The sequence below is a fragment of the Dufourea novaeangliae genome, unplaced genomic scaffold, assembly GCF_001272555.1.
Source record: "Dufourea novaeangliae isolate 0120121106 unplaced genomic scaffold, ASM127255v1 scaffold6, whole genome shotgun sequence".
Lineage (NCBI taxonomy): Eukaryota > Metazoa > Arthropoda > Insecta > Hymenoptera > Halictidae > Dufourea > Dufourea novaeangliae.
Genome location: NW_015373900.1, coordinates 3,177,876 through 3,295,810, shown reverse-complemented (window position 1 = coordinate 3,295,810; position 117,935 = coordinate 3,177,876). Strand labels below are relative to the sequence as shown.

Here is a 117,935-nt window from a genome sequence, read left to right as displayed (position 1 = left end):
ATGTAGCAAACATAACGGTAATTATGTTAGATAAACTATTTAGAAATTTGTATAGGTTTCTTCATAAAAAAATATTCAGAACTTCGTAAAAAATAAACCGAAGGAAATCGAACCTGAACCGAATTGTTTACAATAGAAATATGCGAATCGATTCACGAATACAAGCAAGAATCGAGGCAATTATAATACATAAGTTATGTATGTAGTCTACCCTATGCATTTGTTAAAACAGTAGGTATAAAGATAATATTCTTTTTATAAGATACTGGTAAATGTTACTGTTATTTTTTGTGGATGTTAAATTGAATAAACATTGTACATGTAACACGCTCACACGATGGCTTATGAGGTAGGCTATAAAAGATTAAACCTCATATCGGTAGAGGTGGGTAATCAAACTGTTGGAAAATGTTTGAACACCTGACGAAGGGTCCAAACAGTTCGATCAGTGTTCGGTTGTTTCAAATGTTTCAACCGTCCATACTGTTTAAAACATCGAACTAATTTGAAATTGAATACTGTTGGAACTGTTTGAACATATTGTGTTTGAAAATGTCCAAACATGTTCGGTCTGTTTGTTTACGGACCCATCACTAAATACGAAGGACCTCGATGTGATACAACGAATCTTGTCTGATTCGAGTTCCTATTTCCTTTAGATCAAATCACTTAGTTCCTAATTGTGAATCGTAACTTGTAAAATAATCTTCGCAGTGCTTCAATACTGTTTCATACGAGGCGTCCAAACTCCACTCTGAAAATCGCTGAAATTGAAATAGTTATTCTTCATTCAATTCTGCGGATTCGATAGTAAATTTTTTAAAGGAAAGTTTTTGTAAATTTACAAGAACGCACATTTCATTCATCTTTGAATGTTTTTCGACGTTTCTTTTCCTTAAATCTCTCAGAACCTCCCCTACTGAAAAGATATCTTGCAAATTACTTACTGGATTCAAGAAAAATATTTTCTTCGCTTCTTACAAGACCTCCCCGTTTCTCTTCTGAAAAATCCCATTTGGACGCCCTATATCTCACCCATAATTTCTCCACCAAGTCTCATAGCGATTCCATTTTACAGTAGAACTTTATTACCTAATAATATTTCGACCATTTCATTACTCAAATTGTATTCTTAGTAAATTTTTCATTAATAACAATAGAAAAGACTGCGGTGAAATTAATACACGACAATAAGAGTCTATGATAGGTTACAAATACAGGAACAGAGTGAAGTATAACTTGTAAATTGGAATTAGGATGTTGAACTATAGTTACACATTTAATAGCGTTGAAATCCTTCAAATAGAAACAGCCTTTAATCTACTACCTTGTAGCATAAACTGGATAACTGGATGTATAAAAAAAGATATTCGTAAATTTAAATCCGATCAATACGTGGCACCTATTTATGTATTTTGCACAATTTGTTAACCTTATTTGACAACCTGGTTTTGGGATTGTTTCTTTATTTATTATAATTATTAACAATTGGTTCGATTATATTGGACATAGAAATGTTAAAATATTTCGATTTCGACAAATCCAAAAATAATTTGGACTCTATAATTGATAGTTACATTATTATGTTATATTATTATGAAATATTTTATACTTAGACCATTAATGACTTTTTGTTAGATCGAATACTGGTGGTTCTACTGTACATACATACGCGCACGTTAGTTAAGTGACACACTATTGCATTGTTGCACATGAAGTGAAATATTTAACCGAATGAAGAATATAACTATGCTCTCCATGAATTAAGATTATCAGAGAAGTTATACTCGTCAATGTACAAGCTACTACTTGTACATCACATTCAAATATACATCGTACTGTATACGAGGAATTATTTCTTGCGGATAATAAAACCGATTAAATGTTGTTTAATAACAGAACTACCGACGCGATTAATACATAAATATTTTTACCAGAATCGTGAAAGTAATGGATTCTCCAAAAAAGTACAAATTGTTATATTTATTCGTTAATGTATTCAGTTATTGCAACAAACAACAAGCATAATTTTCGAAAATACAATGCTATAAATTGAAGTCATTATCCGTCCACTTTAGTTTAACAATTCTGGTACTTGTAGCATATGAAATAAGTCAAACAGGCAATGCACGAAAATAAAATCCATTAATCTTCATTTTACTTTCTGGTGAATATCGTTACGTAAACGTAAAAAGAGTCCTCAAAGAATCAGAACTCACTGGATCCCTTTCGAACATTTTGGACTCCGTAATAGTGCCTTGAAATACAATCTTTCAACCTCATTGGTAAAAGTGTGTTGAATATATATATCTTTGAATCTATTTCGGCTAATAAGAGCTGTTTAAAGTGAAAGAATTATTAAACAAAAATCCGTCGCTCTGTGTGCAACAGTAATAATGGACCTTTCCCTTTAGAGGTTTCGCCGGGAACGTTAAAGAATAAAGAGGTTCTCGCAGCTCTTCGTTTTCCTCTTGAATCCCAGCAGGTGCTTCAAGATCCTTCTGCGGTGCTTGCTCCTACGTCGTCTGGTCGCTTGGTCCCGGTCCCGTTGCGGATTCAATTGGATCTGCGCCAAAATACCGACCAACAGCTCGTCCACGTGGTGTGCCAGTCCCGAGGAAGTTTCGATGAATTTGCAGCCGCAATTGTTCGCCAAACGTCGGCCAGCTGTCCAAATACGAAACAGAAATTCGTAAAATATTTGCAGTATTTTTCTCTGCTCATAAATTCTAAATCCACTCTTCATGTATTTCATGTTTCGCGTTCTCTACGGATCGTGTAACTTAATTTAATCCTCACACGGCGAGTGTTCCGCGATTAACGCGGCTGGCGAATGCAGGATTATTTTTTACCCGTAGTAAAGGTTTTATTACTTGTGGTTTGAAAGAAAAATTAGTATATACAATATTACAGAATGGCATTATAAATACAGGGTGAGTCACCTAACAATTTCGCCTAAAATATCTCCGTTGTGTTGAATGATACGAGAAAATGTGTAAAGGAGAGAATGTTTGTTCCTATAGGGCAGTTATTGGAATAGTGCAGATTTTTTTCTCAAGGTCATATTTTCTGAAATTTCAAGGTAATCGTCGTTTTTAAAAATAGGATGACGTATTGTGGTTCATGTAACGTTATAGCTAATGAAAAGACAAATTCAATCATGTGTAATAAGTTAACCTTCAGATGACCTTCGGAGTAATTATTCCTCAAAAAGCATATCTTAACGTACGAAGACCAATATTCATGCTTTCCGTATTCTGGTAGGTTCCAATGATGTAAACATTGAAACATTGTCGAAAGATATCTCTTGTTTATAAACTTGTGTCTTTCGACAATGTTTCAGTGTTTACATCAATGGGATGGAACCTACCAGAGTACGGAAAGCATGAATATAGGTCTTCGTACGTTAAGATATGCTTTTTGAGGAATAATTACTCCGAAGGTCATCTGAAGGTTAACTTATTACACATGGTTGAATTTGTCTTTTCATTAACTATAACATTACATGTATCAAAATACGTCATCCTATTTTTAAAAACGACGATTGCCTTGAAAATTCAGAAAATATGATCTTGAGAAAAAAATCGGCACTATTCCAATAACTGTCTTATAGGAACAAACATTTTTTCCTTTACATATTTTCTCGTATCATTAAAAACAACGGCGATATTTTAGGTGAAAATGTTAGGTGACTCACTGTATGGTGTATTTATTATGTAGTGATACTTATTATACTTGGTGTCATGTAAGTGATAGTACAACCGGGTAGGGGGTGACTCTACGTGAAAAAATAAGTCGAAAATATAGAGTAACATTTGTTTATTTGAGTCTTAATTTTCGAGAAAAACGGCGTTAATGATTAATCATAAATGTGTGTATTCGTGGTAGCAAGTAGAAAGGGAATGCTATGAACAGTCACGCGACCAAGTCCTATTCAATTGCACGCGTATCCAGGAGATTTTCAAATTCGATTATCTTGAAAACGAAGTCTTAATGAAAGAATTATATTCTACATTTTCGACTTGTTTTTTCACGTAAAATCACCTCATACCCGTTTACACAACACCCTGTATATTTTACAAATATATCTCGTTCTAAGAATTGTTTTCTTTTTTATACAGTTATATCAATATTGGCTGTTAATTGATTTGTGCGTCAAAATGAACGATCTCGAGATTTGTATCTTACCATAGAAACATAAAAAAGGAATCAGCGTCGTATATAAATAGAAGCGGGACAGACGTGGGGTGATGGAACCGGAATGAGGTCTTCTCGACGGAAATCGATTTTATAGAACGATGGTATTGTGCAATAAGTTCCCTCGGATTCGGACGATATGTAGAGTATATACGTGGCGGTCAAGTGGAATTCGAAAGTGAACAGTAATCAAGTAGTAGTAAAGGGTACGTGTATACATATATATGTAATAATAAAGGAATAAACATGGAGCAACATATAAAACAAATATTATTCTCCATTATATTATGCCAATGTTAAGTAACAATAACTTGCTTACGCTGAAAGAGGATATGAATCAACGTTAATATAGCATCCCTCCCTTTGCGCATTCATTAATATATTTTTTCTATAAAATGTATAATCTGTAATACATTAAAGATATTACATATTTAATATAAGTAATTAATTTACAGAAGAACTTTTAAGCTCGATAAATACAATGAATTATTAAAGTTTATCGAGTGAATTACTCAAATCGTTAGATTAATTAATCACGAAGCTTTCAACAGTTTATAATTTCAGCTGTCTAGAACGATAACTTTTAAGCTCGCATTAAGCTGAGAAATTAGTGTATCTTCATTATCTGAATTTTTAATATAATCGCGACAAAAATTCAATAAAAGTGAGACCCTTGCATCGTTTCATAAATTCCACTCGTCGTCTTAAACATTCCTGTATTTTGTAATCAACAAATCAGTAAATTCTCAGAATTTCTATTATTATTCATGGATAAAGTTAAGTAAATGTTTGCAAAATTAAACGAATAAAAACGTCCAACAATAAGTGCAATATTCAATGAGCTACCAACATTCATAATTGAAGTTTCAATTTTGTTGTCCATGTTTTTTATACCATGCATTCACAGAATTCTCAATTCATTTTAAGACAATGCAATAATTTTAATTAAACTTCGCCAAGTCAATATTTAAACCCTGTGACGATGGGGTAGGTTTTCTAATAGTCTACAAACATACATTGCTTTTTACGCGTTTAATTAAGTTATTTAATTGCAGTCTATTGCGTTAACATGCAAGATCACATTTTAACGAAGAAAATTATTTTCACATAATTATTTACTCAAAAGTATGAATAATTAAACAATAGAGTTGTTTTGAACGTGAAGAGAAATTAGTTCAAAAACACTTTAAAAATTCACAGGAAGATTATCATTAGTAGTTAAACGTGAGGTACCTAAAAGTGACCAATATACAAGCGAATCGCGTAATTAATTTTAATACATTACTTATACATTATTAAATTATTAAATTACTAAATATTCAATTTATTAGGTGCGCCAATAATTAATCCGCTCGCTTGTTAATATGAAGTAAATTCAAATCATTATTCGGTCTGTTCCTTTCTTGAAAATGACGGGTGATTTTGAAGAACAAGAATAAATATTATTGTAGTGAGACGATCAACTCGACTTCCGACAGGACGAATACTGTATTCAATAAAATTTAGCCAATCAGTTACTGGTATATCCGATAAATTCGTATGTTTATACCATAAGAAGATAGTACTGATTGTTCTTGCAGATCTATCAATTGTTAGGATACTCATATGAGCGGTATCAAATCCATAATAGTAATAGTAATAATAATAATAATAATTTTGCGGGCTACGTAAAGAAATACAAAACTCATGTGTTTGGCAATGAAGCACAAACAAAAAAAACAAATTTAATTTATGCACTGCAACAATAGGCTACACTCCGAATCAATCGGATAAACAGAAAATACGTAATTAACCAAAAATTCCAATAAAAGAAAACACAATACATCGGGGCGCACACGTGCCGGTTGACTGTTTTTTTACTCTGTGTGCGTCTATCATTGATTTTCTTTGTTTGGACAAAAACACGCGCTTCACACGGCGAGGGCCCACCACTGACGGTCAGTGACCAAAACAAAGAAGCAAGTCACGCATCTAGTACCCTCTGTATACACTCCATATAGGCATGCTGGAGATTTATTGTAAGGCGCCAAATTCAAGTAACTTCAACAAATAATAATAATAATAACAATAATAATAATAATAATAATAAGAAGAAGAAGAAGAAGAAGAAGAAGAATAATGGTTATTTTCGAAATTGCTTGGTATCATCAAAGAGAAAGATCCATTCCAAGCAGGAAAGGGGATCAAGTGTGCTGGACATCTTGGACTTGCCCAAAAGGACAAGAAAAGGGAAAACCGACGCTGTCCATTCGTTTAAGGGGCTACCACGTGTTTCCGTTACTCACCGACCGACGAGACCTCCCGTTTCCGCTCGAGGTCGACCTTGTTCCCGACGAGGATCACACCGTGGCTGGCCATGTAATCGCTCTTCCACAAATACAACAGCGTCTCTTCGGCCACCTTCATGCTCAGCCGGTCCACCACCGAGTAAACGACCACGTAAACGTCCGGATTGTATGTCGAGCAGAATGTCTCCACCTGTACAAGACACGGAAATTAATACCACCTGGATCCGAGATTAAGGAAATCAGCGAATAAAGTCGAAGCAAGAATTTTAAGCCACGAAAACTGTCCATTGCAGGATAAATAATTAGGGAAATAATGACATTTTTATTGTTACTGTGCGAACTATTATTCTATGCAACAAATGAGCCGTTCACGGGCCAAAGTGACTAACTTCATTATTTGAATTTTTTCAAATTTTACCGCTGAAATTTACGCTTTAACTTTTTCTATGCAAGTCTCCGTGATCCCCCTGAGTCTTAATTGCGCAAGCGAAATTTCTCGCTCACATATCTACGAAACGAAGGGATTTTTATTGAAAATAAACCTTTTAACATTCAACTTTAAGAACTATTGGATCATCTAGCACAGACCTGGAGAAATATTCCTGAATTTGTTCAGATTTTTCGGAAGCGTATAAGAAGAAAAATAGGCTTGCACACCAGAAGACTCGGAGGGGTGACGAAAGCAGTAAAAATAACAATGAATTCTAAATATAAATTTTGCGGAGTTAATAACTTTGGCGAATGAACACCGCAAATAGTACATCTGCTGATCAACCTATTAATACCGACTGATACGAAAGTGTACCATTGTGTGCCACGTATAATTTGCTTTTCACAGTACCAGGTGGCAGTAATTGTCCCATAACATTTGAAAATCAGCCGGAACAAACGAACTCGGCATTAATGGGGGATTTAAGTATTTAATAAATGAATTACTACTTCACAAAATTAATTCAATTCTCATTATGAATGAAATGCGTCGTTCAATGTTTCGTAAATTCCTTACGGCGAATCAAACTTACAACGTAATCTCGTGGACTTTCAACAAAACGAAACTAATACGATGCTCCAGGGAGGTCAAACGCAGTTTTTGAAATAAGAGGAGTAATGATATTGTTACGAATAAACAAGCCCCAGTGTACCCGACACGCGAATTCAGAGATACGATGTGGAGTTTACATAGTACATGGCAACTCTTTTGTGGTTAAGCTTTCGTATATACTCACTGACATCTCCGCAGCGGGATGATCAATGATCTCCAATTCAGTTTCTTGGCCGTCGAGCATCACGGAAACGTTCTTTTGCCCGTACTCCTCGTCTGAAATGGATTTCAACGACAGTCTCATGTTAGTCTTTTTTTTTTTAAATTGCAAACCATTAGGCTATTGGGTATCAAAAGAAAGTAGTTTTATAGAAAGAAAAAGAACTTTTGGTGATAAGTTCTCTCGTTTCGAAGAGACGATGAACTATTTTATTTAATACCATTTACTACTTTGCATTTGTGAAAAATGCTATCAGACATTTATCACATAGTTAAAGTTATGTTATGTACCATAACAATTGCGTAATTCAGTAAATACGACGTGGTTATTAATAATATCTATGAAGGTGTGAGTGACCTTAAACCTCAAAACGGAAATAATTACACAGTTTATTGGAGACGATAATGAACTTTTTCCGTGTTTTATTCTTTTTTCATCAGATCAGCAGAGTTTTGTTTGTATTGTCAATAAATAGACTGTGGTGTTTCTGTACCTATATTTAAACTCTCAAGTTAAATATATCTGTATAAATGGGGGCTTTTAAAGGATAATAGTTCAACACAGTTTTTTCGGAATTTGTACGAAATAATTACATGAATTAAGTGGATGATATTTAGTTGATTTTCCATATATTGTACATACATTCGTGCTTTTATTTACAAATGCAGGATAAATTATTTTTATCTTTCAAGATGTTAATGTTTTTGTCAATTAAATGTTAACTGTAATGTATAATGTTGTTTTTGCAGAGTTTCTGATAATACCGTGTGATGGGGAACGTGTTATTTACGAACGGCTTATAGGTTGTCGTATGCTTATAAAAGGAACGCTTCGAAATTAATAGCTAATTAAAATCGTGCATTAAATTGTACACAGAATTGTTGCGTTGGAAACTTAATTAAGAGAGTGTTGTATGAGAGGAAAGATTTGTTTACAACGTGTTGACCGAATTATTTACGGGGCAACGTTCAATGTTAATGAAATCTTTTTCATTAACTCGTGTATGTTTTGCATCTGCATCGCATACTTCCTGCGTAAACACAGAAATTATAAATAAGTCAGAAATAACTCGTGTTTCATTCAGACATAATCTGCCCAAAAGGTCATGGTCTTCCAAATCGATGCACAACCTTAAATTTTCTAAATCTGTGTACAAAGTTTCGTCATTGCCATTTATTAAAATTTGTTTGTTATTGAAAGCCGTTTAAAAAATATTTAAGAAATTTTTGTATGTTAAATCCTTTAACGATGTATCTTTAATATTAAAATTCCCACAGAAAAATGGTATGCACTTCACCGAAGATCTACGTTGGTTAATTGTTTAAAACTGCAACAATCGCAAAGTATTTCGAACAGATTTGTATGTAAAATAAGCAACACTTTGGGAATATGAATTTTGTTTAGTTATGCAACTTCTTTTCCGTTATGGAAATTCCATTATGGTTCCGTTTTGTTTAGTTATTCAACTTCTTTTCCGAATATTAAATGCTATTCATTTCAATTACATGATAAATCCATTAGAAAATGGAGGGAGAAGAAATTAATAAACAGTATAGATTAGCAAAGCACACTTGGTAAACGGACGTATAATAATGTTCGAATTTATAGATTATTAACATTCATACAATGCAAATTTATGAATATTTAAACGATAGTCTGTGTAATTACGTTGTACTACTATTGATTCCATATTATATGTTTCAGAAACCTGCACACAAACTAATCTCTCAGTAGGACCTACGAATCAGTAATAATACACAAACGTCGAAATTACGTTTATAATGACTAACAATACAATTAAAATTTTTAATGAATTATTTATAATTGTCAAGAACAACCTGAATTTATTTTTTCGAAGAAAATGCAGGTATTTAATTGTAAATATGAAACTCAAATTTGGCGCCAAGTTTAAATACACTTTAAATCGTATACTTTTTTAACTTCAAAGTTAATATGAATCAAAACAAGACCATATTGTTGCATTTGATGAATTTGAAATATTTTTCACCGTTGAAGCATTGTATTTATTCAACAATATGTTTTTTCTGCTTCTGCTGATTTTATCGTAGCGAGATACAGTTTATCAGCCTTAACATGGTCTCTACAAAGTAAATATCGATATTTTGCCTCAAAGGGCTCGAGACTGGGGTTCGAAGGTCTGGTTCGAGGAGATAAGGTCAGGCGTCCCTCATTATTCTCGCGAAAGGCTTTTCATTGTGAGATAGGACACGTATGAAGTATCAAAGTGCATAATAATAAATAAACAATTCTGCTCATTTCTCACTACACGATAATTTGTATTGGATAAATAAAAGATAGGCATAAAGTTTTTTTGGGGAAAACTCAGTTTCCTTATTCGTTAATATCATTTCATTTCACGAAAACGTGAAATTATATTATAGAACGTATGATATTCTGAAATTTACTGTCTCGAGTGACTGAAGTTCATACAAGTTTCATAAATCTATTAACACATCAGCTTAAACTTCACAAATCTATTCCATTTTTAACATACTTATAGTGAAACGGGAACGTGATTGTCGCAAATTTATCTTACATGCTTTTACAGATGTTTTATTTCAAAAGGCTAACGTGTCAGATAATTTTAATGAAAACGTTGCGAAATTTTTAAATGTAGAACTTCAAGTGACATCGTGTCTTTTACACGCTTTACATTTTGCGGAAATCCACGTAAAATTTTGGGATTCCATTCAACACACTTGGGATACTTAACCCCTTGTCTTACGATTTTCTTGACGACTATTCTCTTAAGAATTACTTTACCATTAATAAGTTCCCAGAAAGGAATTTTATTCTTATGGCAGATGTAACATTTACTCTGAATCTTAAATGTTCATACGAGCAAAACGGTATTTTACTTCGACTTAAAGAAAACGAATTATATGAATGTTTATTAAATCCATTTTGAAATCGTCATCACATGTGTGACTCGATGTTGTAAGGCAAGGGGTTGATACGACTTCCAGGTACCTACATATTTAAAACTATACCGTATACGTTACATTTTCTTTTTTAACATGGATTTCGAGAATGAAGACAGTGATGACACTGATATTTACACTCAATTATACATTTTTTGATTTACAGATTAATTAATAATTATGAATTTTCCTCAATTTTCAAATCCTACTTACAACAAAGTTATGTAAGTGGTAAAATCTAACAATATGAATGAGTATAACAGGTAAAAGTTTAACGGAAAGTAAGTCACTATGATTAATTTATATCTGAATATTATTGAAAAGTAATCATTATCATGTTTAATGGATCGTACAGTTTATGACAAAAGAAGAAGACATTTCAAATACGAACTTTCATTTGAACGAAATGAAGCTGTTATCTACATTAAGGATGAAAAGGTCGGGAAATAACATGATTTCGAAGCAACCCTGCAGAAAGAGAATCGTCGGAAGATTCGCGAAACGAACAACAAATAAACTCGGTTTCTTCGGGTACAGAAATTATCTCGTGAAGGGAAATCTGGACGACGGTTATTGCATATGCGAGTAGAAAATGGCCGCTGAAGATGCGGCCTCTCGGCGAACCTGAGAAAATGGGGTAACGTAAATGCATACATAGAAAGCGCCATAAGGTTTGCATCTACTACGGACGTGGATAGAACCCACAACGACTGTAAAAAAAGCGTTACTACGGCAAATATCGATAGTAACTATACAAACTGAATCAATAAGTACTATTATTTAAAATAACTCGTTACCTATTGGTTGTATCAAAAAAACAATTTAAATAATTTATATTGTATTTGAAGGGACTCATCGGATAGATGCAATTTGATTGTTTTATGTCTTATATTTTCTGTGATATGAAGGCAACCTTGATTTTTTTTAATGTCAATGAATTTTTGAACCATTATCCACATAGAAGAGCCTCTGAGGCTCCGTTAATATTTCGTAATGAAAAACATGATAATATATGTAACAAATAAATAAAAATTTAATGTCACTATTTCACTAAATAAATAAATTGAATTAAAACAAGTAAAATATTTTAGAATATTTAATTTCAGCTATTCTGTACTGAGAGCCTTTGAGGCTCTCCTCCATTCTATCCTGATGGAGGTTAATACTGCGTTCTAGCCGATAAAAAGATGAATTCAACGACTTATAATAAGGCGACCTTGAATTGACCTTGGACCTCAAAATCAGACAAAAGATCAAGTGCAATCGTATTGACTTATTTGTTAAAAGTTTATCTCAAGATTAACGCATAGTGACCGAGGGGAAAAAGTGGCGAAGGGGAAGGGACTCTCACTACTTGATACATTGATTTCAAGTACTGAAATAAATGTTAATTTGAATGTTAATGTGGCATAAATTTCAATAATTCCCAATACCAAGTGGTAGGAAGCCTATTCCTTACGTCACTTTTTCCCCTAGTGGAAGCCGAGTTTGCTCGTCGGTGTACCCTCACGGGCAAACTCGGTTTCCGCTAGGGGAAAAAGTGGCGTAGAAGAAAAGTTCCCTACCACTTAGTAAATTTATTTCAAATACTGAAATAAATGTTAAACCGAATGTTAATTTGGCATAAATTTCAGTAACTCCCAAAACTAAATGGTAGGTGGCCCTTCGCCTACCTCACTTTTTCCCCTAGCGGAAGCCGAATATGCTCGTCGGTGTATACCCACGAGCAAACTCGGCTTCCGCTAGGGGAAAAAGTAACGTAGGAAAAGGGCCTCCTACCATTTGGTATTTGGAATTACTGAAATGTATGCTAAATTAATATTCGATTTACCATTTATTTCACTACCTGGAATAAATTTACCAAGTGGTAGAAGCCTTTTCTCCTACGCCACTTTTTCCCCTAGTGGAAGTCGAGTTTGCTCATCGGTGTACATGTATGTACACAGTCGTTCAAACTCGGCTGAGGAGAAAAAGTGGCGTAGGGGAAGGGTTTCCTACCACTTGGTCTCAGGAATTACTGAAATTTATGCCACATTAACATTCGGTTTAACGTTTATTTCAGTATTTGGAATAAAACTACCAAGTGGTAAGATGCCCTTCTCCTATGCCACTTTTTCCCCTATCGGAAGCTGAGTTTGCTCGTGAGGGTACATATTTACAAAGTACGTTTAAACATTAGTAGCAATTAGCTTTACCTGACGTACCTACTGTAAAACTGAACCATAATCTACGTGTTGTTTTTTGCTTGAGAATTGCACATCTAATAAAAATGCTTCCTCTGGCACAAAATTAATGTCAATTTCGTTGTCGCCACTACGTAACGACGAACACGAGGAAAAACGAGATCATTTGGGAATGGAGCACGAACTAACGAACCGAGTGACCGTATTTGGGTTTAATCGAAAGACTCCTGACCTTTTCCGGTCTACGAACGCCAAACGTACATACATACGGGTGAAGAATTTCTCTCTTTAGATATCTCTGATGTCGGCCTCTCAACGTTTATCCTATATTCTAATTACAGCGGCAGAGCACATATTTTCATATGTTCTAGATCCCCAGAATCAAAAAAGCAGTTTTCGGATAATAGAACAATCATTTTCCTGACACTAAACTTCAATTTTTTAAACCGAGATCAAGGAAAATGAGAGTTTGTTTATATTATAGGAACTTTTCAAAATAAGTAACCGTGTAGAATTCGATTAAACTCTTCCCCCTATTATTGTGATACACTCCGTTCGGATAACAGAACGTTCGCATATTAGAGTATTCGGATACGGGAGGCTTTACTGTATTAGTAAACAATTTTATACCTTTTTACTGTATATTCCTTCTGTTTGTAGACACTGTTTTTTTATATTAAAAAGTTCGGAAATTGAGAAAATCTCAACCAGAAAAGTAGGAAAAGAATACATAGTTTAAATTAATGAAAAGTAAAAACTTATAAGAATTTGAAAGCTGAGGAAGCTTAAAAAGAAAAAGCAGTATTTATATCTGAAGATTTGCAGACGATAAAACTCTTTAATGAACGCAGATTTATAAATACAAACTTGTACAACTGACAAAACAAGAAATCAATACAAGTAAAACTTTCAAAAGGAAATGGACAGGTTCGAAGATACACAAAATAAGTAATAAATAAGTAAAGAAACGAAAGGTTACGAGCAATTATTTCTCGAGTAACACAAACCTAATAAATTAATTCGCCGAGAAACGAGAAATATGCACAGATAAACGAATAATTTAACTATAAATAGAACAAAAGTAAATAGTAAACAGGCAGACCGTAGAAAATACCAAAACAGAGGATCAGAGCGTGGACCAACAGGTAGTGTTTACAAAACATTGACGAAGAGGAAATGTATTTTGCACTTAAATTTCCCTCGATTCCCAGAGTTTTTCGATGTACAAACATGCTGGATTGCGTCGATTATGTTATTAAAGTCCAGAAGCAAACGAGCATTCTCCATCCAAAGCAAACATTCCGAGGTCACGTTTGATACGCTTCCTGATTCGCTCCCCTGCCCCTCCCCCTGAAGAATGAAAAGCTTCTAATGCAAGGATGGGGTAACAAAAATGGTTAAAGGTAGATAACAAACAATCAGCATTATTCGACCATTCATCCACCGGATCCTGATGTAAACGAAATCAACCTTCTTCGGAATGGTTCCCTGTTCTAGTACGAATCACAGCGGTGCACCAGCTGTAATTTGCATTCGAGGTCTACGTCGTGTGTGAATACGAACGACCCCTTATCGACCGTCCTGAACTGGAGTCGACTGTTCGGTTTACGACGTGTAAGCCCTCCCAGAGAAGCCGGTTCATTGTTGTACGACGTCTAGACGTCATAAAGGGACCTGCCGTTTATATTAGGGGACATACTCGAGGAATAAAAACACACGTAGGGGACAGGAAGAAAACCCCAAATGTGCCACCTTCCGTACGGTTACGGCCATCTAAATCATTGCACAAAAAGATTCGGATACTTTATCCTGTAATAACTTAGGGATTGACCGGGACTTTTTTAATCTGGAACTACCGTCGAGTAACGGAATACCTATTTTCTATCAGATCGATAAAAATGGCGGGTTTATTAAGGTACACAAAATTTAAGAAATAATTAATCTTTGTATACTGTAATAGAAGCTATGAATTGAATAGAATAGAAGCTAAAAACCCGTTATTTTGACTGCTTCGGTAATTAGTCCTATTTAGCGTTAAGGTAAGAAATAAGGTAGGATAAATCAGGGGATGATAAATTCGAAATGATCACCTGGTTATAATATTGCGACGTTTTCTCAGTTTCGAATTACAAGCTTCCGGTTTTAACCTGTTTAGATTTTGTAATGTGTAGGATGTTGACCACTCTTGAAACTAAGGTAGAATTAAGGGGTGGCACAGGGGCTGAGAAATTCAACAGGGTCATATTATCATACGATAAATCTTGGAAGTTTCAATTATCTTCTAATGTTGTAACCGCAGATTCTTACATAAACACTGTTGTAATTATGAGAGTGTGAAATTTTCTGTTAAATTATAAAATGAAAAAATATGTTCGAAGTAAAGGTCTCCTATATTTTAAAACAACCTGTGTTATACAATATTCAAATAGAACTCCTCATTTCCGGGAGTCGAAGCTATTTTGGAACACCCCGTATATTTCTAAATATATGTATTTGTAAAAATGTAACTATATTTATAAAATATGAACATTTATATACACGGTATCCCATAAGTTACTTCATCATATGAAAATTTAATATTCTTTTTATTTACTAATTATTTGCATTTATTAGATTTATGAAATTATTAACTTGCAGATTACTCTATGGGCACACCTTGCGTATTTAGAAATATATGGGAACATATTTTTCAAAAATGTAACTGAAATATCTAGGAATATATTCCCTTCATCAAGCGTTCCATTTGAATATGTAACAAACAGTGTCTTAAACCACACAAGATTTAATTTTAATATACTTGATTATTATTTTATGTAACGCCTGCAGTCTAATAGTTATACGAAGAATATCCAATTAGGGGAAAGTAGCAACACTTATATAATATCTGTGTGTTTCGTTACGCGATCAAGTAACATTTAATTGTCCATTTTGTACCAGCTGCACCTGGAACCGAAACAATCTACAGTCTTGACGGGACATGCATATTTCAACATCTTCGAACGTACTTCGGTAGTGTTGCCTCATTAGGGAACCACACCAAAGTACGCCTGAAGAGGTTAAAATATGCACATACACCGCTAATATAATCATTGGCCCATGCTTCGTCGAGGGGCGCTTAACGTTTGCATACTGGAGCCGCTTTCTAGGGTACGAAGTGTTATTCGAAGACTCCTAACGCGACGAGCGTGTAGTTACACCCAAACTACCATCTTTGGCGGTGTGTCTGCAGGTGAATCCGAAGTGCTCGACAAGTTTGGTAAATTTTGGATGCGTCCTAATCACTTGAAATAACATTAAGTTCCGTCAGGTGGATTAACACTACCGATGGGATTAACACCGACTGGCGAAACGACATTCAGAAAGCTAGGTTAGACGTTTATAATCGTAAACGTACATTTATTTAATAATAAATGTAATGCTAATAAATCTGAATGATTGCAAATAAATTTTATTTCTTTTCGTAAATATGTAAAAGTCAAGGGAAAGCTAATAGTATGGTGTCATTCTGACTGGCATTTGAATTGCGCGCGCAACGGAAGTCTCTAATCTTTAATTGCTACTACTTCGAAACGGAAATTGCAGATTCGAAAATAGTAACGGACTTTCCGATGTTTTTGTGCGTGATCAGTATTAATGGAACCTATTAAATGAAACAAAAAAGTTAGTAAACATGGTCTTTAAAGTTATTGGTATTTATTTATTCAATACTGTAGCTTGTAAATCAATAGTTATTCAAGACTGTAGTTTGTAAATCAATACAACGCAAAGGCCAAGAACTCATAATCGCTTGAAAGTATTAAACTATATTATTGAGAATATGAACGAAGATTTTGCAAGATATAGATATCAAAATCTCTTGAAATGTTAATCATATTCTGATATGTTTAAACATGCTTACAAATATTAATTTAAAAATAGGATGACTGATTCTTGAAAACGACTAGTGTACCCAACATATTTTATTAAGCCTTCGTTGTTTCTTTAAGAAAGTTTTATTAAATTTATAAATGTGTACCCTGCATGGAAAAAATAGCGCAAATTTAAGTTTTGAAATTTATAGTGATCATATTGTTTCTGCACTTCCGAGCCAAACTGAAACCCATGTACAATATTTTAATTTTACAGCAGAACAAGAATACATCACTGATAGCGCATAATTATTTTTATGGCTACAAAATTCTAGATAATTATAACTTATTTAATATATTAACGTTGCACTTGAAGTAGTTCAAATAATGCAATTTGTTTCATTTATTATGTAACCTAAATAGTCAATAGGGTACTTCGGTACGTAGTAGAGTACCGAAGTAGCATTAAGATGGTGTATATGTATAACTCAATTTTGAAAGAAATGAACTTTGATCAGTCTGACTCGTAGGTTTAGACTCCAACTATGAAATTAATCTCTCAGTGGTGTCAGGTTCTGGAATAATCTTTAAGATATTCGCTGTATCACTTATGACGGAGATACAGATCTTAACCAGAATGTTGATTACCACTCTTGCCACGTAGTTCCGAGAAGGAGGGTAAACTTCGAAAGGTATTAAACGCGGGAATGTTCCGTGAAATCTCGAAACTGCGGAATTCGATTCGAGTGGAAATCCAAACTGAACCGAAACTTTGTTTTGCCTGAAATTACGCCAACTTTAATAACTACAGGCTCCCACTACTCCTCAAAGTCTACGAGAAAGAATTTTAAACCAAACATTAGAGAGGTTGCACAAGCATTCGAAATTAATTAACGTTTATTCGTTAACTGAGTCATGGGACTAAATTACTTTTAACCTGGGGATTACTAAAAATATTATTCGTTGCTTTATATATTTTTTTCCATAGAATTGAGTTGCTTTTATGTTGAAATATGCAGAGAACAAGTTTTAAATAAATTCCGGACAGTAGTTCTGGGAATATGTGGTGCTCTTTTGAAAGGACAATATTAAAATTTACTACGTTATAGGAGTTACAAAACTAAATTATTCAAAATTCGTTTCCTTAAGTTGTTCTTTTGTTAAAAACATCGCCTTCAGCTTTAATCTGACAGATTCTAGGCATTAGGATCTAATATTATAACATTGGACTCTCATTGGATAAACAGAAGAATCACTTTGAATGTGTTTTCAGGCAGCAGGTCAGACCAAGCGTTCCCTTCAATTGCGATTATGACTTACACAAAAGTACTTTGGATACCAGAAAATGCTAAAGTCTCTCAAAATAAAATACATTCTTGTCAACATCTGATATATTAACGGTGTGTCAGCATAAAATTCATGAGGACATTCGACTTTCCTAGAAATCAGCAAGTGATTCCAAACTTTTGGCTGGTAGTTAGTATATATAAAAATAAATACAGTGGACTCGATATATTCTAGCGCCTGGGGTTGTAGAAGAGGAAAATTCTCGGAATCGGCAATGTATCGAGAGCCCCCTCCATGTTAAGTCATCGTAGCGCTGACCCCAGCGTCTGCGCAAGCGCTTCACGCGGCAATATATCAAGAGTCCACTGTACTAGCAAAATTACCTTTGATTTTAAATAAAAATTAAAAAACTACTATTTCAGTTCTTATCTACCTGTGCAAATTTGAAGAAAAATAAGGTTACCAGGAAAAAAGAAACAGTTCCGCAAGTCTACCGAGACTGGTTCAAATTGGCCGCTCCCGGCCACGAAGCGACAAAATGGTGGAAGCGAGGTGCCGCGAAATCTATTCGACGAATCACAGCTAGCGAGCGTTGTTCACTGTTTTAAAACAGCTGTCTGACTGCGAAAAACTTTTTTTCATTTTAGAAATGTATAGATCTTCTTAGATTTAGCAATTTAGGTACTATTAGACATATGGGAACATAAAAGAACCGAGAATAATGTACTAAAAAATGTTCAAAATAATGACTTTTTCGGGGTCAGACGGACGTTTTAAGACATTGTGTGTCGCGGGCACGTAACATCCGCGAAACTATTGTAGAATTTTCTTAGTACTCACCGAGGGACGTGTCGTAAGCGCAAATGTAATCGCTGGTGGTGAACTGCGCGGTGAGGGCGGTCTTCCCGACCCCCGACGCGCCCAGCATGCCGACTTTGTAAGTGGCCACTCGTTCGTTGCTCGTGTCCTCCTCGGCCTCCATGCCGGAGAGCTGCGACGCCAGGCTGGAATACGGAAAAAAAGAGAGAAAAAAACAAATGAGAGCTTGAAAAAATCTGGGTGACTCCGGTCGGAACCGGTATCGATCGGCGACTGCACGGAGAGAAAAATAGTTCATTGTGCTAGCCGGTCTTGGATCTCTTTGTGACTCCTTAGTGCCTCTTTCGCAATGCGTCGTTTCATCCTCCCCAAAGCGGGAAAAAGGAGAAACGAGGCGTCGAAGGTGAACGACCGTGGTTAGAATTCAATTCAGTTCTTTTGGGCTCCGTTGTGATCAGACGCATCTATTGGATTTTTTAAAATAAATTTGAGGTACGAGGTGCGACAATAATGTTTCGAGAATAAGTTATTTAACACCTTCAGTGCTCGCTAAGTTTTAGATAAACGGGCAAACGTGTAAAGTCCGTACTTATTTTATTATTTTATTATATGAATGTTCATAAACATGTATCGAACCCTATTTTTTGAAAAAAACTTCTATGTTTGTATATGTATATGTTTAATAAGTAATTATGTGTGTAAAATTCAGCTAGGCGTGCACAATACAGAATTAAATTATCTGGAAAGAAATGAAAAACAGGACAAGAAAATTTGAATAAAACAATATATTAATATGAATATAATACGTAATAATATAATACGTGTGTAGTACAGAAGAGATAGTCATATTTTATCAAACGTAATGTTACGGAGGTGGAATTTTAGGACTGACCGCAGCAAACGTATTATCATGGAGGTGGACATCAAGGGGTTAACCGTGCGGTGGTCACGGTTTTAAATATTCCTGAAATATACCTTCATTGAAAATGTAAGCTGTCGTATTAATTTTTGCAAAAAAAAAAACATACGAATACGTAAAAACTGTTTGATATACCTGAAATAAATTTAAAATTATGAAACCAAATATACAATGAAATATAAATATTTCCTTGCTGACTTGATAGACTAATGTAAACATACGCTGCAAAATAAAAGTAAAAAGTGAAGAATTATGATTAATATAGATTCATCGGAATCGTCATTTGATGGATTTGTAAAACGATCATAACATTCACCGTAAATAATACTACTGTGCTCAGGACATACAAATTTTTCACAACATGAACCGAAATATTTTGGAAGTCGTAGGTATATTTTGCACTATAATAAATAACAATTGTACTACTGAAAATGTTAACATTAACAACCACTGGTAGTGTCCTTTATTGCTATATTTAATATTTTATCGGAGTTTTCGAACAAAGAAATCTCCCCTAGGAGTAAATTATAAATGCGAACTAATAAATTGACTCTTGAACGCGTATTTTTTTTTCTTTCGACGTCTCTTTACTCGCCGTGTTGCCGTTTAAAAGGTTCCCGAGGTAATTTGATATTTTAAATTACTCGAGAGTGTACTCTAGAAATTTTGCAATCATATACTTGGAATAACTGCTTTATTCATTTTATATTTATTTCTAAATCATAACTGTATACACCTACCTCTTTTTTTACTTGATTTTGAAATAACATGTCGAAGAAAAAACAGCTTTTTTTCTTTTTATGCGGTTTATTTCCTTTAACATGGTGCCAGAAAAAAACCCATCTTTGTTTTCTTATACGTGTTCTTTCCTCTGATATGGATGGGTACCAAGAATTGTACAATGAACTTGCAAAACCAAAAGAGCAAAAGATGATAACAGAATTTCTGACAAAAAAGTCAATACAGAACTTTCATAAAAATTTATGAAGATAAATTACTACTTACAGTACTTTTCATAAAAAGAACTTTCGGAAAGCGGTCAATCTATTCAAAATATTATAACTGGACGAAAATCTTCATTGAATTCAAACTTGGCGGATATGGTAGATCTCTCTAGCGAGGATAGCGATTTTGGTTAACCTGACCGTAAACATATGCGATTATTATCAAGTAGCGACGAATAATAACTAATATTATTTCTAGTATTTTTTATTGAAAATATTTAGTTTTTTCTTTTCGCAATATTTATGTGATAATAATTTTATTTTAGTTAGAATATAATTGAAATGTGTATGAATTATATTTTGCTGTAAAATATTTAAGTGTATTTACATATAAATTTTCGTCACTTTTTCACACGGTTGTTTGAATGAAATATAATTCTTTTATTTCATCTTACACTTTAATAACTTAGAACGTACCTTCCATTTTATTATAAGAAATTAATTTTTTTTGCACGCCTTCTTTTACACAATTTTTTGAGGAACGTATCTTCCGTGTAAAAAAAGAGTTGAGAGTATTATTAATTTTTATGTGGAAATCAATAAATGTATAATGTGTATTAAAATCGAATAAAAAAATACTTGTAACACATTTATTAACAATTTTTTGGAAATCTGTATATCCTAAAAACGTGCCGTCAGTAAGAAAAAAAACGTCTTTTGTTTAAGAAGAATCATAACTGAATAGTATATTTTATTCAGATTTATATCAAAAACTTTATTCGAGATTATAAATTTGCAAATTAAGAATTCTCAAGAAGTCTCGAATAAAATATTACGTGAAACTGTACGATGTGTAATCAGCCGGTCTGCTTTAAGCGTATTTATTCCACTTGCTCCCGCTTCTCGTATCCAAGGCCATCAAAATATTCTCCCCACTTGTATCAAGATAATTTCTCGCATCGGTAAATAGAAAATATCACGTCCCCAATATTACATACCGTTTTAACGACCAATAGATGTCATAACAAGAATATACAACAAAAATAATTTCTAAAGACGGACGACCGTACATACGTCACTCATTCACTTTATCGCGGTATGTTCCGTTTCTGTAAGGGTTTATCTTTCGACCATTTTATCTTTCACTTTTATGAAACAACCTTCGTGAACATATAAAATGACGTCCGTTTAAACTCATGCGAAATATTGATAAAATAAAAGTTTTTTTTCTTATTCCGTACATGGGTCTTAATTCGCTTTATTTTTTCGTTACGCTCGCAGCGTTTGTAAATTAAAAACGAAGGTGAGCGATAAGCTTTAATTGCACCAATCAAATGCAATCCATCTGTTTTGTTGTTACTGCGAGTAACTTAAATGGGATCCTTGAGATGCTTATTTATACGATCGTTTGAAGGAATTATGCACGTGATGTTTACCGACAAACAAAACCACGGAATGTATTATGAATTAAAGATATGCCTAAAAGATTGATCTGTACGACAATTTGAGCAATCGATTCAATATAAATTATAACAATAGTGTATTTTACATAGAAAACTATATTTTATTCGAGTTGTGAAGCAAGATATCGTATACATTAATTTAGAAAGGATTGACAAACCAACTGAATTTATTCGATTAGTGAAACGCATATATGTATAGTGAACGATTCAGATTTAATAACATTCCCTGTCATAAAATACATACAAATTTATAGAAATTATTGTTCTCATATTTTTTTAAAGAGTTTTAACGTCGCATCAACTACATTTACATGGTTATTAGTAAATTGCTGATCTTTATGAAAATTCAGATATTTATCGATTGAGTTATTGAATTGAAATTGAGTCAGACATTTGTTTGTTTCGAAAAAGGTATAATTAGACTCGAAATAAAGTACAATTTAGATTAGTCTGCACTCAAATTTTTACCAAATAAATACGTAATATTTGCAGTTTAGTTACTAGTGATGATACTATGGAATGAATACGTATACTGTGGGGAATTAGATTTTTTTACAGAACATTGGAAGGAGAATACTTCTAATATTTGCTAATGATCATTAAAACCTTCATTTAGAGTTTTTGTAATTTTAACTTTGCTTTCATTTCTGCTATGGATTCTGAATTGCGAGAAAAAATTGCGAACACATACATTTTTGTTTTCGTAACGTTAGCAGTTTTGACAAAATATATTGCAGACATTTGGAAGCGAACAGAGGATGTTCATTTCACTTAGCAGAAGACGAAAGCCGACCTCTATTTCTAACAAAGACCAGGGTTTTCCGCTAGTCTGTACAATTTTCCACGTGACATCGTACGATTCTCTTTTCACTTTATCGTCCATGAGTTTATCACACGGCAAGTTTATTTCATTCAAAATGTTTCATAAATGGATAATTGATTCATTGGTTATTATTTCTACGTAGCACTTTCCCTCGTATTTATGAATTTATTTAGTCTTCATTTTTATCGGAAAAAAATAAGACTTATTATATCTAAACAAAACAGTAGAGATTGTTTTACCTACTTTATATACCGATGACCTGGTGGTAAGTGGTATTAACAATTTAAAGCTTCTGTTACATCTCAAACCCATTTTTACCTCTCTCATCTGATGATTATTGTTTTGTGGGTTTCACCCTTTTCCTCCAATTTCCTCTTTTTTCATTTTTTATCCTTCTTTGTTTTCTGTACTTGAGACAAACATACATGCGTGTTATCACATACTGTCGTTAGAACGATAAAGGCACGATACAGCACGGTTTTTTACGACTTTGTTTAACAGTAGAAAATGAAAATATTCCACCATGAATATCAAATATGATTTTTTAGTAATAGAATTGACTACATTTCTATTTGTTACATAAAAAGGATAACAGATTCAACGTTATCATAGAATATAATGTTCAGTTAACAGAAGATGAAGTATTAGCACGCGAAATTTCGATAAAAATTATACAACACTTTTTTATTTTCATTAAGTTTTAAATACACGATACGATTAACCGACATCCTGTGTGTAATGTAAAGTTATTAACAAGGGAACTTAGATAACCTGAAAATTTCGGTATTTTTGAAGCATTACAGGTCTCTAGGGGATCTCAATGGATGTACCAGGAAAATATTATTCTTGTTACTTTTCAGTTAATCAGGGTGAAGACACTCCTGAAAGAATAATGTGTATTTTCCTATTCTCCTTGTATGTCGCAAACTATAGTAGATATAGAAAAATGATTGTAATGAAAATTTAATGGCTTTTTTGTGCTCTATAAAACCGTGCCACAAAATTGTTAAAAATTTGTTTATTTATTTGTGTATTTATTTAAACAACAAATATTTTAAATTTTCATTACACAGTTTTATAAAGAATGAGAAGAAACTAAATTTGCATTATAACCATTTTTGCATATCTGTTATAATGTTCGAGATACACAGGAAAATAGGAAAAATACTTTTTTCCTTCAAGGGGTATCTTGAAGAATAAAAAAAATAGTAAAAACAAATTTTGCTATTTCTACAAATACTACTACTTCTACAAATTCTACTTATATAATAAATTCAACTTCTACGAACATACAGTGAGTTACTTTAATATTCGGACACTTTAAAACTTTCACTTTGTCGCACTGTAACTTTATTCGTGATAAAGATAGAAGTTAGTGACTTGTAAATTATATTATTACAAAGGGTCTAGTTTACAAAAATAACAACATTAAGTATGTAGTTCGTAATACTTATTATATTTTCTGTTTTAAACAAAACAATGTCTAATTTTACGTTACTTTGATATTCGGACACTTCAGAAAATTGAAAACACTGTTCAAACGTAAAAATTTTTGAAATTTTCAATAAGCTTTTCTGATAGATCTTTATGAGCTGAATACGAACCTACAAACCGTTTCTTTCCAGCACGTCCAGTTTTGGAAAAAAAACAATTTTTTGAAAAAATTGCATATTTTCAACTTTGGAGCTGTGCTGTGCTTTGACAGTAATAGCTATTTAGTTTCTGTTGACACGAAATGATTCTCTGGACTCTTCCGAACATAATGATATAAATTGTTATTATATTATAGACATCTAAATATGTTTAAATAATGTGCCAAGTGAGAAGGACACCGAAAACGCACCACTTTTTGTTGATATTTTCCAATTTGTGCATTTCAAAAACAAAAAATCTAGGACAAAATCTAACCATTGCACAGGATAGGGCAGACCTTTCTCCATACGAAAGTGCCAAAGAAATTTACAAAATCTGTTATGTTTTAAATAGGGAAGCGAAATAGTTCAGCAGAACACGCGGCGGCGACAGTGGTACTTAATGACGGCGGTCGCCTTGCTTACTGTTAGACGCGCACGGCCACTAATATTTTTACCTTATCGCACGGTAAAACGGGTCTAATAAACAAAAATAGCAACATTAATTATATAATTCGAAACACTTATTATATTTTATATTTTAAACAAACAATTTCAAAATACTTTGGAAAACTAATAATTTTTTATATCATTTTCACAACCAGTAATTTATTTAATATTCTGTATTGGTTTGAGACTGTATACAGAGATTACGATGTTTGTAAACATAACTTACATTTGAATGAAGTATCATAATAGTTACGAAAGAAAAGATTAAATTTTACTAAACAGTTTATTTCAAAAGATGATACATGGTGGCATGACGTTATCTTTAGCGATGAAAGTAAATTTAAAGTACATATAATTAATGTTGTTATTTTTGTTAACTAGACCCGTTTTAATAATGTAATTTACAACTCGACATAATGTAAGTTACAGTGCGACAAAGTAAAAATTTTAGTGGCCGTGCGCGTCTAACGGTAAGCAAGGCGACCGCCGTCATTAAGTACCACTGTCGCCGCCGCGTGTTCTGCTGAACTATTTCGCTTCCCTATTTAAAACAAAACAGATTTTGTAAATTTCTTTGTCACTTTCCTGTGGAGAAAGGTCTGCCCTATCCCGTGCTATGGTTAGATTTTGTCCTAGATTTTTTGTTTTTGAAATACACAAATTGGAAAATATCAACAAAAAGTGGTGCGTTTTCGGTGTCCTTCTCACTTTGAACATTATTTAAACATATTTAGATGTCTATAATACAATAACAATTTATATCATTTTGTTCGAAAGAGTCCAGAGAATCATTTCGTGTCAACAGAAACTAAATAGCTATTACTGTCAAAGCATAGCACAGCTCCAAAGTTGAAAATATGCAATTTTTCCAAAAATTGTTTTTTTTCAAAAACTGGACGTGCTGGAAAGAAACGGTTTGCAGATTCGTATTCAGCTCACAAAGATCTATCAGAAAAATTTATTGAAAATTTAAAAAATTTTTACGTTTGAACAGTGTTATCAATTTTCGGAAGTGTCCGAATATTAAAGTAACGTAAAATCAGACATTGTTTTGTTTAAAACAGAAAATATAACAAGTATTACGAACTACATACTTAATGTTGTTATTTTTGTAAACTAGACTCTTTGTAATAATATAATTTACAAGTCACTAACTTCTATCTTTATCACGAATAAAGTTACAGTGCGACAAAGTGAAAGTTTTAAAGTGTCCGATTATTAAAGTAACTCACTGTATACTTCTATTCAGGTAACTTACAAATATTCAAAGTTTCAAAAAAATCGGAATTTTCATATTACCCAAGTTCCCCCGCGAGCAGCCACGAAAGTATTCCACGATCAGTCGGCAAGTTAACCGCCTCTTCTCTTCGACTCTGCTTACACCTCGATGCCTTTTCACTCAGCCGGGCCGTCTCAAAGTTCTTCAGAATTTTCGCCATTTTTCCCGACAGAAGAGCACTTGCCGAAATTACGGCTTGTTTCACCGCAATCCACCCACGCGACCGTCCCAGGAGAACCCTTTTGGGATTCGAGGACGATGGGAAATCGCGGCGGAAAATCATGCGAGGTGAACGAGCGAAAAATCACGAGGAGGGGAAGCTACTGAGGCTCTTTTCAACGTGTTCAGTGCGGAGCTTATAGTCTGTCTCGTAAGAGCGTGACCGGCAACATTTTTACCTGGATGCAACTATTATAAGTATTCCGATGAATTCAGGTAGCCTGATTCATCTCCGTTATTCTGTATACAGGGTGTAACAAAATTGTTGTAGGTACACCCGCGAGCAAACTCGACATCCGCTAGGGGAAAAAGTAGCGTAAGAGAAAGGCCTCCTACCACTTGGTATTTGGAATTACTGATATGTATGCCAAATTAACATTCGATTTAACATTTATTTTAGTACCTGGAATAAAGTTACCGAGTGGTAGGAGACCTTTTCCCTACGTTATTTTTTCCCCTAGTGGAAGCCTAGTTTGCTCGTGAGTGTAAATTAATGATTTGAAACAAGTTTTTCATTAGCAAAAATGTTATTCGAGACTCTGTTAACAAGATATTAACGAAAAGCCCCGACCAATCAGAACTCGGCCGGCAGACTCGCTCTTTAATTGGTCGGGGTTTTTCAACATCGTCGGGGTTTTAGAACATTTTTCCTAAAGAAAAAATTGTTCCAAATCACTTCACGAGTGACCAATTTCAGGGACCTACAACACTTTTGTTACACCTTGTATACAGAGTGAAACAAAAAAAAATGGTTTATTATTTCTAGTATACATATACATAGTATATAGGAAAAAAAATTCTAATAAATATGGGGTCGAAGAATCCAAATATTTCCAAACTATAGGCAATTTTTTGTTTTGGTTAAACCGACTAACTTTCCTACTGCGAGAGCTATCGTACCGTGTTGAAGCAATGAAAGAAAGTGTAAAAAACGAATAAAGACCGTAGAAAACCTTTTGTAACCAGGAAAAGAAGAAATGTTTCCGTTCGAATAAGTTGCTCATTTTTGTGTAAAAATCGTAGAATTTTTGATAAAAATAAGATGGAAGGATGAATGTTCTTCGAGATTGAAGCTAAGAGATTGCAGAATCACGGAAAATACGAAAAAAGGATCACATGCAAGTTTTGACCTTGGAAATCTATGTTAAGGTTGACATTGTGGTTTCTTCGTTATAATAAGTGGTTGAATGATTTGTACGACTTGTTATTCATCATTACCTATAGATTTCGACGATTTATCTGTTCTAGGGCTAACTACGAATTTCTATTTATATGTAATCGACAATGTATAATTAAGAATTTATATTCCTGAAATTTAGGGATATTATTACACTGATTAGTGAGCTAATTAAATTCATAGAATGTATCGATTGAGAAAAATGTTGAGAAACACGGATAGCTGTCAATATAATTGAATTAAGTAACTGTAACAAATGTATTAAAAATACAGAAAATACAGGAAAATATTGATTTTTCATAATAACGCTTCTATATTTTTTTCTAACAACCTTATCATACGTTCGTGTTTTTATCACTGGACCCGTGTGCTCGCGTATCGATACGGTAATCGATACCAAAATAATACCTGGTAATTAACGGATGGCAGTTCTCTATTGCTTTAAATCTTGTACTCTTATAGCGGTTCTACGGACCTCATATTTCTGTCTAATTCAGTAATTAACTATGAATAAGTTAAAGCAATAGATACTATACAGTAAATGTTAGCACAGTGATTGATATCAATGATAAACTGTAGCTTATATTGAAATTTAATTTCATATATGTACATTAATCACATGTAGGAAGTGTTCGATGTTTACGATACTTCTAATGGTATTATTCAATACTTCGTTTCCTTGCGGAGAAAAGTTCGAAAGAGACTACATCATAGGATAATTCCAGTTAGCGCGAAGTTTCCACGTTTATTTACTCAAGAGCTACTCATAAAGTTGTGTCGTTAACTTTTTCTCCTCAGTCGCTTCGTTCACGTCTTGTTGACGTAGTTTCGTTACCCCCTTAGATTCTCTTTGTAGTTCGCTACGTTGCCATTTCTATGATCATCAACATCGTTTACTGTGTCTTACTCTTTCCAAATGCGTTCTACTGTAAAACAAACGCCGTGAGGCATATGAAATTTCTTCTCGTGAAGTCTAGCAGGAAAAGGAACAAGCTTCATTTAAATATGAGAAACTATTGCCAAAGTAAGTCCCATGAATATATTGTCAAATTAAAGTAGAAAAATACTAAAAAAAAGCTATTGTACAAAAATTTAAAATCCACTCATAGGAAACATATATGTACTTTAAACTAAATTATAATTTTAAAAATACATATTTTATTGTATTTTCACCCGATAAAATACAATGTAAGACTATTCTAGGCTACAGATGTTATACTGAACCTTTTATAATTTTACCGTTAAAATATAAGCATATAAGTTGATCAACAATTACTCTTTCTTAACGTTAAATTATGCGAAATATATAATTATTTTTAATATGGTACCAGACGATCAAGGAATGGCGTGGAAAATGATTTCGTGGTTTTCAATCACTAAGAAGACATGTCTATCAGAGTACAGGTCTGTAACTAGGTGCACAGTAGAACATCGTTTACCTGTCACCCTATTATCCGTTAGACATTATTGATCGTCAAGTCGATATTTTGATGATTCACCTGTTAAAGGATCTGTTTTATCGTAAGTTCGTATTTTTATACTGTTCTTAACACCGAACCTATTTCGATTGACTTTTTGTCGTTTTTAAAAATTTTCAAAGAAAAGTACTTTTATTGAAAAATAATGAAAAAATTGCTGTTTCTTACCTGTTTAAACTTTCCATTAAAATATGTTAAATAAAAAATTTATTTGTTCATCTGCTTCATGCGCTAACCATCTCTATAAGTTTTAAGAAAAACTTGGTTTTATGATTTCAGATGAGTGGATCTTGAGATTTTATGTATACCGTTTGGACATCCGTTTGTTGTATCGTCACAGTCATTGATAGTTGTTGTAGTATTGATTAAACAAAATAACATTAAGAAAATTTGTTTCATATCTTAAAATGTATATGAATAAACCCCAGACTGATTGTTCACTCAATGTGTCATAGTTTGCTTTTACAACAATCCTAAGAAAGCTGGTTTTTATGGCGTATACACCGGGGGGGGGGGGGCTTGCTCCCCTCCGTGGACAGAAAAAAATTAAATTGCCCTCTCCCCCGACTGATAACCTGGTTACGCCCATGTACACCAGCATGTACTGTTCTAACACTTCGACTACACGTCATTCAAATATGGATGACAAGTACAGTGAGTATCAAAAAGTCTTCTCTCACCATTTAAAACCGAACACTTTTTTAACAATCGGACCAAGTAACTTGAGTTTCTTGCGAAGTTCGAAAGATTAGCTTACTAAATGATGTGTAGAAAATTTTTTGAAAAAGTAGGGACTCGTCGGAATTGCAAAGAAAATACTAAAGGTCGCATTCTACAACTTTTTTACCTTAGACAGTAATACAAATTTAAGAAATACATTTTTTAGATTTATGTTAGTCATATACATGCTGCAAATTTCCACGAAATCGGTTAACGTTGCTATGAGGTACAAACGGTTAAAAATCTTGCGACTTTTAATCTGCAGCTGTAGTAAATCTAAAGATTCTTAGATCTTTCGATGACTGTCACTCACTTCTGTATCAACCGATTCTAATAAAAGTTTCAGGATTCATATAACTAACATAAATCTTCGAAACGTATTTATTAAATTTTCATTCCAGTCTCAGATAAAAAAGTTGTAAAAGGCAACTTTACTATTTTCTTTGCAATTCTGACCAATTGTAACTTTTTCAAAATATTTTGACGCATCATTTAATAAACTAATCTTTCTAACTTCACAGAAAAATTCAAGTCACATGGCCCAATTTTTAAAAAATTATTTTGTTTTAAAGAGTATGCGAAGACTTTTTTGACTAACTGTACATTGCTAAGAGGCTGGATTATTTAAATAGCGTTACAAATTTTTTTCGCACAATTAATATCGCAGTATAATAAATTTCAAACAAGACCAGCAGCCTCTATTTATGAAATGTATACATTTTCGACGATTTATGACTTAAAAAACGAAATAAAGTGTGTCTGGGTACGTACGACCTTTTTTACTGTGGCAGTCAATATGTTAACTCTCTCAGACCTGGTGGTCACATTTGTGTATATGAAGTTTCTTACAATTTCATACAAAGCCTTAGGTATAGTGTGTTACAGATTCATACGTTTCGCATACATTTAAATTTTGTCATGTTCTGAATGTTTTTAATAGGTCTAGTGAATTCAGAATTGAATAACAAACGTTCTTTAAAACAAATTTAAGAAATATATTTATTAAACAGAATATCATCTAAACAATCGACTGAGTTTAAACGTGTGACCAAATATTTTTTTTACTTTTAACACATTCAGGACAGGCCGTAATGTTTTTCTGACCCCATGGTCTGAAGAAATGAATTTTTTTTTATGTTTTCAGTATCAATAAGTTATTATAACTTTTCCAAACGACACTTATGAATAGAAAATGTTTTTTCATCACATTTTTAAATGAAAACTATAGCCTCCACCCGATTGTACGATTTGTCGTGTTTGGGTAAATCGATACAATATTTGAAACAGTGGACGAACTGGGGCAAAAATCCTCGATGAGTGTTCGAAGGCTCCTCGGCACCGAACATTAAATATTTCATAAACTAATGTCCATATGCGCCTGAAACAAATATCATTGGCTTCAGAATTCCATGTTTTATCATTGTGCTAAACTTAATTAAAAAGTCAGCGTTACACCTGGGGACCTTCCGTTGTCAGTGCCGTGGAGCCATCGAACACTCATTGAGAATTTACTGTAGTACCAAACTGTCTCTTTAGATGTCACTGGTGTAGATAAATTCACTTATAACTGTACAAGACGTATATGTACCATCCACAATGCCCCAAAGGTGGGCATTGGATTGACAGAGTTTGGGAACTACAGTTCCCACCCGTACCGAACGTGTTAAAAGAAAATGCAGTTCTAAAAAGGTTAACAGACCGTGTGAAGCGAATAGCTACTGACTGCAATAAACAGTTGGCCGAATAGTTAATTAATTCTCACCTCAGCAATCTGGCCTCCCTGGTGCTGCTGCAGCTGGTCCCGGAAGATGTGACACTGTTGATGCTTCGACTACGACGGGTCTTCAACGAGTCGCCCAGGTTGTAGACCCCATTCGCCGTAATAGAAAACGACCTCAGCTTGTAGTATTCCACGCCATCCTCGGTCTCACCCTCTTCAGCCCCACCGGCGCCGCCACCGCGTTTCGTTTCAGCGAGCATCGGCTGCAACAGGAGAAACTTACTGTACTACTTGATACGGCTATTTTAAAAAGAAAATCCCGCCTGACAGCTGGGACGTTTATATCGTCCAGGACACTCTACTTTTCTACAGTCGTTTCCCATTGTTGACCTTTCGATTTGTTTACATCTGTGACAACCTCGTGATCAGCGCCATCTGTTTTCAATTTTTCTGACCGCAATTTCATTGGTTTCGTTGCGATTGATTAAATATTCTGTTGATATAGATAGAATTTGTGTACAGGCTAGTTATTCTGTTATGTGAACGATCTTTCTTTATTGTATTTTGGATGTCGTCCTCTTTATTTCAACGTTATCCTGCACAAATCTATAAACCGTAGGGGACAGAATTAAATTTCCTTCCTTTTTTATTAGGTATGCCGGAAAGTAAATTTGTATTTTGTGATGTATGTCTTTTTGTCCTTGTATTATATTTAAGTCTTTTTAACTTTTAAATATATTATATACTAGACTGGTGACTTCCTTATATAAAATGTCTTGAAATTATATATACTGAAGTACCCATAAAAAATACATGTAGAGAATTCCATTAATCTATCACATAGCTTCTGCGCATGTGCAGGATGGGATACCTTAGTACATACTTTTAGAGGACAATTTATATAAGCAAAATTTGGGGAGTTAGCAGTCTAGTATACAGGGTGTATCAAAAATGTTGTCCGACCCGGAAACGGGGCACTCGGGGTTGAATTGGAACAACTTTTTCCTTAGCAACAATGTAATCTGAAGTTTCGTTACCGAGATATTAACGAAAAACCCCGACCAATCAGAGCGCGAGTTTACCAGCCGAGTTCCCACGCTAGCGGTGGCTACGCGCTGCGATTTGTAGCCAACGCTACCGCGGGAACTCGGCTGGCAAACTCGCGCTCTGATTGGTCGGGGTTTTTCGTTAATATCTCGGTAACGAAGCCTCAGATTACATTGTTGCTAAGGAAAAAGTTGTTCCAATTCACCCCCCGAGTGCCCCATTTCCGGGTAGGACAACATTTTTGTTACACCCTGTATAATGTAAAAGTCTGTGATTTTTATACTCTACCATAACCTAGGCGAGGGTTAACGAAAAGTACAGTAAGAGAGACTACAGTAAATCACCGATGAGTGTTCGAAAGCTCTTCGGCACTGAGCGTTTAGACGTCATCCACTGAGGGGTCCCTCGTGGAACCAGTCAAGCGACCAGTGGTGGGGATGTAGTCTGAACACTCAGTGCCGAAGAGCCTTAGAACACTTACCCATGTTTTGCTGTATTTCAGTGATTAGTACGTTCATTTGTATTCACAAATTTTCAGTGAAGTTTGTTAAGGAAAAACGACACGACTTTCCAGTACCCCTAATACTCGTGGTAGCTTACATCTTCGCGTTTTGATGAAACAAATTATTAAAATCAAAGTGTTGTTACTTCAGCAAGCAGGCTATTTTCAGTCGGTTCGCCGTACGTGCAAATACACCCACCAAAACCTAAATGATTGTTAGATCAACCTCGGCTCGTAACGACATTTGTTTTCAAACTTACGAGACGATCGGGCGTGTATCAGCTAGCAGAAACTTGAGAAGTGGTAACTAACTCAACTGCAGTAGCCAACCGCAGCTTACAGCCCCTAAGCTGTACGTAAACGTCTCTAACCTGGAAATTCTGCGGATCCGGATTTCGAGAAGGTGACCAACTACGGATTGAAGCACTAGTTCGAAACTTACGCGGCAGTTACAACCGTGTGTTGACTGTACACCACGGAAACGGCACCTTGCATCAGCGAATACGTTATCATTAACTTTGGTGCCGTGTGAACTGTTTCCAGGAACTGACTAAAGTTGCTAAATCCCGGGGTTAAAGGGATGCCGCATTCTGGCCCCGTAACCTTTATCCTTCACCGTGGCCAGTGTATTTTGCGAATCGGATTGAAATAAGCCTGTTAATATTTATGTATGACAAGATTTACGATTTGGACACACAGTGGCCCAGAATGAAAATTTAGCAGCTCATAGACTTGTTTAGATGAAACAATCAGAAATTTTTAAACTTATAAATTTTATTCAAATGGAAGTGGATAAATGAACAAATTTTTATTAATTTTAGGGATACCCTTCGATGATGTCATCGTTCACTAACAGTGTTCTCATTTTCCTGGAAGTCTGAATATTTAGGGAATTTTTTCTTTCATTTTTGACTAAGATTGATGCTACGAAAGGGTATGAGGATACCACTATTACAGGGAACAAATCTTTCATGGGTAATAATAAGTCGATGTGAGTTTTGTGGAAAATAAAAGAAATTTGTTATCGATCATTTCAGCTGCTGAATTTTAATTATGGACCACCGTGGGACACTTGGAACGCCGTTATAATTTCGTGGCTAATCTACGGTTTACGTGTGTATACAGGGTGTAACAAAAATGTTGTCCGACCTGGAAATGAGGTACTCGGGGGGTGAATTGGAACAAGTTTTTCCTTAGCAACAATCTGAGGCTTCGTTACCGAGATATTAACGAAAAACTCCGACCATCAGAGAGCGAGTTTGCCAGCCGAGTGCGGTGAATACGCGCTGCGATTTGTAGCCAACGCTACCGTGCGAACTCGGCTGGCAAACTCGCGCTCTGATTGGTCGGGGTTTTTCGTTAATATCTCGGTAACGAAGCCTCAGATTACTTTCTTGCTAAGGAAAAACTTATTCCAATTCATCCCCTGAGTACCCCAGTTCCGGGTTGGACAACATTTTTGTTACACCCTGTATAGTAAGACCTTCGATTGTGGAAACTGGTAAAAACAAAAAAATCACTATTTGTTATACAATATTCACGGGTGTATACGAAGTGTTAACGTCGTTAACGACAAATCCATTTGAAACGTATTTTTGCCACGCATAGAAGTTCGATTACTGGAACGCTGAATTAACACGTTTACTGTCATGTATATAGTTTTCGGTACAAGCTAACCTCGATCTTCACGCCAACTGATGTTTCAATCATTAACACTTTGCCGGCCGCTTATTTCTCGCATCGCCTTTACGCTGCCGCCGGCGAATAATACGCGTACGTGACCCCGGCCGATAAACGTTGGCGAGCAGAAATAACACCAGCGTGACAGCGGCCGGCAGAGTGTTAAGAGACAATGTAAAATAATTTGTTTTATCATTTACTTGTACTCTAGTGATTATGTGTTCAACATTTTTCAAAGCGTTTACTAAATTCGTTACACTTACGGGCCTTGGTTTAATCAATTTTCAGTTAACATGGTCCAATTTCGATGTGCGCGTATAGGGTGTAGTTTCGTTTACAATTGAAAACATTGTTACGCTATAGTCACTCCCTTTTTTAAGTTACATTTAATTTGTTTTATAATAATATAGTTTCTTTACTGTTTTTTGTTCTATCATACATCATCTTTGTCATTATTTAATTCTTTAATTTTACGATAAACTTATTTGCTTTTGTTGTACTGTGCATTTTATACTTTGAATATCCAAAACAAAAACATTATAATATGATTTGTATTATAAAATTTGAAATAACGAAATATAATAGTGTATAGTACTTTCTTGTTCAACTCGTTTAATTATTTACGTTCAAGGTTATTTCCATCGTACGCGCGTATCTAGGAAAGTTTCAAAATTCGATTATTTCGGGAACGAAGCCACCGATGAACAAATTTTATTCTACACTTTCGATCTATTTTCGTATAAGTAATCACCTGCTGTCGCTTGAAAATTGAACTATTAAAATTCGATTTTCTGTCCTATTCGCAGCGAAGCGTGGAAGTTAGATTTTATTTTAATCGTTGGTACAATAAAACGCAAATCCTACCAACGATCGTTTGACCATTCACCGGTCGGAACACAGTCCTGCGGGCAAATTGAGACCAGAAATAACACGGTCCGAAGAATAGGAACGAAGCTCGACAGCTTTTCATGGAGGGATGGCTGGTGGTTCTCAGTCGGTCCCGACTTTTTGCGATAAAAATTGCTTTATTGATTCCTTTGTTGCGACACAGAGAACGCTCTAGTATCGTTGGAGGAGTATTACAATAAATATACCGAAAGATAACGAACATTCATTGTTGCTCGTAGCTTTTATCTTCTTGGACAAAGGTTCACCTCGCGGAATAGTGTCGATGGAAAGTAAATACAGACATTAGACTCTTTTTGTTGACGAAATTCAAGTATTATTTCTATTTCTGAATGGATTATTTTCTTCCGTTTTTTCTTTAAGCGAGTAAACGTTAGACAGTTATTTTCGTGGACTTTTCTTAGCGGTCGTATATTCTGAATTTAATTTATGTGACAAAACAAAATTCATTTCAATAAATTGTCGATCCAATGATGAAGTTACGAAGCTGCATGAACTTAATTTTTAACACTCCGAGCACGGTCCCTGGGTTACGCGTACGCGAGAGCGACATGCACACAGTAACAGAGTCAGGAGTGGGGACACGCGGTCTCGAGAGCGACACGTACGCAGTGACGGAGCTGTCGTGTAAATTGCATAGCGACCGATGTTTGTTTACATGCGAACGACCGAGCCAAGACGCCGCAGAAGTATAGACTAATAAATATAATTTGTTTTATAATTCACGAGATGTGTATTCTAGTTAGTGTAATAAGAACCACGAAAATCCAAATGTAATGTGGAACCAGCTAATCATTACATTGTACACATGGTGACGGTGGCTCGAGCTCGAGCTCGAGCAACCGGCACTGCGTAGTAGCATCGGTGAGGGTCTCGAGCTCGAGCCATACTGGCACTGTGTTAGTACAGTGTCGGTGAGGGCCTCGAGCTCGAGGCTCGCCGTCGCTATGTAGTAGTAGAATATCGGTGTGGGGTCAGAAATGACATAGGGACCGGTGACCATGTTTCCGTGCTCGGAGGGATAATCACTTTGCACTGTAGGAGATCTGATGGGACAGGCGGTCTGTGGAGACGTTTCTTCCAGTCGCTTGGATTTTTGGTAGCGGCTGCTAGGTGGCGAGTTTCCTCGTAAGCAGTAATTGGAGTCCTTGGTTACTTAAGGGGTTCCGCCGAGGAGCAACCCAGGCGTCTGGGGTAGGGATCGTCTACCGTCAGCCTCACTGACGAGTCTTGGTAGACGATTCCCGAGACGAAACGCCATATTTTTAATCCGCCTACAGCACTAATTTTACCCACCAACTTTATCATTTACGAGGGGTGTTTTCAAAGTTCTGGGAGTTCTGTTATAAAGTTCCATATTACATTGTAATTTCTCAATATAATTTCCAGTAAACTGTATGCACTTCTCCCAGCGCGAAACAAATTTTGTTCAGCTATCTGAAGAAACTTTTTGGGTGCCTTTTTATTAAGTCGTTTAAATCCTCAAATCGTCCACCATGTACAGGTTTCCCCATTTTGGTAACAGTTGATAGTTGCTGGGTGTTTGATTAGGCGAATGAGGTGGATGTGGAAGCAATTCCCAGCGCAACTCGTTTAAAGCTACGTTCTAAGAAAATAATGGCTCTTTGAGAACTTACGATTTTTTCTATAGTTACAAAATTTACACTTACAAATACATCTGTATTCGCTAAACGACTATGTAAATCATTCTGATCGGCATTGACTAACATCGTTGAGAAAACCTGTCTGTACCTAAAATCATTAGTCATTACTTCTGCGTTATTTAGCCAGGTCACAATTCCCAGAACTTTGGAAACACCCGTCGTATTATACAAGGTGTCCTATTTGTACTGTTACAAGCAATTATCTCCCATACTATTAGTTATTCGAAAAAATGGTTCGAGTAGAATGTACTTTGTTTTGTGTAGGACATCCTGTGATGATCATAAATCTTATCTAGGTGAACGTACCTCCGTGATTTCAAGGTGACCTTTCTTTGCTTAAATGGACATTTTCATTCAGATAGGCGTATAGCTCGTTCCGTGACAAGTTCATTTATCTGTATCATGTTGGTCTTTCAAGGCCATGCAAGGTCATTTATTATCCTTCAAAACTTACACAAGAACTTACATAAGTAATGATGTTTACGACCGAGTCGACAAAATACTTCAGTAAAAGAAATCTTAGGAACATTTACCATGAAAGGTAACTTTCGAATGGCAATAATAACCTTATTGCCTTTTATGTCACCCTATATTTAAGTTACTCGGCAAACTTCTAAAGCAAATAAGTAAAACACTTTCGAGTATCTGCCCCTAAATGGAGACTGATTTGTGAAGAGGAAGAAGCCTACTATAGTAAAGTCTCGATGAGTGCGACGTACTCGGGTCCGCGTGGAAGTATTCATGGCGAAAGGTTTTCAACCCCTCATAAATTTGTTTTTTATCCGAAGTCGAGCCTCTGCTTAGTTTTTGTTTACTCTGTTGTCGCATTCATCGAGGAATCACTGTACATGTCCTAAATATTTGATTAAAATCGGCAGCTCGAAGTTCAGGTTATTTTCTTGACAAATTGAAAAATGTTATTCGATATTTTTTATTTATTTATGCATAAGGAATTACCCTCCTGCTTGCTTGTACTATCCGTCCGGTTGCACCATGTATAAACGAGAAATAATTATAACAAACGCGACTGTAACGGTAATACAAATGATTGGTAGCAGGTAAATAGATAGAATATCGTATTTTCCGTGTGGAAACGGTAAACAGTTTGTATCCACGAGATTAAGGAATCGAGGGGTCTCGGAAACGTTTCACGGTGAATACGATACCGGAAAATGTTTCGCCAGCGGGAAATCGGGGATATCTCGATCCCAATAACTTCAGCTCTACGCGCGCCGCGTTCGTTGCTCGTGAAATTATTTCCTCATTTCGCGCGCGTTAATTTTGCAGCACGTGCGCTTTATTTGCAGTACGATGAAAGAAACCGTATATATATATATATATATATATGTATATGTATGTACACATATCGTGTATCAAACAAGTGCCTCGGGAACGATCGCGCGTTCCGAGAATCTCTGATGAATACATATATTTATCCGTACGGTCATTATCCACGTGCGTGCACCAGTTTTGATATGCCGATCGATGTGATGCTTTCAATGTAAATTTTAAAGGGTCATTCCAGTGTGCGCACTATAAAAATTAAGCATTCTTTAGGAATATATTATAAAGAAAATATATAGCGTATAAAACATTTTGTTGCTTATTGTTATACATTTAGAGAACAGAAAAAAATGTTGTTATGGTATATGTATAAATGAGTGGTTTATTAGTGCGTTTTTTCGAGGGCTGTATACAGCTTTAAACGTAGTTGCGTTGCTGGCGCATGTGATTTCAGTTCGTAGACTCATATGAAACAAAAAATTCAAACGGATTTTTAATCTGCGTGCAAATGGCTGTTGCTGGTACCAGAATCAAGTCGTTTTTGTCCAATTGAAAAAGCTGAATTTGTATATTTTTATACAAATACCCGCCGTTTTGTTAATTTTGCATATGAATAATTTATCCTGGTATCGACGATAGCCATTTGTATACAAATTAGGAATTCGTTCGAATTTTGTGTTTTATATGACTCCAGAAGCTGTCTTTCAAGTTGAGTATTGACCTATAGAAAAAACACACTAATAAACCAGTTATTTTACCCTTAGAAAAATTTGTTCTTTAAATGTACAATAATAAACAGCAAAACGTTTTATAGCATTACGTGTGTATGTTTATTGTCTTTACAATAAATTCCTAAACATTGCTTAATTTTTATAGCGCGAACACCCGAATGACCTCTTTATATTTCTTCTTTGTCCAAATACAGTAAACCATCGATGAGTGTTCAACGGCTCCTCGGCACTGAGTGTTCAAACGTTATCCCCACCAGTGGGCGTTTGAATGGTTCCACGGGGGACTGCCCCCGTGTTCTGAGTAGTGTCCGAAGGATACTTCGAACACTTATCGATGATTTATTGTAGCACTTGTCCTTGCGTACATCGTTTTTTAAATTGAAAAACCTCGTCAAGTCTCCTTTTGAATGTTTGTTAATGTTAACTGAAAAAAAAAGAAAAAGACGTAAACCATACACTGTACGTTGGAAATAATGTCCATATATCTTTTTCGCCTCCAATAGAAATCACTTTTAGTCAATTCAACGATTATAAATATTCGCGAGTAATTGTCAATTAATTACATTCAAATCTTCTAACAGATTGTTCTACCATTTTCTTTGTTTCAAATTTGGAACAGGTTCTGCTTACTTCTTTCTGGTGTATACCGATTTATTAACCCTTCGTGACCCAAGTTATTTCTACTGTTTCCGTCACCCCTCTTGGTCTATTCATTACCAGACACATATTTTTTTATCTTATAAGATTCTAAAGAATCTGAAAGAATTCAGGAGTACTTCCCAGAGTCTCTACTACATGATCGAATAGTTTTTAAAGTTGAATGTTAAAAGTTTTTTTTTAATAAATTTCTTTTGTTTCGGAGATATTTGAACACGAAATTTCACTTGTGGCATAAAAGATCCAGGGGGGTCCCGGAGGGATAAATGTCATAATATTCAAAAAGGATTTGGAGTTGTTTATTTATGGAATTTCGTAAGAAATATTAAACATTTATGTTCTTTTCTATGAACGAATCCATAGAATTACATAGGAGTTTCAAAGAAAGTACTCTAAATTGTACAAAGAGTACGAAGGAGAACCTTGATTCGGTTTATATCTACGCAACAGGAAATTAGGTTAAAACATGAAATATCAGTGTACGGCACTGCCACCTAATTCGCATAATGGACGTCTCGATGCAACGGGATTCACTTTGACCCTAATCTCTGTTCGTAGGTCTGCCCACAAAGATTACTCATTCTTTATCGGGTCGTGGCTTAAAACATTGATTCAATTGAGGTCAGAAAACGTGTCAACTGAAACGAAGACCATTGCTGGCACAAGTTCTTGGAAACTGTTAATATTTAACGTGGAGTAGAAGTTTCACGTTAAGAAACTTGTTCAGTACAAATAAATGTGTTTAAAAAATTCTCTTTCAAAGACTGGTTGAAAAATTTGGTTGCACCTAAAATCGACATGAATATTCTGGAGAATTCAAGAACACACTGCTCAGAAGAATTAGACGATCGCCAAAGTGGTCCTGTTGCACCCATCAAGCGAAAGAAACAAAACAAGTGCTAAATTTTTCAAAGATTATACTCTAATTGTTCTGAGTAGTGTCTTTTCATGTTAATGTACAATAGATGAAGAGTTTTGTATTACCAAACTTGTTTAGTACATATAATTATTGTAAAAATTCTCTTCTTAAATACAGCTGTTTATTATAAAAAATTTCTTTGAATCTGAAATCTACACGAACTTTCCGAACGACCCAATAATATTAAGTTGTTAACTAAAAAGGGAGGTTCGTGAAGTGATACACGGCGATGTTTCTGTAGCATTGCTCAATTGTTTGTAGGACCAATCTAAGAATGTTTCCATAGATGGTGTGCTTCTTTTATACTTTAACGCAGGAACCATCCTTTTTACCCGAAGCGTCCCTTTTACTTATTCGCTAGCTACTCGTAAATTACAAAAGATATCGAAAAAAATGTTTAGATGAATTTTATATCATTCTTAGTTGTCCACATATCAACAAGACACGATTTTCCAAGAATTAATATTTCTCTAAATAATGTTTTTAAATATTAAATTTCTCTAAATAATGTTTTTGAATTATGTTCAGAAAATTTTGTTCACATGTAAAGATATACAATATTCTTTCAAGACCTTCCATAATTTAACAATTCCTATTAGTTTTTATTAGGGTGGTTCTTAAAATTCAGCTCTTGAAATATTGCTTGGGCACCTTACCATTTTTTTCTCTACGTTGAGAAAAGAGCCTAGTTAAAATTTTATTATATTTCATAATATTTAAGAGGTTCCTACCAGTTTATTAATATATCGAATGACGAATCCATATAACAGGTTCTCTATAAATCTGAGAGTTGGATTTATACAGTATTTATAACAGTATTTCTTGCTATTAATAAAGCAATTCCAACAGAAATATCTTCAAATTAAGAAATCGATTTTATTAGTCCAACGATATTATTTATGCAATAGATTTCTATAAATGTAAACAGACTATTCTTAAAAGTTATTTCCTAATAATATTCCAATGTTAAATAAATATGCTAAAAACTCATGTCGAAAAGAAAATAGCATTCTTTTTCTTAAAACCCACAAAATTCAATGGCTGGCAGTGACCCCTAATATTTAACTGAAAATAATTTTTAAAACACCATATTGCTTACTCATAAGAGTGAACACATTGACAGGGTGCCTCGTGAAGAAATTCAAAAATATTCTTTTTTATCAAATAAGCACTTTGTCTTTATGATGTATACAACATGTGTCCCAATACTTATAAGCAGAAGTCTAGGTGACCAATCGTGGTAGTATGGAAACATATTGAACAAAAACTTTCGATAAAGTTCGTACATCGTATCTCAGCGATCGAGTGACCGAGAAGCCTCTACTACCTGATAGGTTTCTCCGTCTCAGCTCATCGCGTTAAGACAGTTCCTCGGAAAGTTTGCCAAGCTTAGCTCAGGAACTGCCGTGTCAAAGTCAAGCAACCGAGCGAAGAAGGAAACCGTGGTCGAAGAGGACCTGGACTATCCCGACAATAAAGTTGCAGCCTCAGGTTCCCATCCCGGTTCGCCCCGGATATCCTCGTGTCTCTCTTCTCGTTTCAGGCTGTCACGGGAATTCGTTGGCCCTGCGGGTTCGAACGAACGCAGACACGCAAAATTTGATCAGACGTCGACCGTTGTTTGACCGGATCGATACGATCCGCGAATAAACTCGCTCTTACTACCCGACGTTCTGAAAGATTAATTCTGACCGCGAGCAGCTCCATCGAAATCTTTCTGCTCCCTTTGTAATCCCACCCCCACGGCTCTTTTTCGCGGTGGAGATCCTCGGGGATTTTCTACTTTTCCGGCCGTGCAGAGGAAACGCGCGCGGTCCCCTTGCTTTTGTTGCGGCCCCCGATCCGCGGTGGCTTCGGCCGTGTACCATTAAGACCGACGATGTAATAACATACGTAGCAGGGATTCAAGATTTTCCGGGTGGGTTAACCTTAGATTTATCGGAGAAAAGTGACGAGTACCGTTCCTATCTTTTTCGTTATTTGCTACTTATAGAAATGTGTTAAAATATAGTTAACCCTTTAACGCCCAGACCCTTAAATCGTTATTTCAAAATTATGAGACGGATGTGTATATGTTGCATCTTGTTATTTTGAAGTTGAAAATGTCGATATTAAACAGATCTATTTTTTTCATCTTTTTTCTTTTTTTATTTAGGGTAAATTCAGGAGAGATGCTATCCACTTTGGTTGGCAGTTCATAACTCTTTTGATTTTATACTAATTAATACGATTTTTTTTTATAATAATAACACAATATTGATGGGCGATACAGTATCGATATATCGGAATTTTGATACCTTTGATTCCAAATATCGATGTTTTGTATTGATTCTTAATATGACGATGAATTTCGCAAGGTTTAACGGCATTAAAACAATTTAGACCGCCAAGGTGCTCAGAAAGTAATAAGAATCATTTTTTTTTAATTGTTTTATTGAAATATTGTTCATATCAATGTTATCTTCCTCAAAGTATGATCCTTGGAAACGCATACAACGCTCCCAGTACTTCTACCATTGTTGGTAGCATTGCTGGAAATCTTCAACTATGAGGGTATTCGTTGGCCACTATGCTGAAATGAAGCGTTGCGTGTGTACCCAAGGATTATACTTTGAGCGAGATAATATTAATACGTACAATTTTTCAATGAAACAATTTTTAAAAAGTGATTCTGATTACTTTCTGGACACACCACGTAATTATTTCATTGAAACACAATGATACATACGCGAGAAACTGATGGTGGTTTGCTTGTCTCTTTCACCTAAAATATCTCCGTTACTTTTAAGACTACCTAGGGTAAATTGTCTTTAATGGAATTATTTGATTTAAAAGGGTGTGTAATTATGATTGATCAACCTAACCAAGGTCATTTTTCTTCAATATTTCAAGGTCATCTGAATTTTATTGTTACAAAATGCCTCATTTTTTTCTGCACAGTATGGTATAGTGTTCTATGGCAAATTCAGCAAGCTATAATTTTACGAACATGAAACATTATATTTTTGTCGGCATCGATAGTTTTTACGAAGTAGGTGTATCGTCACCTAATTTTCTATACCCTAACTACTTAGTAGAAGAAATTAGATTTTATGAAATAAAAAATGCAGATGGCCTTGGATCTGGAAAAAGTATCGTACTTTATTTTCTTCTTGTCAATCAAGGTTGGAACTTACTATGTAAATTTGTAAAATCGTAAGAACCTCTTTGACTTCTTTTCATAGCCAGAATGGGGAAAATTTATTATATGATCAGATCGATGAATGTATTATGCAGATGTTTGTTCAAATTTCAAATAATGAAATTATGTTAGTTATTGGTATTAATTTAGTTCCTCTCTAATTTCAGGAAATAGAAGTCTGTGATTTTTGCTACATTTTATATAATTAATACGTATTATCCTCTTAATATATCAATTTTATCAGCTTGCGATAATTGCATTTCTTGAAGATTGTGAATAATATTGTTCTGGAACGCTGTGTGTTTTCAAATGCTCGTAGAACTTGTTAATTACAATGAAAATAAAAAATCATTGCCAGTAATAATAGTAATTTCGAGCACTTTGTGTTATGAAAAAGAAACAAATTTACATCAGAAAATAATGTAATATCGAAACAGAAATTAATTTTGGCGCGGTTCATTAACAACTAATGACTGCAATGGATATTTAACAGATTTTACATATGAATATTATGTTCCTCGTGTGTCTAATTGCAGTGAATCCAAATTTCTGTGATTTAATAACTCGCCCGCCTTTATTTTATGGGTAGAACTTTCTCTGAAACAGTGATTACTTAACCGAAACAAAGTAACTGATTTTATGTAGGTAATGTTAAAAGATTTCTTTTAATGGTTGCACGCGCGACACGAGTTATGAATTTATTTTTTAAAGAATTGCAAAAAAAATTTTACTTTTAAATGAAATTATTGTTATCGCGTTACGAAACGTTATCAAATTCCATTATATGCCATTGTGATGTCGTTGAATGAAAAATAATATTTCAAATAGCAAAAGTGAAACAGAATACTGCACTGAACTTTTCTGTATTTTTTATTTTAACATAAACTGCAGTCCGTTGTCAAACATTACATTGCCCATATTTTTACATTATGAAAAAGTTAAATTAACAAATTCATCGTTATAATTAGCTACACAAAAAATGTTATTTTCAAGAAACACATAATTTGAACGTGTAACAGTTTTAAAGGTTAAAATAGAACTACCTGTAGGCATATTGATCTTCAATGAAGTAAAGACAACTTTCCTTTCCTCGGCGAGAAAACCATTTGTTTACTAGTTTAGTAGAAATAATTTTGTAAAATATTTACTGTAAATTTGTTAAATTGTTATATGTTGTTAATTGTTTCAGTTAGTCCTCTGTTTCTTCTAAAATTTTACATATGTTTCGATATAATTAAAATCCACATTCTATCTCAATATTATTTGTCTTCATTATACTCCAATATTTTAACCCAAAAGAAAATTGGTAGTTAATTGTGAATTTAAATTCCATTGTCACTATATGGAACCCTTAGTGAATTAGTTATTGGTACACCTAATACATTATCAAAATAAATGACACAGCCTAAGCCTCTTGCACAATAATTCACCAACTAATAATATTAGTGAATGTACAAGTTACAAGTTGTGACAGGTAGACTTCGGTTGGACAGTTTTTGCAATTTTACAAGCTACAAGTTAAATTATCATACTAATATTATTAGAACAATAACTAATTGTTGACTCTTATCAAGGTGCACATAACATCAAAACGTGAAATAGGACAGTCAAATGTTTTGGTAATTTGTAAAATTTACTTCTAGAACTCTGCCTGTTTATTAAAAAAATTGTTACTATCGTGTAATATTAGTTCACTTGTGCAAGGGTGCCCTGATATCGGAACACTGCGATGACTCACGAGAACCAACAGAAGCCTGATAATTCAACCAACGTTGTTACAGTATGTTTGTGTTTCATAGCTCTAAATTTTTACGAGATTTCTTATCAGACCACCATGGAAAATGTTTACGATAAATTTTTACAATATCGATTTCGTGATAGTATTTCGATACTACTGCCCGCGTATTTCGGTTCGCTCCGATGAAATTTCATCCAGAACAATATTAAAAATTGAAAGAAACCGTCCAGTCCATTTTATATTTTCAAAGAACGATTCACGGTGAATAAAAATAAACACAGCGAATCCTGTCCAGGAATGAAGCGATACGCTTCGTTTATTGGGGTAACGTTTCTTCATGCGTGTATGTAGCTCTTGGCAATAAGAGCGATGAACGTCGTTGCGTAGTCTAAAGAACGGCCCATTCTTTCGATTTATTTCCGTCGTCGTTTCGTATTATGTAAAGCAGTAAAACGGTGCTTGTCGAGTGTAACGTCGAGAATCTGGCGAGCCCCGTTGTTTTCGTAACATTTCATTATGTTTTATACACACGGCCGTCAATGTGTCCATAATGTAATACGATTTTAAAGCTTGGCGATTTTATACTCCATTGTAGATGCTTGCGCCAGCGCTAGCGAATTTGCAGTATTCCCAAAATTACCGTGATCTCAATAATGTTAACTAATAAATAGTACATAACTATTATTATTGAATTATACATATTAAATGACAAATATTATTTAACATAATAATAAATATTATTTGTCTCGAAGAAACTTATGATGTCACAAGAGCCACAATATTGATATTATGGTCGTGTTTGAACGTATTAAATGTATTTTTGTAAATTCAATGAATAGAAACAGGAGTTGCACAAATCCACTTTCTTGAAATGATTTTACAGATTATTGCATATTGTTCGCTCTGTTTAATATAACTATTAGAAAGGTCCTCACTGTGCAGACGCTTGTTTTATCCAATGTAAATTAATACTCGATGGAACAATAATGATTTGTAATATCTTTGACATTAATAAATAATTCTGTTACCATATCAAAATTTGCTTTATTTATTATTATTATTTTACTTATTTTTTTTATTGTAATACACAAGGTGACCCTGTAATGACCTTGTGCTACAAGTCGTTGAAATCGGCTAAATATACGCTACTCTACTAGGGATGAAAAACTGTGCCATGCCATTTAAAAAAATATAGATGAGCTTGAAATTTCTGAAAACATCCCACTCACAAACAAATTATTATGGGCATATTATGGTGAAAATGTGTTTTATAGATAAAGTTTTTCATATCTCTAAAAATAACGGAGTTACTCCAAATGCTCAAGGTTATTTGGGCCACCCTGTATATATAAAGTAAACAGTTCTTCTTGTTAGACGCAACCCTTCGTTCCCTTAGTGTTGACTATTGCTCATTGTGTATAATTACATTTTGAGCCCCCTATTGAGTATCTGCGAAGCAGTTAATCACTGGGAAATATGTTGTGTAATGAATTCAACCAAGATAATGGGCATTTGGGGGTTCAATTTATTGACAATTGGGAAATCGATATCAGCAATGTAATTGTTATGCTGTTCAAGTGGACACAATCAACGGTTTATCGTTTACGAATAAATGTTACTACCCTTTGAAAGAGTTACCTTTACATATACATATATGTATATGTATATTATTAACCCTTTGGGTACATTTGACGAGTGAGACTCGTCATCTGCTTAGGCGATGTTACCTATTTACGAATTTACGAATTGTTTACGAATTTAAGAAGCAGGCGTTGATGTTTGCGGCACATTTATATTTATAAACATAAAGTAAGTAAAGAAACCACTTGGCAATGCAAACAATGCCAGGTACCTTTGCATTTACCGACATGTTTTGAAAAATACCACACGGTACAAAATGATTAGACTTTAAGTTGGTTCTTGTTCTATATAAATATTTCTATTTTGTTTCATTTATATATTTATATCACCAATATAAGTATATTCCAAATAAAATGTATTACTTTTACATATTAATCCATATAGCGACAAATTAAATCCGTCCCATGGGCATAAAAATCTTCAAATAATTCAGTACTCAAAAGGTTAATACTAATAAAGAAATTAATACACATAAGAATGTGTGATATTTACTGTATAATAATTTAAGTTAATATTATTAATATTAATAAAGAAGTAAGTTGCTCTCATTTTAATTGGAAGAATCTCACCAACATGTTAAAAAAATTTACCGATAATACTTTTTTAGGCAGTATTTGATATTTTATCGAAATTCGGGATGAGATATTAGGCATTCCATTTGAAAACACTGAATGTGATCGTTTTATTTTGATAAAAATGTAACTTAGTCAAAAACATATTGTATCATATGTCCCCCTTAATACCATGAAAGTTTTGTATAATTTACGAGTACTTGAGGTGGTCACGTTAGGTGAACCACCCTGTATATTGCTTCAAAGTGTCCAAATGGTTAAAAGTATTCGTTAAACAACCGAGATTACAAATATCGAGACAACGAACACGAATAATATTAGCCGCAAATATTTTTGTTGAAACCAAAAACCATCGAACGAGTCAACATTTGCCACGGACGAAACAAATTTAAAGAGCTGTCGATATATATCGTGGCCTTCCGCGACGAAGCTCGTAATGATCGCGGTGTCCTAATAAAAACGTTGGTGACCGTTTCATTGACTGATCCCTGTGAAAACTGATAGGTATAATCCTGGGGCAAGCAAGTGATCTCGTCAAGTGATCCACCTTTTCTAACGAAGGGTTAAGAACGGCGATGTTGCACGCCGTTGGATGGACCGTCGCCTTGATCGCCGTCGAGTCCTGTCCCGTCGACATTAGAATTTGGTAAACGTTACATAACCTAACTCCTAGTACCTCTCGTCATTCAAACGTGACAACGGCCCCGCCTCGAACGTCGACGAAATCGCAAAGTGTCACACGAGTCTCATAGGTTACGCGTCAAAACGAACATTGACTACCTCTTCTAGGTGTTTCGTTACTAAACTGCGGATGTTTATGGATACGCACAATTGCGTCACATAGAAAATGCAATAAAACAGAGGTTTTCATGAATTTTAATACTATTTAGAGTACAACAACTAGTAATTAACTGCATACCAGTGAATAACCATCAGGCAAAGAAATATAAATTATAAATATAAATTATAAATATAAAATTATTAAATGTTTATAAATGCAGTGTAGTTGAATTTTAGTATCCCATATTTTTAATTTAACGTGTTAAGCAAACATTGACAAGTACAATTCTTATTAAGAATATTTCAGAAATGTAGCAGTCATTTACTGGGTTCTTAGGACATTTTGCACTTCATAAATAATTTCAAGAAAAATACGTGCTATTGCAATTTCAACAGTTGTTTTGTCATTATAAATAAATACATTCAAGTATTAATCGCAAACGTTCATAAATTTAACAATTCGGTCATTCACTGGTTGGTTTACCCTACGTATTATAATTAACATACGATAGCGTCTTGTACAGAATTCAAAATTCTGACCTATCTTAATATTTAGGCAGCAGTATTCAGAAATTGTTCATTTGCATAAACTTCCGCAGTCTATACCAGGACACGAATCGTAAAGAATCGCGAGCGAAAATGATCATTTTCCGCAGATACTAATTCAGTCGCCTCCCGCCGGTGTTGCGTCCGTTCGTGTGGTTAACCTTCTCGAACCGACTCATGCGTCATGAGTGTGCCGAGTTTCTCGGATTTGGGGCAAAGCGCGAGGAACGTATTCAGTACGGGCTACCATTATGGGAAAAGCCTGATCAAACTGGTCGCCAAAAAAACTGGTGACAATTTCGACGTGAACACCGATCTGGCCCTGGATTGCGACGCAAAGAAAGTAAGGACGGGGTAAATGTTCCAATTACTGACAATGTCCCTAAGATTACCACTTTCTTTATTTTACTTAAGAAAACTGTAACGTATAAAGAATTGTGTATACAAAATTTTATTATTCAATTTGGACTCTGATTTATATACAAAGAAATACATGTACTTGTACGTGTCTAGTATTTAAAAACTATTGTAGAAAAATTAGAGTGCAATTCCCAAATAGCACATGACGTTTTGAAGACGTCCATTTTACGGCTATTTTAGGTCTGAGGCGCCTTTAAGCCGTCATTAAGTCGTCTGTGTGCTATCTGGGAATTGAGCGTCAACAAGACGACTATGTAAGTATACAGTGTGTTTCACGAAACTGTAACAAGTGATATCTGTTTTTTGGTTGAAGTTAGCAAAAAATGTTGAAAAGACAGATGAATGGTTCAAAATGAACTACATGATCACGATCATACTTTTTTTCCCAAAAGCAATAGTGCATGTGTACATTTTGCAGTTGCACTGTTTTTTAAATGGAAACCCTCCTTTTTTCACACGGCTCGATTCGTCTCATTATTCTGCGTAAAAGAGTATTAGGGCGACATGGTTAAAAAATGATTAGTTTTCAAGATATTTGGAGGAAATATCTTTATTTCAGGAGATGCTCAAACGCTAACATCATGTGAATACGTAAAAGGACGAATAATATTAAATTGTAAGGCAATAACCGAAGATCAGCTTAATTCTGTTATGAAGACGACTAAAAACCGCTGTAAGAAATGTTCAGATTGTAATGGAAAGGTAGTTAGCATCTCCTGAAATAAAGATATTTCCTCCAAATATCTCGAAAAATGATCATTTTTTTACTATGTTACCCTAATACTTTTTTACGTAGAACAATGAAATTAATTGAACCGTGTAAAAAGAGGAGGGTGTCTTAAACTTTACTGAGGGGGTATTTGGAACAAAATGGACATGCATTATTACATTTGAGAAAAAAATATTATCGTGGGTATCAATAGTTAATTTTGAAACATTCATCTTTTGCCTTCAACATTTTTTACTAACTTTAACCAAAAAACGGATATGGTTTGTTACAGTCGCGTGCATACCCTGTACAGGAAGTGATGGCAAAATCATACTAAAGAAAAAGCTGTAATTTTACTATTCAATCTATATTGATTGTACAAAATGAATTGTCAAAGGATATGAGAATTACTTTAATTTTTGAGGTCATAGGTTATAGGGAGACTAGGATTGCTCGCAGACTTTACTTAATTATGTCTTTATATTTAGCGCATAAAGCAATTTTTTTATGAAAGAAATGTTAAATAATATTATATTCCAAACTGAGACGATTGTTATGTTAAATAACACGCAAAATGATTACATGAAGTTACGGTACAATCTTAAGGTGACAGCAATTGAGACATCTACCCTACAAGTGTACTAGTCGCGGAAAAAACCAATTGCCAATACAATGTTTTTGGTGTTACAACAGGTTAAAAATAATTTCTATCGGGCTATACTTTAATATAAAGCTATAATAGTCCTAGTATACTTGGATGTTATTCTACTATACTATGATAGAAACTTCTTCTAGTATACTTGGAAGTAAATTATTCTTAATTTAATATTATAGTGAAAACAGTATATATTATTAATTCATAATAAGCTTCACTAGCTTACGAACACTTTTTTTCGACTGTATATCAAGTGATTTTTACATTTGTTCTCGTGTTTTATCGAAGGAACAATTGAGTATATGTATGTAATATGTATGACGTATTGGTTCTTATTATCTTTCCTTTCACCATTTGTAATGTTAAAGTAAAATTTATGAATTCCTTTTTGTAACAAATATGACAAAGATCCGTGAACAATTTTCATCGTAACTATCGATGATAAATAAATTGTCAGAAAGAATACAATTGACATTATTTCTAATACATAAGTACCATAGACAATGGAATGGTAACATTTATAATTAATAGTTTACTCGATCGTATTTTTCATTTCATCAACTCAAAAAATGTAAATTTTAGAAGTTTTATAAAGTTTACATTTTTATAGCTAAAGCCAGATTCATAGCGACATAACTGCCTCCTGACGCAAAACTGATGGAATTACAAATATGTACTCCGTTTTACACGATGAAAATAAGAACGTAATGTAGTAGACCTTGTATTCAATAAAAGCAAATTTGAAATTGTTTTAGTTGTGTTACTATCAATGCCAAGCAACGATATATTTGAATGTTTCCGTCATTAGTATTCCAAGACAAAATACTTCACGTTTCGTTAAAATAAAGAGAAATTACGTCTGCGCGATAATCGAGGTTTTACTGTATTTGAAATGTTCTCGCCATGCCGTTACAATTATTGAAATAGGCAAATACGAGGGAAAAGTTACGGGATCGATCAATCTGAGCGTTCACGGTGCTGATTTAATTTCAGAACAGTGATTTCTGTCTAATTTCGTAATTGCAGTTATCTGGCACCGCAGGTGCAGTATACAAGACGCAGGATTACGGAAGCTTCTTACAAAAATGGACGATGGACGGCACGCTGGTCGTCGGTTACATACTTAGAAACGGGACCCCGATATCAGATGTTGGCCTGCGGTCAGAAATTAGTTACAACCCGGGAACTGATGACAAGGCGATCAAAATCGGCGCCAATTGCAGCAAAGAGAACTTCAGTGCCCTCTGTTCGATCTGTTAGTCTCCATCAACGTTCCGAACAATTCGCAACGATTCTGAGGTTTCAGGAAATTCCGCGTGGAGTTTCAATGCCAATGCCAAGCGAACAATAATGAAGCGAATGTTACTGGTTTATTTAAAATTCGTAATCACGATGTTACGTTCAGTGGCTGTTCCGGAATGAATGTTTCATTTAGTTTCGAGTTATTCTTTCGGGAATTGTACTCGTAACTGAAAACGTGTCCGGAATTTTTCACACGCAATGTTTGATTATTTCACGAATATACTAGTAAGCGAAATTAATAATCTTCTTTCTGTTACGAATGATGTGAATATTGTGTATTTAATACGTTTTATTGTTGATTAAATGTGTTATTTGCGTTTCATCAAGAGCTTATGAAATATTGGCTGTCTCGTTTAAATACGTGATTTTTCTTTTCCCATCATTCAATTTTACTGAAATTAATAATTATAGAATACCGTTTCTCGCATCCCTGAAACCACAGAATTTATAAATAATTGATATTTAGCAACATATATTAAGTTTGGAATTTCAGTAACCACCATTAACTTTTAAATTTCAATGAATTAAAATTTAATTAATTACGATTTCAGTCCTTCTCTACGAATTAAATTAACAAAACGTTTATATAATTTTTTCAAAGTGTTATTACAGAATCCTTTTACCTCAAAATTTAAATGAATTTTTCATAGCACTTCATTGCAAGTAAAATGTCTTCTTTAACCGAAAGTGAAACTGTTCTTTTTAAAATGTAGTTATATGATTAAATATATTATTATTTTTAATTTTACACAGAACCACACAGCATTATTTTTCTAAGTATAAAAGGTCAACTGTCACTTTTAATTTATAATTTTCTTACTCTCTATTCTCCATCGCATTGTTGGTACCTAGCAAACTGTTCTTTTCACGTTGTTTATTCTAATTAACAATTCAGTAGAAATACACGGTATCCATCAAGCTAACTCTTTCAAAGAATAAATAATTGAACAATTAATTTATCACGTGTATGTACATATTTTCAATACCACAAATTATCCCTTTTGGTATTTTCACAGTGAAAAACGTTTGGTTTCGGGATTCACAAATTAAACAATAAGAAAAAAGTACCTAATTCTAATTATTTCTCAGGAGCGCCAGCTTCCATTTAAACGCAACGATTTGCTTAGGCAAATGTGAACATACAAGTCAGTTTGTGCAAATTATTTAAACGTGTAAACAGGCTTAATAAGAATTGAACAAATGAGCAACATAGCAGGTGTATACAAAGGTATTTGCTGCCTTTTTGTCGAAAATCTCTATTAATATTGAACAATTGCTGTAACATCTGTTTTACTCGAATGCATTTCCTTTATTTTTATGTTTTTTTTACCATTTTTTCTGGGAAAAATTGAATTTCTTCCACGACAGATTCAATTTTACATATACCAAATGTGTTTTAATTGCAATATTTCCAATTAAAGCCCTAGAGGACGTACGAGTCATCTACCTCTTTCACTTCTAGTTACGTACATTATAAGATTACGGGGGGGACACTTACGCCACGAATTATTTGTAGCACGATATTTGACCTGATCGATATTAAATGAGAATAATTGAAACAGGAGCCGACTCCGACAGGTGATGCACGGTTGATTTCGAGTTTCAATTATAACTGATAATGATTTAACGAACGATTCGTACCGCGCCAGCACTCCGTTTAAACTGACGTTAGAGACCAGCGATTCGGAACGAAACGTTTGATGTTTACTAACAAAGTCTATAGATCATCGGTGGTGGGATATGTTTCCAACGATATTCTCGTTTCCACGGTTAACCAGCGACTGGAAAAGTTAAGCCTGAAACGAATTGATCTAATTACACTGGGGGCGTTCGAGTGGGTCTGGTTTTATATTTTTAAAAAAATATAATGTTGACGGTATTTCTTCGAATACCTTAGGAACAAATTATCTCTAAAGCAAGCTCACACGTTCAAAGAATCTGCGCAAACTGGCTCGTGAATTACACGTTCAATCTACTTGATACGCGTATTTTATATAGAAACTACAAATGCTCATTATTTAAATAAAAGTAAAGTAGTTTTTGTAAGTTAGTCTATCTATCTTATCATTGGCTAAAGTAAAATTTAGCTACGTGATCAATTATATTTTTTATTCGCATTTCTTGGAAGGCATACTTAAGGATCATTTTGTAATGTACACCCACGAGCAAACTCGGCTTCCACTAGGGGAAAAAGCGGCGTTGAATAAAAGTCTCCTACCACTTGGTAAATTTATTCCAGATACTGAAATTAATGTTAAATCGAATGTTAATTTGCCATAAATTTCAGTAATTCCAAATACCGAAAAGAAGGAGCATAGTAGAAGGCCCTTCACCTACGTCACTTTTTCCCCTAGCGGAAGCCGAGTTTGTTCGTGGGTGTACACTGACGAGTAAATTCGGCTTTCGCTAGGGGAAAATGTGAGGCAGGGAAAGGGCTTCCTACCATTTAGTTTTGGGAGGTCCTGAAATTTATGCCAAATTAATATTCGATGTAACATTTATTTCCGAACTTGTTTTAAATTTACCAAGTGGTAGAAGACTTTTCTTCTACGCCGTTTTTTCGTTTAATTAATTGTTATAACATCTGTTTTAGTCGAAAGCATTTCCTTTATTTTAATGTTTTTTTGTTTACTATTTTTTCTGGGAAAAATCGAATTTCTTTTTTTCTTCCACGGCAGTTTCAATCTTACATATACATATGGCTAATGTATTTGGATTGAAATATTTCCAATTAAACTTTAATTAGTGTATATAATACAAATTTTTTTAAGAAAAATCAATTAAATTGTTTAATTTGTAGAGAACATCCCTCCGATCCTAAAGAAAGGTAGAATTAATTATACGAAGTTGAAAATTAATAAAATAAAAATTAAATCTAAAACGTACTTATTATTTAAATTATAAAAAGTTGTTTGTTGAAGAAACAAAAGTCTACAATTTTTCAACCAGCAATAGAAGAGATTAAGCCGTATATGTTTGATAAAATATAGTCTTGTATAATTCGTTTCATTAGACAAACAACTGAAAATATACTTTGAGTTTATAGTGTTCTTCAAACTTAGATTCTTCCTTTCACTGAGAATTTTGGAAAATGTAATAATACAGATTCCATTGATATATTTATAGTAACTACTTTTTAAACAATGTATTCGAGAAATAGTTGAAATTTTCATTGAAATGTAAATTTAACGACCAGTTACAAATAGCTACTTAACATTCATTTACAATTCGATTAATAGATATCTTCTATTTTCTTCAGCAAAAGAAGAGCAGTTTTTCTTTTTGTGATGAATGTTACACACAAAAATAAGATTATACATTTATTATTTTCCTTCAACGTATAAACATCTATTTCATTATTCTTTAAAAGATAGTGTTTTCTTTCGTGAAATAAAACTGAAATAACGCAGCGTGCTTAATATAAAGAAAGAAGAATGCGTAGAATTTTAGTTCTCGTTTTTCTTTTTCTTTTTTTTTTTTGTTACTCCATCCAACGTTTGGTTCATCGCATCTCGTACAAAATGTAGCCCTTCAAAGACAAACCATTTAGCGACTGAATAAAAACGGCTGCCACAAGAGAACTGTATCGAATGAAATTCTTGGAAGTCGGCCAAAAAGCGTCACCGTTCAACATTAATGGACCGTTTTTCAATTCGACTTGAACACTTTTGTGAAATGATTTTATAGATTATTCTGTCAGGTCATTGCAAAAGCTTCAATGGAGTTTACTTTAAAAGAGTAGACTACTAATTTTAATTATAACTTAATAATAGTTCAATTAAATACATAATGATTCTTTTATAACATACACATGCAGTTTCAATAGAAATGTTTATTTTGATAAACAAATATTTGGAGTATTATTATTGAATTTATATACGTATATAAACCAGAGTGGGATTGACATAACAGCATCTCCGAACGGATCACAAATGTTTTAGGCAATGTTTGTAACGTTTATTTGACTTATCTTTTAACTGATCCAATATATTATTTGTTCTGTTCAGTATAATTATTATAAAAGATCTAACTATGCAGACAGTTATTTTATTTAACATGAATGAATATTTTGATTGAATCTGCCACGAGAACGGCATCGAACGAAATTCTTGGTAATCGGCCAAAAAGCGTCTCCCCATTCAATTAATGGATATCATTCAATTAACGGATCATTTGTTAATTCGGTCAATGCAATGTTATAGATTTTTATTAATGCAATTGACGTCCTCGTGAAATATACAGCTTTCAAGTAAAACAAGTAGAAACGAACTTTAAAAGACTTTTACTGCTGACCACTCCAGATGGCGGACATTAAAATGTATCGTGGTTGCGAACTGAAATACGGGGCTTACAACGAAAGTGCATTTTACGCGTTGCACCTCTGAATTCTACGCGGTATATGATCCTAGAATTTTACGTCGAACGCTGCGCATGCTGCTTTCATTAAATTAAATCGTAGTTTCGCGTTGGTTCGCGATCCACTAGGGTATCAGTTTTCATCCAAATGGAATACGTTCCTTTGAATATAAAAATAGGTGCATGTTTCTTTTGAATAATTTAAAGTTTCATATAGAAAGGAAGTAGAACCATATCGAGTGACGCTTTTAAATAAATATTCTATGCAAGTGTATGAACATTCATATTTTTGTAGGCTAGGTAATGAAAATTTGCGAAATGGTACTCTAGACTAAAATTTCCAAATTTCCAAATTCGATTAACCCTTTAGCGCCCAAACATTTAAATTGTTGCTTCGAAATTAAGAGTGATATATGTATGTGTTGTATCCTGTCATACTAAAGTCGAAAATATCGATATTAAACCAACCAATTTATTAATATTTAAAAAAAATTTTGTTTTAACCCTTTAACGCCAAAACACCTCTTTCGGGGAAAAACATTCATTCTCGCGATTAGATAGTTAACATAACACTGGTCCCAATACGTGCACTTCATCTGTATTTTCGCGACACAACTTCTGGAAATATGATTTTCTACATGATATGTATACATCATACTGGGCGTTAAAGGATTAAAAATAAAGAAATTTCCGTCGATTGTTATTGAAACCTATTATTTCATCGAGTGTTAAACGAATATATGTGCCATAAAATATATCCATAATATCCACAGTCTATAATTAAATTCACGTAGACATTCGTAATAATGCTAGGGTTCCATTGTTCACGATAATATTTAATAATTTAGATTTTTTGCATCTTGCTTGGTAATCATAGTTATTAGGTGTACAGATTCATACATACGTGCTTTACTAACAAAGTTGTAATTATTTTTAAGGAAATTAGAGACATATATTGTCCTCAATATATTTTCGGCGTACTCACCGACACTGCACGCCATTTTGTTGAGCGAAACATGGAGAAGATAGTTTACATTTACACTAAATGTCAGTAGCTTATAAAAAAACATTTGTTTACTCTTTGGTTTGTCTCATATTTGAATTATTGTCATTAACATTATCGCTCATAATTGATACTTTTTTAAAATGAGACTCAATGTTGGTAAACATTAATTAACATGGCGGAATGTGTTATACATATCTTTGCAGTCCTATGTCTAGACTCACTGGACATTCAATTTTATTGTTAAGTTCAATTTCATTTTAAATGTTACGGATACTTCCAGATTAAAATATTAAAATGTAGTTAAATTCTACGACAACCAAGTGCCCATATAGAATACCAAAAACACTTTGGACCGCACAGAGTTGAATCGAACCTTGACAAATATTTCCTGAGCACTACGCTGCATGAAAGTCAATATTAAAAAACCGCCTGAATATATTAAATTATTAATTAACAATAAGATGTGATCTGTATTTTTAATCAAGATCTAAAACGTGTTTGCAATTCACCGTGTCGTTTTTTGTTCGCAGCCAGTGATATGAACTCGAACGTCAACATTCTCGGCTCCATAGTCACCGCGATCAAAGGCCTCCTCATCGGCTACCAGGCTGGTTACAGCTCGGAGACGAACAAAATGACGAAGAACGACTTAGGCATGGCCTTTAATTTCTACGACGTCGATTTTCATCTTCGATGCAACACGATACCGCACGAGTTTGGACTATCCCTTTTATACAAAGGTGATACCCATTTAAAAAACTTTTTATCTTCAACATCTTTACCCTCAACGTCTGATCCTCAACGTCTTTAACCTCAACGTCTTTATCTTCAATGTCTTTATCCTCATTGTCCTAATCTTCCATAATTTACCTTTGGTACTATAGTAGACTCTTACTGTTTCGGCGTTTCCTTGCACTTTAGCCTAGCAGGGCATAACATCTGCATGGAAGAGGTTTAGGGTATGTTTGAACTACGTCGCCGTCTTCCCAAGTGCTTGAAGGAGAACGTTCTCTTCTTCGGGGAAGTTTCGTGAAAAAGAGACGTATGTTTTCTCGAGTAACTGTAGGAAGACGGTGGAAACTGGCAGAACACCGTCAACCGTCGAACCTTTAACAGCATCCGATACATCATAGTTTTATTACTATTTGATTGTTTATTTTTTATCAGCTGCTTTGGTTTTGTTATAGTTTCGTTATTCTATGATATTGTTTCGTTCGTGTTGTTTGAATAAATTTTATTCTTGTTATTTGTGATGTACAGTTTCTTTGAAGACACCCCTGTGACTAACCTAAAGTACCTTTATCTTCAATATCTGTATTTTCAATATCTGTATCTTCAATATCTTTATCTTCAGTATTTGCATCTACAGTATCTGTATTTTCAATATCTGTATCTTCAATATCTTTTTCTTCAGTATCTGCATCTACAGTATCTGTATTTTCAATATCTGTATCTTTAATATCTGTATTTTTAATACTTGTATCTTTAATATCTGTATTTTCAATATCTTTATCTTCAGTATTTGCATCTACAGTATCTGTATTTTCAATATCTGTATCTTCAATATCTTTTTCTTCAGTATCTGCATCTACAGTATCTGTATTTTCAATATCTGTATCTTTAATATCTGTATTTTTAATACTTGTATCTTTAATATCTGTATTTTCAATATCTTTATCTTCAGTATTTGCATCTACAGTATCTGTATTTTCAATATCTGTATCTTCAATATCTTTTTCTTCAGTATCTGCATCTACAGTATCTGTATTTTCAATATCTGTATTTTTAATATCTGTATTTTCAATATCTGTATCTTTAATATCTGTATTTTCAATATCTGTATCTTTAATATCTGTATCTTTAATACCTGTACTTTTAATATTTGTATCTTTAATATCTTTGTCTTCAATGTTTGAATGTTTACATATCTTTAAATAAAGAGAAATAATCGCTTGAAATTATTTCTCTCGAAACCATGAAACTTCTATGTGAAACATTTTACGATGTTATCAACGGTTTCGCAGATATTCGCGGTGGATCGACTTAAAGGAATCACTTTGTGCATTCAATATCAGATGGAATACAAACGATTTTCTCTTCCAATAACAAAATACTTTTAATCTGAACAATATTAAAACTATTATAAATTAGAACTTATGTAATTGTCCACTCGATACCTTTTCGAAACTATCAAGCATTTAAACAGGAAATAAGATTTCTGTTGAAGTTTTATTTGTAAAAATTACACAGCTGAACGCAGTGTTCGTGAATATAACGAAAAAGAAATAATATATTGTACTTGGAACAGAATGCTGATTAATCGTGTGTTTGCTACGAGACGTTCTTGGTCAATTAAAAACTCCATAACAAAAAAAGCGAGTCGAGTGTCCCCGACCGCGGCGAGCGAATCTTTCCCCACTGTCATGCCTCAGACTCCTACACCTACGCTCCGTTACCGTATACACACACACACACACACGCACACGCACACGCACACGCACACACTCATCACACAGACACACACACACACACATCAAACCCAGGAAGGAGATCCTAAAATGTAGAGTTTACATAAATTATGGAAACATTTTTTCTTCAACAATTTCGAATTCTGCGAATAAAACCGCGGAACACGTGTCTAGACTAGAGATGGCGTGCAAAATCATTAACGGTGATTTATCACAGTGATCGCCGAATCACAATCACGGTCGTGATTGCAATTTTTTTATCTTGAGTAAATTTGCTCACTGCGATCATAGGTCCTTGATATTTAACCAGAAAAACATATTCAATATGATTTTACGATGAATTACGTTACTATTTGTGTTTTTAAAAATCAGCTTAGTAGAAGAAACAAGAAATTCTAAAAGAATGATTTGCTAGGTAACATGTAGATTAAAATTTATAATTATTAAGTTATTCATTATTCTTCATTGTTTCTAATTATTCCTTCACTTTATACGAGATAACTTTTTGTTTCGATGTCGTTAATATAAAATATACAGGTTATGTGTCGCGTGTAAAGATCTGGTATTTTTTTCCACCAATCAGAAAATAACAAGAAAAATCACGAATCACTGTGAAAAATTACCGTGATTGGGAAAGAATGTGATCGAATTATTCGTGATTCACAAGTAGCAGTTCACGCCATATCTAGTCTAGACCGACTGTTGAAGTTTCGGAAGGTCGATTTAAAAGTTACTTTTCTTCGACGGTGCACGTGCTTGTTTCTCGAAAGTGAACACGTCTAAAAGCAACGACATGCTTAAATCTTCCTTGAATTCATCCGACTTCCGGCTAGAACGCGATCCCTCGATAGTAATTTGTTCTCGAATTTTGGTCCGTGTACAGCTTGAACGTCCCGAATGTCAGACAACCGGAAGAAGTAGTACCTTAGCAAAGGAAACTTCTTCTCAAAGGAAATGCAAAGGGGGGATTGCAATTTCATTAAACGATGCACCCTGAATCCGCGCTGCTTACGGAGGAAGGGTAACATCGTGTATTCACGGGGCTGATGAAGATTTTTGAATACTTCTTGTACCTGGTTCTTTGTTCGAAAGTTGTTTTCACCTGACATTTCGTACGAACTTCTCTTACAATTGGGAGATTAATTTTGATTTCTCATGAATAATATATGCGAATGTTTATGCGTTCATGGCACAAACAAGAGTGAGAAGTGCAATAAAATTAATCTTTTTACAAGTAGTGACCAAAGTTTTTATATAAGTTCCGATGTTTTAATAAATCCTTTTATTATAAAAATTAATTTTTCGTATAAAATAATACGTATTTGCATAAACATCCGCAGCCTAATAATGAATTATTACTGATTTATTTGCAATTCGAAATGAAACTTATTTAATAAGTATTCTGTGTTTTTAATGTTTCCCATGAAAGCCACTTTGAAAGAGAAACATTTTTAATCCCTGCTTCGTTTACTTTCACGAAGTAGAGATTGAAAAGCTCAAGCTTCTCCTGTCACGGGTGAGTAACTTTCTTCCCGATTGGATTATGCAATTTTAATCACAAAGTGGAAACTGTATTATAATCTGTACGTGAGGCAACACGACACTTTTTGTTACTACATCATTTTATATTAGTTGACACGTTTAATCATTTTCGTACGAGATTCATCTTTATCTTATAATTTTATCAGTATTAGTTTGTCTACAGTTCAAATGGTTACAACGATCCGATGTGAAGTTTATATTGTAATCGTTCGATGAACTTATACTATCAAAAAATCAACGGATTTATTAACCATAATCTTCGCCTTCTCGGTAATTCCTCTTTGTTCGTAACACTAACCTTGCACTATTAAAACGTTAATGAAAATCTCTAAACTTCCTTTTAATTATCGATTCGAGGATACAGAGTTAATTAACAAGTTTCTCCGGAGCTTACGAAACGATAGAAAACGAACGGAACGCAATACTGAAGTCGATAATCTTGCGCCTCGCTGGTGGTGCGTGTATTCAACGAGGGATTATCGGTTTTAATCGCTAAATATTGATGCTCCAACCCTGTACCGCTTCAGGCGAAAAAATAATAACACTAACTTCCTTGTTTATCGGTGCATACTTCGCGATTAGGTACTTAAGAGAACTCTATTTGTTCCTATTACACCTCACGATCCACGCCGATACAATCGGAAAATAATCACTTAAATTTGTTGTAAATACTGAAATAACAATTATTTTCAAATTGCTGCCAAATATTTCGGTTCTAAACAAACTTTTAAAATATACACCTAAATTTTTTATACCTACTGTACGTGATTCTTTCGGCATACGAATTGCACGAGGGAGCCACAAAATGTTGAGAAATGAGATTTTCATTAATTCTGGCATTTCTTGATGTTTTTACCCCTTTGTGCTATTATCAATTAATTTATATCTACGTGGCAGAATTCCTGCCTGTACTATGACTATTACATCATATGATATGTACATCATAGTAGATACTAAAGTGGACATCGTAATACGTACAAAAGTAGTGTAGTATATACACTGACGTGCAAACTCGGTTTCCACTAGGGGAAAAAGTGGCGTACAGTGAGGGCCTCCTACCACTTGGTAAATTTATTTCAAGTACGGAAATACATGTTAAACCAAATGTTAATTTGGCATAAATTTCAGTACTTTTCAATAATAAGTGGTAAGAGGCTCTTCCCCATGGCTACTTTTTCCATTAGCAGAAGCCGAATTTGCATGTCAGTGTACACTACTTTTCATAAAACCCTTAACATCTCAGAACGCTACTGTTATTGCACAGATCCCTCTTGCACTGGACCTCTCAATTGTGTACTAACATTAATGTCATTTGAAAAATACACATTTTTCACGAGCAGTGACAAAAGACCTTTTACAAAATGTTTAGAAGTGCACATCATCTGTCTAACAGTAAGAAATAGTCGGCCATCTTCGAATGACTTCGAATATTCCACTTCATTTTCATTTTATTGCGTAAAGTGTCTTCTACACTGTAGATTCACCATCCAGAAAAATGCCATAAGTCAAAGTAAAAGTTGGGCAAATTTTCATCTAATTATAAAATCCAAATTACAATTACAATGTAATTGCAATGTAATTGCAAGCCAATTGCAATTACAATCACACTGTAATTAACTATAATGTAAATTGTACTAAATTTACAATAAACATTATACTGTAATTATAATCGTCCCGCAATTACATTGCAATCACATTCTAATTAGATTACATTTTGCCCAACTCTGGTCGAAGTACAATACTTTAAGCCAGATGGCGCTAGTGTTGCTATGTTTTAATACATGAGCCGTTTCTTTTGCCAAAGCGATTAACTCCACAAAATTGTAATTAAAATTCGCGTTAAATATTAAAAGTGAAGCACCAGTCAAGTTCTTTGGCACTAGAATTTGAAAATAATTTAAAAAATTGAGTTCGAATAAAATGCCACGCGATGAGTAAGTTTTTTTTGCTCTTCTAAAAAATCACGTTCTGTCGACTCGCGATAGTTGTCTAGCGGCGCGTGTGCGATATGGGATTTCGATTTATGTATTTTTGTTGTTCACAAATACTTTATGCAGTGTCCGAGCTATCTTTATTCATCGCGTTTCATCTGAACCCGATATTTCTAGGAAAATGCACTCTATGTGAGTCCGTTTTCATTACGAATTCCCGGCAACGGTCGACAGTAGATCTGATTGCGGAATCACATGGCCTCGCATACTGATGAAACAACGAAACGATTCGATCCGAAATCAGGCCAACTTTTCCTCGAGAACACAAGAACCAAGGGGATGATGATACATACTGTGAACCGCGCGTGGCAACGTAATTTCGATTCGTTTGACAGCCGCGGGGATGATGACGTGTACCCAGAATCAGCGCGGCGCGCATAATTTCGAGGCGCAACCATTTTGGCCCCTGCGGGTCCCACGCGCCATTCTCATGGTAATCGATATTCGTAATTACCGCGCGGGAAGTTACTTCGAAATTATTAGGTGTATGTATACGAAAATAATGGCGGTTCTTTAGTCGAATAGTTTTATTAATAATTTTGAAGCGGCAGGATAAGAGATCCAAATTTCACGTCTGATTGTATATTCACTTTAAAACCTTAATTACGAACCCCTCTTGTCAAAAAGTTCATTCAAACAAAATCAGAAGTAGAAATGCAAGAAGATGCATTTATCACTTTCTAAAAGAAGTGTTCCTAATTTTGTCCCTCCTAGTTTTAATGCTGAAACAGCTTTTAGTTGGTTGAAATAAATTTTATAGATGACTTTTATGTTTATAAAATTTTTTGTTTGTGAAAATATAGATATAACGTTTGTATCGAGTAAAAATGAAACAAAAACTAAAGAATATCATATCTAGTAATTGCACAGAAACTTCTTTGTTTGAGGTTTAGATTCACACAGCTCATGGCACCATTTGAAGCATCCAATATATCTAATCCATTGTTCTCCTTTTACGTCGCTCGAAAACAGATTACCACATAAAGCACAGGTATCCCCGGGGTGAAATTAAGACCAGCACAGGGGGAGAAATTAGGCACAATGTCTTTTTTCAGTATAATTATCGATTCTGACCTATAAGTGACATAACAAGATTGTCACTTCACGTTATGAACACAAAGACATAAACTACATCTAAGCAAAAAAGTACGTGATAAACTCATTTACCTTAAATACTGAAATCTGATTTTAAATATAAGTAATCACTATAGTGCACTGCGTGTAAAACAACAAACTTCCATAACTTATTTGGAATTTATGAAAGCTTTGATTAATTCTGCCTGTTTATTAGAATCATATGTAATATAAGTTTACAAAATTGCCACTAGGCTACTCCACTCAACATTGTAGAGGGGGTGGTGGTGGTGGAGGGGCTTAGGCACGGATATGAAATTCGGACCCCTTAACTTACAATATTAACCCCAATTGTCACACTGGGTCAAATTGACCCAGAACTTAGCTTTGAAGTAAAAATATCTTTGGGGAATCATTGAAAATTGTACTACTGGTACCATACAGTACAGAAATTCCAGGTTTCCTAAAAAAACTTTTTCAAAATTTTGTCGTTTATTCAAGAATTATTTTAAACACGAGAAAGTTTTAAATGTTAAGTTTTAACCATGAAAATATAATGTACAATGTTCGAATTTCATCTCAGAATTTTTTTCGACTTAATTTAACCAACAACTCTTAAGCAACAGCTGATTGAATATTGGCTTGGATTAAATTAACCCAGTGTGACAACTACGTTTGATAAAGGAAGTGCGACAACGGGGGGTTAATTAATCGAAATAAATTTCATTCATAATCTATAACATTCTGGCATTTCTCTGGCAGAAGTTGAATTGACGATAAAATGATTCGTTTTCTCGTTGATAAAATCATCCATCCATTTTTGAATATCTTTCTCATCTCGGAACTTTTTTCCAGAAGGCTATGTTGCATCCATTTAAATAAATGAAAAATCTGAACGAGCAATATCGGGAAAACAGTCCGAGTACGGTAAAATTTACCATCGAAGTTCCAATATTATCTGTCCAGTACGACAAGTAACATATGGCTTGGCATTGTTTTGTAGCAGAGAGTACGGTGCGGCACCTACGTTTTTGCTGGATCTTCGAATCCAATTAAACACGCATGCACACTGCCAACTTAAACGCGATGGCCATTATTTTTATATACAGTTAATATCATAGCTTCGAAGAGGTCTCTTTATCTTTATTTATCCCTCTGTCGCCCGAAGTCTCTCGATTAAGGTAGCTTCCGCATTTAGCGTCGTATCTAGCTCGGACTCCAGATGGCGTATTATAATTTTTAGCAATTTTACCAATTTAATTTGAATGATTAATGTTTTAAACTATTTCAAATTACTTAAGTGAAAAAAATTACAAATAAGTGGAAAAGACAAACATTTTTTCCTTATTGTAACAAATATTTCATTTTTTTAATTTAAAAAAAAAATTGGGGAGGTCGTCGAACAAACCCAAGGAAAACAAGCGACGTTGACGCTCATAGCATACATGCGTAGAAGGTACTACAGTAGACTCACGTTAAAGTAGCGGTGCGGGTCTCTCGAGGCGGGATTTTCCTGGAAACGTTACTTTAACGTGAGCCAATGGATACGCAGTATCTCGTGGCCGTTCGGTCGATCCACCAATTGGATTAGAATTTTTATTACAAATGGCGATCGATAGTGGGGTGTGCGCACGTGTGTGAATAATGCGTGTGAGTGGGGGCGTTCTTACCGCTACTTTAATGTGAGTCTACTGTACCAAACGCATTGAAACCTAAGTTTCCGTACTTTGATCTTAATTTTTAGTTTTATTTGATCGTTAACGTATCTTTTTTCCGTGCCATCATAATCTTCGCAAAACAATCTATAACCACCTAATTTTGTATAAAAATGTCATTTTCTGTAACTAAATAAGAAATGATTAACTTCTCAGTATCAACTGCAGTTCTATAAGTCTCGTGTTAAAGAGACATTTTTATAAAGTTTTTTTTTCAATAATTTTATGGTTGACCTTCCGATTTTTTGGTAGCAATCGAAAGTTGAAGCTTTTAAGAATGTTCTGTTAACTTTTCAATTAAATTTATAATTATTAAAAATTTGTGGGAGCCACCCTAAATGATCAATCGTTCCCCACCGGTGCATGTTTTATAATCCTGAGGTTTTCGCGCGTGGAACGACATATATTACGCATCTATCAAGACGAAAATAAACGGGCAAAGGGTGAAAATAACCTTGGACTAACGAGTTAAGTTTTTCTGGCGGTCGGATGCGAAATCTCATCTTTTTGATCGTTCCATTTTCCATTATCGGGTTTTCTTCCTTTCGTCTGTGTTCAATTGTACTGCGTATCTTCTCGCGAAATTATACGCCTAAGTGTAGGCGAACGGATGTGTTTACGTTATCTTTTTCACGAAAGATACTGATTGTTTCTTGTGACTTTTAGAATCAGCATATGGAATTTTTCGATCGTTCGCCTTGATTAATGGTAACGTGACATGGAATAAATAGTATATCGTGATATTACGCAAAACGATTTACAAAAAGAACGTCTGACTGAAATGAAATATACTGTAGTTTTTGAACATTAAAGGTAACCCTTTTTGTGGCAGCTTCAAAAAAAACCTCTGTGTTTTTTGGATATCATAAAATCACAGTTCAATCAGTTACGTTATTTAACATACTCAGTGGAGTCGTAAATAATATTCCTGTTCGATTTTGTCATTATATTTCTGTCCATCATGATCGAATATAATAATCGTTATAGCATTTGCGTATTTTTGTTAGTCAGTTAACCCTCTGGGGGTTATGGGTCGTTGACGACCCAATCGAATTCCCAATTTACCCGGACTTTCTTTAGAGTTTCTATTTTTATTGAAAACAGTTTTAAACGTTTGATTTGAAGAACGATTGCGTAATGTAGTAGAGGCTTTGTTGAGTATCCCAGGATTTTCTCAGATGTTTTTAAGAGCCTAAAACAAAAAACATTAAGCTTGGACATAATGACCCAGTTTGCCTACGGAGTGTGAAAAACTATTTTTTCCCACGGAGGGTTAATAATATAGTAAAATAATGGTCAATATAATACTATTTTAAGTAAAGTAAAATAATTTGTTTCGTCTCCAGCTGAATATTATATTTCATTTGAACTTGATGGGGTATAAAAGATTTATCCAGTCTCAAAATATTTGACTGGTATACTTATTTTCCTGTTAAGATTTCATCAAATGGCTACTTAAAGCTTGAAATCCCCGAAGTAAATTGTCAATCTGAACTGAAGGGGAATAAAGTTACAACGTGCGAAGGTTATTACAGTTATCAGTTGGTGGGTTCAAATGACGATGCATAATTGCATGGGCGTTCATTGTGGGAGTTTCCAATTACGGTTTGCAACTGTACCGTTCGTTGCCGCGTAAGCTGTAAACGAACACCCAATTAAATTCGTACAATACGTGCATTGCGCAATGAACGAAGTTCCTAATTAGCGACGTGTGCACATACGTGACAACTGTACACTAATACGAACTATTCCTGACTCTTTTTCTAACGTAAACGACAATTTCATTGAACTTTACTGAAAGCTTCACAATGGTCAAACTGATCATCCATGAAATCTGCAGTCTACTAATAGGTATCAACTAATAATCGTTTATCAACTAGTAATCGTTTTATTTTAACATTATACGAATTTTATTAGATAAGATTAAATATAAACTCTGTACTTACATGTTTTTCATCGAAATACTAGTGTTACATTCATTACATAATTATTATACTGAATTCGAAGATGATTCTTCCAAGACACTTTTATCTACCATTTTTCTGTCAAATGTTGTCATCGCTAGATAGTGTTTATTTTAGCAGAAACATAAATGCATCCTAATGAAGATCATTTGTGAATTTAGTTATTTAAGCCATCTTTTAACCATCCCAGCACGGAAACATGGTCACCGGTCCCTATGACATTTCTGACCCCACACCGATATTCTATTACTACACAGCGACGGCGAGGTTCGAGCTCGAGGCCCTCACCGAAACTGTCCTAACTCAGTGCGAGTATAGCTCGAGCTCTAGACCCTCAACGATATTACTGCTCGAGCTCGAGCCACCGTCACCATGTATTCAATGTAATGATTAGCTGGTTCCACATTACATTTCGATTTTCTTGGTTCTTATTACACTAACTGGAATAAAAATCTTGTGAATTATAAAACAAATTATATTTATTAGTTAATATTCTGCGGCGTCTTGGCCCGGTCGTTCGCATGTAAACAAACATCGGTCGCTATGCGATTTACACGACAGCTCCGTCACTGCGTGCCTGTCGCTCTCGAGACCGCGTGTCCCCACTCGTGACTCTGTCACTGTGTGCATGTCGCTCTCGCTCTCGCGTGACCCAGGGACCGTGCTCGGAGGGTTAATGCACGTGGAGGAAATGGCCAAACTTACCCCGAATTTTGATTCTTTATCTAAATTAACATTAGTGCTCAATATAATTGATTTTATTGTAACATCACACAGTACCTTCCAACAAGTACAATACACTGTGTAATTTTCCACTAAAGAAAAGAGCTATATTAATAATTTTCATTCATCGAAGTAACGTCAAATCGCCCGTTTCATGTGCAACGATCCAATAATTCGAGCGGTATGTGTTATTTGGCGATGCACAGTTGAAATTACGTGACAATCAAGTGTTTTTCCGTTTGTTTCAAGTAAACGAGGATTGGGAAACGGCCGTCAACGGTCTCGTGTCGAAAAACGGCGGGATTCAGGATAGCACCGTGGGCGCGGCGGCGAAATACAACATCGACGAGAGATCGACATTCCGGTGCAAATTCAACACGGATCTTCAGCTGGGCATGAGCTTGCAACAGAAATTGGACGACACCGTCACTGTGTCTTTGTCCTGCAACGTCGACTGCGCGAACGTGACGAGGGGCGGTCACAAAGTCGGCTTTGCCCTCGAAATCGAAGGGTGAACTGTCGCGCGTCGGCGTGCCATTGTCCATATGTCCTTTTGTAAAACGGTCTTTGGTGTCCACCATTTTCGAGTGCAATTGTTTCCGCTCCTTGTATTGTGATTGTCGACATTAAAACGTTCGATATTGATATTAAACTATTATTCTTACTTAATTGTCTTCGAGTATTTGTTAATTCTCTAATGTTCACAGTAATAACAAAAAATTTTTTTTTCAAAATACTGTTTTTGAGTATAAAAAAAAAATTATTTTGACATATAAAGGTATACAATATTCTTCCAAGGTCTAAAACAATTGATCAATTTCTCTTCATGTTTCTTAGGACGGTGCTTAAAATTAAACTTTTAAAATATTGCTTGGGCACCTTACCATTTTGTCCTTTATGCCGAGAAACGAGCCTGCTTAAATTTTCATTACATTTCACAATATTTTAGAGGTTATTACTCATTTATTAATATTTTGAACGGCGAATCCATACACTCTTTATAAATTTGAGAATGGAATTTAGAAAGTATTTATAACAGTGTTTGTTGTTATTAGTCAAACAAATCGAAGAAAAATATCCTCTAACGATATTATTTACGAAATAGATTTTTATAAATGTGAATTAACTATTCTTCAAAAGTTGTTGGTTCACAAATTTATTTTGTAATAATATTCCAATGATAAATAAATGCGTTGAAAAATGAAAATACATATGTCGACAAGAAAATTGCACCTAAAAAGCACAAAATTCAATGGTTTGTAACACCCACTAATATTTAACTGAACAACATGAAACAAATACCATATTACTTACTTATAACAGTTGACATATTAACACGGTGCCCCGTAAAAAAATACACTTTTTTAAAATAAGCACCACCCTAGTGTACAGAGTGTTCGATTACTGTTGTCGGGAACTTTTAAGGGGTGATTCTACACGCCAAAATAAGACGAAAATCAAGAATGACGAAATTACGTTAACGGCTTCGTTTTTCAGTTATTAATTGTCTAAAATGCCGGGTGAATATGTCTGACGCGACGGGTTATTCTACTTACAACGCGCACTGGCAACAGTGGCAATCAGTCGCGCTAGGACTATTTCACTCGCATTTTCGACAATTAATAACTAGGAAACAAAGCCTTCAACGGAATTTTGTTATTCTTGATTTTTGTATTATTTTGGCATGTAGAATCTTCCTGTATCATCGGAACTACCAAATCTATCAAAATGACGGACTTCAGATTTTTTCTTTTACAATAATTACTGAAATTATAAAGGTGTTTTTAGTGGAATTTCAGTTGATTTTTAACTTATTATACATTTTACACTATACTATATTACGTTATATTGTATTATATGGTATTATATGTTGAAATGTAAAAACGTGGAGTGGAAAAATTCCTGTTCTCAAAATATATACATGGCGTTGGAAAAGCGATCGTTCGAAAATCAGGAGATTCGTAGGAATAAAATAGATCAATTTATGAATAAATATTGTAGATTATTTTACAAATCAATTAATGTTAAAGACAAATATAACATTTCGCTATATATTTTTGAATCTTCTGACCCAAGTTATCCCTACTCTATTAAATTAGAAATAGAAATTGAATTTAAACTGACTATTTATATTCTACACATTCTCCATTTCCACAACGTTATATTTATTTTAATTCTTATAAATAATCATTCATATATCACACAAGTTAATTATACTTTTAACTATCCAATCTAATAGTATTGATTGAAGAAAGAAATAATCTCAAGTACATCTCGACAATCGGTTAAATATGATTGGAAAAATTCTTCATACATCCATTACGCAATTCCACACTGGTCCAAGGGTTGAATGGGTTATCCGTATTATTTTACGACGGATAATACGACAGTGAGCGATCTGATAATTTTCAATTTTCTCAGAGTGGAGATACGTACCTACTTCGGAAATCATTCGAGTTTCCTGAGTTCGGAGATTCAAATTTTTCACTGTATTCTCCGATCTCTCGACACATGCTGAAAGTTTTCGAACGATTGATAACCACGGAGCGATCGGACTCATCGCGGGATTGCCGGCGAACGTTTCAAGAAACTCTCTGGCACATGCTATGAATTGCTAGTGCTTCGCTAGCATCACTAATGCCACGTGTCTATCAAACGCCATCCACGTGATCTATGCACTTGTATGCAGCATTGTTTGAAAAGTCTGACGTCTGTAGATCTTTCTGATATTTTGGGACACAATTTCAAATACAATCTAAATTATGACTTTTAATTGACTTTTTGTTTGAATATATCTCACTTTACATGGTCGAATATTAATTACTGTAATTATGGTTTTTTCCACTAGTTTCGTCATAGTTTCTATAAGTTTTAATTAATTACATTTAAAATGTTTGTGAGTAAATAATAGAAGAATTAAAAAATTTGTTGAAGTTTATTGTATGAGAGAGAGCCGTAAACATACTGATTTCAATAATATTTGAGTTTTATTTAGTAACATATGTAACAAAGAAGGTAATTCTCTGTAATAACGTTTTTTTCAGTAATAATACGAAGTATAATGTTATAAAATGATGAAGAAAATAAGTTTGTATAATAACGTTCTCTTAAGTAATAATATGAAATATAATTTTATAACCATTTTTTCAGAGTCTACTGTTTTATACATTCTACACTGACTTTTCTTTCTTGATTCTACGATACTAGCAATTTCTCCTGATATTAAGAGAAGTTGCAATTTTGTCGCTTTAAATATTTGTAAATATTAAGTAAATATTAAGTAAATATTAAGTAAATATTAAGTAAATATTAAGTGAAAAAACTTCCCATACGTACAGAAATTGTATTCTTTAATTTCCATATGTGCCATTAAGTTTTACTGTATAAAAAAGTTACAAATATCCTTATACTCTTTTTATATTGTGTTATTATATGCATAATGAGAAATGCCATTATGAAATAATAATTTGAATAAGAACACGATATGTTAAATTACTTTATAATATATTATTACAAAGGCGGTTCTTATATTTTGTAATAGTTTCCTTTCTTGGTTCCTTTTTTTCTGAGGTTATGCGAAGTGTTACTATTTCACTGGGAGAAATAAAAGCAATATGTAATCGAATTCACAGGTTTCTAATAAAACCTCCCGTCGACAATGCGTTACGACGAATTCTCGATGGGCATCACGCAGCGAGCATTTCGGAGTAGGAACAGCAACAGTTCCGGAAATTAATGAAACCGGAACGTTATTGATCTTGTTGCAAACGCGTGTTTCCATTGTAAACGAAGAAGTAGTTTGCCCAGGCTTTTCACTAGCAGAGAATGAAAATTTGCGAACTTGAAGCGGGGTCGTGCTCAACCTGCTTTTCTAATGAGGAGAATAATGAGAAATAGTCGGAGAATAGTTGCTTCTTAATGTCACAGTTTACTTAATAAAGAAGCTGAAGAAACAATTCGTAGACTGGAAAGAACAGAAATTTTTGCCGACGAATATATCGATTAAACAAATCGAATCTGAAACCGAAAACGAATATATATCTTAATTAACTTTGGAGTTGTCTTTCAAGTTGTAACTTATATTGTTTTTTTTACCGTGATATCGAATATTTACTGCAATGTATGTAAGTTATAGACAGTTATTTATATGTTAAATTAGTCACAGAATAAAGGACTATTTTTCCAGAGTAATATTAAGAAATATTAATTGCGAGATGTAATTAAAAGAAGTTAACTTGTAGAATATGTGTAAATAAAAAAATATCAGTACATCGAGGATAGTTCAAAGTAGAAAATTAGAATAAACTTCCAAATGCTGTTACGAAACAGCGCTTTAAATTCATTTTTCAATTTCACTAATAATAAGGTAATGTTTTTTAGTGTGTGATTCATAAATAACCAAAGTTCCTATAACATAAGTTTTTATTAATTATTATTGAACCATTCTTTGAATTAAGATACGATTGTTAAACATTACTTTGTATTGTATTTTTAGCTAGTAAGATCTAAAAACAGTTTCTAACTAGCAAGCAGACGGTGTTTAAATGTTAGATCCCCTTAAACATAGAATATACCGGCTTGTCATTCACTATCATCCTGAATATCGACAACTTGCCAATAATCATTCCTATCAAGCTAAAATGTCTTTCGATTCTTCCTTCCGTTTAAACCTTCATTAATGACTTCGAGGTCTCTATCATCTCTAATTTGCAAGATTTGAAACTATCTAACACGAGTCATTCATTCGTCACTTCACTTCTGTGGCAGACACAGGTTTAGAAAAATCAAAGAGACGACGAAAACTTCTTATTAACGTGGAAATATGATCTATTTGTGACATGTGCCATTGTTCACAATTTAATATAATAAAAAGTTTCATAAAGTTTAACGATGCTTTTACTCTATTCTGAACAGAATTGTAAAGTCTCATACTCTGTTCATGTAATTGATACACTATCGCTCGTAAGTATCAGGACATCTGGTCTGTATAAACAAAATGTGATGTTTCGTAAAAAGGACATATTTTCGGCCATGTTTATTATTGAACAGTAGTATAAACCTTGTTCTTTATGTTTTGATTATTTCGTCAAATATCTAAAATATATTTTTTCAAACAGTAAGTTAACAGTTAACAGTCACATTACACTTGGTATTCATACTCTAGCATAAACATCTGCTCGATCCTCAATCGCCCGTCACGCACTGTATCGCTCTCAAAATAAATACTCAATAGTAATAAATAATGAGATATCATGTATAATGATATATACAGAGGGTAAAAAAAGTATTCGTACACCCTTTAAAACAGAACAACCCTTTCAATATTGGATCAAGTGACTTGAGTTTCCTTATGAAGTTAGAAGGATGAATTTACTAATTGACGTGTTAAAACAATTTTGAAAAATTTGCGACTTTTCAGAGTGTCGAAGATAATAATAAATATCGTTTTTTACAACTTTTTGTCTGGACTGTAATGAAAATTTAATAAATACATTTCGAAGATTAATGTCAATTGTATAGATAATGCGAATTTATTGAAATCGGTTAATACTGGAAATATGTAAGAATCTTTAGATATACTACAGTTGCAGGTCAAAAGTCGCGAAAAACTGCGAATTTCAACATGTTTAACCGTTTGTATCTCATAACAACGTTAACCGATTTCGATGAAATTTGTAGCATGCATACAACTAACATAAATTTAAGCAATGTATTCCTTAAATTTTAATTACAATCTCAGATACAAACGTCGCAAAAAGCGACCTTTACTATTTTCTTCGCGATTCCGACCAATTGCAACTTTTTCAACATTCTGTTACATCATTTAGTACACTAATCCTTCTATGTTCACAAAGAAACTCAAGTCATTTCGTCCAATTTTGAAAGAGTTGTTCTGTTTTAAGGGTTGTACGAATACTTTTTTTACCCACCGTAAATCATTAACACGTAAACATGTGTCTAATATGTTGATAGTTAACAGTTCTAATTAAATTCCGTTCAGTCCTTTTAATTATATTGAAAACACAAAAGATGTCGAAGCTTATGAATAGCCCTAATTCCATGATCAGAGGCTGTACCGATAACAAGAAAGATGTATATAAATGATAACGCGTTTAATATTCATCCGATGCAATAAATATTCCCAGTACACGGTATATTTAAGCAAACACACTCGTCGCTTACTGGTATTTCCCAGAATTTCATAAAACTGCAAAATATCGAAAAGAACAAGCCGAAAAGTCACTCTGGCGCGAGTTAATATCAGAAAGGGCAAAAGTCCAATTTTTATCGAGTAAATGCCAGAGACTGGGTTAAACGTCGGCCAATTTCGTTGCCAATATCGCTTCCCCTCTCAGTGAACAGAGCTTTTGTCCAGGCATTGCAGAGACATTCTACGAGGAGGTAGGGCACAGCGGGAAATTATCAAGGCCGTGGGAAGCGGCTCATGTAAATAATTACTCACCCTGTGCCGTGGAACCGCCGGCATGCTGCTGGTCCTGCCACGATATTGCCTCGGTCCTGGGCCACGTGATCCAGACGTTGAACCGGCTGGTCCAGCCGGGCTGGTTGGACTCGGTCCACCTGGACTGGCCCCTGGACTTAAATGTGACGAGGAGGACACTGCCCCAGGACTGATCGCTGGGGTCCTTGTGGGACTCCTTGGCGAGGGCGACAAGTGACCCCATGGGCCAGCCTCTGCTTGCAGAAACCTACATTATCCACAGAAGGGAGTATGGTTATAGCATTGTATTATGCGAGGTGTGTCTAAAAAGTAATGGGACTTGGTTCTCTAACAATATTTATTGGCTCCTCAATTACGAATTGATATGTCTCTCGAAATAGATTTTTTTTTTCAAGTCGTTCACAACGTTAGAGGTCTTTCCATTGCTGGAAATAGTGCTGGAAGTCCTATTTCATTCCTGGAAACAGTGTTGGATGTCTTCCACTGGAGCTGCGTTCTGTTGGTTTGTTAGAAGCTTTTGGATGTTGTCCTTAGATCCAAGATGACGATTCCTTGCGATGGGTTTTGATTTTTAGAAATAAGTAGAAGCAGCGTTACCAGATCGAAGGCAAACAAGGAAAATGTCGGATGGTAGTGGACGAAAAGGGTATAGATAGTGAGAGCAAATGACGTATGTAGACTGGCAATGGGGGTAATGTGACATCATGTGTTTCCCTCGTGTGAGAATTTGCCTAGTAATGCTGGGATGATGTCACGTGGACTCGGATCAAGAGAGTAAGGGCGGCTATAGAACTACTACAAATACTCTTATTGATTAAAATCTCGTTTGCAGAGAGATTTCTTGGATGCTGCATCGTGGCAGCGCTTTCTTTCACAGTCTACTCTCTGTGAACCAATTTTTGGCTAATGTGGATATTCATGAAGGTCCACAGCACCCTTCACTCCATTGATCTGACTTCACGTGACTCTTGGATCATCTTAGATCAGTTAATTTGGAATTTTGGGCAACATTCAAAAGGTTATGACAGGACAACTGAAAGCAGTTCCAGTTGACGACTTCCAGCACTGTTTCCAAGAGCGGGAACAACGTTTCAGGCTGTATGTAGCTTTCCATTTTGAGATGGATAATATTGATTTGTGGTTTCGAAGGTAATAAATGTTCTTAGAGAAACAATCTCATTACATTTTGTATTATATTGTGCAGAGTCTCCTAAAAGTTACTGTGGACTAGACTCTACTGGGTGTGACTTTTACAACATTTGCTGTAGGAAAAAGTGTAACGTGTGGTGTTAATGTACAGCACTGTACCTATTTGGACACTCTGTGTTAAAGAAACTCGTTCGTATGTTACAGATCGGAATAATAAGAAATTAGGGAGCGGACTATGTATAATATTGCATATTCAAATAATACATACATATACAATAGATGAACATGTTTAAATACGTGTTGATTTACGTAGTATTAAATTAAAGTTGAGAATAAGAGTGAATGAAGCAACGGTTGGGATTTTGTACTTTAATAAAAATAACACTACGACTAACTGAATGTCAACTATCAAGTAGTTATACATTAACTGATATCTAAAGTAACTAAGAAAACTCATGGAAAATGTGTAGATATAATAAATAAAATAATAATCATTTTCTAGCTTACATTAATGGAACTATTTACCAAATTGAACAAACTGCTTTATTTAAGTACTTTTCTCTAGAAATATTATTTCTAGCTATTACTTGTATAATATTATGAGCATTAAAAATCTAATCTCTTGCATTTCTTTGTACATACGATGTATTAGGAGTTCTAATATATTAAAATGACCGACAATTGTCAGAAAAAGTCCTTCTGACGAGAAAGTACGCTAAGGGAAGTAAAAAAGACCTTACGCGAGAACTTTTTATAAGACAATGGGGAACTGTTTTTCATGTCGATACCGCTATAATCTATGTTTATAGAAAGGTCTTTGAGAAGTATTTGCATAAGAAAGTACGAGTAATTCTAAAAGTTTCAAACTAATTTAACTTTCTTCTTTTTACACGTAAAAGTGATTGAACGAGTAATCACGTGAATAACCGTGTAAATATTGTCGTACAAAAAGTTCGAATTAAAAAATAATTTTACCCAGCGATAAATTTGACGCAGAAACTTAACTGTGTGATACTTTGACGTAAAAAAGGTCCCACTATTTTCCTTTGAAAAAGAAAAAAGAAATCATGTGAAATGTTGTCCTTGACTTGCAATAGTTGAATTCTGCATACATCAGCATTATATAAACAGTAATACTTAATATTTCATAGTACACTAAGATACAATTTGATTATCTTAATGTTTATATTGTAGAATTTATATTAACTAAAATTGGTTTCAATCACTGAATAATATTAGAATTGTTATGAAACGAGTCAAGTTAATATCTCACATTAATTATATTGTAACCGCCACTGGACAGATTTAATGGCCGTTTTCAAACACCACAAAATGTTTAGTGGATCATGTAAATAAATGAATTAACCTTTAATAGAGTAACAAGTGCAATATATTATTCAGAAGATTGCGTGAATCATATATTTGGCAGCATCACTATTATTTTCAATTCGAAAAATTATATATTTCTTTCCTTTTTAACCATCAGTGTACTGTCTCCAACAGTTCAAAAATAATTTCTAAAAATTTCAAACAGAATATTACAAAATTAACTGTAAGAGAAATGGATCAATAGTCTAGCATACAAATACCAATTCGATACGGACGAAAGAAAACATTAAACTCGTGAAAACAGAACAGAATGAATGTTACGTAATGCTCTTATTTTAATTTTGTAAATATCAGGTCTTTCATAAGTTTTCTTCTTCAAGAATTAGTTCTATTCTCGTTAACCCTCTAGCATCCAGTGTAACTTTGAAGTCAAATAATAGTTTGACTATTATCAAACAAATGACAATGCTTTTTTTTCCGCAGCGTAGATAGCACACGATGCCCAATGACGTCTCCAAGACGGCTGAAAGGCGCCTTAGGCCTAAAATAGCTGTAACATAGGCGTCTTCACGTGTTATCTGGGAGTGGACCAATTTAATTTAAAAGAATTTTTTTACATCCATAGCAAAAATCATAATTACTTAATTTTTGACAAAAAACAGCTAACCACTGGTGACATGTACTCTCGAAACTAGCTGGGCGTAATACTATTAATATTATGATTACTTTTATTATAGTTATTAAACTGCGGATTTTATGTCTCTGTAGCTCATAAGGCTCTGTGATATACAATAAAAGGCATAACTTTCATATTATCCTTAACCTATTGATAAGATACTTAAGGGAAGAAAGAAATTCCTACTTTTGTTCGTGTCTTTATGAATTAGGTACGTAAATTCTCATTTTGCATCAAAACTCGCGGTCTGATAATTATATAACATTTATATATTTACTGTTTATAGCCCCTTAAACCTCTATAGGACGGGTTATTACTATTAGCGAATCAGTTGACCCACTGAATTGGATGCTAGAGTTTCTGTTAAACTTTCGTTTGCTCCTTTTTTCATTCAGAACAGTTTCACGTCTGGTCCTCCTAGTCGATATAGTGTGAATATAGATTACAGAGGGTTACAGTACAGTACCAGACAACGCTATAAACGTTAATTTAAACATTATTCTCTTAAATATTAATAATCTTAATACAATCAATACTCTTTAACTCCGACGTCATCCAAATATAGGTGACACGTGCATTGCAAAGTGGCTAGTGCAAGTGGCAGTATAATTTCAACCCAGACCAACAGCCTCTATAAACTAAACGCATATATTTTTGACGATTTATGATTTGAAAAAACGAAATAAAGTGTGTCTCGCTGCGTACGACCTTTTTCAATGCATCACTCATTGTATTACTACTGAAAATGTTAAAGACATTTATCGTCAAAGAATTATTACTAAACTTTGGATGTTTATGCAAGTGCATATATTTTTATAGAATACAGATAAAGCAATGGAACCGGTTCAGAAATTGGTTTTGTGATTAGAAAGATCTAAGAATATATTCTTTATTTTGTATTTTTTGAAGAATGCATATGTTATTTGCCATGCATATGCACATATCGCGCTTATCATTATGATGCACAATTGAATTTGGACGAAATGCTTGTAATTTAGTGTAATTCGAATTAAAATATACCACAATAATTGCTAATTATGGGGTTTATTTTATTTCTGCAATTCATTTTCTGTGAGCTTCCACCTCGACCAATTGCGTGCGCAATTTTTAGCCTAAGGTCATTTTAAGGTAATAGTGTGATGCATTGTTGGATACGTTTTGATTTCCTCTTTGTAATGGCAAATAAAAAACCAGGGCATTCCATTTAAGAAAACGTTACTATTAGAGAAATCTCAGAAGATATGACCTCGAGATGACCTTCAATCTCATAGCCCAATTTCCCCCCTAAAATGCACTAACCTTCTCCCGAACCATTTTTTTGTACCGTGACAAATAAGAGAATAATTAAGGGTGGTAGAGTTAGGTGGGACAACCTGCATATACATATATGTATATATCTGTATTAATGTAGTTCAATATCTAAATCGGTGAGTGTATTAGAAGTTAAGAAACAACAAATAATTATAAAAACAACAGACACAGATCAAGAAATTACCTGTGCAAATCCGGCGTTGGCCTGGCCACCGCTATGCTGGAACTACGTCGTCTGGACGGGGTCGGGGATTTCGGTCCGTCAACGGCCGCGTGACCTTGGGATCCCATTAAGGATGTGCGGTGCAGATGGACTTCGACCTCGCTGCTCCGCCTCTGGAAGGCCCTTTTGTTCCATCGTCTGCCCTTCGGGTCGGCGCTCGGATTGTCCTGCTGTCTGAAAAGCACGACGATGACTTAGCAGAAAAAGTGAGTAATTGATCCCCTTATCTTTGCCAGGCGAACGGGCGATTTTAACAAGGTGGGTCAAGTGGGCTGAAAGCGTTTTTATTTGCGGACCGTCAGAGAAGCTTATATATACACACCTGACGCAGTTAGCACCGAGGTAGAATGGTTTTTTTTTCGCCTCATGGACAATAGTCTGTTTTTTATTCGAGGTGTATAACGTTTTTGATTCTAGATCGAGTCAGCCTTTGGTGTATATACGTGCCTCTTGTTATAATATACGTGCAAATGAATTACGAGCAACGAATGTTAGGTTAATTGGGTCTGTAATTAAAGAAAGTGTTTAAGGAAGAAAGATTTCACTTTTTAATACGTTCACTGCCAACTATAAGGTAACTCGTAATGGAAACGTTGTCAAGAGGCTGAATTATTCAAATGCCGTTACAAAATTTTTACATAAAATTAATATCGAAATATAATTCCAAACAAGATAAACAGTCACTATTAACTAAACGCATATATTTTCGACGATTTATGACTTGATAAACGAAATAAAGTGTGTCTGGCTACGTACGGCCCTTTTCACTGTTGTAGTTAACGTGTTGACAGCTTTGACGTGAACAGTACTGATTGTGGGCAGAGTGAAAGAAGCTTTTAGTGAAAATTAGATAGTGTGTAACAATAAATGAACAATCGTTTGATAGCAGTTTTCGTACATACAGACGGGATAATGGTGCATTAATTAACGATTTCTATTAATAGGTATAGTTCAGTTTTTTTCTAGAACGGAAGAAAATTTTCTGGCTAGAGTAGTTTTAATCTCTTTGTGATATGAATTCTTGTGATAACTGAAAACTTTATGCTGCTTAAGCAACATATTTAACCATTCAAAAAACCAAACCATGATTATGTAAACATTGTAAGCAAACAAATAATCATTATACTGTATGTTGTTCCTAGAAATCATGTCATAATCGTTTTAATAAATTCTTTCTGGTCTCCACTATATACATATGCAAAGAACTTATTCGTCAAAGTCGTCAGAATTTTTCTTAATGGGTATTTAGTATTTCTCCGAATGAGAGTATCCATTTGACTAGATAATATTTGGTAGAACTGATTATACATAATGATGAACAATACATTTAAATTTCTGAAACTTTCGCCGCAAAGACTATATAAATATTCAACAAGAATACGATCTTCAATTTCGGTTTTAAAATTAATTTTCCGTTAAATTTTCTAGCCGACGTTCATCGATTCAAATATACATATAAATACCACTTTGAGAGCTGTGACAAGCAATTTTTTGTACCTTGTACAATTCTGTCCCGCGTTGTCGAACCAAACCTGTCGAATAAGGGGTGATTAAATTGACTAATTAACGCAGAAGTTCAAGTGTCCAATGGAACCCTTGGCCGAGTTTACTTCAATGAACTTAAAGCTGCACGCCCGATATCCCCATTCTGCCAATATCCCCAAGATTCGAGCTAAGAGGTGTTGTTAACGATAACGTTATCGATAGATATCGATAATAATGCAATGTTATCGATAATATCGTTAAGATAGTTATAAGTTGGATCCAATTTAAAGTTTTATTACATAAATTATATGACGTGTACGTGTACAATAGATGACATTCATTATTACAGATATTTAAACTCAAGTGTAATTATTGGAAAATGTAATCCAGTGACGTGATATAATACAGAAGAAGCTACAATTTCACTAAAGCGTATGACTATGACTGTCAAATATTTATCTATATCAGCAAGTTCTAGTCCAAGTGAAAAATTGTTTTCTAAAACATGACAGATTCTTTCTGACAAAGAGGTTACAGCCGAAATCCAGTAATATGCTCTCTGTAATACTTTCGAATAAGAATAAATAGATCTGAATAATAAATTCATTATATGTTCCATTCTATTAATGCATGGCATTGTAATCACTCATGTTTGCCTTATCTTAACGATATTATCGATATATCAATAACTATCGATAAGACATCGATATCTTAACGATATTATGGATATATCAATAACTATCGATAAGCTATCAGTATCTTAACGATATTATTGATATGTCAATAAGTATTAATAAGTGATCGGTATCTTAATGATACTATCGATATCTTAACAACAATATCGATACATCAATATTTATCGATAACTTATGAATATATTAAAGATATTATCGATATGTCAACAAGTATCAATAAGTTTTCGATATCTTAATGTATTATCGATACTTCAATAACTATCGATAACTAATCGATATACATATTAACGATACTATCGATAAGCTGATATCTTAACGGTATTATCAATATATCAATAAGTATCACTAAGTAATCGATATCTTAATGATCTCCATCTAGATGGCAAGAAATCGCGTTAGAACATAAACCCGAATCGAGAGTCTTCCGCTCGAGATGGCTTCGTTCCGCATAAAAGGGAGCATCTCACCACGTACCGCAGGTGCTCCACACTTGTACGAATTCAGATACGAGACCGGATACAGGAAACGCGAGTTCACGATAAAATACTCTTCGACACTGGGAAACCCGTCTTGTTGGACTATCTATTCCTCGAGTACTCCATTTACCATACGTAATTCCGCGCGGTTGTTGCGCGGTGACAAAGTATCCTCAGTGGCTGTTTCCAGAGATCCCTTTACTGGTGGCGCACACAGTGCAATTTGAAAATCGTTCTCTTCTAGACCAAATATTTATCTAACATTTGAACCGGTGGTTATGAAAATCGTCTGGGTTATATGCAATTTTCAGTTTCAGATGGATATTTAGATTTTCGCGTTTTGAATGTAAATTGAACTCTGCGGTAACGACGCGTAACTGTCACCGCAGTTAATCGGATTGATTCTAACCTCTTTTTCGATAGTGGTGCCATGTAATTGTAACGTGGATCGATATGAACCCGAAATAAGTTTCAGATTCAATTTTAGGTTAGTAATCTGAGCCTTTTTTTATAATAATCAATAGATTCAGCAACTTAATACACAAGTAGTATACCTCAATATGTGCACAAGACAAGGTAAGCAGTGGGAAGTACAGACAAAAATTTACATATCTTATTTTGCGGGTATTAGACGTATTTGAATGAATCAAGTAGAATACATGCAATTTTTTATATGATTTATTAGCTGATAATAATCTAAAAATGTGGTTTAATTGGATAATAGATCTTGTTTAGGCCACTTTACTTTTATGCTACATACATTATTACACAGTTTAAGTGTACTTACATACATTCACGTGACCAAGCATTTCGTTAACCACTACACTCTCGCAAATGCATTAATGGATGTGTGTGCTATTTACATAATTGATTTAATTCTCCTGTTAATAGAGATTCATATCTGTCTATTAATACAAACTATATCTCGTTAATAAAATCTATCTAAACCTCAAATGTGTGGCCGTCTAAACGGCGCTAATAAAAATTAAATTTAAATCTTTCTGGAATCCAATGTCAATCTTAATTCCAGTACCTTCTGCGTATAATCTCCGAACGAAAGAAACCAGGTTGAGAAGTTCACCGACTAAAGAGATCATTTCTAAGGTACTAGACTTTAATTGTTCGACATTTTCACGTATATCGGATGAGTCGTGTAATCTGATCACTTTGAACATTCATGATGTTAATTAACAAGAAAGGTTTCCCAACTCGGAGACGTCGATTTCAATGAAACTTCGTACGTTTGTTAAGCAAGCAAAAAAAGGGACACCTTTTTTTATTAGCTAACATTCACTTTAAGGAGGCGAAACCTCCCCTCAAAGTGATTTCATCCCCTTAGAGTGAATGTCAGCCGAAAAAAATGGCTCCTTGATAACTGAATGCCCTCTACAATCCCACAAAGTTTCATTATAATCAGAATCTGTGGGTCGAGAAACCTTCCTTGTCAGCGGGCGTGCGCACGGGATATATGTATAATAATAAAAATTTGCAAAACTATAGGAGGTAATTTCATAAATATATGTATATATACCAATGGATTTGGAATGAAACGCTCGTCATTTTTTGTTATAAACAAATTGTATTTTGGACAAGTTTTTAGCACCATATTATTGTACACGAAAAACCATAAAACTCGCCCATTAGAAGTTTTCATGTATCTCCTCCGGTTTTCGAGATAGTATTTCTGTGTCGAAACTTTGAGCGGTGGTTCCAGCCCCTTAAAGTGAATGTTAGGCGATAAAAAAAATACGTGTCCCTTATTTTTGCTTGTTTAACAAACGTACAAAGTTTCATTGAAATCAGCGTCTCCGGGTTGGGAAACCTTCCTTGTAAGTAATAAACGTTCTTTAACTCGAATAATTTCGGACAGAGGAGCCTGAAAATGTACTATTCAACTGATCAGATTAATCCAATGCTGTACTCTCGATCAGTGTAAAATTAAAAAAAAAAATTGGATTGGAATGTTTGATTGCGTACTTATCGATGGCGGCTATATTTGTTCTTTCAATACATACATTATTTAACGCGTACAATAAAACTACACACCTGACATGCTATACTATTAATTTTCAAAGATTATATATCATTTCTGCTTACAAAATTTCCTTTATTTTCAATCTGTTTCAAGCACATTCGTTATAAACAAATTATTTCACTTTCGAATGAGTGATTGATAATAGAGGGACCTCGCGATTATTGTCCCGAACTCAGATCCGGAACAATAATCGTGGACTACGCGAAACGCTTCTGACCCTCGTGAATACATTTTTTTCCGAAGCTCGAGCCCCGGTAACTCGCCTGCGACGCTCTCGTCGACCAATGGTTACATTATAGCCAACCACACAATCCGATTGTGTGTGTACCGATTCGGCCAATAATAAGAATACGTGTGACTGGAGGTGATTCCAGCTACATTCGATTCGTTGGCAGCTCTCTGGGCATTCGCTGACGATTGAACGCTTCGACTAATCGTCGTACATTCCCCCGCTTCGTCCGTCGAGTCCATCGTTGCCCCGACGCGCTGAGACAGCTTCCCATTTACGAGCGAAAACAAGATTACATTCGCGGGTATCAGCGAGACAACGCTAATGCAACGATTAAACTTTTTTATATTTGATTCTTTGTTCATGAAACTGTTACTAGTACATTGGTGAGCTTTTTCTGATTAAAATGATACCAAATACGACATAATTTGGATCATATTTACTCATGTAGAAATTGCTAACAGTTCATATTCGTTCATTATCGCTTCTGATAAATTATAAACACGACTTATTAAACACGTTTAATAATAACAATGTAATTTTTTTAAACGTGACTACATATTTTTATTGTTTTATTTTATTATTTTAATCAAAAAAATCTCACCAATATGTTCATAAAAATTTCATTAATAAAGAACCAAAAATTAAAACGCTTTATCGTTGTATGAGTATTGTCTCACCAACACCCGGGAATGTAACCTTTTTGTGGCTCCCAACGTTTAGTCGTCGGCTCGTGAATGGGAAAAGCCGCCTCGGCGCACCGGGGCAACAATGTATGCGTTTGCCGGGTTTCACGACCCCCCCCCCCCTCCAGTGGTTGGGATGACACCTGGACAATAATCGTCGATCAATAATCTGTCAATAATCGCGAGGTCCCTGTAACATTTTTTAGGTTATATCGTACAGCCGTTTGCATCGTTGAGATATATTTTATTTTGTTGGATGATCTGTTTTTTTTTTGTAAAAAAGAAATAAAAACTTCCGATATTTAAAAATAAAATATCTATAATTAATAATTTGGAATTAACAATTACCTATTTATACGTATATTTATGCAAAAGTGAAGATTGAAAACGTTAAATCACGAAACCTATCTCGGGACGAACGAAGCCTGATTATAGGTGCTCTATTTTCTCCAAAGATAGTATCGACTTACCATCAGAATCTTAATCGAACTCTGAACCGATTATAACGATAGTTCCAAGGAATAATTGCGACATGATTACCAGCGGAGATGAAGAGCTTCCGCTGTCGGATTTGTTCGAACGGCCTGGAAATAAAATCTAAGTAATAGGTCGCCCCGGTATTGGTCCTCCTTTTCAAGAAGACTCATTAAAACTTATGAAAGACTCGTTTCTGGCTGATACCGATGACGGAAAGTCGACGCAAGTGGCGCGTGTACTTTTTGCACGAGATTAAACTTCCCCGATCCGGTAGATTTCCTCCTTCTTTTGAGACGAACTTTCCAGTGCTTTTCTACTAATAATGCACGAAAATATCGAAATAAAATCTTTCTGATGAACAACGAAATTTAACTTCTTCAAATGTAACCTAACCTCTCTAAATTGACCTAACCTCTTCACTGGGTGATTCTTCGACTATGGTCCTATTAAATCACTACTATTCATCTTCAATCTTGTCCATATGGGTGTTTGTAGTCAAAGAATCGTCCAATGAACAGGTGAAAACGTAAGAAAGTCATGGACCTGAATGTTTTGATCATAAGAGAAATTTTATTTGGAAATTTCTACTTACTATCGGTACAGAAATATTGAGAAAGTTCATCACAAAGGATAGGAAGAATATCTGTTGGATGTGAAAAGTTTCATTTTCGTGCAAAAATGAATTATAATTTACGCTGCTATAGATGTATAATGCAATCACGTGTGAAAATCTTTGGGTAAATAGAGAAGACAACTGAGAATTTTCGAAACGTATAATCGAATGTTAATGACGACTTAACTCGTCTTCCTTGGTTAACAAGTACAAAGTCCAAATGTATGAAAATATCAGAAAAGCCGGCGAAAATTTTTGTTTTACGAATGGTTCTTAGTGTCGCAATTTCTGCTATTTACGAATAAGTAGAAGTCACGGTATTCTTCATTCGACCAACTTTCTGTATGTTTCAAGAAGAAGCGTAGAAGGAATGTTATTATAAGAAGCTTTTGAAATGACTGCGAGGAAATGTTTTTCTGTCCATGCAAATTTCGTGCTTTATACGTAGGTACACTCAGTTCCCTCAGGATTCAAAGTGAATTATTTGAAGCTCTAGAACATGTTTTCATAACTTTTTCCGCGATTCAGGTCAAACTTCATGCGTCACTCGAGCGGATAACTAATTGACACTGACATCAAGCTGAAATTTCATCTTAGAAGGGAGCTAACACACTCTGATGAAGATTTCAGTAGCGGGAACGAGGTATATGTCGGCCCAGTATCGAAGATTTATTTGATTATGACGTTAAAAAACGACGAAACATCGAGGTAATTGCAGTATAACATTTTTTTTTTAAATATCTTCGCATGTTATGAAGTAATTTCACGCGTTTTAATTACATGTAATTGGTGCAATTGACTGTTTTTGATTCAAAATGAGGAAGAATGTAAAAACAATGTGGACGAATTTCATGTTTATTTCAGATAATATTATTTGTCCCTGTAACTTCGATGAAAATAAATATTTATTTATAGTAAACATTAATAACTACTGTAACATTATTGCGGCAATTAGAACACACTGTCTTAATATTACACTTTTAGCTAAGCTTATCCACTAGCAAACTTTAGGTCGATCCAAAATATTCTGGAAGTTGATTTGGAATGTTCATTGTATGGCAATGTATCATTACCAAGGGCGGCCATATTGGATGTTTGCTACGATATAATATTTCAAAATAAAGTGAAAGTAAATGGAAGACAAATAGTTTTAATGCGTGTGTCTATTAGCAAGAATAAAATAATTACATATCAGCTACTCTTCTAGTAATTACTTATGCTATAACTTCATAACAAATGAAAATCGAGTAATATTGTCTGTATATGTTTTAATGAAGCTTCATGGTTTTCTATCCAATCGCAAGGAAATATCACAACCTGAAAGTTCCGACTTTTTTGAAACTTTGCAAATTTGCAGAGGACGTCTAAAAGTATCAAGGAATTATTGTTTTTTTTCTTTGCTACTTTTTGGTTCTTTAGGGTGAAAACTCCTTTAGGTTAATATGTCTTTTCCTATTCTCCTGTAAATTTTCAATACTACAGTAGATACAAAAAGATTGTTGCAAGAAAAAGTTAACTGCTTTTCATGCCCTATAAAACTGTCCAATAGAATTGTTGTAAATTCCTTTAATCATTTATTTACTTACATAAACAATAAATTTTTAAAAATTTCATTGCACAATTTTATAGACCATAAAACCCCACTAAATTTTCATGTTTTTTTTATATCTACTACAGTTTTCAAGATATACCAAAAAATAGGAAAACACATTATGTACCTTTAGGGGGTGTTTGCACTCAGAAGAACCAAAAAGTAGCAGAAAACAAAAATTGCTGATACATAGTTCTACTGAGGTACCTTGCAAATCTGTAAAGTCTCAAAATGATCGGTATTTTCGGGTTACCTTGTTATGTATGTATATAATTCTACGGAGGAATCCGATTTTCCAGAGAGATTTGATCCAGACGAGGACCAATGTTCTGGTTGAATTTCTAAGGACAGCTTCTCAAGCGTAAAGCGATAGCAAAATTATCGTATGCTACATATACTAATCGTTTATGGTTGCAACGTGAAGCACAATACATCGTAATCAGATTAATCTAATTGGATCAGTTCCACCAATGTATTCGGGTACTCTTATCAGTGAAACCTCGGCGGAACGTTCATCTGGAACCGGGAAAGCGACCGCTTTGAACTTCGCTCTCGGGTAATTGCTCGGGAAACAAATAGCTCGGCTGCTTTTTTAACTTTGTTTTTGTTTTGACGGCGTGTATTAACAACGGGCAAAGATGGAGAAGGTAATTAAGTTGGGATTGCAAATATCGAGAAAGCACCTTGCTGAAATTGGAAATCCTGTTTTTCGATCTCGGAAAATGCGTTTTCCATCGTTGGAAATTTACTTCGAGTTTTAATTATCGTAATAATCGGTACTTCTTGGTAAATAAAGCTTAACTCGAATGTTTTTTTATTAAATATTCTGTATAGAGTGACTCAAGTTTGTTCACGGAAGGCTGTCACCTCTAATTGATCAAATTATTTACCAAAATCCGTATTATATCTCAAAATTACGAAAAGTTCATCTCGAGAGGATGATAAAAGTAACGAGATGGGAAATATATGGATAAATTGAAATTGCATAAAAGTTTTTACATCGAATTGTTATTTCAGAAGTCCATGCATATGTGAGTCGCTGTAATTATGGTTGAAATATCACGCGTCAATCAGCATCAACTTAACAAATAAAGATTTATAATTTATAATTTTGAATTGGTAAACAGATTACACGGACAATAATGTCGAGGAAGATATTAATATTCGAAGGTCTGAAAAGAGTGTAATTGTGTATGTACATGAATGTATTGTATTTAGAATTTTAATATAATTATTTTGTTTCATCTTTAGGTACATCAGTTTTTAGACAGTTTGAAGGGAATTTTTAACATTATACATCATTTTACTGCAAGATTTAACAAAGGTTATCAGCAAATTTTATGCATTTATAATATATATGAATATGCAAAACCCTACGAAATACGAATTTTTATGAAATTTTAAAGAAATTATTCTGTTCCCAATAAAACCAACAAAGCCCTTTGAAGGAAAACATAAATATTTTCTATTTCCCGTTTACGAAATGCAATCTGTCTATCAGCTCCAATAAAGAATATAAATTTTCCTAAAACCATCGTTTTTTCTAATTGCGGTATAAAAAACAATCATAATCCAATAACTATGGTGCAGATTTTATGCATTTATAGAAGACAAATGACAGAACAACAAAATGGTCGATAAAATTCAACGAGGTTCTAGTTTCATTTTCAATCTAATAGAACATTTAATACAGTAAACAAATTTCTTTTTAATGCATTTTGCCTCGAATTTATTACATTTATTATGCCCTATAATTAATTAATTAATTATCCCACATGGAATCTTCGGGCAAATAGTGTCAGTTACAAATACTAACAAGGAGTGTATTTTAGGTGTCCGCCTCCGATTGCTTTGGTTTTCGGATATGTTTTAGAGGACCGAAAAATAAGAGATACGTATTTTTTTATAGCGGCCCGTTTTCATATTTACGGGGTGAAACCACCCCTCAAAGTTTCGACCCGGAAGTACTATCTCGAAAACCAGAGGAGATACATGAAAACTTTCAATTGGCGGCTTTCATGGTTTTTTATGTACAATAAACTGGTGTTAATGGATTTGAAATTAAGTGCTCGTCATTTTATGTCATTACGCAAATTTCAATAAGTTGTAAAATAAAGTTATAACAAATTTTTTTGTTATAAACAAATTGTATTTTTGACAATTTGTTAACACCAGTTTATTGTACATAAAAAACCATGAAAGCCGCCAATTGAAAGTTTTCATGTATCTCCTCTGGTTTTCGAGATAGTACTTCCGGGTCGAAACTTTGAGGGGTGGTTTCACCCCCTAAATATGAAAACGGGCCGCTATAAAAAAATACGTATCTCTTATTTTTCGGTCCTCTAAAACATATCCAAAAACCAAAGCAATCGGAGGCGAACACCTAAAATACACTCTTTGTAAGTAAGTTAACGATTCCAACTGAAACCACACGAGCAGAAAGGGTTAATCCCTTAAGGGCCTGTTAAACTTCCGGAAAACTGCCAAAAAATACCGCGTTCTGTTATATCATTCTTTTATTATATAGATTAGATGTTCATAAACTTGGATAAAATACTAGTTTACAAAAAAAACTTATAGTTTCTACACACGGCGTGACATAACTATAAAACTGCCCTAAAATGTTTAATCCTTATGTACTGTGGTCAAAATAAAAATGAACCAACTTGTTTTTTCTAAGGGAATATAATCTATCCTTTTCTAAAGTAACATTATTTCATACTTGGTTCGTCTTTATTTTAACCATAATATATAAACATTGAATATAAGAAAATATGCACATAAAATCCAGCTTAAACATTTCTACATATTCTATATATTGAAATATTGAAAAATATATTCCTAATAATATGGTAAGCAGTAATGAATCTAATTGAATTCATGTGACTGCTAATCCTGAAGAAATTAAAATAATAGCATCTACTAAAGGAACATCGTACGGATTAAATATAATAATATTTATAGTGGGTCCTACATTTACAATTTCAATATTAAAAGAGACCGTTCTATAAAAATATATATAACAAAATTTCTTATATAGAAAAAAATGAAGAAAACCAAAGAAATTCTCATAAAAACAATCGAACAATATAAATAAAATACGCGAGTAGTTCAGAAGAGACGGTTATATGTTTTCGAATGTAATTATTACGAAACTGGGGTTGTCGGTATTATCATACGCAACAAACATAATAATACAGAGCTGGCCCCTAAGGCCTTAATACCAATTCCTCTAAATTAATCGAAACAAAGCTCCAAACTGCATAAACATCCACGGTCTACCAATAACAAATACAATTCTATTCACCTGGGTATCAACTTATCCTCGAGCATGCTTGGTAGATCGTCCGTGTCCTCGTTCAGTGCAGCGAAAAAGTCTTGAAACTTGTCCGGAAAATTGCTCGGTGGGCAGCTGTTCACCGAAACCCGATCGACAATCTCCGTGGAATTTTTCTGCACGGCTTCATGGTGTTTCGACACCGCGGACGTTTCCATGCGATATAACACCGCGTGAACGCTCTCGCGAGAAATCGCTTCAATCGCGCGACTGCTTCTCACGCGTCAACTTCCCCGGACACACGTCGTCACGGTGACCCATTCGAACGCGTCGTGATTCACCACAAAATATTCAACAAAATTCCTGAAAAATTTTTCTCTCGAACCAAATCCTTCCCCTCGTCGATTCAAATCAACCACGACGGAATATTTCTACGAATCGAACACCTAGGCCGCGAATGTTAATTAATGTACACCACCGTATTGGGATTATTTTATTCTTTCAACGGTCCATTAGAAGCTTCAAGGTTCAAGGGTTCAAGATTCCGGTCGAAACATCGAGGAACACGAAATGATCACGGAGTCACGCGATCGTAGGCACGTGGATCGAGGATTACTTCGCACCCAGAAGACTCTTCTTATTCTGTCCAGCGATTGGCATACAATCGAATTGTTTTCGTTCTCATCACGTCGAAAACAAAGAAAAGGAATAAAAATCGTCGAATTGCGTGTCTTCTGGCGCGTTGCGTCGCGGAAGAATTGTGACGAAGACGTTTTTTTCCCACGAATCGACGGTACGAAAGCGTCGGTTTCCGTTCGACGAGACCCTGGAGAATACTGAAGCTCTCGCATGGTTTGTTGCACGTCGTTCTAGCCCCCCGCTAAGTGCGTATGGCTGCGCAAGCGTAACTGCTCACCCCCACCCCCCTGCCCATCGAAAGCTCATCCCCCTTCCAGCACCCGAATCGCCGGATACGCGATAACTCGGTGAAAGTGACCACCCGTTTCTTGTTGTCTGTCCCTCATGTTTCCGTTGCGATCGTCACGTGGCGTGTGCCTACACTCGAAAATTGAAAGGGAATGGGCGAGCACCCGCGAGGATGAGATGCTTTTCAGAGAATCCCTTTGGACGAGGATCGTTTGGTCCATTTTCAGGGGCGTGCATTTATTTAGTTTTTATTTCTCAGTCAGAGTTATTATTTCTTATAGGCAGCCAGTACAATTTCGAAATTGAATATCAGGGAATGGGTTTGTACGTCTGTGTCTGTTTTTTAATTCGATTCGAAATGGATTGGAAGCTTCTTTGAGCGACGAATGCTTTGAACGAAATTTGCTTTAGAAACGAGTATAATAGAGAAATATTTCATTCAGACGGAAATACAGGGGCAGAATATACATAGGCAGAAATAATCATGCAATAGTGCACAAAAATTCCTTAACCTCGTGTCTGTTTTATAATACAATTGTTATACGATTTTACTGGTTGTTTCCCGCGGTTATGCTCGCGATCGCTTCTAACAGGGGAGAGCGGGGACAAAAGTAACATTTCTTACATTTGGCTTAGCTGCCAATTACCTTTTAACGATATAAGAAAGACAATAATGCCTCAAGAAAGTATGTTTATTGATCTATCGTTCGACCCAGAATTTAGCCTTATCTGATACGTAAACTGCGGATTTTTATGCAGTGCCATTTTACGAAGTGATTTATAAAGAGAGGAGTAAAAATAAAAAATTCTTTCTTCTCTCAAGAATATGTTAGCAGTAAAAATAAAATAAAAAATTCATTCATCCCTATCGAATTTTTGTTCTTTGCTGTATTTTACACAGTTCTGTATGCTATAAATGCATAAAATCCGCAGTCTACTGATAAATAATCAAAGAGCTATGGCAGCTTTCCGCAATAACTGTCATTGTTACTGTCATCCTGTAGTATCAGGACGAAAGTAACACTACTTATTTTGAGAAGAATGAAAGAAAAACACTTTTTTCAATGCAAAATATCATTTCTTATTACAAGAAACGACAGAAGGAAACATTTAAATAAACATATTTTAAGTAACGATAAAAAGAAATATATTTTAAATAACGAAAGATAGGGAACATAACTAGCTTCAAATGCTTTTTTGATAGTGTCTACATATTTGGTTTAAAAAGAAATGTTCTAGAAACGTTTGTGGAAGGGGGAGAAGGTGTGTTACTTTCATTACGCCGTTACTTTTGTCCATGCTCGCCCTTATTCTTTTTTGATGCATTCTTAAATTGAGTTTTAAATATCTACAGCTTTAGTGGAATGAGAGATACGATTATTTTATAAAAAAACAATTTACCCCTTTCTCACCCCTGTAAGGGTTGTGGTTCGAAAAACACTCAAACACGTGTTTGTTTATTTTTAATAAGGCGTTTATAGTCCCAACGTCACGCCTCCAACTTTACCAACACGTGGGATATTGGTATTCTTTAAAAAAAAATTTGTCCACCGTTATATTCTTTTGAAGTTCGTATTTCGAAATGTTCTTTCTTATCCTTTGCCTACATCGTAGAAGAAGTATACCTATTGTCGAAATTTCACGTTTCTAGATATTCCGGTTTGGGCTAGGCGTCGATGGGTCAGTCACCCAAGCCTTTTATGTACATAGGCTACGTTTAAGGACAATAATATAGTAACTAGAAGATAGAGTAACAAGAAAATACAGAAAACAGAACAGATATTGGAGACTGACAAAGACAAATAAAAGCTTTCTAAGGTGTTCTGTAAAGGATAAGGTTTACTAAAAGAAGTACGTTAACAATTTTTCCAGTATTATAAATTTCCGAAACAACCGGCATAAATACTGTAAACGGTCGAAACCGGCCTGACAAGAAGCTCACCAAACGAGACCCGACACTGTTTTCTTGATCTTTTAATACGCTGTGATAACACTCTGAATCATTTTGCAGCTCGTAAGTCAGCGAGAACGCGGAAGAACGTAGTGTCCTTTCCGTTTTTTTCTCTCTTTCGTTTACGTTTTACCATCTGCTAATATCAAAAGACCATAAATTTAGCTCATTTTTTTTACGCATCAGCGTGACACGCGTTCCGTTCGTGCGTCGTCGAGGGGGCGTGAGGCGGCGAGAAGAAAGTGATCGTGTCAAAGAGAGGAGGAGCGGCGAAGATAAATCGTGTATGTATTCGTAAAAATCTCCAGCTTATTTTCCCCCTTATTTCGTTTCTTCGCCACGCCGGACCGCCGAACGATGACCGAAGAAAAATCTAAATTGGCGGGCCGCTCGACAGAAAGGAATGGCCGGGAAATCGGAATTTATGACGAATTCGCGTACACACGACTGCGTCGGACGACGACGACAGGGATCTTAATTATGATCACGACCGTTTTTCCCCGTGAAATGTGTGGTTGCTCTCCCGAATATCTCTTCCGTGTTTACGGGCGAAGGAAAGTTTGAGAATTACGCAGCGAATAACTCTAACGCTATAGAAATTATACTTTGGAGGATTATAAACAACAGAAACGACCAAATTTGAGATTAAAAAATGAAATTTTTTGTGAAAATCAGGGTCTGAGTTGTGGGAATTTTCCTTAGGAAGATTGAAAGAAAACCTCTTTAAAGTAGGGTGAAGGTGCTTAATATCGCCCAGTAAAAGGTAAATCGCTGTCAATTGATGAATCAAATGAACAAGCGTCTATGATTGTTTAAACCTGAATGTACAAAAATATTGAATGAAGTTTGATGAGGTTTTCGTTACACATATTTCGGGCCTGATAGAATTCTTAATAGGGTAAAGGAATTTCTATTTAATGCCGGTTTTTGTATTTAAATGGACAAGAAGGATCTATAGTTGTATAAAGATTCACAGTTTACCAATGAGTAATTTTATGTCTCTATAATATACAGGGTGTTAATAAAAATGGGGGACACTTCCAGAGGGTGGATTCTACACGCCAAACTAATTTTAAGAAGAAATACGTCTGACCCGATAGGTCAAACTACTTAAAACAGTCGATTCCCAGTTGATACGCAGGATCTATCAATGATCTAGTTGAATTTCTGAATGAAATAGAATCAACTGAATGAAATCGACACGTGAAACAATCGAAAAATATGCGGAATATAAAAAAATGTTTCAAATAGGTGTTGTAATATTGGGTACCAGCTGTCCTAATAAAAACAAGTACTACCCGTTCCGTTTAAAAAAAAACATCAATTCGATATTTTAGTAGCTTCGGAGCAAACAGCTCGTAAACACTTTACATATCTAGGACACTCGTATACACAAGCGGTGTTCCCAAAGTTCTGGAAATTGTGATATAAATTGTTTATTTTATTAATTTTCGTCCATATTACATTGTAATTTTTTAATATAATGTCTGTTTAACTGTATACACTTATCCCAGCGCGAAATTAGATTTTTGAGGCCATCTGAAAAAAACTTTTTGGAAGTCTCTCCACAAAGTCACTTAAATCCTGAAATCGTCCATCACATAGAAGTTTTTTCAATGTTGGCAACAGATGATAGTTGCTGGGTGTCTGATCAGGCGAATAAGGTGGAGGCGAGAGTAATTCCCAGCGCAATTCGTTTACAATTAATTTTTAAGAAAATAATAGCTCTTTGAGAACTTACGACTTCTGCCATAGTTGCAAACTGAACACTTAGAAACAAATCTGTATTCGCCAAATGGCTAAGTCATTCTGATCGACATTGACTAGTGTCGTTGGGGAAACCTATCAGGACTTCTCTGTAACTGAACACATGAGTATTCACTTCCACTGAACTCACCCCTGCAGTATTCAGCCAGATCGCAATTCTCAGAACTTTCGAAACACCCCTTGTATGTTGTAATATATGAAGAATGTCTCAGCTTTCACGAAAGAGAATGATGTTTGTAAATATAAGTCTCCCCTACGAATCTGAAATCGTTTCCTTTTTGCAGCATAGCCCCTTTCGTTTGATCGAAATCTAATGCATCAAATAAAGTAGCATTATATCTTCAAAAGGAGATGATTTGTGGATTCGTGATCTCGGATCCCTCTTTTTTTTGTATAGTAATACCATAACTGAAGAAGCTTTGGATGAATAGCCACATCATTCCTTTTTTTGTATAATTCTCGTTCAATTTTAATAATACTGTTAATATAAGTTCATTAAATACATAATATATTCTTATTTCAATAGTCCGTTGAAGATAGAACTGTAAATTACTTCTTAAGTATTAACATTCTACTTCACAAAAGTAATTGTTGTTTCGTAATGATGGTTATCATCATTGTTCACTTTGAAAATTAACGTGTTTATTCAGTTCCATGATAAGAAAAATACTTGTTGGAATTTTCTTGCATTTTTGCTATTAATATTCCATTAAAGATAAAATTGTAAATTATTTCTTAACTATTACATTCTACGTCATAAAAATGATTGCCGCTTGATAATGATGCCTGCCGTTATTATTTACTTCAAAATTAGTGTTTTCATTCAGTGTCATAATAGTACTTATTAGTATTTTTTTACTATCTCATGATTGCATTACAACCACGAATGACGTGAAATGGAAGGCACAATGCAGAGAGTTATTTGCAATGTTTCAATTAGACGCCATATGGCTCGATAATGCCGCACGTCTAATTATGCAACGACAAACAATGAAAGTGATAAAGCGATAAAAATTAATCCCATGCATAGACAGAAAAATTTCCGAATGGAAACTGTTGTGTACCTTCTGCTGAAGTGCTTCGTCATGATTCATAATGATACATTTTCTGACAATGTCTTTTTTCCCTTATTCGACGCTTAATATTATTAATTGCCATTTTCTGTTTCACTCGCTTAACTTTTATTCTTTGTCTTTTAATTAAAATTTCGTGTCTATATTTGTATCTGGCTGTTGCATATTCAATTTGACTGTCGACACAGCGGATGTCATGCGAAAGTTTACAAACAACCATGAGCAGATTTCTAACTTCTAACATTAATTAACTAACTGACACGTCGCTGTAGTTTAAATATGGAATGCATTATTAGATTGCACCTACGTTCACGGTTTCGCGAATGAACAAAAACAACTTTGTCGCAAAACATGAACCGAGGGAATTATAAAATATAAATTACAAATTAACTTCTACTTGAAAATGGAATTGTGAATTCAGATGTACTAACAATACAGACAAATTGCAAAAACTACGATTTTCTGTCATATAGTGCACGAAATAATTATATCGGACAAGAGAACTATGTATTAAATTTGTATTATAAAAACAAAACTAATAATATCACTCCAGTTACTTAGTTCAATTTTATGTTAACTAAAAAATGAATGTTTTAGAACAATGATTGAAATGATTATACCAGACTAATTGTAAGTAAAAAATTGGTTAATATGCATCTTATAATACTGCATATTATAAGCAAGAATCAAACATCTATAGTATAGATATATTTTACCCACAAGCATAAATGCTTTGACGCAATTAAAAATAAAACAAAGCAAGAGATTCATCAAGGAAGATTTAGAAATATTTTGTCAGATATACGTATTTACCTCGCACACTATATTTTTGGTACTCGTGCATTTAAAGATTCATAATTAAATGTAATTTGTATGTTATTTCCCTTCTGGTTCTTTTAAATTAATGTTATATGCCTCGTAGTAATCGCAATTTATTAAACTTATAGGTATGTTAGTAGACCCTCGGTCACATATTATTTAAAATACATAGTTAAAACAAATATTCCAAATATTTTGTTCGATTTATTATAAAGAGGAACTTAAGGGAAGTGTCTCACTATATTTTATTCGCGTCAAACGAACTGTTTCAAATATAATACTGAATCATATGGAATTCCCAAGGCGAAACTCTACATTCTATCAAAGCATCACGAGTCTTTAAAATGCCCGAAATTAGTAACTATACAATTATTTTAACGAAAGGTTATTTGAGAGGAAAGTGAAATGAAGAATCTTTTTGTTAGATGAAGGTTCTTATATACCAAATAACTGAATTCAGAATTTCAATGATGATTTAAGAATGTACAATCCAATAATGTCAAATTTATATTCGAAATTATTCTTCACAAATTATTAGGACTGTATAAAACTTAACAGATACAAAATTTTTAAATATGTTATAAAAAGGAAATTAAAACTTCGAAGCTATTGTATTTATTTCACATATTTGTTTAATCGAACTTGAAATATGACGGCTCCGAAATTTGTTTAATTTTTGCAGGTTTAGTCTGAAAGACTAAAGGAAAGTTTTTTTCCACTATTACAAAATAGTCACACAATTCTAATTTTTTTTGTTTCGATCTAATGCTCATGGAAGTTAAATAAAATTCCCGGGAATACGAGTAATAGCGCCGACTGGATATTGGCTTCTCCTGATCAGAATCCAATAAAGCAAAGGGGCTGTTTGTCATTCACTACTGGGCCACATGATTAACTAAAGATCGACTTGATGCGACAAATTAATTTTTCGAGAAGTAATTCTCGAGAAATTGCCTCTTCAAAAAAATCTCTTTTGAATAAAGGATGTCTAATAATGAAATGTACCGAGCGTAGAGAGCGAAAGAAAATTTTTTGTGGAATTCTGTATGAGATTATGTTTTTTATATAGAATAATGATTTGAAAGAGTGGTTCTGCGGAGTGAAGAACGACAGATAAAAGAGGATGTTGATATTTTTAACGCGAATACTACTTTCATGTGAAATTTATAAGTTTAACAGACCGAGAAATGGTATTATTAGTATAAAGGAATTTCCTGTGAAAAAAAATGAAATACGAAAGAAACTCTGACGGAAGAACGGAATTATTATATTAGGTTACTGGTATCAATATGTTAGGAATACAGTTTAAATTCAGAACACCGACCCGATCTTCTCTTCGGTGAAAATGACGGGGAACAATGGAAATAAATACCGAATAATGTTAACACAACACAGTTAACACAGTGCTATGAATTGTTTGAAAACAAATACAAACAAAATTTTTCGAAAAACAGTGGACTACATATTAGTACCTCTAATAAATAATATGTACATATTTTACCAGATGAGGCAAGATTAGTAAATTAACCATTTTTAGACGAACAAAGGTGAACAATGCTTACCAAGTGTTACTTGTATGAGAAATATAAATGTTGCAAAGACTAAATATACAACTCATGACAAATATAAGGTACTTTTAGTACAATATATTTGATAAGAAATAGGAATTATAATGTTCCTTTTAATACGGTTTAATACCAATATGTTTACGTATTCCAATCTTTTATTTCTTATTTTTTTACGTTATTACCATTTCTTCGTATTTCATTTAGTTAAAGTTTCAGTTTTTGAGAAAAATGATAAATTGTAATATTTAGAGAAAGCAGTCGGACATGTTGCTTTCCTAAATCGGGAAATTAATTTCACTAGGGCAATGATAATCGTAAATAAAGTTATAAACCATAAACTAATGATAATTGTAACAATTTATCGTTTTGTTTGGACCTTTGTCTGCCACTTCGTTGTAATCGTAGCAGAGCACAAGATTTTCACTTATCATAAACGGCCATTTTGATTCCACGTAAACCTCTTTTCTCCTCCACGAAGGGTCGTAGAGCGTATTTTCAAATTCAAATATTTTTAAAGGTACTCAAGGGAAGCGAGGGTTCTGTGTTCAGATGTTTCAAGTGAACAGGAGGAAAAATCTTATGAGATTTTCAGCGTCGTTCTTTTCCCATCTGCCATTTTAAAAATTATGGGTATGACGTCTAGCACACAACTCTTTTTAGTCGAGATTTATTATAACTTCATTAGAATTACTTTACATAAAATTTAAACTTTTAATAGGGCTTTCGTTAAAAGTATAGTATGCACTTCAATTGAAACCTATGACCTACAAAACTGAAAATGATTGCTATTTTTATGTGGTAAAACGTACAGCTAAGAATGGACCTTATCAATTTTAAATAAAAATATATATTAAGTTATTTTGTAATCTTCGTATATTTCGTAGCAGTAATTCGTAAAACAATCGACTGTGTGGGAAATATATCAGCAAACTAATGGGTACGTTTATGTTGGAGCTGCGATAAACGATCAGAGCGGTGATAAGAACAAAGTATAGAAATGCAATCTATTGTTTTATAATGGAAGTATTTGTACGGGAGCAGCGAGCAGAGCAACACTTACTATATGTATAATAAAGGATAATAGCGACGAGAAACAAATATTTCTTTTTCTTCGCTGTTCTTGTAGCTCCAGCATAAATGTACCCTAATACAGAAAAGAACAAAATATGACTTAAACATTTGACTTTACGTTATACACACGAATCAGTCAAATAAATCGTATTCAAAAGAGAAAGCTTATAAATTATTAATCGGTAAGATCAAAGAAACTGGTGATTTAGATAAAATATAATCAGTAAGATAGTACTGTACTTAAGGTTCGTTTAAATCATATTCTTGGACTGAAAGTTATTCGTAGATACTCTTCATGAGGTTTTTTGAAAATAATCTATTATTTCTTCCGAAGCATAGTCACTTTTAATTCATACTTTTCCAGACAGACAGAGTTTGAAAAACATTTATTTGTCCTAGATATCAATGATTTCATACGGTTGATTCGCAATTTGGAATCTTGATTAAATTTTACCGAAGATTTTCTTGCACAGTGGTTTACGCATCGGAATTGTTCATAACGTATTGGGATGTCCGAAAAATTCGTATCGATTTTTAGATGAATATGTAAGTAAACTCTATATTTTAAAGCAATTATTTTTTTATTCTGTGAGATATATACTGTTTTGTTAGCCATTTTTCAAGCTATTTGAAAATTCGATTTTGGCAAAAAAAGTCAGATATGTTAATAATAAACCGATTGAAATGACTTTTTTACTTGTTCTAAGGAACTAAAGTTATGTATTGTCACTAAGGGAGTCTTGTAATCCATTTGCAAACAGTTCGGTCTGAGAAACTACCATCTCTATAAATATCATACACAAAATTCACCCTCTTCGCTGAAAGAAAGCATTAAGTATTGGAAACGTACTGTATTTTCTTCCAGCTTCAAAACAGTATAACTCACAGAATAGAATGTTGCCAATTGTCACGAGTCGATTCTCAAAAGACACGTTTACAGGGTGCTTCACCTAATGTCACCTAAATTACTTGTGAACTGTTTATTAGAAGAAAAAATGTTTCAAACAAAAGTCGTATGGTATCAACGACGGCAGACAATATAATAATCAGTTATTTGCTATTTTGGTTTTATTATCGAGATATGAAGGACATACTGAGTTTTTTTTATTGTAATGTGAAAAATTTGGTCACGCGATTGAAAACAGTGTTGAACGCTGTGTAGAAAACTGTAGGTTCATAAACTAATAATTAATCAGATATTATTCAGTGAACTGTGATAAACTTTCGTGAATGTAAAATCCGTAAACTTGTAACCATGCTCCTTGACTACAATACTTTCTTTGAACACATCTAAAAAAACGAAATTAATCGTGCGCTACCAATGACGCTTGAAGATATGAAAAATAGTGTCATTAGTGTATGTAATGCCGTAACTCAATAAACGACTTCGCAAATGTATTGATTCATTGATTGTAATGGGTAACATTTTGAGCATTACTTACATTAAAAACCATTTAAAGAATACCTCGATAATTATTGGTATTTATACCTGTGTACCCTAATAGTTTTTTATTTAGTGTTCAACACTCCTTCCGATTGCAGGCTCAAATTTTACACACTACGATACAAAAACTTTTTCATTTCTCGATAAAAAAGCAAAAGAGCAAAAAACTAATTATTTCATTGCATGCTTGCCTTGATACGTTGCAACTGTTGTTTGAAAAATTGTTTCATATAGCGAACAGTTTACACGTAAATTAGTTAATACACGTATATTATTTAATAATTATTTCATTGCATGCTTGCCTTGATACGTTGCAACTGTTGTTTGAAAAATTGTTTCATATAGCGAACAGTTTACACGTAAATTAGGTGGCAACATTAGGCGAATCACCCTTTATACTCACAGATACGACAAAATACACGAAACAGTAAATCCTCGATGAGAGTCCGATAGCTCCTAGGCAAGAAGCATAAAATATTTCATAAACTAATGGCAATATGCGGTTGAAATAACTATTATTGACTTTAGAATTCCAAGTTTTATCACCGTGCTAAACCTCATTAAAAAGTTAGCGTCACACCTGGGGACCTCTCCCTGTCAGTGCTGAAGAGCCTTCGGACACTCAACGAGGATTTACTGTAATAATAATTTATCCCGTAATTTATAATACGTAGCTGAATATCTACAGTGGGAACGAAAGCGTGAAGAAATGCGGAAGCCTTTGACAGAAGGACCGCGCAACAGCAAAAGTGGACTCTGCCATATTGATCACTTCTTCTGTTGACTCTACATTTAGCCACCTGGCCTTGTTTGTTTCACACGGAGGCGAACGAAGCACAAGGTTTAATTAGCGATCAAAGTTTTGGCGGTCCCGACAGATAACGGTGCCCCCTGCTATCACGATCAGGAAAGGTGTCGCTGACACGTGGGATTCTCTCACGGCGTCTTGAGAAACGTCTAAAGATAGGAGCATTGTCTTGGATTTGCGCGCGCGCTGCCGCTCGCGCCTCCACTTCTCGTCGAACTCTCGAAAGGGCTACTGATCTATGAATAGGCCTTTGCCGCGCGTGCTTCCTTCTTGCCCCCCTTTATAATCCTGCACGTTCCGTGTCTCGTTGTCAACCACTTTCATTCCAGCGTCGCCTCTGCTGACACAAAGCTCACGTTAGCCAGCCGGTGGGGGACCTGATTTCTGAATGTGTCACCGGGAACCGGAACATTTAACGCGGTTCTTTGTGGAAGTATCGGCCGAGAAACGGTGAAAGTGGCAGACCAATGACCCTACAACAGCGTTAATAGCAACGCGATAACAGTTGTCCTTGGATCTTGTACAGTGTATCCTCGATGAGTGTTCGTAGGTTCTTCGATACTGACGATTAAATACTTTATAAACTAATGGCCATATATGGCTGAAACAAATATCATTCGCTTCAGAATTCCAAGATCTATCACTGTGCTAAATCTCATTGAAATGTCAGTGTTAGACCTAGGGATCTGTCCTTGTCAGTGCCACGAATCTCTTCTGTTGATACCATACAATTATTCTTTGAAACATTTTTTCGTATCACAAACAGTTCACAGGCAATTTAGACGGTAGCGTTAGGTGGATCACCTTGTATAGTCTTCTTGTAGGCGCAGTGGCGGGGGAATATTTCAAGATCAATTCAGTCTTTTGTTTCTATTAAATACAATACCTTGTTATTTATAATATGATAACGTTTTTTTGAGACGAGTTCAAAGAAGTGCAACGTGATGTACTTCCATCGCGTAGAAAGTTGTAAATTGGCAGTGACACAACACGTTTATTAAAGATATACAGTAAATTATCGATAAGTGTTCAAGGGCTCCTCGGCACTGACAAGAAGAGGTCCCCAGGTGTAACACTAACTGTTTAATAAGATTTAGCACAGTGAGAGAGTTTGGAATTCTGAAGCCAATGATATCTTACCTATAAGATCATCTATCAATGAGACTTTAAATGCGTATAAGAACGTAAAAGTGTAAGACATTTAGTACTCACCGAGTGGAGCAAGAAATGTGTAATGAACATAGGTCCTAAAATCAAACTCTTTCGATGAAAAATACAGAAGTTTATTTTCATACTTGTTAAAAACACATGTTTGCACAAAACACACATCTAACGAGATCGACGTACAGTGGGCGACAAAAGTATTCGTACACCCTTTAAAACGGAACAACTTTTTCAAAATTGGTCCAAACGACTTGAGTTCTTTTGTGAAGTAAAGGACATTAGTTTATTGAATGGTGTGTAGAAGAAATTGAAAAAGTTGCAATTGGTCGGAATCGCGAAGAAAATAGTAAAGGTCGTTTTTTACAACTTTTTACTCTGAGGCTATAATGAAAATTTAATAAATATGTATCGAAGATTTATGTTAGTTATATACATGCTGAAACTTTCATTGAAATCGGTTTATACAGAAACGAGCGACAGGCATCAAAAGATGTAAGAATTCTTAGATTTACTACAGTTGTAGGTCGATAGTCGGGAGAAACTGTGATTTTCTACATTTTTCATCGTTTGTATCTCGTAGCAACGTTAACCGATTTTGATGAAATTTTCAACATGTATATAACTAACATAAATCTTCGATATGCAATTATTAAATTTTCATTACAGCCTCTGATTAAAAAATTGTGAAAAACGACCTTTACTATTTTCTTCGCGATTCGGACCAATTGCAACTTTTTCAAATTTTGTTTACGCATCATTTAGTAAACTAATGTCCCTAACTTCACAAAAGAATTCAAGTTATTTGGACCAATTTTAAAAAAGTTGTTCCGTTTTGAAGGGTGTACGAATACTTTTGTGGTCCACTGTATATTTTCACATATTCCTTCCGTGCTTTGTATTTCCTGTTGTCATGCCACCTTGACCTAATAAATGTCATTTTAAATCAATTTTTCTATTTGTATTCAATATGTTACAATTTTACTCACTTAGATCGAATGCTGGTAAATATAAAAGTTGAGTTTACATCAAAAGGATATATTATAGGACCTACGTATGTTGCTTAAGCATTTCTTACTTCACTCGGTGTATACAGTAAATCATCGATGAATGTTCGATGGCTCCTCGCCACTAACAGAGGTCCCCAAGTGTAACGCTGACTATTTACTGAAGTTTAGCACAATGACAGAGCTTGGAATTCTAAAGTCAATGATATTTGTTTCAGACGCGTATGGCCACTAGTTTATGAAATATTTAATGTTCAATGCTGATGAGCCTTCGAACAATCATCGAGCATTTACTGTAATATGTAGGAAACACTTTTATTTTATCCATTGTATAATCAAATCATCGGCAGAGAAGTTTAAGCCGTCTATTCAATTTTCCTTCTCGTCGATTAGCCTATAAGTACGTTAATTTGCAACATGTTCGTGTCGGTGAAAGGCTTACTAATCGAACGGAAATGCAAGGAGCGATGATCGAAACGCGCATGTAAAGGGATGAATCGTGGATCCAGACACAAACTGCGTCGAGTGGCGGCCGGTTTAATGGGCTAATTGGTAACTCATTGGCTGCGGGTAATTTCTGGAAATAAAATTATCCCGCTCTAGTTGCTGGTCGGCTGTACTAGTAGCATTGTACACCAACAACGTATGTGTGTATCTGTGTGCGGCCCGAAATTTTCCGGGTATTAATTTATCGTACCGGAGAGTGATGGAACAAGACCCGAACCGAGGGATCGATAGCTGTTATCGCGGATGTTACCATGGATACATCAAAGTTCGTTCGTTAATGCTTGAAAATGATCAAGACGAGGCTACGAGCTTGTATTTGACGCTTGACAAAACTCGGGGCTACGATCTATGGGAAGGAATTTCGGCTTCGATCACCTTTCAAACACGGTCCAACGGGATGGAATGTCCCAGATCTGAACATCCAAATTATACAAGGTGTTAAAAAAAAGGGTTCGTCATTTTGAGGGTGGATGGTACTCGCCAAATGATGAAAAAAAGTCCTAATAAACATAGGTCGGAAGAATGAACGTTTTCAAAATTGTAAACAATTTTTTGTTTCTAAACGAAGAAGAAAATTGTAAAAGAAACTAACAAAAATTGTGAAGCCTTCTTTCTGTAACTAGGATAAGAAGAAATTACAAGGTAATCCCATTGTTTTCATTCGGTACAAGAGTATCCAATTAGAACTTTTTTCACTGTTTGACAATTACTATCTATCCTACAATTTATGAACCCTTGTTTTTAACACCCTGTATGTCTATAACATTTTATGGATAGATGAAAGTAACGATTGTCTACCGTGTATACAAAACACATTATGTCCATACTAATTTTATATGGTCGTTATAATAAATGAAACGAACAAATATGTTTAATATACAGGAGGACAAAGAATTAGTGTTTTAGGGTTATAAAGGTGCATTTCCACTTACTGCGTATCCTTGTATCGTATCACCATTATGTATCAATGTGGACAACAAGCGTTGCATCGTTGCTTAAAATGTGTCGTATTGTGATACGATACGATGATACGCAACGGTGATATGATACAAGGATACGCAACAAATGGATACACACATTAAGAAGTTTCATGAACTTCTCGGATTAATTTTGATGTATTTAATGGTATTTTGGACGGTGTAATGGTTAGTGGTCCCAGAAATTTAAACTCACTGTACAGCCGAATTTGCAATACAAAATATAATATACACTACATTTAAAACCATTTTAGGCTCACGGTAACGGATTTATCGTTACTCGTGTTACTTGATAATAAGTGCTCACCTTAACGATTTTTCGTTATCGCCTTTTACTGCCTGCTGTCGCCAATATGTAATGTTTGCAGATCAATATAATACGTAACGGGTGGACAGTGCTAGTTGAAACACAGAACTATCACCTATGATATATTTGTATCAATATTTATTCTTTATTCTAAGATTCACTGCACTCGTGTTAAAAGCAAATTAAAAATATTGTTGCGTCTTTGTAGCACTTTTGCTTTTTCTTTAGTTTTACTTTTTCTTTGTCACACCCCAACAATTTTCATTTCACTCTATACACGTGTATTTTCTTTTTTGTGCTATCACAAGAAACAATTCTTTAAATGGAATCTTAAAGATTTTGGCGTTGTCTTTATGAAAATCCTCTCAGCTTTTTAGAAAGTGCTTTCTAAAAATCGTTTGATCCTAAAAGGATTCGGTAGATCGCATGTTCTGCATCGTTTATGCAAGTAATTGTCATCAGTAATTACGAAATAAAAAATGCATTACTATTCCCACACGAAACATTCTCAATTAAATGTAGGATATTGTAATAGATCATTCTAAAATGTCGAAAAAAAAAAATAAAATGTGTTGGACTCCAGTTAAAAGAATTTAGTTTTATTGTCTGAACAAATAAACCTTGGTGGAACGGAGACTGAGCGAACTTCTGATATAAAAAATTCTTGTTGTCCCAATCGTTTTGTCCAGATTCATTCGAGATATCTTCTCAAGTGGACATAAAACATACGAGTGCAAAAGTAGAAAAAGATTCATTTGATTTGGAAAGGGGCTGCTTACTATGCTTGGTGGTACGTTCGGAGCACGATAAAAAGATTCTGGCCTTTATTCCTCCTTGAAGAAGAACGATTTGTTCAAGTGTAACGTAATGGCCGATTCTAGCATCGATTTATCATTGAAAATTGAGAGAAAAGTGCGACATGATGGGACGATACAAATCGAGTTTTATTGTTACGATCAGAAACAAGCTTGTTCCTAAGATGGAATGTAATTAAATTCTGAGTAAAATCAAGGGAACTTTATCTTAAGGGGATATTCTTCTATCCTGTAAAATGGCGCAATCATTCTTTTAAGAGATTAATTGACTGTGCAAGCAATTTCGAATAATCAAATATTATTTCAGCTGCATTCGTGTAAAATCCTCTATAATCTTATAGAAATTTATATGAAATTTATCTATATAATAATCTGGATTTCTGATAACATTAGAAACACAAAAATAGTAGAAATTATTAGTCAATAATGTCTAAAAGATTCCCTTCCTACCCTTGTCTACTACAACAAAATTAATAAAAAGTGATTCCATTTTACTAATATACACTGAATTGTAATATTACTGTACGTAATAATAATATACGTAAATCATAAGTCACAAATAATAATATTACGTAAATATAATTAAAAAGAAAAATGGATCTTTTCATCCCCCATAGTACAAGATTAAGCAAAAGTCTCTTGACCCTTATTCAATATACAGTACCAGACGGAACTATAACAACCTGAGCGTAATAGTTCTTGCAAGATTAATTTCTTTAGCATTTTCTGTATTAATTAAGGTAAAGTATGAATTTCCTTAAAAGTTATTTTCTTAAATATTGGTGACGTTAATAAAATTTATATCTTTCGTTAATACAGAAAATGCTAAAGAATTTAATCTTCAAAGAATTATCACGCTCAATTTGCTATAAGTTTTTCTGGTATTGTATCTTTTGCATAAACACTCATAGTCCAATAATAACTTTGAATACCCATTGAGTTGTTCCTCTTTTTTAAATTAAAAGTATTTCACTGTCACAATTTGCACTTCATTCGACCAATCCTACAGGCGACCCCACAAAAATTGAAAAAACATATCAAACGAAGACCCTTATGGCACAATGTTCAAAATAACGCCCATATTTCCACTTCCTTTCTTCAACACGTTCACTTCTACAGTGAAAGCGACCGTACATAGTCAGACATACTATACAATTTTATTTTATAAGTCATAACCATGGGCGTAGCCAGGTTATCAGTTGCGGGGGAGGGGGGGGAGGGCAAAATATTAACACATCGACTACCACAGTGAAAAAGGCTGTACGTAGCCAGACACGCTTTATTTTGTTTTTGAAATCATAAATCGTTGAAAATGTATGCGTTTTGTTAATAGAGGCTGTTTGTCGTGTTTCAAATTATATTGCAATATTAAATATTACGCAAAAATTTTGTAACTCTTTGAAAGGAGGGGGGGGGGGTGCAAAGTTCAATTTTTTTCTTGTAGGATGTGGCAAAAGTCACTTTTTTTCGTTCAGGGGGGGGAGGCGAGTGCCCCTCTGCCCCTCTCCCTGGCGACGCCCATGGTCATAAGTCGTCGAAAATATATGCGAATATAGTTAATAGAAACTGTTGGTCTTGTTTTAAATAATACTGCGATATTAATTTTACGTAACATTTTGTAACGATATTTAAATAATAATCTAGTCTCTTTGCAATCTAAGCGTCACCCATATTTGAGTGACATGACAGTCAAAGTTTTAAACGAAAAGAAGATACTGCAGTTATCTTCTCTTAGGATACGTGAAAAAAGAATAATAGAGAAGAAATTTTTCGGAAAGGTTCGATAATATTTCAAGTATGTCGACTTTATATTGAGTGGCCACAGAGTTCCAAACGCTCGAAAAATGTGTCGTTTCTAGGGTTAATAGAATTCCTTATCTACTCTCAGAGTGTCTCGCTCGTGTTCCAGCGGTGATAAAAATTCGCAACGAGACGCCAGGATGCCAAGAAAAAGCTGCGAATGTATAAATCGTTTGATCGCGGTTAAACGAGGCTCGAGAGCCGACTCTTCATCAGCGTTCAATTCAGTTTGGGTCTCTGACAGCCCGGTCGTAATGCCTAATCCCGCTTCCCTTCACGCTCACCAGCAACCGTGTGTCCCCTCGTAATTTCAAACGGCGTTTTCGCGAATACGATCTTCACGACGCGGCTAAAGGATGCCGTGCAATTCGATAACGACATCCGGTCACGTGAATCCCGTCGAACAAGTATCGATAATTTGAAAAAGGCGAATGAACTATTAATCTCTCGGCGTTTATATGTTTCCTTCGGGCGTGAGATCATATCGTTGCATTTGCTGCAACAATGACGTAACTAACAAATCATGATTTTAGGGAAAACGATATTGAATATTTGGATTGTTATAATTTTGTAAATACATCGTATTAAACTATCCTGACGTGGTAAGTTTTGAAAGCTCATGTACAGGATTTAACCGATAAAAAGTATAGACAACAAGCGTTTTTTTTATACTACTAAGTTACAAATTGCAAATTCTGAGTTGTGTTATTGTTGCAACAAATAAGCGATACGTAACTGCGATGGCTTCTAACTATGCAATTTATTTGTACAATAAAGCTGTTGTACTAGATAACTTGTACAATTTGCACGAGGATGTTTTTTTAACTTACAAATTATTTAGAAAATATACACAACTTATTTTTTTTTTACGCAAGCTTTGTTTTTCAAAATGTTAAACTTGTAGAAAAGTGGTAGGGCATGCGTGTTTTCGATTATGGTTAGTATTGAGTCTAATTAATTTTATCTGTTTCTACTTGTGCGAGACATTAATCATGGTTGGTGGTACTGTCTGTATTTCATCACGCTCATAATATTCTACCAATTTGTATCATATTAGTGCTAGAAATAAATAATACTTTATCATAGACAATGCTTGCAATTAATACTATTAGTATTCATAGTAGTATATTACTACAGTATTAAAGTAATTATATTAGTATAGAGAATTCCTGTAATTTAATGCTATTAGTATAAGTAGTATAAATAGTGTAAGTAGAGTAAGTAGTACAAGTAGTACAAGTAGTACAAGTAGTATAAGTAGTATCAGTAGTATAAGTAGGAAAGGTAGCATAAATAATGTGAGTAGTAGTAACATTAATGGTATTAATTATAATACTATATTTGTATAATATAAATAATATTAATTAATTAATAGTGTAATTAATAACCACATAATGTGTAGTTTCCAGTTTCGTATGTAGTATGACCTGCTTCTCGGTTGTATTACATGTTACAGGATAGTATATGTTAATGCTCTTAACACGAGAGGAGCTCGCGGATGCCGTCGCCCACATCGGAGCCAATAAGGCTCCGGGGCCTGACGGCATCCCTGGCCGGGCGCTGAGCTTGGCCTCACGCGTCCTCGGGCCCCGACTCGTACGGCTGTTCAACAGCTGTATGCAGTCGGGGCGGGTCCCGCTGCCCTGGAAGCGGGGCCGGATGGTCCTCATCCCGAAGCAGGGAAAGCCCGCAGACTCTCCGTCTGCCTACAGGCCGATATGTCTCCTCGACGAGGCTGGGAAGCTTTTCGAGCGAGTGCTCGCTTCCCGGCTCTCGAGGAGCATGCCTGGGGGTGGTCTGGCAGACTGCCAGTACGGTTTCCGCGAGGGCCGGTCGACGCTCGATGCGATCGACCGCGTCCGTTCCCTCGCGGGCCGGGCGGTTTCCGGCGGTGGTGTTGCGCTGGCGATATCTTTGGATATCGCCAATGCGTTTAACACCATCCGCTGGAACACGATCCGGGAGGCACTCTGTGAACACGGAGTGCCTCAGTATCTCCGGGTCGTGCTGTCGGACTACCTGGCCGATAGGCGGATCGAGTACCCCGGCCAAGGGGGCTCGATCCAGAGACGGAGGGTCAACCGAGGCGTGCCCCAGGGGTCCGTACTGGGACCCCAGTTATGGAACCTGGGGTACGACTCGGTTCTGCGCGGGCCCCTCCCGCCCGGTGTGAGTGTCGTCTGCTATGCAGACGACACTCTGATCATCGCGGTCGGGAGGGAATGGATGAGGACCATCCGGCTGGCGGAGGTGGGGGTGGCACTGGTTGTCGCCCGGATCCGGGCACTGGGGTTGCGCATCTCGCCGCAAAAGACGGAGGCGGTCATGTTTCATGGCCTGCCTCTGTCGCGGCGAGCCCCCAGTGCCTGGGTCCGAGTAGGAGATGCCTGCGTCCAGATCGGGGACCGGATGAAATATCTGGGCCTCGTCCTGGACAGCCGCTGGCGCTTCGAGGTTCACTTCGACCGCCTGGTCCCCCGGATTCAGGGCGTGGCGACCCTTCTGGGTAGCCTTATGCCCAATCTCGGGGGGCCAGATGAGAAGGTACGCCGCCTATACATGGGGGTGGTGCGGGCCATGGCCCTATACGGTTATCCCGTATGGGCCCACGACGTGGTGGCCAGCCGGCGCTGCCGGCTGCTATTGCGGCGCGTGCAGCGCCGTATGGCCATCCGCGTCGTGAGGGGCTACCGCACCATCTCGCATGAGGCGGCGGTCGTCCTGGCGGGGTCTGTTCCCTTCGATTTCCAGGCGGAGGCTGACGCCGATGTATATCGGCGTCTTCAGAGCCTCCGCTGGAATGGAGCGGACGCGCCGGACGAAGAGGTCGAACGAACGAAGCGCCAGGCTCGACGGCTCGCTCGCGAGCAGTGGCGGCGCCAGCTGATTGACAGCGGCGCCGCCCGGCAGCGAGCCGTCGGCGCGGTCTTGCCCGTTTTAGACGAGTGGCTGGACCGCCGGCACGGCAGGCTCTCCTACCGGCTCACGCAGGTGCTCACCGGACACGGTTGCTTCGGTGAGTACCTGTGTAGGATAGGAGCCGAGGCGACGAGCGAGTGCCACCAGTGCTGCGCGGAGATAGACTCCGCGCAGCACGCGTTGGAGGAGTGCCCGGCCTTTGCCAGGGAAAGGCGGGCACTCCGGTTGGAGGTGGGGCACGACCTCTCGCTCCCGGCCGTGGTCACAGCCATGGTCGAGAGCGAGAGGTCCTGGAAAGCGGTGTCCTCCTTCTGCGAGACTGTTGTCTCGCGGAAGGAGGACGACGAGCGGGATCGCGAAAGGCGCGATCCCGCTCGCCGCGAAAGAAGGAGAGCGAGGCGGAGCCGTGGACGTGGCCGGGGGACCCGCACGGCCGGCTCTGCGGACGTCGACGGGGGGCGGGTCCCTCCGTAGGCGTCCCGCCTCGCTCTCCTCGCAGGCTGGGCCTGCGCGGGTGGGGCGGGCGCGTGCGCGGACATGGGGAGCTGGGGCTTAGGCCTCGATAGCTCCTCGCTCCGCGCACGCGTCCGGGCAGGCTGGACCTGCCGGGGGTTAGGCGGGCGCGTGTGTGCGGGGTCGCGGGGAGCCGGGGCTTATGCCTTGGTGGCTCCCCGCTCCGCGCACGCATTCGCCTGCCGGGGCCGCTGATGCAGTTGGGGTGGGGTACCCAACTGCATCCAAAGCGGCCCGGGGTGGGGCCGGTGTCAGGGTGCAGTCCTCTGGCACCGGCGGAGTGGAGAAGGGGGGGTGACCTGGGTATAGGTCACCCTTGGGGGGCGTTTGATCGCCCGCACGGAACGGGCTCCTCGAGGTGAATCCTCGAGGAGCACAGGCGCGGTGGTGGCGGTGTGTTCATCAGAGATCCCGCCACCACCGGTTCCGCCCGAGAAGGCTGTCGTAGGGGTTTTAGTGGGTGCGAGTCCCACACTACCTCGGAGTCCTACCCCAGGACTTCGAGGTGTGCATAAGGCACTTCCCCTACGTTAAAAAAAAAAAAAAAAAAATGTTAATGCTCTTAAGTAAATCTGATTGTAAAATATTTCACCTCCATGTACCGTTAATATTTCTACCATAAAGAGAGAAAGCATTTCGAATGTTTCCAAAGTTCTGGCCACTAATCACACCGTCCAAAACAATTAAAGGATCCCATATTGTCAATATAGTGTAGAAATCCCGGATATTTTTTATAAATGCAAAACTAGCATGTATTATACAGAAATAGTTGTCAATTTATCGAAGTTACAGCTTACGTTGTATTTCTTTCGCGTGGTTGGCGGAACAAAACCGTCCACAGTATCGATCCTCTAATCGTTTCGAGTAGCGTATTTCTATCGATGGAACAATTCTTCTCATCATTAGTTACCAGCGACACAATTACCGTTCGCGTGCTCCTGTTAATGGTCGCTTACAATTGTTGTTGCTTCAACGTTCGTGTCACCATGGCTTAAAGATTATGCGTTGTGCCTAAACAATTATCACGTACCTGCACATAATTACATGCACGGATAATTACACGAACACAAGTGTGCCACGTGCCATACTTAACAAGATCGCGATGAATTAACTGGCTGAAAATTTCGTTATAATAGAATATTAATTACACAATCGACAAACGGTGTTAACACGTGATTGTCGAGGTGGTTAACAGTCCAAGCGAAATTTTGCAACATTTATACAATTGATTTTTCATAATGAATAGTACTTTAATTTAGATGTTCGATATGAATTCCACGCGACAAGAATTAGATAATTACTGGTTAGAAAATAATTAATGCTTGAGAATAATAGAATTGTAAACATCGAAAACATCAAAAACTATTCTAAGAACATTATTATTTCTTACGAACGTAAGTTACAGTCAATATTTATAGTCTTCAAAAATACACCGCATAGTAATTAAAAAGTTTGGAAGGAATTTTCTATAAGTTACTAATTAAACAATATAGTAATTAAATTTTAGATTTTTCTGTAATTTTCTTACGTATAATTACAAATGATCAAAATTCACAGTTCCTCTTACAAGAATCCTATTATGGGTCACTTTGACTCAAACTCAGTCTTTAAATTTCAATTACATTCGTTACCAGGGAACTTGTAAATTAATTTGACACCAGTAGTTTACATACAGGGTGAACCACGAATCGTGATCATTAGAGATTACTCTGTTATTAGCAGTCCGATCGAAAATGTTTTTATCAGGTATAGCATTGTTCCAAGAGAGCTTTATCGTGATTATAGCAATTTTTTTGTCAATTTTATTAATTTATTATTATTTTATACAATAATTAATATAATATATATAATTAAAAAATTAACGTAAAAGTTATGTTATGATACTTACCGAATTCGTCTTGAAATTCTCTAACAGATAGGCGTAAAAAATGATAGGTGTATTTGCAAAAAATTGAAAGTTATCTTGCAATATCATGAAAAAAAAGAGTTGACAAAAAATTTGCTATAATTACGTTAAAGCTCTCTTGAAACCATGCCATACCTGATAAAAACATTTTCGATCGGATTGCTAATAACAGAGTAATCTCTACTGATCACGATTCGTGGTTCACCCTGTATAACGACCGAGCGACATGTAAATTGTATATTTCCTTAAGACGATTTTAGCTTACACTTAGACCAAATTTATTTCAACGAATAGTAATTCAGCAATCTATTGAACAGTGCACGGGGCTTAATATTTATCCGTCACAATATTAATGCAATATACATACTAATGTAACGAATATAAAACAATTTATTAGAATTTTTTTCGTAAAGACAAGTTATACATCCACGATATCAGTCTTCGGACTGTGAAAACGATTTATCACAACATAATTGTCCGTGTTGCTTCGATTCCCACAGTTTCCATCCACGGTTATACCTAGTTCGAAATGCTATAATTCCTCTGTGTTTCTCTGCGAGGGAAATTTCAGGGCGTCCGTGTTCCCGTATCTGACAGGTCAAATCGAGCTCCAAGCTACTTAAGAGCTTAATACCGATTCTTCCTGGAAGGTTGCGGTCTTTCGTTTCCAATAGACTTCCCCCTTTCCCACTTTGTTTCTTTTTTTCACTCACAGATCTCCCGTTAAACATCGTGTTTCACGGTCAACCACTGTTTCTCCATTAATCACAATAATATTACTCGAATCAGTTTGATTCTTACCAAAATCTAACATGATTTATTGTTTCATTCGTTAATATTGGGTGTACACCAATAAGTAAATCCACTAATTTCATAAATTGTGAGGCGACTTGTTTAATAATTAAAAGTACAGTCTCGTTTTTCAGTCGAGTAATAATGGTGCAACGTGCAAGAAAATCACTGTGAGTATAAAAATTAAATTGTTACAACAATCAATTAGATCTTTGATTTTTATAGAAAATACCGATTTCGTCGAGAAACAGAGAATTACTAATTGGTACACCTAATATATACTTATATTAAATAAATTTGCAAAAGAAAACAAAATTAGCTTTCGATTGTGATACCGCGTATCTACAGTGCAAGCTATATTTAAAATGCAAATGAATTTTGGAAACATCCTTGATATTCTAGAAGAAGAATCTAACGAAATCAAATGCAAAATCTAAAAAAAATACTGCATCATGTAACATGCATAAAAAGAATATAATTGGTTAAAATAAGTCACACTTCAGACTATACGTTTTGTTGATAGATCACTACATATGATAGATTTTCTATTCAAAAAGTTAGTTTATAAAATAACAGGGATGGACACGATGTTAATTAAATACGACGTCCCTCCGTATTTTGTTTTTACCTTGAGATATTCGATAAATAAATGTTTCCACCTCTATATTTTCCCGCATTTTCCGAAGGGAAAACTTTTACAAGATGTTTATCGAGAGCGACGTACTTACTAACCTTCTTCCAGATAGCGGCTAATTACTGTCGACGTCAACGTACCTCGTTATTATCCACGCTGTAACATCTTGGAATCAATTCTTCTTCTCCTTTCTCTCAACTTATATTGTCTTCGAACTTCGTCTACAATAGTGACCGCAATGTCTTTCCATTCTCTTCTGCTTGATAGTTATTCAAAGTGACGGAGGTCCTGATCAAGTTTAACTAGACCTTCTGTTTCGATTGACAGCTCACGGAGATGCAAACCATTTACAGTTCTGTGGTAATCGGTTCCCGTGGAAGTTATATGATCTTATTTGATCGTAGCGTCATTGTGTTCGATGACGTCGCCATTTTGTTTGATCATGGCGCCATCTTGTTGAACGATGCCACCATCTTGTTCGACTCATTACGCAGTCGTTTTACGTTCACCGAACGTTAGTCTTCAATATTACGTGTACCAATTAATAATTCAATATTTCGTTGCTAAGTCCGAGATTCATTTCCAGGGTAATCAAAAACACAAATCGCCTAAAAAATATTGGTCCTTATTCCCTAACATCTGAAGTTATTTTTGACAAATACAACCCGAGGAAGTTACTTGAACTTGAAACTTTTACTGTCTTCTGGTACAGAATACACTGCGTGGCATAACTATAAAACCATCCTGAAATTTTCAATCCTCAAACCATGTATACTATATTTGAAATCGTGCCGAGAAATAATATTTCTCCAGAAAGGGATAGATTATATTCTCTAGAAAGAGGTGGTTTGTTTTTATTTCAACCACGATACATAAGGACCGAAAATTTTAGGGTGGTTTTATAGTTATGTTACGCAATGTATAGTAGTGTATTATAATTAGATCACTGTTCAAATATTTCAAATTTCGCAACGAATGGCAAGTAATACAATCTTCAAATGATTTCAATAAATGATAGGAAATATCACGAAT

General features: G+C 35.0%; 1 protein-coding gene across 1 annotated transcript; it reads right to left on the bottom strand.

The window, feature by feature from the left end:
- Window positions 1–2,254: 2,254 nt before the first annotated feature.
- Window positions 2,255–92,355, bottom strand: LOC107193526 (GTP-binding protein RAD-like). Its single transcript, XM_015582992.1, has 9 exons — window positions 92,168–92,355; window positions 80,535–80,747; window positions 78,040–78,078; window positions 75,886–76,132; window positions 31,692–31,912; window positions 18,848–19,011; window positions 7,712–7,803; window positions 6,483–6,675; window positions 2,255–2,667 (listed from the first exon to the last, which is right to left on the bottom strand). Exons 1-9 carry the CDS (start codon window positions 92,353–92,355, stop codon window positions 2,432–2,434), a joined length of 1,593 nt encoding a protein of 530 aa, XP_015438478.1. The 3' UTR covers window positions 2,255–2,431.
- Window positions 92,356–117,935: the final 25,580 nt, after the last annotated feature.

Bases quoted from the DNA above. Each gene is read 5' to 3' on its own strand.
- LOC107193526 (XM_015582992.1), bottom strand. From the start codon at position 92,355: ATGGAAACGTCCGCGGTGTCGAAACACCATGAAGCCGTGCAGAAAAAT. The intron at 19,012-31,691 runs GTGAGAATTAAT...TCCGTATTCCAG, and splicing joins AGGGAGGCCAGATTGCTGAG to CCTGGCGTCGCAGCTCTCCG. The intron at 6,676-7,711 runs GTGAGTATATAC...TGTCTTGTACAG, and splicing joins ATCCCGCTGCGGAGATGTCA to GTGGAGACATTCTGCTCGAC.